Here is a 141,399-nt window from a genome sequence, read left to right on the forward strand (position 1 = left end):
TTTGGTGACTCCTCCTTAGTTAACTTCCCAAAACACTCCAACATCTTCTCTCCCAAACAATTGTGTTGTTAATCAACTTCAAAGGAACATATACACAAAAGAAAAACACGTGCTTTAAAACAATTAAACCAAGCTATTATAATTTGCTGTTTTTATCATGCTTGCATCAAATGCACCCTAAATGTTTAGGGCCTATATAGTGACTGTTTAGAAGAACAAGAAAGTCAAATATACAGTTCTCTACTATACATGTATGCCTTGATGCATTTATTGCGAAATTCGACCCCTCCCCAAAATTAATCTATGTTCATCACTTTTTAACAAGAAACCACACATAAATCTAGTAAAACAAGTTTACTTCTCACCATCTTGCCATTTCAAACAGATCACACTTTCTGGCATAATGCAAGATTATCAGTTTCCGGCCACGAAAACCACACACTTCTCACCGATAAAAGCATCAAGTCAGTAAATAAGAGAAACATCTTTTCAATATGTATCGCTAAAATCAGTAACGAAAAAGCAAAATATGGAATGTAACTAATAAGAAAGCATCAAGAGCCCTGACAACAAAAAGCCTCGACTTTCATATGCTAAAGTGCATACCCTTAAATCCGACTCTTCATCCCAAACCAACAATATAAAATCTGCAGTCACTGATGTATAAATATGAATAAAAGGAGACTTATATTTTGATACAAAAGAGAGGTATCTTTAAATTAAAGGCAACCAGAATCATAGGGATAAAGCCCTACATTTAAATTTCTTTATTCAACATGTCCCATAACTCCTGCTACAGTCATATGTTCTATGGAGATTTAATACATTTTGAAAGGAAAACTATAGCAAATTACAACTTAAATCATTCACAAGACCAGATAAGAACCATAATTTCAAATGAAGATTGTCTCAATGCCTCTGAACATGATAAAAATTTATGTCCTTAAAATAACAAAGAAATAAATAAACACATATTAAGCACCTTTATTCATGATACAGAACAATGTCTCATCTAAACAAATTGTGCAGAAGTCTCACCCTGCAAGAAGAAACAGCAGCAACACCGAGACATAGCCAGCCACCCCCTCAAAGAAGGAGCAAGAACACATCTCTCTCTATATTTATATTTAGAAAAGGATATCCTCGTCTTTACCGGTTGTACCAGCCAACAAATTTGTGGATTCATACGAAACCCCTTTCAGCAATTGTAACTTTTCAACAGCCTGTTGTTCCCTAGCAAGCACCATCTTCCTTTCAATTTCCCTCCTCTTATAACCCTGAATCTTCTTCAACCTAAAGAAATCCTCTCTCTCAAGCTCGTCCAACTCACCCTTAATGTAACTAATAGTATTCTCCAACCGCGGCTTAACAACATTCTCAAGAGCATTAACCCTACGGTTAGTAGTCTTAATAGCATCATCAAGGGTAAGGAAAGAGGTCTGAAGAGAAGCAAGCTCAACAAGAACCTCAATTGCCTTAATATAAGCAACACGACACTGCTGCACCTGCTGACCACCTCTAGCCAACCCGGTAAGGTCATTCTTCGATGCCTCACCATCAGCAGAATACTCAAATTTTGGAAGCTTCACTCCAGCTACATTCTCAGTACGAGAACGCACCCTAAGTGAAGCTTCCTTAACATTCTCAAGCACAACATGCTTGATGTTATCACCAGCTACATACTTAGCCTCAGTTAACGCAAATGAAGATGTTTTCATGATATCACCCATTGATTCCTTTGTTGAAACAATCTTTTTCAGGATCTGACGAAACTGAACAGTTAAAGCATCACTTTTCTTCTTCAGAAGTGCATGACCTCTTGTTGCACCAACCAAACGTGCTTTCACAACACCAAGCATTGTCACTGTGGGGACCACATTCAAACGCTGTGATTGCCCCGACATTTTTTCTTCTCCTTTTTCTCTCTTCTACTTATTAAAATACCTAAATCGAATCCCAAAATACAAAAAATACACAAAATCAAAAACCTAAAATTAGTTATTAAGATTCAATTTTGAAGTTGAAATTGAAATACCCATTTGCTATAAAATAATGGGTAGCGATTACATCTAATTAATCGAATTTGGAAAACAATAAATTTACATGTAACTTGATGCAGGGTATGATTGAAATTTAAATCGAACAATTACTATGAAATTGGTGAAATTGAAACGAAAAAAAATGAAGATTGATGAATTGAAATTGAGGATTGAGATAGAGGAAGATGGAAGTGAGGACTAACCTGAAGTTGCTGATCGGAGATCGAGAATGGAAAATGATCAATCGAGAGAGAGAGAGAGAGAGAGAGAGAGAGAGAGAGAGAAGTGAAAGTGAGAAGAACGTGTTGGATCAATCAAATTGTTTTTGTTTTTCTGAAGTTGTGAATGGGCTTTTAATTATGGGCTTGAAATATTTATTGCGCTTGCTGTGAATGGGCTTCAAATATTTATCGGGCTTTTCATTGATAGTCATCCAACTCTCTCCCTCTAGAGTCATGATATGCTAAATATTTTCTATCATATTTTAATCGATTGTTTGATGCACCAATGCGACAGCATAAATTATTCCCTTTTTTAATCTTATCCTATTACTTCTTAGTAATTTCTATCCTAAGTTTTAGCTGAGTTAGAAATATCATGTGCTTATCATTTAACGATAGAGAGTTTTCAACACAGCCGACCCTAATTCTTTTCTAGAGAGTTTTCTTCTTCTTTCAAAAAGGGGTGGTTTTGGGTCGTTCTTTGCCGGAATCACCCATGTGCATCTGTTTTTCTCTGCTTTAATTCAAATAAGTGGTTTTTTAGAGTTTTCTTGTTTTATTTTGTGATTTCTTTGCCTCGGTGCGTCCCGTCTTCGTGCGGTGTTTGTTTGATCCCGTCTTCGTGCGGTGTTTGTTTGCTTTCTTGTTTTTTATGGTGTTCGTTTGATTCAGATTGACAGATCTATTTTATCAACTACAGATTCAATCAATTACAAGGTCATTAACGATCCGAATACATGAATATTTTAGTAACTTTTATTTTGTCACATTATTTGCAGGCATGAGTGGCTAATATCTTTTCTGCTGTATTAGCGCATTTATTCTTCTTCTTCTTCAACGTATGTAATTCTCTCTTTTTTTTTTTCTTTTGTGTTCTCCCTGATCCCTTTTTCTTTGATTCTCTTTTTGGTAGTTTTTACTGAAACTGTGTGAACAATAACTTTTCCATTTTTCCTTGATTCTCTTATTTTGATAATTTTTTGTCTAATCCCTTCATCAATCTTTTCCACTGCTACCTATTGTTCAAATAGTTTTTTTCTATGAGTAACAATTATGTTTTTGTATTGTTCTATGATGGTGTTGTGATGTTATTTTTCTTCCTCTATGAATACCAGTTTTTATTTTTCTTGGTGTGATTGCTCTTTTCTTTTCTTTTCTTTTTGTCTAAAAAAATTATGTTTCATTTTATTGTTGTTACGTTGATCTTGTTATGCACCTCTTTGTATTTTTGGTACTGGTAATTTTGTTGCAAGAAATCTTGTTATGCACCTCTGTGTTTTTGGTACCGATAATTTTGTTGCAAGTATATATGCAGAGAAAGGGTCTTGGTTAGGTGAAGCTGATTTTTTTTGTCATGTCGATGGTGTTGGCTAATGTATTTTATTGGTTTAAAGAGTAACAAATTTAAATTGCAATTTTGTCATTTAATTACATATATATTATCATACGAGTCATTATCCGACCTGTATCAAACACGATATATGATAAAAATAATAATATCTTGTTTATTATCATGTGACCATCAAACACATGATAGAATGTTTATCCTGTTTATATCATATCATGTCTTTATCCACATTAATATCCTGTATTTTGAGACAACTTTTATAAAACAAAATTGTCTCAAAATAATATTATTTTTAAATGCGGCAGTGCACATCTTATGTGGTAAGATGTGTTGGGAAAAACCGGCATAGAGAAAATAAAAGAACGCAATCAACAACACAAGAATATAACGTGGAAACTTCAAATCGGAGAAAAAACCACGGTCGTTGTCAAAACCGACAACCAGAGAATAAACACTATGTGAAAATTGTTACAACACATAGACTTCACTCTCAATCACCCCATGCCCCAATACACCCACACTCTCCAAAGTAAATATTTGAACTACATCTCAAATACTCTTAAACAAGAGCATAAGAGAAAAACAAAAAAGACACAAATATAAACTTAAAGTGTTTACAAGTTACTGCTTGGTGCAATTATAAACAAAGAACTTTGGTCTATTATATAGCTTTGATTCCCTCATTGTTTCACCATTCTAAGCGATGTGGGACTTCTTCAATATAATTTCTTTGACCTTTTTTTTTCTCTTCATTAGCAATGTGGGACTTACATTGCAATCAACCCCAACAATCTCCACCTTGATTGTAATGGTCTTCAATCTTCATTGTCTACACCGACAATCATTATCTTTTGCTTCCATTGTCTATACCGACAATCATTGTCTTCACCGATAATCATAATTCTCATTGTATATACCGACAAATTAAATTATCATACTCCACCATAAAAAGTACACTTCACTTGGAACTAAATCATCCCAAGAATTTTATTCACTTGGAACTAAATCATCCCAAGATTTTTCTTCACTTGGAACCAAACCATCCCAAGAATTTCATCTCGAAACCTCGCTGACAATTTATGGTGCAACTTCCATGTTGGCTTTCTCTGGAAGTTCATCAGCCATCGAGATAACCGCGTACCTTGCATCAATGCCAACCAATGCCCGCACGCTATCATCACACACCTTGCATCCATGTCAACTGATGCCCATGTATCACTTGAACAACTTCAAACATCTGTGAAACCACCTCAGGCCATTGTTAGGCTCTGACAATTCCAGTTTAGTTACATCACCTAGTAAACCTTGTTTCACTAGTCCAACTAAACTCATGTCACTAACAAGTACCCACCCGAAGATCCACAACTTAACCAAAACATGAGAATCACCACTAGTAACAGATGCATAACCAATAATAGTAGAACTATCTAACAAGTAATCTACCTACTATCTATGCATCAAAGTTCAAGAAAATACCTCGCACTGTGTTAAAAGAAACTCACCTATACCTTGAACCTTACAAGCTTTCCGTCACCAAGATGAACAACTCCACCTTCAACTAGCTCTGGGGATTCAAAAGTATTTCTTCAAACACATGTGATAGGAGCTTCCAAAGTCACCCGAGTATTCTTATCACCGCCTCTCCAGACTGATGTTGAGTATTATTACCACCGCCTCTCCAGGCTGACCTTGTGTAACCCAAATTGCATCACCACATCCTTGACTTGATTTTCCACAAGCCAAACATCAATTTTCTCTAGCCTAAACTTCACAGCGGAACTCCCTCTCCTGGATCAAACCACTAGCCTAAACTTCACAGCGGAACTCCCTCTCCTGGATCAAACCAAGAGCTCTGATACCAGTTGTTGGGAAAAACCGGCATAGAGAAAATAAAAGAACGCAATCAACAACACAAGAATATAACGTGGAAACTCCAAATCGGAGAAAAAACCACGGTCGTTGTCAAAACCGACAACCAGAGAATAAACACTATGTGAAAATTGTTACAACACATAGACTTCACTCTCAATCACCCCATGCCCCAATACACCCACACTCTCCAAAGTAAATATTTGAACTACATCTCAAATACTCTTAAACAAGAGCATAAGAGAAAAGCAAAAAAGACACAAATATAAACTTAAAGTGTTTACAAGTGTTACTGCTTGGTGCAATTATAAACAAAGAACTTTGGTCTATTATATAGCTTTGATTCCCTCATTGTTTCACCATTCTAAGCGATGTGGGACTTCTTCAATATAATTTCTTTGACCTTTTTTTTTCACTTCATTAGCAATGTGGGGCTTATATTGCAATCAACCCCAACAAGATGGCATGACTATTAAGTTCTAACATAGACTAACATGTTGAATACGTGGAGTTTATGTGATAATACTAAAAATTATCGTGTTCTGGATTGGGACTAAGGCCAAATAGTTGAGGAGATCCACTCATCCACCGAGTACAACTCAAATATGGAGCAGCCTAAGATCCCAAATTTCAAGTCAATGGACGATGCACCCAACCTAAGAGAGAGAAATAATAATCCATTAATTCTCTTCATTTAGTTAGTGATATTTTTGTGAAAATTTAATTAATACAGTGCACTTTAAACTTTGAAAAGAGCCTTATAAAATGCAACAACAAAATTTTACAATGAGATTTTATATATTAGTATTCTCTCATGTTAAATGTTGAAGAACGTTATACATATAGGAGTCGTGTCTAGTTTTTAGTGGTACATATAATTTAAGTGAAACTCAAACAATCAATATAACTCAATGTTATTATTTCAATTTACTTTAAGTTGCAATTTTTTTGTCTTTACGTTATGTTTATTTAGTTTTGCTTTCATGTTCACTTCACTTAACCTTCTTCAACGTATTTCATAGAAAAAAATTCTTCATTTGAATCTCACATCCTAAGATAAGATAATATTCATAAATGATGAAAATCCTCACTTTGTAAGTTGATTTTGTGTAGGATTGAGTTAGACCTAACTTTTAATTCTAAGATGGTATAAGAGTCTCCTTCATATATAATTCGCTGAGTCACCCATTATTTATATTCGCGCACAAAACCCAATCGTGTTGGACGCAGTGTATTAAGAATCTCACATTGATTGCGAGATGACATGCATGTATATACTACCTTGTTGAATCAACTACATTGATTGAAGACTCCATGTCAGAATTCATTCTTCGATACCTGTTATAATGTAGAAGTTTTCATTAGTTCTTGTAACTAGTTGTAGTATTTATACGTGAATCTCATTTTATAAGCTGATTTTGTTCGGTTGAGTTAGACTCAACTCTTACTTCTAAGATTCTTCAAAGCAATCAATTAAAGAAAATAAGTTATTGCTAATAAGCATAATAAGCATAATCCACTAGTCATCCATTATTTTCTATCTATGTCAACAATAAGCCATAATTTTAGCATATTAGGCTTATCTAATGGAATTTTGGACAGGAGTCACAAAAAGGACTCTACAAAGTTGGCTTGAAGTCAAATAATTTGCAATAGTTCCTCAACTTTCCCATTATTTTTTTGCACTTTTTGCACCTCCTTGAGTTGAAAAAACAAAAACAGCCACACCACACTCTATGTGTTCCCCACTATTATTTACTTACCTAAATCAACCAAATACCTATTTGTGTTTCAAAAAAAAAAAGTCAAAGAGACAACCCACCAATTTTTGTCAGATTTAATGGTCAAGCTATCTAGTAGCAATTGGACACTACTTGATTCTCATCCTTACAATAAATAAAGACAAATTAAGAAAACACCTTGTGGTTGAACTTGAACCAATCCATTACTTTTATTTTTCTCTTAAGCATGCATGTGTTGAGAACTATGACCACAACATTTGAATTTGAATTTCATGTATTATTTGTCCATATATGGGTGCTGTAATTAATTGGACATGGACATAGGGAAGAAAATTTGTCCATTCGTGTGAACATGCATGCCGTGAGAAATTTTAAGTACATGGTGCTTTTATTTTATTTTTCTAGATTCAATTAATTCAATTGACTGTCCAATAATTAGTTAGATGAATACGCAGAGAATTTATTTGCTATAGTAGTTTGATTAATTTGGTCACGGTCCATATGTGGGTCTCAATTTCATGTTATTTTCTTCCAATACGTTGTTGACTTTTTAATGATCAATTTACTAACTCGGTCCGAAATGCTATCTTTATTCCTAAATATAAAATCTATTTAGTGCTTCCGTGACACTCTTTAAACATTCTATTTAGAAAAAAAATTATTCAAAAAATTAAACATCATAATTTTCAATGCATTGACTTTACGTATCTTCATAAAAAAACTTATTATTTAAGGTGCTCTGAGGCACTCCGCATTTGCCTTATAAACAATTACGGTAATTAGTTAAGAGATTATTTTTGTAACAAAACATAGTTAAAGAATGTAAATGAAACCGATAAATTAGTGAAAGGACCAAATATCCAATTTAACCTTATATTTTTCTTCGCTAAAAAAAACCTTATATTTTTCTTATAACTCATCGTAACTAAGTTTTTTTTACCTCCAATAAACGTTCAAAGGTATTCACATAGTTTAGATATGATACCACTCTTTAAGTAAGTAATGAAAATCTCTTTTTTTTGTTACCATGAATCTCTTTTTATTTTTATTTTCTAAGATTAAACTACCTCTCAAATTGGCAAATTCAACAATATAATCTGGATTCTTTTTCTAGTTCAAATATATTTTAATGGTAAAGTCTATGGATTATGATTGAGATATATGTCTTGCATCATAGATAAACTTGTTTTTATTATTGGATAAATAAGTCTAACCGCTAGATCAAATAAGAAATAATGAAACATATTAACCTGATGATAAAATGAAAAATAAACTTATGTATCGTACAAGACTCTTCACTCTCTTGTACAAATTAAATATATATAGACATAAGAAAATTAGTACATTTTTCTACCAAACAAAGAAAGAAAATTAGTACATTTTTCTACCAAAAAAAAAAGAAAATTAGTACATTTTTTTATATATAGAAAGGGCTAAAAGCCCTAAATAATACAGTAGTACATATTTTTAAGGAAACAAAACTGTGCCAGAAAGTGTGTATTACGCGTAGGATATATAATATGTACTCCTAATAAAATACCCAAAGTGAGTCTAATAATTAATACTTACATGCAACATGGAAAACGTTTGAAATAATAAAGTGAAAACAAGGGTCCACATATAGACCATGACCACCCAACCCACTAGCTACTTCCTCATCTTTTATTTATCAAAAAATATTTTGGTGAAAGTCATTAGTGTCTAATAATAATAAGGAGTTTAAATAATACTCCCTCCCATCTTATATATAAGAGAAAATTTATTTTTTAAATTCATTAATCCAAATACATTAAATTTTTAATGAATTTAAAAAATAAATTTTTTCTTACATATAGGACCGGAAGAATTAGGTGACATGTTCGATCATCAGTTTAATTATATATAAAAATCATGTTTAGATGAATGATCTCTTATAGACAAAACGGTTTAAAATTAATTTTATATTATTATTTAATACTAACCATATATTTTACCAAATAATTTCATTACACCCTATTTTAGTAATATACTAATATGAAGGAATAGCCGATTTTTATTAAACATTAGTATAAAAATATTTTATAATGTCTATTAAACTATATCTTACCTGAGTACTTAAATTATATGTTTATTTAACAAATTTAGGTAAAAGAATTAGTCCGGAAAAGAAAGACGGGAAATGGTTTCGGTCAATATACAACTTCTAAATAATATTGACCCAACAAGGAGAAATAAATATACAACATTTGGTTAAAGTTCTATGCTTCTAGGCACAACAAACATCATATGAATTTTTCATATATATATATATATATATGATAAAAAGAGGGACTTTTTATGTACCAAAAAAAAAAAAGAGGGACTTTTTCTTTTTTTAGATTATACAAAGAGGGACTCTTTCTTTCCTTTTTTAATGACAAAATCAATCATTTTAAATATATTTAGAGAACTAGGAGATCCAGGAGCAACAAACTACTAATTTAATAATTTTTCATTTATATTTGATCAATGTATTCAATGTTGGTTTTTCATGATCTAGTGAAAATTAGTAGTATTAATAAGAGATATATTTGGAAAAAATGTAATAATTATTGTATCTATAAATTTGTAGAGAGTCTTATATTTAGGATAAACATTTTTTTTGTAAAAGATTCTTATAATTAAGGACGGAAGGAGTATAAAAGATTTAATTTTCAATGATGCGAGACAACTTGGTCATTCTATTAATTTATGGGTCTGGTAGGGATGACAATGAGTAGGGTATGGGTAGGGTATTATAATACCCATCCCCATACCCGTGGATTGAAAAAATACCCGTACTCATCTCCATACCCGCGTGGGTAGCAACTTTTGCCCCCGTCCCCATACCATATGGGTACCTAGATACCCATATATACCTATTACCCGCATTTTTACTAAAAATAAATTGATCAATTATAAAATATCATATAATTTTAATAGAATTAAAAAATAAATTAAAGATTTTAATATTGACTAATGAAAATTATAAACAAAATTATTACTAACCTTATGTTAAAGTTCATATTTATGTTAAATATTCATATTATTTTTATATTATGTTATACATAAACATTTTTATTAAAAATATGTAATAGTTTAGTAGAGTTGTATTGTTTTAAATTGATTTACATATATTATAATATACTAATATAAATAAAATAAATAAATATATATTATGCGGGTATGAGGCGGGGTGGGTACTAAGGTACCCGTACCCCACCCATACCCGTTCATTTTTGCAGGTAATTACCCATATCCGTGTCTGTAGCCAAAATGCGGGTTTTTACCCTACCCGCTGTGGGTAATTTTTGCGGGTACCCTCTGGGTATGAGTCAAATTGTCATCCTTAAGGTCTTGCTAACATGTCATAAAGGACAGATGTTAAGATGTCCTAATGACATACTTCCTCCGTCCCAAAATATAAGCAAAAAGTGGTCAACCAAAATGAATGTATCTGGACTAAATTTTTAATCAAATACATCCACTTTGGTTGACCACTTTTTGCTTATATTTTGGGACGGAGAGAGTATGTTAAGAATCCAAAAGTAGAAACATTTTCTTAAATTTCGTGTAATTAATTTGTGATCAAATTTAAATTTAGTAGCTAATAAATCATCCATCAAAATAAATAAGTGAAAATTTTTAGAGTTCAAAGATCAAACTTTAACTCATAGGTATATAATAATATATAATTTTACTAATAGAACTAATATCATTGAAACAGTCTATATATACTCCCTTCGATCTTATTTATAAGCAAAAACTTTTTAGATTCATTGAAACATCAATGTATCTAGCTTAAATATAGGTTAGATACATTGATTTTTCAATGAATCTAAAAAGTTTTTGCTTATAAATAAGATAGGAGAGAGTTCATACATAAATAAAAAAACAAATATTAAAATATGTACTGTATGTACAAATTTCCCAGTCTTGTAAGGTGGGACGTGGGTCCAGTCCAATTAAGTCAAAAAGTCCTCACTATATATAGTTGTTGTTCTATTAATACTTCTATTTGCTTTTTATAAATAATCATTTGATTTATTGGCTTAGAGCTGTGATTTGACTTTGAAATTTGATTTCTATCATTTTGTTGTATGATCAAGAATCCACCACCACCACCGTCGTCACCAATATTCCTCTTATAGTATTTTATTATACTACTTTTTACTTATAATAAATAAAAAAATAATACCGTCACGTTCTTCTTATCTACTCGTTTGGTATTAAAAATAATAAATAATTATAAGTGTTGTTAACTTTTTTTTTTATGGCCTATAATTGTTGTTAACTTATTAATTATCTACTTAATACGTACAATGTTTAAACTTCATTAACTAGGTCATTCAAATTTACTTTTTTAGTTGAGTTAAGTAGTCTAATGATTAAATTTACAAACTCAAGTGATCAATCGTTAATTAGTTCAGTGGTGATTGAAGTTAAATTTAGTATGAAGAATCACAGTTCGATTTCTTGCAACTGCGATGGAAACCATTTGATACTAGAACTAACATTGAACCAGATTATGTGGTCCAGTGAAAGCTATATACTGGTGGTGAAAACCAATAAATTACAAACCGAAGTGAAAAAAAAATGAAAAATCTCAAGTCTGAACCCGACTCTATCAACGTTTTGGTAGCTACCAATTAAATTTCACTTAAAATATTTAACTTCTTATTTGAATACAATTTGTGATGAATAACTCTCATGTATATTTGATCACATGTCATATATATTGAAACATACAAAATTATGATTAATATACCAATAATAAATTGATCTAACTAGTAAATATTTTGATTCCTTTAAATATGTGATCAAAAATTCGATTCTAACTCATGCAGACGTTCACCTAAAGCTCACCAATAGGGCAAATAGCTTTTTAAAGATAGTAAAAGTATGATGATCCTCTAGACAATCTTATTCAAAAACTCACAACCAAACACTCTTTGTCACAAGACATGTTCGTGTATGACAACTCTTGAATTAATAAATAAGCAAGTGGGATATACATTTCCCACATGTGTCTCTTTCCACTCACTTTCCTTCTTCAACTTGAGTTTCTCAACTGCTAGCTAGCTATTATCTTTTATTATATACACACATCTATTATATATATGCTTTTATCTTAGTTCATGCATTCATTCTAATATCTTAAGCCACTTCTCTTATCTCTCTAATATTCATTTGTGTGTTTTGCTTCATACAATTCTAAAGGATATATATATATATAGATAACTATTTTTGGTTTTAAGCAACAAATTTTGGATTTATTTGATAATCATGGATTGTTCATCATATATCAACACTTCCTTGGATCTTAACATTATTCCTTATAGAAATCATGAAGAAGTTCAAGTGAGTATAAAAGTTTGAATAATTCTATATTGTATTATTCTTGAATGCATTTTTAGAAACTAGCTCTTGTTTGAAATTATTGGCTCACAATATTTTCATTGTTTGTTGATTTTTAGAAGAAGGAGGTGGAAAGCAACTTTTTCTCCTTGGGGATGACCAAGTTTTCTGTGAAAGATGAGGTTAGTTTTGTTTAGTTTAACCAACTTTTGAATTAGGCCTCTTAAGATAAGGAACTTAGTTAAGCTCATATCATATAAGTGCTTATAGGATTGTTTGGATTGACATGTATGAACTTGCTTTTTAGCATAAATACTTATGAAACTATTTGAGAGAATTTATGGAAACGACTTAAGACATGTGTGCATGTTATTTTTTGTTTATTTCAATATGCTCTTTAGGATAACTAATGAAAATAGATTATAGCATATTATTTTTATCTTTTGTAATATAAATAGCTTATACACATAAGCAATTATATAATAAAGGTTTATGTTATAGGTTCTTTATCCAAACAGTTTTCTCACATTAGCTATAAGATATTTTTATAAGCTAGCTATAAGAGCTTATGAAAGTAAGCTGAAAACAACTTTTGGACTTGTCATAAGTTGTTTCATTAGTTCTTCTAAGTCTCACAAGTTATTTATATCGGTAGATAAACTCAAATAAGTCAACTCAAACCAAACATACTCTTAATCATTTGATGCTGTTTGAAAATGATTCTAACATATGATATTAATTCCAATTTTCAGTCCATTGATGAATTGGAGGAGGAACTGAAAAGGGTGACTGCAGAAAACAAGAAATTGGTGGAAATGCTTTCAGTGGTTTGTGAGAATTACAACACTTTGAGAAGTCATTTGATGGAATATATGAAGAGAAATCCTGAGAAGGAACTTAGTGCATCATCAAAGAAAAGAAAATCTGAAAGCAGCAACAATAACAATAGTAACTTGATCGGAATTAACAACGGAAACTCCGAGAGTAGCTCAACCGACGAAGAATTGTGTAAGAAACCAAGGGAGGAAGAAAATCTTAAAGCCAAAATTTCACGAGCTTATGTTAGGACTGAAGCATCTGATACAGGCCTCGTAAGATACTTAGCATTCATTCAATCTTCAATTTGGATTCTATGCGGCAATATAATATATCATAGACTCAAAAACAATGTTTTAAAACCGAATGAAATATTGAACTGGCGAGACTTCTGAGTCATGGTTCAACTGGTTGAACAGTTTGGTTTAGTTTAGTTTTCAAAACATTGCTAGAAAATACTAAAATGTGTATGAGTGTTGGAGTTTGACATGTTTTTATCTTTTTGTGCATTCAGATTGTGAAGGATGGATATCATTGGAGGAAATATGGACAAAAAGTGACAAGAGATAATCCTTGTCCAAGAGCTTATTTCAAATGCTCTTTTGCTCCAAGTTGTCCAGTCAAAAAGAAGGTAAACCTAAGTTCTAACTTTGAATTAAGTGTGTTTGCTTTTAGGTCGTATCAAAACTGATTTTGTCTCCTGTCAAACGTAACTTTAGTGAAAATACACGTGATTTATTCCTAGTACACAAATTTGATAAATAGTATCGTTTGCGTTGAATTGAAAAATTTACACTACTTTTCGTATAAAAATGTGTATTCAAAGTAAAACTAACGAAACATAAACTACTTTTCAATTCGATTACATTTATCAAATGAGCATTCAAACACGAAATAAGAAGTTTTAGCTCATGTTTGGTTATTTATTTATTTATTTATTCAGGTGCAAAGAAGTGTCGACGATCAATCTATGCTTGTTGCTACTTATGAAGGAGAGCACAATCATCCTCAACCTCCTCAAATGGAGTCAACATCTGGCTCTGCCCGTAGCGTTAGCCTCAATTCGGTACCAACTTCAGCGTCACTCAGCTCATCAGCGCCAAAAGTTGTTACACTTGACTTAACAAATTCTAAGAGTAGTACTAAAGATTCAAAGATTATTGAACCAAAAAAAGAGTCACCCAAGGTAACAAAGAATTTGGTGGAACAAATGGCTACTTCTTTGACAACTGATCCTAATTTTAGAGCAGCACTTGTTGCAGCCATATCAGGAAGATTAGTGCATAATAATTAAGAGAATTTTTTAGCTAACTTAGTTTCAACTATTAAAGTATATTCCATATAATGGATCAATTTTTTTTAGAGCATAGAATCTCTATGTAAATACAACATAGAAGATTGAGATATATATTTATCAATTTGATCATTTATGTGGAAATAAAGTTCCACTGAGGATGATAGCTGTTGCAAAAATTCTATGCATGAAAAATGAAATTTTCATTTCTCAATATGTAGTACATAGTTTCATGTTACTTAAGTGTTTGTTTGGTTTCACATTTGCACATTGTTTAATTTATGACTACGAAGATAGCAACAAGTATCACCAAAAAGAAGAAAGCTACAAATTTATATACTGTAGATTTAACATGCATTTGCATTATTTATATGTAAAACAAACACGTTTTTAAGACTCAGATCTTTTTATTATAAAAAATAAATATTTTATAAGTACAACCTTTTTTTTTTCTTCTAAAAATATATATAATAAGTTATATGAACTTTTTTATAAACTAAAATAAATGGTACAAATTTTTAAATGGCACAAATCAGATAGGAGTAAAAAAGTACTAACAGGTATTGTAATCCTAAGGTACTTACTATTAAACCAAAAGTTTAAGAGACAGTACCTAAACCTTGATGACCAGGTAGGTAATACTTGGTCATAGTTGGTGGTGAGACTTGAGCAAAGCTAGCAAGCAATGTGCCAGAGTGAATAAAAAGCCTCAAGGGAAAGAGAGGTCTGATTTGGTCCCCCCCACCCTATCATAGGGTAGTTGAAATTCAACAACTATGTATTCTGCAACATATTTTTCACTCCCTGCATTCCGAAATTGGATCTGGTGCAGTCACTTTTCCATGCAGTCATTTTATAGCCGTTCGATCGTAATCGGACGGCTTAAACAAATGCAGTCAATAAATAAGTTTTTAAATCATAACCGTCTGATCTTGATCAGACGGCTATAGATGGCCTGAATGCATGACTGCACCAAAAAAGTGACTGCACGGAATCCGGGTCCCTGCATTCCAAATTAACAGTTGTTTAAAATTTCTTCACAAATATTTAGAAAAACAATAAATTGACTAATAGACGCGGTAGTTTTACTAAATTAAATGTATTTATTAATAAACGCATGCTTAATAATGTCTTTGGTTGATAAAAAGTTGCAATAAAAACTACTACATGTATCATATATGATTATTGACAGAAAAATCAGTATATATATATAACGATGTATTGGAACGACAAAGCAACCCTTAATTTGGAACGTTTCACTTTTGCTAAAACGACTAATAATTTGGAACTGAAGGATTAATACACAGGAACATGCAAAATTACAAAAGGTCAATCTGCTTTTCAATACAACTTACTGCCTTCCCGGCTGTTTCATTCAATCATATCTGTATGGATTTTGTACACAACACAAGTACACAACCTACCCAACTTCCCTAACAACTAGTAGATTAACAACAATATGACCATTTAACCAAAGCCATTGTGTGACTAAGTGGAGGGACCCTGATTCCCGGTTGACGAAATTTCCTACAGTCACGGTAGACAATATATCTAAACCGTTTGATAGAGACCAAACAGCTTCACATCGTGACTTTGACAAATCAGAAACTCGGAATCTCAACTAGACATTTTTTTATGAACGGTTGAGATCATCGAGTGAACACTGATTGCAGGGAATCCGTTTCCTAAGAGGAGAAGCTCAACTTGTTCACAGCAAGCAACAGACCGACATTGGTTGAATCCTCACTTGACTTCTCTTTGACCTTAGAGTTGAGGGAGCTGCTTTCTTTGACTTCTGCTTCTGCATTGGAGAAGATACACTCCTTGAATCTGAAGCAACTGATAAGGTGGTCATTTGTTAGCCCAGCCACTTGCATGAAAGTGTAGATTACGGTTGGTCCCACGCTCCTGAATCCTCTCTTTAAGAGGTCTTTACTTATGACTTCTGCTTTTGGAGATTTGGCAGGTACCTGGCGCGGGTATCGGAATTGGCTGACTATAGGCTTATTGTTCACAAAGTTCCAAATGTAATTGTCAATGGAACCAAACTCTTCTATTACCTGCATTGCAATGAGAAAAAATGTAGATAAAGACAATAAAAAACCTTGATGTTTGAATATTGTAGACTAGACTAGGAATATTACACCAACGACCCATCTCTTAAAACAAGTTGAATTGAGAATTTATGCATTTTCAACCTAGTCTTCATTTTATAAAACATATGTGGGTCAGGAAGCGTTTATACCATTCTTCTCACAAAATTTTCCATGGTAGGTAGCAGATAAGTTTGAAAATTAACACTCTAGTGTCATTCACTTCAGCAAGAACCTTTTGATTCAGAAAGCGAAAGATTGTGACTTTTACACATGCTATACAAAAGACTAGACAATTATGATGTCGGAGTATTTACCTTACACATCTGACGTGCATTTTCAATTATGGATCGCAGCCTGAGCTCTGACAGCAATGAGCTGGCAGGACTTCCTGGTGCAAATATCTTCTTCTCATTCATTCTTGAAACAGCACATGGATCGAAATCCAAAAATACTTCCCTGTGTTCATGGATACATCACAGCCATTAATTTGAAGCAAAAGTTTAATTGCATTTTCTACATGCAACATCATCTAAATCCATCAAAAGAAACATAGAAAAGCACATTAAAGGAAATATAATGAGCAACCTTTTCTGATTTGTGAATGTAAAACACCAAACATATAATTATAGTAATATATCGCAGAAAATATATCAGTACCGAAATAACTGCCGTTTTCTGAGAATGGTTGGCCAAGAGAGTTCTGCCAAGGCTCCAGAGAAGCTGAGCAACTCAAACAGTTTCCTGCACAAAAAGAAAATCCCCGCATTGAGACACAGTTACAACCTGGAAGCTGAGAGAAAACAGAAGATTCTGCCAACACCATAACAAAACCACATACTTGTCATCGTGAACAGGAACTCCCCACTCTTCATCGTGAAAAGCAATGTAACATGATTCTGAAACAAATGAGAACAAATTAGGAAAAAAAAAGAAATTTGCAATTATAGTGTTACAGGTTATATTCAATCGTATTCCCTAGATTATGTTTAATATTAATGAATTTTTTATGTTTAAGAAAATTTGTGGGATCTTACGATCCTTGTTACGATCCTACGATCTACGATCTTTCTAAACCCCAACGATCTTTAGTGGGATCTCGATCCTGACAACCATGCTAAAGAGGGAGCAATTAAGGCAAGGAGGAGAACCCTTGCATGCGAAGCACAAACATGACAATGAAAAGCAACAAGACATGGAATACATCAAACACTAAATATTGTAGCCATAGGACTTGGGTCTGGTGTGTACTGCCCACACATATCAATGAAAAATATTCATTCATAATAATATACAATCATATAAAAGGGTGGCTTGGTGCATGAGGCTCCCACCACACCAAGTGGAATTTGGGGAGGGTAGATGCATGCAGCCTTACCCCCACAAGCGGAAAGCTGTTTCCAAGATTAGAATCTGTAACCTACAAGTCACAAGGCAGCCTACTATTGCACTAAGGATTGCCCTCGTCCCACCAAGTGGAATCTAGGAGGGCAGACATACACAGTCGTACACCCTCAAGGGAAAAGGCTGTTTCAAGGACTTAAACTTGTTTGTAGGGTTCAATTCACAAGCATCTAAGATCTAACCAAGGCTCGTCCTCTTACCACCAAGTGGGATCTGGGAGGGTAGATGAACACTGCCTTATCCCCGCAAGCAGAAAGTCTGTTTCTATGGTTTGAACCTGTAACCTCCAAGTCACATGTCAGTGACCTTACCATTTGTTGCAACAAGGCTCGCCTTTCCACCAAGTAGGATCTGATAGGCTAGATATTTACTACCTTACCCCTGCAGGCAGAAAGGCTATTTCCAGGATTTGAATTTTTAACCTCCAAGTCAAAGCAGCAACTTACTTACCGTTGCTCCAAGGCTAGCCTGCTTTCATGCATATATATATATATATATATATATATATATATATATATATATATGTGTGTGTGTGTGTGTGTGTGTGTGTGTGTGTGTGTGTGTGTGTGTGTGTGTGTGTGTGTGTGTGTGCGCAAGTATACCATTTTCTTTTACAAAATTTAATGTCCATGGCGTGTCCTGTGGTTTGTTAGACATATGTTGTCAAAGTGACATAATATTATCTGTCAACTTACATACAGACACAGTCACACAGCACCATAATGGTATGTACTGTGTTCATGCTTTATAGTTTGCATGTCATCTATTAAACATCGAAGGAGTGAAACAAAACCCCCCTCATTTAATCTTGGCTCCCTCCAATATTGGCGGATTTGAAGAAGAGAGAATACAATTTTATAAAATCATAAATACATCGAGTACGATATTCTTATATTAAATGTTATAATTATAAGGGTATAAACTATATAACATTTTTCCATTATTTAAATCTCTCTCCTTCTCATAAACCAAACAATATAAGGGCTATTAATTATTTCCCTTATACTCTTCCCAGCTCCTCTCATCCAAACTGAATATCTCCCCTCCCCTCCCTCCCATGTCCTATTTGAACCAAACAAAATCCTCATAAACACCAAGCTTAATAGCCTTCCCACAAATTTCTCATTTTCTACATTGCAGTTAACTACAAGTTACAACCTTACAATTACATTAAAGCTAAAACCAAAAGTACCAATATCACAAAACACAATATTCTAAGCTAATTAGGATTAGAAGGAATGAAAATACCTGTATTTGGTGTAACCCATGCACACCTTTTCTTGCCCTCCAAGCCATCAGCTGAATCCACCTCAACAGGAACAGCCATAGCATCAATGTTCACCTTCTCAATCTTCAAACCAACTTGCTTCTTCCTCACACGCCTCGCCACCTTCCCACTCGACGATGCACCACTGCTGTAAGTTGAAGAATCCGTCGAAGAAGCATCCGATGAACAGGAAACATTCATCGACAGGTTTTTCACTCCTGCCAGTTGATGTTGATCCCTCCGCTTCGAAATCGCCGGAGTAACCAACACACATTGTGAGTTCATAACCACCTCCAAATTCTTCTTCTCCGTTTCCAGCAACGGTTTCTTCACCGTCTTAACAGGAGGAGCCTTGTTCCCGGTAGGAATGGAATCAGAATCTCCAACAGTCACATTCATGGATCGAACTCTCGGTGGACCCGACATTGCAAAACCCTAGATTCTAGAATCTTAATCTGAAAATCTCTTTAGAAGTTCAATGCCGAATACCCAATTCAAAATTTCACGTTTTCAGAGATGGAATTGAAGTAAAAGATGATAAAGAAATGATTTTTTGTTGAAATAGAAATTGGGGTTGGTTTGAAAATTTGAATTTTATGGAGTAGTGGGATTTGAACACAAAACCCTAGAAAGAGAAAAGGTTTCTTTTTTGGACAGCATTGAATTGAAATGAGATAAATTGAGGTAAAATTGTTTGTTTTTTTAGTGAGTGAGTGAAAAAAGTAGAAGCTTTGAATTGCTATGATTGTGGAAATGGGAATGAGAGTGTGTAACTGTGTATGAGTGAGTGATGAGAAAGTAGCAGAGAAAGAGTGAGAAAGTGAAAGGTAAAGAATTTTTTATTTTTGGAAATGGGATTTTGGTGAAGAAAGCAACGAATCAAAAGGAGCTGAGTAAGAGAGAGAAAGGAAGTTTATGATTGGCCAATCAGGAAGTGAAACGTATGAAAGAGAAATTAGAGTAACATTTTTTTTTTTTGACTAAATAAAGGTATTGATTCATTCAAATTAATAAGAGTATATACAAAAACAAAAATGATGAATATGCGAAAAACTTACGGCATTCGTGTTAATAGCATAAAACGGCATATTGCATAAGCCTACATAGTTGATTATATTGAAGTTTCCGGAATAAATTGCATAAGACGGCATATTGCATAAGACTACATAGTTGGCACAAAAGTCATTGATTGTTACACTAAATCAACCTTGATCCTTCAACCTGAAACAAATGAACATCGTACCAAGATAGGATAACAATACTCCGCACTAAGACAGGATAACAATACTCCGCACTAAAACGGGCAAATCAAAACAAAGAATGATGAAATCACAAAAACAAACAAAAAATATACTAAATATATATGTGGAAATCACACTTATTTAATTAAAATAGAAAGAAAAACGATTTGGAGGGGTGATTTTAGCCATAAAGGAGGAGGAAAAATTATGATGATAGAAACATTGTCAAAAAATTTGTTTATATATTACGGTAACACTTTTGTAGAAAGTTGTTACTGTATTTTGATTAAAGTTAAGGATTCCGATCATAGTTTTAAGAACTCGGACCGGTGATCGACCCGGTCAACTGGTCAAGGTATTGGGTCACTAGGTTACAGGTTGGATTAGTGGGTCTCAGATCACATAATTATTAACCAGGTATATAAAATTTTAAAAAAAATATTTGTGACTTAAATTTTAATACAAAACTAGTTTAAAGACTCGTGCATTCGCACAGGTCTGTTAATTTTTATTTGATATCTAAGTTTGTCATTATATTAACAAAACGAAAATACACAGCAGTTATGATAGCAAAATGAAAACAAAATCTGGACTCAAAGGCAAGAATCATATGATTTCATGCTTTATAAATAAATAAAAAATCATAGAGCAATCGCAATATCAAAATAAAAACGAAAACATGGTCACCTATTTTGTTTGTATCGTCTGGCAAAGTGAGGGCAAAGATACTTTGGGATTGCAGACAGCGCAAGGCGAGCAACCATGAGAGAAGGGGAGCCCAAGACCTTCAACAACAAACATAAATTCAGTTTAAAGGTGCAAGCAACTACAACTACAACCTAGGAAGCACCGACACCTCTATGATTAGGCGTGTCGCGGTGTCCGACACGTGTCGGTGTCCGACACTATATGACACTCGTCTGACACGTGTCGGATAGCTCATATCGGTGTCGGAAAAAATTCAATTTTTTCTTTAGTTTGACACTCCTTTGATCGGTGTCCGACACCTGTAAGACACTCGGTTGACACGTGTCAGACAAGTGTCCCAAAAAATAATTATTTTTTATTTGCTTATACTCTCTTTAAGCACATATTAGACATATCTACTAGAGTTAAAGATGTGTAGAAACAACAATATTGATTAATGAGGGATTGAAAACATTACATTTTGATTATGATATTTAGTTTTTTCGATCGTAGATGGATAAATAAAGGTAAAATACTATCATATCTTGTTTTAAAACTTTTTTTTAAAAATAACTTGCTCAAAATAGATTTACATGTATATATTTTGATTTTCAATTTATATGTTTTATAAATATGTAGCGGTGTCGGTGTCCTATATTTTTTACATTAGCGGTGTCGTGATGTCCGTGTCCGTGTCGTGTCACGGTGTCCGTGTCGGAGTCCGTGCTTCATAGACTGCAACCAACACAACTTGAGACACTAACACTTTAACTTAAAGACGTGTCCACTAATTGACACGTATTGGTGTCTAACACCGACACAGCAATAACAACAACACATATCGACTTATTTGAACTTGGGCCCATTTGAATCGACTTATTTGAACTTGGGCCCCTTTGGATTTGACTTATTTTTGAGCTTGTGAAAATAACTTATGCAAAAAAATAAACTTTTATATTAATTTATAAGTTTTTACTAACAAAAATTGTTTCTCTATAAGTTATTTTCTCATAAACTACCTTGAAAAAGTTATAATAATACATAAAAACTTATTTATTTACATAAGTTGTTTTGCATAAGCTCAAAAATAAGCCAATCCAAATGGGCGCCTTATCTATCGTCATAAGCACTTGTGAGACTGTTTGGAAGAACTTATGAAAATAATTTATGACATGTTCATACGTTTTCTAAAATAGCTAAAAAAGTTTATATCTTATAAAACATAATTTAACTTTATTTTAGGTTTTCCTATAAAAGTGATAGTGCTTAAAGTATAAGTTGAAAATCAAATTATTATCCAAAAAGGGCCATAATTTTATTACATTACTTATATTTTCTCAGATTTTGTGTCGATGTGTAACCAAAAAAAAGATTTTGTGTCGATGTGAATGTATGTTTGTGTTTGTGTCGTACTTCATAGGTATTGAATAATAATATGAAAGAGTTGAAATAGGAAAATCAATAGTAGTATTACTTACAGGGTGATCATGAGAAATAGAAGTCTCAAGTGTTGATAAAAATTATGTTTCAAAGTTTTTTTTTTTAAAAAGTAAAAATATTGACCACATTACTAGCATGTTTTAATATTGTCTCAAGTGTTGATAACAATTGACACATTACTAGCATGAATTATAGGTCTTGATCCATCAACTAAGTCGTCCGGCGATAATAATTGACCACCCACCCCCACAAGCAAAAAATATTATTTAAAAAATAAGTTTTTTTTTTTTTTTTTTTTTTTTTATAAAAATTATGTTTCAAAGTTTTTTTTTAAAAAAAGTGAAAAAACTATGTTTCAAAGCTCACTTTATTTTTATGTATAAGTAGGTAAAAATATTGATAAATACATGAGCAATATGATAATCTAAAATAAGACGAGGGTGGGTGCGGGTATAAACACACCCCGTCCCTGCCCATGTATTTTAAATTCGGATTTTCTATGTATCCGTCCCCGCACCCAATTAGATCAGCTTTTCTCTGCTAAAATTGGGGTGGGTTCGGGGGCTGGTGTCCATTTGCCATGTCTAAGGTGAAGAAGTCAATCAAAATCATCTAACCTTAGGCTTTGTATCTTAATCATTATGTACAAAGATTTCAATTAAAATATCAAAATGAAAACAAAATCTTAGACCTTGCATTGAGCCGGTGTAAAAACTAAAGTAATCGAAAACAAAATCATAGACCCTGCATCTTAATTATTTTTTGTAAAAAGTCCAATTAAAATATTCAAAGAGATTTGGTCTAACGAAAGATGGATAATCCCTTAAAGTGTGAAGAACTAAGTCAAACTCGTATTTATTATATTTAGTTCAATTAAAATTTCAAGAGAGATTTGATCTAATAGAAGAGAGTAATTTATTATAGTTTGAAGAGTTAAATGAAACCCGTGTAATTATACAAAACAACTTGGATCATAACCTTATGTCTCACAGTCACAGCTTAATTATTTTGATAAGATGTTCAATTAAAAGAACAACTTGTTAATGAACCCTATTTGAGTTGTATCTTTTTTGGTTAGTCATATCTATCTCAATTTGTACACAAGAAGTCTCTCGTTGATTAATAAAAGAACAATCTATTATTAAAAGGGCAGGGGGCGCGAAAAGAACAATCTATACTTCAAAGTCCAATACAATAACTGGCCCAAATATTTCTAGCCCAAAAAAACCCTATTCTGCCCTTATTAACCTAACCAGCATCCAAATGCTAACCATTCTTTCAACAACGATCTCTCTCTCTCTCTCTAACAAAAAAACTCATCTTCCATTCATTCAACAACAACTCTCCTCTCTCTCTCTCTCTCACACACACAAAAAAAAAAAAAATCCCTTCTTTCGATTCATTCTTTCATCTTTGGATCCACTCCTTCAACTCTTTCAACAACAACAAGTATCATTTTTCGATCCATTCATTCCACAACAACAATCTCCTCTATCACAAAAAACTCATCTTTCGACCATTCCTTCAACAACAACAACAACTCTCTCTTTCATTTACTCTTTAGGTGTCAAACTCTTTAAATTCAAGTGTCGTACTCAAACAGCAATTTTCAAACAAATTAAGAATGATGAGAATTTGGGACCAGTTTTAGCCAACAGAACAGTCAAGGCACTAATTGATAAGTATGGAAAATGGGTGAAAGATGGCAGCCAACCTTCCCTTACCAAAGGTGGTTGTCCTGTTGTAGAAAAGACTGGTGGTGCTGAAGAGGATTCAAGGCAGAAGACTGTTGGTGCTGAAGAGGAACGTGGTGTTGCAGGCATTGCTACTGCCTTAGATGATTTGATTGACTGTTTGGGTGAGACAACAGAGAAGCTGAAGAAAATCAGGGAAAATCTCCTAAAAAAGATGTGATTGGTAAGTGTATCTTCACAATTATTTTTGTTGCTTTTTGTACTGATTTTATTTTAGCAAACCCATTTTTACTTCACAATTACATTTGAATTATGGGGTGGGTTTGTCGTTTGAGTTTCCTTATGTGGTTGATTCATATACATTGTCTTTGATTCTGGATATAAAGATGTCACAAGAGCAACTTTCGTAATCGTCTGGTTTGTCACTTGTAGACATTTTAAGGGTCATTTGAAAATTGCATAAGCATACCTTTTCCATTTCCACTTTTGCTTTTATAACTTGTATTAGTACTTGTCTATTTTTATGACTTCAATTATATCAATAGTTATCTTATTGCCACGGCACTTTTTATGCTAATAAATTCCTATTTGATAAGGCAGGAGGTGTGCACATCGATTAAATAATGTTTTGAGGCAGGAGGTGTGCACGTCGATTAAATAATGTTTTGATTGCCTTACTAAAAATGACTTAGATCTAAAAATGACTGATTCTGGTACATATTTGGCTCTAATATTTTTTCAATTTCAATGGTATTAAAAATGTGGCGACATGTTAATTTTCTGCTGACACGCTGATTGACCTGCAAAAGGTTGTCTTCTGATTGAAGAAAGAATCGGAAAATGTGAGATATCAGACAATGTTATACTCACATATCCCTAATTGTCAATTGCAGTGGATAATAGGCCAATAACCGGCATGTGAATAGCATTTTCTTTGATTCTCATTGGAGGGTTACCATGGAATTGTTCTTCCAAATAGTTTGTTGTCCCTCATGCAACTTAAATCCTTTAACCATTTGATGTGTCTACTTACAATATCTAGCTTGCTTTATCTTTCTAGTAATAAGGACTTAATAGTTTATCTACATTGTTCTCACTAAGTTAAATGGATGGGGACTAGAGAGTACTGAAAAGTAATGTATGTATTAATGGCTACCCTATTATATGCTTCTGTTATTTTAGATTACGAAGTTTGTTAATTTGCCTCCAAATGATTTAAAAAAACATTTCAGGTGGGTGACATTGGAGAATGGCTGCCAAATGTAAACATGAATGAAAATAATATATTCCAATTGTCTTAAGCGGTATATGTTTCCGCAGATAAAATTAAAAACAAATATTGGCTGTTTTGGAATGACATAAATATGTTCCTACTTTAATCACTGAACAATTTGTAAGGTTAGAGAAACAAGTATTATGTTGATGCCAAATTTATATGGGAAATTGACTTAAAAGTTATTGAATTTGTCCAATTCAGTTAACATATAACATTTTTTTTTCAATTTTGTATGCAGATTTGGATCTTTGGAAACAGTTGAGTCTTTCTTCGTTCTTGGTGGTTACTTGAAGGTGAAAGTTAGGCTCTTGAGGATCTGGCACTGATGCCTTATTTTTGTATATGAAGAAAATTTGTTTGGCAGGAGAGATCTCACTTTGTGTGACAATAGATTTTCAGACAGAAAATAGGCACTCGTGAATGGCGATGGATACTTTGTAGCTATAAGATAGTAGATTGTGATGTTTATTCGTTTTGTTAGTTCATGTTGTTGATGTTTAGGCAGGGTAGATTCATGAATGTCTGGTGAAATTTTATGTTGATGTTTAGGCAGGGTAGATTCATGAATGGCTGGTGTAGTTTTAATGTGAGGTTATTCCGTGCTTCTCTTTGAACTTGTTCATGGAAATGACCTTGAGATTTGAGAGTAATTTTTGAATTTCTTGCTTCCAATTTCTCTTGAATAGAGGACAACTCCTTTAAACTTGAGTGCAGCTTTGCTCCTTTTCCTAGAGCTCCTTTTCTTCCTTTTCCTTTAATTGATTGAGGACATGCGGCAAAAATGAATCTGATGGTTGGAATTTAATGACTTTAATTAAATAATTAAAAATTAAAAACATCTTCTTCCTCCTTCGTCACTTTGTCAACCGCAGCCACCGTCACTGCCACCCCCTTCCAGCCGTCATAGGGCGGCGGTTTTCCTCCCCTTTTCTCAATCGACCACCACGCACACGCACCACCTCAACATCTTGTCATTTCGCATTCGCCGCCGGCCCGTTTTGCCGCAATGACAGAACCCAACCATGTCGAAGCTGCTGCAAAGCAACCCAGCGTCATTACTAATATTCATGATCAAGGTATTATTCCTTTTCAAAACTACACTCTTTTTTATTCTTGGTCCTCTTTGTTATTGCAAGTAGAGAAAAATTCAAATAGAATTAAGAATTGTGTTGTTACTGTGCTGCCATGTAATTTTCACTCATTTGCTTTATTTGAATCCATGAAAATTTCACTACTACATTTGAATTAAAACAGTTGCTATAAGTGTAATGTTAGATCCTTTCTTTGAAATATGTTAGATTGGCATTGACCCCTTCTTTAAAATACAGTGAGAAAATCCTTATATAAACGGTTTTAATTCAAATGCAGTGAGAAAATTCCCCAATTCATAGTTACAACAGATGTTTTAATTTAAATGGATTGAAAAATTATCTTTTTATATAATTAAAATTTGTCAAAATTCATCTTTGTTTCAACTCAAATGCAGTGAAAATAGCCAGAGTCGTGATGACGAGGTGGTGTGTGGAGAAGAATGGAGGAAGGATGCCGCTGTTGTGATGACGGCGAGCGGCGGCGAGGGGAAGATGAAACGATGATTGTACAGAGAAAGAAGAAGAAGAAGAAGCGGCGCATGTGTCGTTTCTGGGTTCCTTTTCTTATGCTTTTGTTAAAAGAATAATTAATTGTAACCTTTAAATCTCAACCCTCTATTTTTAGTTTCCCACATGTCATTCATCTGTTCAATGGACAGGAATAAAAGGAGCTAGTAGAAATGGAGCATAGCTGCGCTCTTTAAACTTAGGGTCTGTTTTGTTTAGTTTAATATTTTGATGAGGAGGGGAGGGAAGCAAATCCCTCTTTAGTTAATTTTAGATTTAGATTGAGGGATAGAAGATGTTTATATACTTAGTATGTGCTTGGTTACACGTTAGTAAAAATTAAATGATAGTGAGAGTGGTCAAAACTATTTGCCCGAGTTAGAAGGATGTTTGACTCTTGGTTTTGAAATCGATTCTCTACTCTCTCTTATGTGTAGCTTTGAACTTGAATTGATTCTCTATGTCATGCCACCATTTTGGATTCCAATAATTTTTGATAGTTCAAGAAAAATTTACTTTGTGTTGAAAGTTGATACAGGGAGGGAGAAAAAAGACATTACAAATTAAACTGCAAAAAACTGCAATAAATCCCTCCCAAATGGACTGTTATGGAAAGTTCTTTTTCTAGTACACAGTGAACTAAGTAGTATCTTTGGGTTTGTGGCTTAAGAGTGAATAGAAATGGAAAATATTGATTGAAGCATGTGTGGCTGACTAGTTTTTCTTGAATATATTTGTAGTGTTATCACTTATCAGTTATCATAGCTTGCATATTTATTATACATGTCAAAACAACTTGTTATCAAGTGAAAGCGTTAGATTGCTCAATAATTGTTGCATGGTTCAAAATCGCCAAAACTTAACACCCGCAATGTTAAAATTGGGAGTGGATTGTCTCCGGTGTATTATTCACCGGATTTTCTCCAGTTTTAATCAATCAAAGCCATTCAATTTTCTTCTCTCTTCTTTTGATATTTTTTAATTATTTTATTGGAGGGCTAGGATGTCACTGGAGGGCACCCAACGGGAGACAATCCACTCCCGTTAAAAATGATTGTAAATTTTCTGCTCATTGTTTGGTGAAACCATTGAACCTTTTTGTCTGCTTTTTGTTAAAAACAAATTGGGTTGGAGAAGGGGAGTAGACCACAACCGGTTCTAGTAGATAACAGAATGAAGCATAATTTTGTTGGTGATTTTAGATGTTTTTGTCCAAATCTGAAGGCAAGAAAATACATTTTATATGAGCTCAACTGCAGCACTGGCTAGAAACTAAATTACTGAAACAGAATCAGACAATCAGTGTTATGATTAACAATATGTTCTAAAGCCATACATGTTAAAAAATTTAACAAGATGTTGGACTAATTTTTTTCGATGGTTAGTTTTTATTAGTATAGATCTAAACTCATCATCATAGTGTTTGTATATATCATAGTAAAGTTCTAGACTCTAATTGTGTTTGTAGATCAGTTTAAGCAGTTGCTAATTTCCAACCAGAAATATCATTCTCGTTCTTGTGCCTCTTGCTGCTACTATTGTTAGTAGTTGGCTTATTCACTGTCACATTATTTTCATCACCATTGGTGAACAAGGCTCTAAACCCAAGTGGTAGGCTTCTCATTCATTAGTTCTTTATTGTCATCACTCCTCACATTCTAGAAAGTAAATGGATCATGCTATGGCATCAATGGCTGGTTGCTTAGTTACATGGTTCATCTCAACCCATTATGGAAGGAAGCCTTCAATTGAGGGATGGCAATAAGATGTTGTGGTGCTTTACTAGCTAATTAAATGAAATGTTACCTTTTTTTTTTTTAAGAAGTTAGTGTAATTCACTCCTTTTTTTTTTGACAATCAAAAACTCATATCATTTCATTATTCAAAATAGAATTAATACAAAGAGATAATGTCTCAAAGGGACGGCGACAAGGCCATGACAAGGTCGCCCTAGCAAGAGTATGGGCAACATTGTTCGTCTGCCGCCTAATAAACTTAACCACGAAGTTTGGATTACATAATAATATATTATTAATACAAAAAAGAACGTGCCAATCATCTTCAGTGCCATGGTTACAAAGTGGACACGATAGAGGACAAGGTACATATTTCTCTTGAAGTCTCATACGAATTGGTAAACAGCCTCTGCTAATTCGCCATACAAGATGCTTAGCTTTTGAAGGTGCATGAATTGTTCAGAGGCTGCGCCAATCTTCATGTTGTGAGTGCACATCTACCTTCCCTGTAGTATTCAACATACATTTATATCCACTTTTAACACTATAATGGCCATGAGTGCTATCGATCAAAATTAATTTATCTTCCTCAACCGACTCAAATAACGGAATCTCAAGAATGTTATTAGAAACATGCAAAGAAAATAAAGACTCAATTTTCTCTTTATCCCACACCTTCACATTAGGTAACATAAGGTCATTTCACTCCTTAAGATGAATAAGTTGGGAATTTTGGATTCAAATCTCGGTCCTTATACGTTTCAATGTCCTTATCAATTGAATTTTAGTTACGTGGATAAATGAAATATTACTCTACCGCTTGTAAAAATAAAATGTTACTCTGACGGAGCGGTACAATTACTATGATGGAATTGCTTGGTGTTATTGCAAGATACTATGCTATATTTTTGAGTGACACACTACAAAATGTTAGTTGATTTTTGACATCCCCTTATCGTAGAATCTTTGAATATCACTTATATTATAATTTCTTATTCGTGAAATCGTTTGAGAAAAACTCAGTGTTAGTTAGATTCCACTACCGACTCCTATTATAATTCAAACGTTCCTTCCATTATTTGGTCATTTTCTCATAGTGTATGAACATTTAAACTAAATATAGTTGGCTTGACTACGGTGGTGCACTGAGGCCTGGAGAAAGAGATGCTATTGCGCAATATGCTAAACAAGGGAAACATATTCCTCGAAGAGGAGAAGTGAGTCTTTCTGCTGAAGAAATTTCGAAGTTTGAGGAACTTGGTTATGTGATGAGTGGTAGTCGACATCAAAGGATGAAGGCAATTCGTATTAGGAAAGAAAACCAGGTTTATAGTGCAGAAGATAAGCGTGCTTCGGCTATGTTTAACTATGAAGAAAAGGTTAAAAGGGAGCATAAGGTTATGGCTGATTTGCAGCAGTTAGTGCAGCGTCATATTGGTCAGGATGTTGGTCCAACTCATCATGATCCTTTTGGTGCAAAAGATGGCGCTGATGCCTGATATTGATGATGTAGCTTGTGTTCTTTCGCTTTATTTGTAGTTGTTTTTGTATTTGTACTTGTTTTAGATTCCTTTGAGAGTACCAGAGTTATTGCTAACTGTTCTGATATTTACATATTGCATAATTTCATGGTTGAACAATTTCAGCATACACAAATCTATAGATTTTTTTTCTTCTTTTCACTGTCACAACCAGAGACCGACATCTTGTCAAATGACATCTTGTTTTATGAAGACAATCATGAATGAACTATAATGTTACTATATGTTATCTTCATTTTTGTGTCTTAGCATTTATTTGATGTTTGAGCTTTTGGTTTTAATAACCTTGTTTCACTTTCACTAATTAAATATCTTGTTTAGATGTTTCTGGTTAGGCCTGCGTTAATCTTGTCTTAGTCTTTTACTACTACTACTGCTACCACCAAGTGTGTAATTTGGCCATTATAATCTTATGTACAAAAACTTAGGTGCATTTTTGGTGATGTTTTTTTGTATAGTTGTTGATATAAAAATACACTTTATGATAAACTGATTTTATTTATGAAACTGAAAATAATAACAAAGTACAAGCAAGGAAAAGAAATGAGAGGACACAACCCTCCCACTCCCAAGCCAGAATACTAAAATGTAAGGCAAACAAACACCGAATTAAAGTCTTGAGAGGTGACAAAATGAAGTACATAGTCACAAGTTTTGGTCTCAATTAGCAGCTGTAGGGTGTTGTTGCTACTGAGAGAGTGAGAGACAGAGCTGCAAACAAGGCAGTGTTTGAACTTTGAACAAACCTTTGATTCCTTCCTTTAACTCTTAGTTGAAACCAATGGAGCTACCCAAGCCACCCCAGATGAAAGCTTTATCTTTCTCAATGATGGCCTTCTTAATAGCATTGAGTCAACATTAACATGAAATACTTTAGGACAATGTTTCAAATTGATTTCTCTGAGTTTTTTGCAGTTTCGTAGCACACACTTCACTCCCTTGTTTCCGACATCATCACAATGTTTGAGTGACAGTTTCAAAATCCCAGTACAACTCTTTGTGATAACATTGAGTGTTTGATCGTCAACTGTTGAACGTGACAAATTCAACACCTTCAATTTAGGAACTCGAAAGTTCATCATCATATCTTCTGTGAGAATAGAACAGGCAGTTAAGTTCAAATGCGTAATATTTTTACGACATGTCTTCAAAAGAAGATGAAGAGTGTCTGGATATATGTGTTTGCAATGACTCAAATCAATGCGATGCAACTCGGGAAAACAATCGCTAATGAGGAACATGTGAGAGGAATGGAGATAATCAGTGTAGGAACATGTGAGAGAGTTTAAAGTTGAAGTTATAGAGAATTCTAGTAAGCCAGTAGCGGGAATGGTGGATATCTTGGAGAGTTTGAGTGATTTGAGTCTAAATGGGAAGGTATCGAGTTGGGGGAGAATGTAATCGAGGTCGCGACGGCCAATAAAGTTGAGGGAGGTGAGTTTGGGGAATCTTCGAATGAGATTGAGAGCTTGTTCCGTTGTTAGATTGGATTTGATAGTGAGAGAGGATCGAAGACGGTTGGTGATGGAGAGAAATTGTTTGGAGACGAGGGAGAGAGATTTGTAGTCTTTATCATTCATGAGCAAGTGTTTGAATATAAGTTCCCAACACTCATCAGGTAAATAAACAGAAAATCTGAGAGAATTTGTTGTTTTAATTCTCTTAGTTTTCATATTGATGAAGAGTACTGTTTTGAGAGAATTTGTTGTTGGGGAATCAAGGAAAGAGGGAGGGAGCATATTGAGAGAGAGAGAGAGAGAGAGAGAGAGAGAGAGAGAGAGAGACACTCTAGTAATCAAGGAAAGAGGGATAATTTGATGGATCTCAAATTCTACTAGTAATTTATTTATACTGAAAGTTTTACCTTGCTGCATAAGGAAAAAAAGATATAAAATCTTTTTTTTTTTTTTTTTTGGTCAGGTAGATATAAAATCTTTTTAATAGATCTTATATTTCAAAGTAGATTTATAATCTTTTTTCGACAGGATATTTAATCCATCCATCAACCAATTAAAACACGTCAGTCACATAGTAGAATGTAATGTAACCTACCCCACATTTGAAACAAGAGAAAAACGTACGTACCTGTTCTGCAAGAGAAAACCGGAGGGAATATAACGGGTGTTTTACTTGGCAGTAACAAACAACTAACAATAAACTGAACATACAAAAGGATCAAATGGGACCCCACTTATCCAACGCATTTCCACACACTCTTCTCTTCAAATATGTCTAACTTTGTTGCAAGAACAAAGGCAAAAAACATAATAAGCAAATTTGAAAACCTCAATGGCTACAACAGCAACATGTTATTTACATCCCAAAAATTCAAAACCTTTTTCACATTTCACTACAAACCCACCATCCATTCCTTCAACTTATCCAACCCATGTTTCATTATTAACTTCATTAGACTATCCATCACATTTACATTGTTCCAACTCAACTCGAAGATCAAATGTTCGAGTAAATGCCAAAAAGAACAATCCATGGCTTGACCCTTTTAACGACGGAGAAGACCCGAACATGGAATACGGTTCCTTGTTTTCAGACGGTAAACAAGACGAGGATTCAAGGCCACCGGATGATCCAAATAACCCTTATGGATTCTTGAAATTTCCACCTGGTTTTACAGTTGAGATAGCTTCTTTGGGATTGAAAGTTAGAGGTGATGTTAGGAGATGTTGTTGTGTGGTAGCTGGTGGTGTTTATGAGAATTTGTTGTTTTTTCCAACTATACAGTTGATTAAGGATAGGTATCCTGGTGTTCAGATTGATGTTGTGGGTTCTGAGAGAGGGAAACAATGTTATGAGTTGAATAAGAATGTTAGATGGGCTAATGTTTTTGATCCTGATGATGACTTTCCTGAGCCTGCTGAGTATACTGATTTTGTTGGTCAACTGAAGGTTGGTTGGCAAGCATATTTTCTTAATACTTTGTGTAAAGCAAGTTTAGATTTTTTATCGTCAAAACATTGAGACAGAAAATTGATCATACCCTGTGAATTACCGACACAGACACTAACACACAAATACAAGTAATAATTTGAGAAAATAAAAGTGATTAAATATAACTATGTGTGTCAGTGTTGCGACCGTCTTCCATGAATACGTCTTCAAATTTGAAGTGTCACTGTTACATAGATCATACATTTCTACATGCACATATAGAAAAATGAGTTAAATTCATGGTCTAAAATAGTAAGATGGTGAGACATGACTGAACATTTATTTTACCGTTGCTATATAATCATTGCAATCTAAAAAAAATAGTGACAATGTAGTAGTAATATTATCGTCTTGAGATTGTATTCATGGTGAAATGAAACAATTTGGACTTTGGAGAGAACAATAGGCTAAGGTTGTTCTTATAGTATGAGAGGTGTTCAATGATTTCTGTCATGCAATTCTGAATACTTTGTGTATTGTATAGAATTTAGGGGGTTCCCTCATGTGGTGAAGCTTAAGAAATACTTTTTTGATTCAATTCTCATGTTCTGTGTTACGCATTACAATGTTGCAAACTTGCAAGCAAACCTCAAAAATCTTCTAGATTTTGCCTGCTACTTCCTACGTTACATATATTAGAAATTCTATCGTAACAAATACATTGTTGTGTTATGCTTACAGAGTAGGTACTATGATATGGTCTTAAGCACCAAATTGGCAGGAATTGGCCATGCATCATATTTATTCATGACAACTGCTCGAGATAGAGTTAGTTATGTCTACCCAAATGTGAATGCTGCAGGAGCAGGACTGTTTCTATCTGAAACATTCACACCCGATAGTCCAAATCTTTCAGAAGGAGGATATCATATGTAAGTTTGTACATGTTTGGAATTGCAGAGAGTTTGACAAAATCCGAGTGACATAGTGGTTTTGTCAAAGCTCTAAAGTGTAGCTTTTGTCAAAATCACGATAGCACACCATGATTCTGCGAAATTCACCGTCAATCCAAAAAATGCACTTTGTTACAATTACAATAGATTTAGACTTAACATTAGATAGATTTTCACAAAAGTTTTGTTTAACTGATGAACATTCCCAATGAGTTTGTTGAACTAGGTATCATCAGATGGAAGACTGGCTAGGTAGATCATTTCGAAGCGTTCCAAAGCAGGTTGTACCACCACTTAAAATATCGCTTTCAAGGAAGTTAAAGGAAGTTGTGGAGGAGAAATACACAAAAGCAGGTGTAAGGAAAGGAAGATATGTTGTGATTCATGGGATACAATCAGACTCAAAGGCCTCAATGCAGTCTAGGGGTGATTCTGATAGCTTGCTACCCCTTGAAGTGTGGGCTGAAATTTCTGATGCTGTAAGGTATGTAGTGTTGCCCTCTAAAATAGAGTCTGTCTTATGCTGTAAGGTATGTAGTGTTGCCCTCTAAATTTCTGATGCTGTAAGACTTGTTAGTAACTATTGTTACACAAGACTGTTTGGAATAAATTATTTGAGTTTATCTGCTAATATAATCATTTATGAGACTGTTTGAGAGAGCTTATGAAAACAGCTTATGACACATCCATAAACTATTTTCAGCTTATTTTCATAAGCTCTCCAGGATGGCTTATGAAAATAGTTTGACTTATTTTATCTTATGTTATAGAATAACTTTTATATAAGCACTTATATGATCAACACTTATGGACAATATTTTTAACAATTAATAAACAACAGGGATTTTACGCCTCTTTTTGTCATTCCACATGAGAAAGAAAGGGAAAATGTTGAGGAAATTGTTGGAGAAGATTCCTCCATAATATTCATCACCACCCCTGGACAGGTACTCAAATATATCTAATACAAGTTATTTTGAATGAGCAAAACATTGAACCATGATGTGTCAATATTGAAAAACAAAAAAGAAGGGATAAGACAAAAATAAGGGACAGTGAATCATAACCATTAGATGGAGATTGATCATCTAACATGCTATGGTTTTGTTTGAATCTAATATATCGTAGTTAAAATATGAGTTGTTCAATCTTTATTTAACAATTTCAAGTCCCTGACTATAGTGATCTTGGATTTGTGATTGCATGGAATTTGGATCCAAAAACAAATTTGACGAGATTCCATTCTCTGGTTGTATGGTTTAGTTGGCTGCTCTTATTAATGACTCAGCTGGAGTGATAGCTACCAATACAGCCGCAATTCAGCTTGCACACGCACGCGAAAAACCTAGGTACTTTTATCATTCAAAGAAATTATAAAGGCTCCTCAAATGGCACATTTATTTAACTTCACAAGAAACCAGAAAATTGGTTTCATCAAGCTGCAGGACATTCACGTTGCTCCAATAATAAAACTGTATCTCATTTTATGCAGTGTTGCCCTATTTGGCTCTCAAGAGAAGGGAAACAAGTTTGTTCCACGTGCTGAAGAGAAGAAATGCATTGTGATATCATCGAAGACGGGGAAGTTGATTGATATAGATGTTGAGGCTGTAAAAAATGCAGTTCAAACTTTCAACCTGTCTCTAGCTTTTGCATAGCCTAAGCGGTTGTCTAAATGTGATTAAAACTTACAGCAATAATGAATGTATATCGACAAATTCATGGTTTTCTTCGTGTTAGTTATGGATAAGAAAGCAGGTGCATGAAAACAAAAGTCAAAACACTATAAAAAATATGTCGAGAAACCTGTGAGAAGCACAAGCATTAATCTTGTGACAGAGAAAAACAAAGGTGAACCCTTTTATCCAAACAACAAACAAAAAATGTGAATCGTTATCACATGTGCAAGATTGCACTTATTAAAATTATCACCTAAATCAGTGTACACTTTGAAAAGCTTGTCACATACATATGTCAATAGCCGCCTCAATGATGTCTTAGTCAGTTGGAATAATCCAACGGCTGACGTCTGACTAGAAAGACTGCAGAGGGAAGTAGAGAATCCAAATCTGTATCGACAAACTGCAGTTCATTTGAAATTGTTTTGTGGAATCAGAACATATAAATAGAGACGAGATTCCAATGCAGAAGCAAGAAGCAGAAACATACAGAGAGTTTGGCACCTCAGATGCAACTGAATCGTCCAAGTTATATCTAATCTACTGAAATTAAATCAGTTGAGTGGCTTCGCACGAGTCGATGCATCTTCCTTTGATTCGACACGAATCATAAACACATATCCTAAAATCCACAGGAGAATGTACTGAAAAGGAACCCATGGAAGGCATGCTAGAAGACTCATGATGCTGCCAATATATTGAGGATCACTGATGACTCCGAAAGGGAATTCGGTTACCCAAGGAATTGTCTTTCCGAAGCGTACACCGTAATACGTGCCAGCCTCACCAAGCAACTGATAAACCCTGTTATTTCAACATATCATCATTATGATTAGAAAAATTTCAAAGCAATACAAACAATTGTATCCATAATTAAGAGAGTTTCTTGCTTGAATACTTCCCAAATTAAAACATAATATTTTGTTTCTAACTTTTATATAATCACATATTAGAGTTATGTTTTTCAATGTGCATGGCTACATTGTTTGGTCATAATAAAAATATAAGTAAAATACCCTTCTGCAATTATGATATTCTCTCAGCCAAAATATCTAATTAAATTCCTTATGCCTTAAAACCTATGCAACATCAATGACCAACACCGATATATATGATTACATTCAATCACATTCATTTTTTTAAAATTGTTAGTAGTCTTTACATATCAATGTGTGTCCCGTGTATGTGCTTCATACCTTAGAATACCATCTTCAAAATAAATTATATACCAAATATTAGCATTATGAATTTACACCGTTGTACCAATTGGCATATCAAATTGAGACATTTATTTCACAAGCAATCACAAATGTCAGCAGCTTAATACAAAATCCTTAAAGATCTGATTTTTACTCCAAACAAACTAAACTAACAAGAACACATAGATGCCAAAATCAATTTTAAGTCTTCAAAAGCCAGAAGTGAATCCAAACTTTTACTTAATTTCCTTTTCTTATCCTAATATTCAATAAGCATTATGATAAAACTAACCTCACATTTATTCAACAAATAACACATTATTTTCAAACAAAAATCCTTCATTTCAGCACCCTATTATTAGATCCACAAAGTACTCCAAATGAAACAAAAAGAAACTACCTGAAGTTAAGGAACTGTCCAAAGGCAAAAAGTGGCCAGAAGTAAAAAGGAGGAGGCCAATGAAAAGAAGAGACAGAAAAGAGTGAAATGAACTGAATGATCTTCAACAAATGACCAACATAAGCCATAATCTTTGAAGGGTCTCTTCCTTTACCACATAAGTCCACCCATGATTGAGGCCAATTCCATACATAATAGTAGAAAGGAAATTGTGATAACACAACAATAGCCAAAACAATTCCCATTACACTATAGTAGATTTTTTTTTTTGCTTTTTTGCTGAATGTGTTGTGTGTTTCAACAATGTATTTTGTTTTGATTTTGATCCCTCCTGGAAAAGAGGGTCACAGATCTTCAGCTCACTCTTTGATCACTGGACCACATTGATTTAGTGACAAATATATAACATTAAAAATGAGAGTTTTCTATGAAAAAAACATTAAAAATGATATTTTGACAGTATAATATTCCCATACTAAATATTCATACTATGTACTTGACAAAAAAAAATAAAAAATTCATACTATGTGTTTTTCATTGTTTGTTTTTTCCTCTTATTAAGTCACACTGACAGTCACAAGAGATCATTAATTAACACAATTAAATTGAAGTTGCTTAACTCTTGATGGTTCTAATATGCGAGTTCAGATTCTCTCCATTTATTATCCCTCCATTTGAAGAGAGATAGACACATTAAGAATTAGTGGGACCCATTAAAAGTGGGTCCCACTAATTTGTGGACCCCACTAATTTTTCCATGTGTCTATCTCTCTCTAAATTCTCTCCATTTATTATCCCTCCATTTATTCTCCATTTGGAGAGAGATAGACACGTTAAGAATTAGTGGGACCCATTAAAAATGGGTCCCACTAATTTGTGGACCCCACTAATTTTTTCATGTGTCTATCTCTCTCTAAATGAAGAATAAATAGAGAGATAATAAATGGAGGGAACCTGAACTCCTAATATGCTACATAAATTTAATAATTTTTCATTCAAAAAGTCTTTAAGAACTTAAAATATGCCTTAAATATAATTAGTTAAATCATGTTTTCATTAACTTCTAAAGTTACATTATTATATATAACATATAGTAGTAATAGGTTATATTGACATATGATCCTCCTCGTACTTGCCACAATATTTATACAAGGTTACGTCTTTAAGATCCACTATGAGACTAATTCATTTATTTTAATATTATAATAATAAAGTGGTGCGAATGAAAAATGAAGAGAAAGAGTGTTTTCAAAGCCACCATTTGAAACACCCACCATTGTGGATGCTCTAATATGTTCCTTAAAATTAGCAACATACCTAAATTGTTTTTGCCATTCGAATCTTAATTTTATGAAACATCACTTACAAAGTTTTACACAAAAAGGAGTTCCTTAACATTTAAAAATAACATTCTTAACATTAGTTTATATCTAATCTACTGAAATTAATTGCTCGTTTCGAACCACGACCATGTTTGGCCTAAACTTGCGTCCACCAAGAAGCTACATATTGTGGCTTCTTCATCTTCACGTCCAAAGTGCCTCAGGACGTGCAAATTAAGAGGCATGTGCATCCAAACACATGCTAAATCAATTGAGTGGCTTCGCACGAGTTGATTGATCTTCGTTCGATTCCACGCGCATCATAAACACATACCCTATAATCCACAGGAGAATGTACTGAAAAGGAACCCATGAAAGGCATCCAAGAAGACTCATGATGCTGCCAACGTACTGCGGATCACTGATGACTCCAAAAGGGAATTCGGTTACCCAGGGAATCGTTTTTCCGAAGCGCACACCATAGTATGTGCCGGCCTCACCAAGCAGCTGATAAACTCTGCCATTTGACAATATCATGATGGGGTTAGGCAAAATCCAAAGCAATACAGTCAAACAATTTATATCCCTAGTTAAAAATTAGGCACAATGATAATATTTGGGCTTATCAAATGTATCTTGAAGCTATAATGATGGATGATATATTGTTTCAATACTGCAGCTAATGTTATAGTCCTTGAATTAACAAAAGAAAGTTACCAAAACATCTTCGAATGTGTCTTCTGCTAATCAGTTTGGTCCATCAAATTACTAACAGACGATACACTCAATAATGTTTTTATAATTTCAATAGATTCAGAGACTATAGTGATACCACCTCATATACGTTGGTACATTTAAGAACCAAAACGAGTGTTCACACTCAAATAATAGTAAAAGCATCTTTTCTGCAATTGTGATATACTCTTAGCTAAAGGACCTAATCTAATTCCTGTTGCCTTAAAACTGTAGCATTCTCTACTCACTACTCAGTCACTAAGAACAGAGATACGGCAACTCCACACCACAGGACTAGGATATCTTCTTCAATGTAAATTCTATCCCAAATCGTAGCATTATAAATTTACACCATGGCACCAATTGGCATATCAAACTTGACATGTATTTCACAAGCAATTAAAATGTCAGCAGCTTAATACTAAATCCTTTAAGATCTGATTCATACACCAAACAAACTAAACTAACCACTGCAAAATGGGGAGAGTAAGTGTGTGTTTGGTTCTGCTGTGACAAACCTAAGTGTGTGTTTGGTTCTGCTGTGACAAAAATTGATTTTGGATAAAATAATTCTAGTTGAAAGTAAGTTCAATGTAAAATGACTTATGTTAGTTATATTTACGTAAAAGTGGTTAGGACAACAAATTTGAGGCTAAAAACACCAAATTTTAGCTTCATGTTAGAATCAATTTTGCTGGCAAAATTAATTCTACTCAAGAACATCGAAACATAATCAATTCTATATCTTTGGAATCAATTTTGCCTTATCTAAAAGTGGAGCCAAACTTGCACTATGCCTACATTTGGTATCATGGTGGGTATCTCAGAATCACAGTGATCCACCGTGATTTTTCAAAAGCTACAGAGTGTAGCTTCTGTGAAATCACGGTGGATCACCGTGATATCAAACATAGACTATGTTTGGATTGGTAGTAGGATGGTCATTATCATCGTGAGCCACCATGATTTTGGCAAAAGCTACACTTTGTAGCTTCAACAAAATCATGGTGCCATGGTGATTTCGCGAAACCAACCACTAATCCCAAGCATACACAATCTCCTTCTCTTATCCTAATATTCACTAATGATCATAAAACTAACCTCAAATTATTCAACAGATATCACATTTTCCAAACATAAACAAAAACCCTTAATTTCAACACCCTATAATAGCCCATTATAGAAAACAAAAGAAACAAACTTTACAAAACCCCATAATTAGATCCACAAATTAAAACAAAACCCAGAAACAAAAAACTACAAAAAAAAATAAAAAAAATAATAAGAAACATACCTAAAGTTAAGGAACTGTCCAAATGCAAAAAGGGGCCAAAAGTAAAAAGGAGGCGGCCAATGAAAAGAAGAGACATAAAAGAGTGAAATGAACTGAATTATCTTCAACAAATGAGCAACATAAGCCATAATCTTTGAAGGGTCTCTTCCTTTACCACAAAAATCTACCCATGATTGAGGCCAATTCCATAGGTAATAGTAAAATGGAAATGGGGATAACACTCCAATAGCTGCAATAATACCCATTACACTGTAGTGGAAAAAAATCTTTGCTTGTTCAATTATGGATTTTGATTTTGATTCTGGTTACTCCTGGAAAAGAGGGTCACGGATCTACAGCACACTCTTTAGCTCATACTGATGATTTTGTTGACAGAAACAAATAACATGTTCTTTTTTTAATAAAATTATATTGAGTCCAAATAAAAGCATTAAAAATTGGAGTATATTTTATTTATGGTATAAATGTTGCATACAAATGATTATACGGTCAGAAAAAAAATACGGTCATGCGCTTTTCAGTATTTTATTTTAGAAAATGATAAAATTGTTCCGAACACTAGTTAAACTAGTTTATTTTTTTGATAATCACTAATTTTTTTTTATACAACCAAATTTATTGCATTTCATTGATAATAATTGTTTCAATACAAGGTAGACAATAATTATAAATTTGGAAACTAGCGGTAAAACGAGTTGCCTGAGCTAAGTCATTAGCCACCCGATTAGCTTGTCGCATAACATAATTAACCTTACCGTTCTTATTTAAATTTAATAAACTTTTGCATAATTCAATGACAGCACCAAACTCTGAATTATTTTTGGCATTGTTACCGAGAGCTTGCGCCATATGCAAGCTTTCTGTTTCAATATGTCTTGCTGCATGATGTGAACTTTGCATCCATTTGAATGCTTCCAAGACTCATATAACTTCTGCCTCATCAAGATAATCACTAGTTAAACTAGTTAAAATATACTAATACAAACGTTTTTGAAATTTGTGAATTTAATATTTTACAAATATAAAAATTTATTTTTTTAACATTAACTTTATCCTCAATTTTAGTTTTAAATATCTTTAACAAATATCCCAAAAGCACTAATTAGTATCACTTTTTTTTTACGCAAAGTCTATTGTTTTTATTGATTAGCATCTTGGGTTGTTTGTGTTGCAAAACTATATTTTTTTTTTAAAAAAAACTCAATGAAAAGGTATCTCAATCCAAAGCTAATTATTTTACATACGAAGAAAATGTAGATGAACAATAAGTTGAACCGCTAAATCTTTCTGTATATTAATAAAACTCAATTTTTGAAAAACTATGTTCATAAACCTAGGTGACACAACGTTACTATGTAAGACCTTTTTAACTCTTTTCAAAAGATTTATAGCCTCCGGTGCTAGAAAGCTAAAAATGTTGAATGCAAACGGTATAAAAACGTGTTGATTGTCAGAGCACGTTTTATCATGTTTAGCCATTTTACTTGAAGCAGCTTTGACGGCTATACGTTCCACGGTAACATCCCCGAACCCAAAAAAAGATATAAGGCGTATGAACTCACAAAATATAAGATAATCACAATTGTTTAAACTCAAAAAAACTGTTCTTCTAAATTGTTAAATTCATCCAAAGAGAACTATGTGGCAGATATTAACTTATGACATCAATAACTCTATTAGCTTCACGATAAACATGATAGAATTTGACATTTTAATTCTCACAAAGCAAACTTTTAATTCGATTGATCAATCTTCTTCCTTCAACACTACCTAGATTTTGAGGGGGTTGGATATCTCAACTGATTTTAGTTAAGGATTAAGGACCAAAATTCAAGTTCGAGTGGAGAAAAAAAATACTAACATTAATAATTTAATTGCTAATTTTTTTCGTTTTAAAAAAGAGAACACTTCTTACATTCTCTCCGTTAAGATTTCTAACTACCATAGAAAATTCATCCATTGTTCCATATTTCTAAAGGCCTCAAAACATTCAATTTAGTCATAAAATATATAATATAAAAAATTAATTATATTTATTTGCTTAACTCAGTTGGATAGTATACGTAGTTCATAGTACCCAATTATAACCTTGCGTGAGAAACTGTCTTAGTAGAAAGACAATCAAAGCTTACAAAAAAATAAACTTTTTCTAATATTAAAAACGGAAGGTAGTAAAATGGATAATTCAACACCTAGAAGTAGAAATTCATAATCATAGATAATTATCAAATACTATCGATCATTGTTACCATATGTATCTTCAAAATGTCCATATAGGCTACATAATCAGTATCGTCTCGGCAACAATATAACTGACTTATATGATTGATAAAGTATTTTTGGAAGTCGTAAATCTCTGATTTGCTCAAGACATCTTTTTTCTAAACTTTCACTCAATTTAAATAAAGGGCAGTTTCGCATATCAAGAGATTCAAGAAGTGGACAACCATCAAGAATGGCGAGCAACCGATCATATCGGAAAGCACAATTCTAGAAAGTGTAAGATGGCGTAGCCCGAACATTGTTTTTGCAATAGTAAATGCATCATTAAAGTTTGGGGTCCGTTCTGGCATAAAGTGACCGTATAGATATGATTTGATCGATGCTATAAGAAACTCCATTAATTAATCCAATTAAATTGAAGTTGCTTAACTCTTGATGGTTCTTTTATGCTACATAAATTTAATAAATTTTCATGTAAAAATTCTTTAACAATTTCTTTTGAATTTCACTCTATGAGATAAATAAGTGAAATATCATGAATTCAAATCTGACCTCATTGTATAATGTAATATTCCTATTAACTGATTTGTGTTTGCATTAACATTCTTTAACAACTTTTATAGTATAGATAAATACAATTTTTTTTCCTTCCAGCTGCCTTGCGGCCCAATACCCTGGTCTTGCTAACTAGTGCCCCGGGGCACTAGTTAAGAAACTAAAAGAGGAAATAAAAGAGAAGTTATGCATTGAAAAAAATTAAAATTTAGACTTTTCATGGGTTGACTACACAATACCCAAGATAAACTTTATATATTTGAATTCTTAACTAGTGTTCGTGAGGCACTATTTAGCATTTGCCTTTTAAAAATAAATAAACTTATGAGAATACTTTGATCGATATCTGTTGTTTGAATGATTAGGGATGAATGTATGGTTTTGCCTTCAAATTTTGAGAATGATGGACCACATTTTTCATGTGATCCCAAGCGGCTCAACATAAAAGAAAATTACTTTTAATTAATTACAATAATAATAATAATAATAATAATAATAATAATAATAATAATAATAATAATAATAATAATAATAATAATATAAATAACTTGAACAAAGAAGCTAGCTAGATGCATTTCTATCACTAATTTGGAATGTTACTTTAAGTAGTGTGTGCCACATTCTTTGAACATGCACCCCTCTTGCAATTCCAATCTGCTGAGTTTTGTTATATATCTAAGATTTGATTCACTCATATGATAGTCTATATGATCTACGTACGGCTATGCCTTAGGTTAATTGAAAAAAAATCCTACCATGCTATAAGATTTGATTCTTTTTTTGGTATGTAAATCAAAGTCACTTGATGCTATCTCTTAAAAATATACTGTATTAAAAAAACATATAAAAAAGTAAAGAAATATTATAAGATAATTCAAATGAAAATCACGGGCAGTAATTTCTAGAACATATTTGAAGTTTACTTTACTAATATATGTATGGTCCCCTACTAAAGGTTTAATTAAGGTGATAGAGAACTTAGTCTTTAAGAAATTAACACACAAACCATGAAATTTAATAATGTAAAATTAGTTTATAAAAGGAATTTGGATAAATTCCTATGCATTTCCTATGCTTTCCATTATGATTGTAGAGATTCAAGCTGTTTGTGGAACTCTAATTTGGACCACTAGGCAAGAGTTCTATTATTTGATGTATAAATGAGGAAGGGGACACCCGTAATCCAGAGTCTGACCGGTCAAGTTCTCTCAAACGATCCGTCCTAGATCCTCTTTTCAATTCTAAATGTTGGTAAATGTCAGTTTACTTTAACCCTTCTAGTTAGCAGAAATGGAAACTATAGTACTAAAGACTTGTCATATGCAACATTAACCTCTCCTCCATAATGCGGTCACACGTCATTTTTCCTTTGTTATTTCTAGACATCAAATTTCTGCAAAATATTTTGCATTAAAACCTAAGGATATAGGAGTATGTGACTTTAATAATTAGACCATTTTGGTGTATTTTTTAGATACTACTTTTTATGTTTACCATTTGACTATATTGTTTCTAAGGAAAAATTCAATCAATCATATAATGAATCACAAGGGTTTCAAAGTTACAAAAAAGAATCCATATGAACCATATTATTATGATGTGTTGAGTAAAAAAATGTATTGTAGAATAACCATATGACTGTTAATTATGATCAAATTTTAAAAAGTCGATACTCCTATTTGACAAAAAATGTAAAGTTATATGAATAGTTATTTTTCATCGATACTCCTATTTGACAATCCTCTTAATTACATTAAGATAAGGCAATGCCTTACACTACAACACATGAAAAAACCATTGCTGAAAACAAAGACAACGGTTCTATCAAGTTAGACAACGGTTTTCAGCCGTCCCCATATTCAAAATGTTGTAGCTAGTATAAAAAAAAAAAAGCCATGCATTCATGTCTTTCCCCAAACATTTCCACTAATTACATTACCAACTTATTTTACTATGCATAGAGATGGAGGAGGGAGTATGACAAATCAAACTTTGCAACTTAATTAGTCTTAACCACCTTCACATTTTGGTTATAGTTATTGGTACATTTCTTTTTTGCTTTTGTTCCATTTGTTTTGTATGTATCATTTGAAGCAAGTAGTTCTAATGATAAGACTCAAAGTGTTTAAAATTTTGGATCAAATTTTCTATTCCCAAATAGGTAAGTTCTAGTACATTAGGACCACAATGTTGAAGATATAAAAAAACAAAAGTCATCTCAATTTAGAAAAAGAAGAGACATCAACATCAACTCAATTAATTATGTGATATGGGATAGAGTGAACGTTCTAGGGAAGAGCTTATAGACATTGAAAACTTTGTTACACTTGGCTCCATTAATTTAAAACATAAACAAACAAAAGAGTACTAGTACGATTAACAATTGAAAAATGTGACTTAATATGTGTAAATGATCATAATTAATGTGATCAACACACTCCCTACTTTTGAATTAATCCTCACATCAACATCCCACATGTTCACAAAAAACGTGGTGAAAGCATGCTTTTTCACAACTTAGCTCAATAATTGGTGAAAGAAAATTATTAAGATAAGGGGATTTGTACTTCTCTAAGGGCTAGGGTTGTGGTTTTCAAACACTTGTCATCATGATCTTAAGTGTGTTTTAATGTTAAACATGGTTTTGAATTAATTTTGTTAGAAAAAAATGATATATAAAAGATAAAGAAAAAAGAAAAAATACAAATGAAATAATAAACATGACGTTTCATAATGAAGTTCTGTCAATTGTGCTTAAATACTTCTATTGTAGAACTGCTACATTTCTTTTGTATTTATTTAAAATTTGCTTATATATTTAAATACTATGGTTCAGATTACAACATGAATACACCTGAATTGTACTTTCTTCATCCAAAATATAAGGGAAAATTAGTCAAAAAAAGTTGATGTATTTAGTCCAAATTTTTAACCAAATACATATTATTTTCTTTGACCGATTTTCACATATATTTTGGGACGGAGGGAGTATTTACTATTTGCTTGTATTTAAATACTAGTTCAATTTACAACATTACACTTAAATTGTGTCGTAGGTTGCCTCGCTTGAATAATTTGCCTACTTATCCTAAATTGTGTCGTAGATATATGTGAGTGTTTGATTTTTACAAAGTAACACTTAATATCAAAGCAAAATAATTTTTAGAATATAAAAGCAAAATAATTTTTTTATTTAACTCACTTTTATATACTTAATGCACATAAATCTTGCTCACAAAATAATAATTTAAATATATCTTCTCACAAGTTTGAGTTGAAGTATATGAAGGGCTTTATATGAATTAATGTTTTTATCATTGAATATTATTTGACGTAAAATTTACTCCCTCCATCCCAAATTGAATGAGCCAGTTGACTTTGAAACGTATGTCAATGCATAACTTTGACGATTAATATCTTTAATTGTATAATAGTAAAAATTATAAAAAGTTGATATTTTAAAAATACTCATCGAGATGAATCCAACAATATCTTATATGCTAATATTTATTTTTACTTATTAGTAGAAAAACATGGTCAAAACAATATGTGTGAATAGTGTATAACAGTCAACTGACTCATTTAATTTGGGACGGATGGAGTAACATGTGTTTGAAACCACAATCCCCGTTTCCCTATAGTCTAAACAAAATCTTCAAGTAAATAAATTTTTCCCGATAGATTTTATGGGGACGGTCCCAATGTACAAATTAAACTCACTTTAATGCAAAATTTTAATCAAATACTCCTCCGTTTCTTTTTTTTGTCGTTTGGAAATTGTGCGCATTTTATTAATTTTAGACAAATAATTTGAAGTTTGGGGAAATAATCAATTCTACCAACATGAAAATTAATTATAATATAGTTTCTATCATAAATCCAAATACACTAAAGAATAATAATCATGTCCCACCTATGTCAAAAAAAAATCATGTCCCACCTACACATATGTAAATTTTGATCTCATGTAATTTTATTTCTATGATTGAACAAAGGCTCACTCATTTCAAACCTAGAGAAATGTTTTTTCATGCCTTCACATTCTAGTTAGGGATATAACTACATGTCTATGAATAAAGGACAATTATTGCATAGTTAGCCTACTAGTTTGGATGTTGATGAACTTTACTTTAAATTGCTATATTTCTGTCATTGTTCTTATTGCCATTATAGAGAAATCACACTCCTTTAATTAGTGGCCATTTCACATTGTGAACATGAAGACTAAAGTAGTTTACCCATTTCACTCCGTTATGCACATTAAATGTGAAGTTAAATTTGCAACTTTATAAATTAAAAACAACCAAAGATAATACACGGATGAGTACTTATCATTAATTTATCATGCGAGTGAAACATTCCGAGTTTAAATCCTAACTAAAATTTTATTTATCCTCCGACTAAACTCTAAATTATTAAGATGTTTTTCTTTAAAAATCAGAGAGTTAATATAAATAGAGCATGCAGATTCAATAGTGCATATTTAATTTTCATAGAGAAAATATTCTTTAAAAATAATCAAATAATGTATATTTTTATGAATGTATGAGTAAAAAAGAAGATATTTGGAGTTGTAACTAGCCAATATTTCTCCTACAAACAAAAGACATGAACATGAACATGATGTAATATTAGAAACAACATAATATCTAGGCTAAGATTTGCTTCCCTTTTAATGTTTTTCATCATTTTGCCAAAAGAAAAAATGTGTACTAAACTTTGGGGATGTGCCACGTCTACATATTCTTAAGGGCCCTAAATTCTAATATGTGTGTATATATAACAACAACAAGAAGAAACATTGAAAGCTCATAGAAGCTAATCACTACCAACAAGTTCAAAGATATACTTCTTTATATTATATGTTAAATATATTACTCTTAATATTAATTTTATTTTATTTCTCTTGTGCTAATTACTATTACTATTCTAAATATATCTATACACTATACACAATGTCTTTGAAGATAGGAGCTGAAAATTGGCCAAAATCATCGTCACAAAAGGATGAAGAACCATTGATAGTTATAAGAGAGTATGATGAAGAGAAACACAAAGTGGAAGTAGAGAAATTGGAGAGACTTTGTGAAGTTGGACAAAGAGGAAAACCTTCTCTTGTTACTGACTTATTGGGTGATCCTATTTGCAGAATTCGTCACTTTCAATTACATGTCATGCTGGTAACTATTTCAGTTTTTTCTGTTTTGCATTATCTTCAATTTTTTTTCTTTCTTTTTTCGATAAAATTGACCGAAAAGATGAAATTATTATTAATTAAAGTGACAATATTCACTATGTACAACTATATAATCAATGAAATTTGAATTTCGTCCCTTGAAATTAACTTGTTGGGTCACTTGCTCTAGATACTCCTTCAGATTCTCCAACAGAATTATATAACAAGAAAAAAAAATTATATTGACATAAATTTGAAGACTTAACTGTTGATACGTATACACAATGTTAGTGTATGTCTAATACGATTATTGTGATTACTAATTACTATTAAACAATGTTGCATTCAATAACTTAATTAACGCAACAAATTATAAAGTTGTAACTAACATATATTTTTTCGACGATTTTCACCATGTGCACCGAGTTCTCGATATATACTAGAAGTTTCACAATATAATTTGGAATTGTATTTTGAATTTTATTTATAGATAATTATAAACTTTGGTTTTGGACTATAATCAATGTTATATTTGTTCCAAAAAGGTTGCAGAATATGGAAAAGAAGGAGAAATTGTTGGAGTGATAAGAGGTTGTGTGAAAACAGTTGCAAGAGGGAATTCAGCTTATGTAAAACTTGCTTATGTTTTAGGACTTAGAGTCTCTCCCAAGCACAGGTTCTATTTTCAACTTAATTTGCTCATTTATTTTTTGTACATACATTACCTAATTAAAGCATAAAATAAAGAATCCATAATTAGTGTTGTTGATTGGTTCTTTTTGTATGTTAAATATGCATGATTTTTTTTTTTATCACATAAAAATACTAGAATCATGAGTCAAAAAATTTCTATATCCTATTCCACAAATGTCATATCAAAACTTTTACTTCTATTCTGTTTACCAAGTTGTTGAGTGATTTCTTGGCTCTAAACAATTTCATTATAAACCTTATAAAATAAGAATTTGAATGAAAAAATTTATAAAAAAAATCAGAAAAAGAAGTGGTGAGGGATTAGATTCTTTGTAAGAAAAATAAAAAGGTTAATGTTCCTCGTATCATGGAAAGGTGAATAAATAAAGTATAGGTAAGCATGCTACTCTGTCATTGACACATGTATTTGATGTATCCACTATGACTACTTTTACTATGAAACTATTATTTGGATAGATAGGATGTCTTATTCTTATATTTAATTTTCTTACACTCATTTTGGTACCAAGTTCTTCATCAAGAAAACAAGGGCCACCAAAAAAAAATTACTTACTTTAGTCATCATCATCATCCTGATCTTAATTTTAATTCCTGTTTGATTACTTTTTATTATATATCCACTTTTATGAAGAAGAAAAAAACTAAAATAAAACAAAATGATACCCAAGGACAAAAATACTAAATATTGATTAGGTCGAAAAATAAATAAAATCTCACCAAAATTATTTTAGATATGATCCGAACTCTCGAACTATAAATAAATATTTTTATAGACAAATATTAATTATTAGTGTATTACAGTATTAGTAATCAGAGTTTGAATTATGAACATCCTTAAAAATTTCGAATAACTCAAAACCTAACAATTTGAGCTATAACTTGGTGCAAAGGTTTAGATACTTGATAAGGCAAAATAAACTAATGACTAAAAGATTATCTTGGCATAAATGCAGGAGATTTGGCATTGGCACAAAATTAGTTGAACATTTAGAAGAGTGGTGCAAGCAAAAAGGAGCAAAGTATGCATATATGGCAACTGATTGTACAAATGAGCCATCCATCAATTTGTTCACAAAAAAATGTGGTTACTCAAAATTCAGGACACTGACCATGCTAGTGCAACCTGTCCATGCTCATTACAAGCCAATCAGCACAAGTATTGCCGTTCTTCGCCTACCACCGCGCCTAGCCGGGCTCACGTACAACCATATGTTCACCAATTCAGAATTTTTCCCAAAAGACATGGACTTGATTTTGTCAAATAAACTTAATTTGGGCACATTCATGGCCATCCCAAAAAAATACCTAACAAAATGTGATCCAAAAAATGGTATTTTCCCTCCAAGCTATGCAATATTAAGTGTGTGGAACACAAAAGAAGTGTTCAAATTACAAGTTAAAGGAATGTCACCTTTTGTGCATGCATGTTGTGTAGGTACAAGATTATTAGATGGATGTATGCCATGGCTAAAGTTACCTTCATTTCCTAATGTTTTTAGGCCATTTGGAATTTATCTAATGTATGGATTACAAATGGAGGGTAAATTTGGAAAACAACTTATGAAGTCATTATGTGGATTTGTGCATAATATGGCTAGAGATGATGGTGGTTGTGGGGCTATTGTGGCTGAAGTTAGTCAAAGGGATCCAGTTAGAGAAGCAATTCCACATTGGAGCAAATTATCTTGGGCTGAGGACATGTGGTGCATTAAAAATCTTGAAGATATGAAGAAGGAAATTTTCCATGAAAAATGTGGACTCTCTAATTGGCTGAATTATAGATCATCTTCATCAGTAATTTTTGTTGATCCTCGTGATTTTTGACACTACCTCATATTGTATATACTACTTTCGATTTTTTTATAAGAAATATTTGACTTTTTATATTCATTGAATAATTGATGTAACTAGTATATATTATAGATCAGATACATCAATTATTTAATAAGTATAAAAAGTGAATTGTTTCGTATAAAAAATATCGTAAGAAGTGTTATCTATATATCTAATATCTATAGAGGGGAAAGAAGTTCTTGCTAGGTACTAATTACTAATTGGGAATGGTTACACTTTGAATGGACAAAATGAAAATGTTAGTAAAACATTTTCTTTTGTCATTGTCATATATAAAGTAACTACTCTTTTTCTTTTATGCAAGATGTAAAGTAACTATTTCATCAAGTGTTAATAAATCATGATTAATTAAGCAGCATCTCTGCCACACTTTGAATGAACAATAGTTTTACACGATCATTCAATAAAAATTTATCAATTTGTCATATCATATTAAGAAAGTGGAGTGAAGTGGAATAATGTGACGGAAAATATAATTATTATTTTGTACTGTCAATCAATGAAACACATCCACTTTTCAGATTAGGCGTATCCCGTGTTGGATACGTATTAGTGTCGGATACCGACAATTATGTGATTTTCACAACACTACACTTATGATTTAGGGTGCTGCTGCTAATATTATTCTTAAATAAATTATTACTTCATCAAAAAAATCTTTTTAATTTGAGATATACTATAATCTTTTCAACAGATAGAAAAATGCAACAAAAAAGTGGAAGTATCACGTAAAGTTGAATTTTTAGTGGTGATTGTAAACAATTGACTGCAAGTTGGTTGCAGAACTTTGTTACACACTCAAAGAGAATCTAGCCATTTCAACCGGACAGACAGACCAACAAAAGAATCTAGCCATCTCATGTTCTCGTCTATCTTTTCTTACTTTTGTGTTTTTGTCACACATGTGGAAATTATGATTTTCTTAAAAATACGTAAATAATCAAATATATTACTTTTTTTGTGTGTTAACACAGATTCTTAGGAGAAGATATCTTGGTAATCCGGATTTCGACAGAAAGAGTTAGATAATGTCTGGACTATAATTGTTCTCTCCGAAAATCACACTCGAATTTTTCCAAACAATTTATTTTTCATTGTGTCTAAAATTGCTTCATTAACTGTAGGACTTGGAATCTCAAGTAATATTGAAAAGCTGTAGCCAAAGCTTTTATTCATGACCCTAAAACTATAAATTCTGTATTTTTTATATGAAATAAATACTATGGCCAAAAAGCATTTGAGGTTGAAAATAATTTTATGTAATAAATTGGCAAAAGTAACTTTACAATTAAATCCATGTTAATTTAGTTTTATGATTTAATGCATTCCAATTATTCTTTATTTTTTTCTCCATATGAAAACAATGAATGCAAACATTCACCAATGACCAGTCCATGGTGATATGATTATACTTCAAAAGAAAAATATAATGTCATGCAGTTTGTTGAAATTGAAAGACATGCCCTTCAAAAACTGGATTCTTCCGTTGTCGGACGCCTCAAGAAATATCTCAAGCTGTTATTAAGAACCTGCCAAATGGTAAAGTCCATCAAAAGAAGCTCAAAATAAGGACTGACTTACTTGGCTACTTCAATGAATGAGTCTTTCTTGATAGAAGATTAAAGTTACCTGCTGCAGAGGCTTGCTGATAGCTTTACCTTTGTAGCTAACATGAAACTTTGCCTTAGCCAAAAGCCCCTACATTCAAACAAAGCTTTTTCATCAAACTGGTATAAATTCACTTCTTTTTGGAGCTCAATAATTAAATTGATTGTTAGAATAGAAAATTTGGTTCTCTCTCATTATGTTTTGAGCTACACTGGAGTATCTGCCTACTTATCAGCGAATATGAGCATACTCAACATTCATTTTGAATAATGACCGAGTGAGAGCTCAAAAAGAGTATTTGTTTATTTTGAGCATAAGTTGTATAATGATATACATATAATGTACCTCAGTGTCGAATTCTCCAGATTCAACAGCAATGTCAATGTCAGTAATACTTTTTACAAGGTCAACAAGTAATCCAGGCCGATCAGCGGTCTCCACATAGAACAAACTACAAAATAAAAAATAAGTAACAGCATACATGTATTAGCCAAAAGTACAGAGCATGAGTATTCTTCTAAGAGCTTATCCGTAGTGTTCATCAAGAAACAAACAAATGTGTTTACCTTCGATCTGGACCATCGGCGGAAATGTTTATGTGGGTTGCTATGTCCACATCAACCTGAATGATATTAACAAAAATATAAATAAGGTAGAAGGGGACCATAAATATCGTAGACACAAATACATCATTGGTTTTATCACGCGCTCAAACACATATACATATATACTAAGAAATTCCAGATTCTGGCTTCCTTAGGGCCCTGTATCCTTGGACCCTTATCTTTTAATTTCACAGAACTTGTCTGTGTTACCAGAACGAATGAAAAATTCACAAGTTATAATTGAAACTGAAAAGTATAGACATTCATCACCTGTTCTTTTGGAGGTAGTAGTCCAAAAGCTGCTCCCATTGCTAGCTGAGAACTTGATTCCTGGACAACCAAATTTGAAAATTCTAATTAGTTAAGTGAGAATTGCTTATTGGCATATACTACCTCGATCCCTTTTATAAGCACCCTTTTGCACTCTACAAAAAGAGCTTACGATTATCAACAAAAAAACAGCTTATAATTAGGGACAGAGGTAGTATTACAACCAAATCACCCTCCAGTGAGAAGGAGGATAGTTGGTAAAGCATATTACCGGGTGATACTGAATCAGATTATTTATAATTGTCAAACGAATTGCCTCTAACAACTCTGGATCTTCCACTTTCCTGCCAGTATCACTGCAAAAAGCTCCACCAGCATATCCAAGGAATTACTAAAGACGCTAGTGTAAACCTCATCCAAGATATTTGTTGCTTAAAAGAAAAATCGAACTCAAGTTGCGCAACAGGTTTCATTGATCAAGATTGAATTTCTAATACTGTTTAGGTAGGCCAATTCTGAAAGTCTAACTCATCCTTGTGCGTCTGTTAACATGCGTATGGTTCGCATAAAGACAAGCCTGTTTGGATTGACTTATTTGAGTTTATCAATTGACATAAACACTTGTGAGACTGTTAGGTGGAGCTTACAGAAACAACTTATGATGTATCCATAACCTCTCCGTGATAGCTTTTGAAAATAACTTATAGTTTATATGAAACCAGTTTGACTATATTTGATCTGTTGTTATAGAAATGGATTATACATAAGCACTTATATGATAAGATCTTAATGAAGCAGTTCATCCAAACAGGGCTTATTACAGTATAAAGTAACTAATTTCTCTAGATTTCTCATAAATTGATTTCTTTAATCGTATAATATAAGGGTGTGCAATTAGGAGCAAAAGGACACAAGGAATGACGGCCAGTGGAGGAGTCAATAAAACAAAGGAAATCTTTCATATAGTTTCTGTTAGGTCCAAATGCTGGCCTAAGATAAAGAGACACTCAGTTTGAGCAATGCAAAATAGGACGGTCTATCTAGAACAAACCAATCTCATGTTATTGTTTAATGAACAATTACTGTTGCTTGCTTTCTCAGTGCAATTTGTTAGTGTTTTGATCTAATATGTTTCATTTTCAAATAATCCTTATATCCTTAATTTTGTTTTAAGTCTCATATCTCCTTTCACAATTGCTTTCTGGTCTTGTTCAAATAGAGAGGATCTTGACTCAGAGTAACATATACTCGTAACAAAGTAACATAATCTTTATTAACAGTCATTTAACATCGATCGGTAATATTGCAAAATCAATAACAGGATTCAACAGCAACATATACTCATAACAATAACATACATAGTGCGCAAAACATGTAACACTTACGCTTTTGTGATGGAAAATTTGTTGTGCTTGCCAGAAGAATCCAGAAAGACATTTGCCTTAACAACGTTGAGGCCTAAGCTTTTTAGTGCACTCATCTGCAAACCAATGTTGAGAGTTAACATTTTTCTTGTTCATAATGTACACTATGTCTCAATAATAAAAAAATAATCATAACAATAATACATAACGCGAAATTACATACCCTACTAATTCTACATTGACAATATAAAAAATATTATCGTCTAAGAAAAGCAACAGATAAGAACGCAAAGACATAGATTTACTCAGAGAATGACATACTGTGTCAAGAAGAGCACCAAGCCGATCACCAAAAGTTATCTCCACAACAGTCGCATTTGGATCGGAGTCTTGGTCAATTATGACTATTGGGGTCGGATCAGTATCAGTCTCAGCTTGATTTCCACTCTGTTCTCCACATAAAAGAAACAAATAGCAAATTTTTTACCGATCAATGAGAAGAGTCCACAAACATTATAGGAATGAACTATCAGTCTTGGCCGTTCGCATGCAAGTAACGAAAATCGTATAAGTTGATCAGAAATGAGTACCTGCACATCAGTAACAGGTGCTCCCGCTCGAGGGATAATCTTTGTTCCTGAAGATAACAATCTGACAAAAGGGTACATAGTACATACAAATACAATTAATACACAGAAATGGGCACATTACTTTGGTGAAGTCTTAGCTGAAAGTAATACTCATTTTCCAAGTGTTAATTGTTCCATACAAAAGTAAGAGCGGTAAAAAAAATTCAGCACTCATCCAACTCATGTCTTCTGTTCTACATGAAAATGTGACAAGGGACATGCTAAGGATACAAAATATGAATAAACTACTAGTTGGAATTAACATATGCATTTCAAGCAAAGGAAGGAACCAAATATCATTTTTATAAAAAAATTTCAAAACTGTCAATTCAACAACTACTAAGTACAAACAAGTCTTATACCACTATGTGGTGTCGGCTACATGAATCAAAGCATGGTTATCAGTATCTTACGGTACATACGAGATGCATCTCAATTCAATGCAAAATTGAATCCAATTGATACGATCCCTAGTGCATATCGATTTTACACACGAATCTTATTTTGAATTCTGAATGAATCTCAATTCACTATGATGAATCCCAATTCACTCACTATGATGAATACTGATTCATTCTAATGAATCTTTACCTAAACTTAGTGTATCTATCCAACCACTTATATTCGATTCACAAAAAATAGTTCTTCCGATTAGCGTTATGAATCTCGAATTATGGATCAAACAACACCACACCATAATAATATACCATAAATCATATCTATAAGTGAATTCAATTAATCAAATCCTAAGTGACTCACAAAAACAGCAGCTAAATTAAAAACATAATAAATAACACAAACATTAATAACCATCAATTGAAAGCTAAAATTCTAATAATTCAGTATCAACAATTACAATCAATCAACAATTTCAGTTTCAAGATCAAAGCTAACTTACCTTCTTTTATGAAGAAAGCAACATGGCTTAGTAGCAACAAACCCAGAAGAAGCCTTCAACAAAGGGACACAAAAAATGGGTTTTTCCAAAGTTCTCAAACAATTATCAGTAACAGCACTGAACTGAAATCCAAGACACCAAGCACTCATAGCCATAGACATTTTTTTTTATTTTTTTTTGTTGTTAAAAGAGAAAAAGATGAAATTTTGAGAAATGGGTTAGAGAAAAGATCACAAATTTGCTTAAAATGGGAATGTGGGTATGAGAGAAGAAGTGGATGAAATTGAAGCAAAGAAAAGAAAAGAAACGGTTTATTAATTCATTCATTCATATGTTTTATTTTAGACATAGTTCATGAAATGAATCATATGTTAATGTTTATCATTTTTAGTCAAAGGAAAATGTTTGTTTCTCTTTTTAAAAATTAAAATAAAATAAAAAAGACAGGATTATTTGAAAAAATATCTGAGACGTTCATTTATAATCTGTTAGGTTGTGTGGATATTTTGTTGTCTATTTGGAAATTTCATTCAAACATACAACTTAAAAGTACTTACTACTACTATCTCTCATTCTTTGTTGTTATCCTCTCCATTTTATGTTTGTAAATTAGATATTCCCTACGTCTAATTGTGAATAATATTTCATCGAGCTTTACAAAATGTATAAATCAAATATTGCGAACCGTTTTTCTCTTTATAACATCGGCTACTAAAATACCTAACGTTGAATTTCATGGAGAGTGTCTTTTCCTCAAATTTTTCATTTTTATAATGTCTGCTACTTAATTTCGAAAGAATAAAATGAAAATTTGTAGGCGCGCGAGAGACCGGCAGGGTGGTAAAAAAATGAGAATTTATTTTTGTCATCCTACCAGTTACTCACGCGCCATACGCCTTTTCCTTTTTTATCATTCCGCTACTTAAGTAGTCGACGTTATAAAAATGAGAATTTTAAAAAAATGTCGTTCACTACTTAAGTAGATGACGTTATCCGCTACTTAAGTAACGAACGAGGGTATTTTGGTAAACTCGTAGGCGTGGGGCCACGGCAGAATGAGTATGGTGGCAAAAGGAGATTTTTTTGGTATTTTACTATTTGGGCTAATAAGTGTGGCCCAACAACACCCCCCCCCCTACAAATTCAGCCCAATATTTGGCACAGAAAATACAGCCCAAAAATGATCTATCCGTTTTCTGTTAGGAAAAATGACACGTCATCATCATCATCATCATCTCTTTATTCCTCTGGTCTGAACCAGTTAGTTGTTCGTTGTTCAGTGCCACACAAACAACAACACAATGGCACTCTCAACTGCTATGACTATGGCTATTTCATCTCTACCACACAACAACATCAATTTTCTTCCTCCACTATCTTGTTCAATTTCTACTACTAAACCTCTTCGAAACACTTTATTCAAAATCAAAAGCCTTAGAACTGAAAGAGAAGCTTCTTCATCAGATCCAAATCCAGGTTTTGATCCCAAATCAGGTGTAGCCGTTTACAAACCTAAATCCTATGAAGTTCTCGTCACTGATGCTGCTAATTCTCTTGCTTATGCTCTTCAAGAAGGAAAATCTCGACTCGAGATCGATTTCCCGTACGTATTATTTGCTTTCATTTACTCAAAAATTAGTGCTGTCAAATATGAAATTACAATTACCGAGAAATTTAACTTTGAATAACTTCAAAATCAGTTACTTTCAGTTATTTTAATGTTCATAAATAATATGGTAATTTAGTTATGCTATCTGGTTTATGTTCACTTTAGCAATTAGCAGTGAAACAGTAACACATGCACGAAGGAACACGAGACACAACACTGAAATTTACGCGTAGTTACTTACTGGTAATATTTTGAGAAAATGGAAGGTATTGATTGTAACTAGTACATGCACCAGACATACTTCAATCTAAAGTGTTGGTGCGACATAATACTTTAGTCTTATCATTACCGTTGCATTGCATTCGTGCTTCTTAGAATTGAGAGTTGAGCCTAACTCAACTCTACAAAACTGGCTTGAAGATATGTTTAGAGATGATCTGAAGATATGTTTATAAGTGAGAGCAATCCTCAAGCCGCTTTTGTAGGGTTAAGTTAGACTCAACTCTTAATTAGCAGTGAAGCAGTAACACATGCACGAATGAACACTGGGCACAACACTGAAATTGACACGTAGTTACGAGTAATAATTTGAGAAAATGGAAGTTATTGAATGTAACTAAATGCACCAGACATACCTTCAATCTAAAGTGTCGCTGCTACATAACACTTTAGTCTTATCACTGGCGTTAAGAGAGATAGAAAGAAAGTGACCAACGTTAGATAGTTGAAAGGTAGAGAATCTCTTCCCTTCCTAAGCTTAATTTATGGAAATATTCATGCTCTCTATATTTAATATTGTATGGAGAGGTAAAAATGATTAACCTACATCTTCAACATGATTTTTCAAATCCCTGTAATTCAAACTTAGTATAAGCTGATCCATACAAAATATCAATATTTTCCTTGTGGCTTTTATGTGCTGTTATTACATTCCTGATGTTTTGTTTTTGGGGTTTTGTCCACAGGCCCTTGCCCAGCGACATTTCTTCATATAAGGTACTATCCTTTGCTCTCGTGAAGCATACTTTATCAAGTGACTAATTATTTTTTGGGTTTCCGTCCCCTTCATTGTATATATATAGGTTTGTGTTTTTGGAGAGAGTACTAACTAATAATAACTATAAGTTCCAAAAATTAGTAGGCAAAATTATACGATGTTGTTGCGTGTAATACTATTGCTTTATGCCTCGGTTCATCTTCTGCTACTTTTGATTAGGAGTCTATTTGAACATGTTAGTAATTTTAGTTGATTTTTATACCTTTGCTAATATGATGGGTGTTGATTTCATTTTCATGCTTCAAGAAACTGTTTTGATTGACAGTTACTTGATTTTTTTGAGGCATGCTTGTCTCTGAATATATTGCACATAATTATCTCAAATTCCTAAATATTTCAAGGGATCTTCAGATGAGTTCATCGATGCCAACATTCAACTTGTCTTGACTGTTGTAAAAAAGCTCCAGGAGAAAAAAGAGACCAGAGCTTGCATAGTAAGAAACACAATTTTTTCTTTCTTTCCTTTCAAAGCAACTAGCATTTCTTTTCACATATAAACTATGCTGTTTTTTTGGAGATGTAACTACATTCAGGCCATTTTTGTAGGTATTCCCTGATAAGCCAGAAAAGCTTCGAGCCTCTAAGTTGTTCAAAGCAGCTCTAGATTCAGTAATGACAAATTTATTATGAATCTAATGCCATAAAATGATCACACAGACTATTGGATTTTTTATTTTAAACTATGTACCTTCAAGAATGAAGATAACATAGTCATATTGAAGCCTTTCATATTTTGAAGTTTCATTTTGCTTTTGTTTCAAGGTTGATGGCATCAGTATAGGTTCCTTAGATGATGTCCCTGCAGGACCAGTGGCTTCATTTTTCCGATCTGTTAGGAACACCCTTGATTTTGACTTTGAAGATGAGAATGAAGGTTAGCTCGTTGGGGAAAATTACTTGAGACATATATTGGTTAAGCTTTGTTTCTGCATATAACATGCATGATAAAAATCATATTTTGACAATTAAATTTCTTAGAAGTGCAGATCGTTGGAAGTCTAGTGAGCCTCCATCACTCTTCATATTCATTAATTGCAGTACACGTGAACTTGGTTATATTGAGAAGTATGTGGTATGGTGCCTCAGCCATTAGAAGCTTTCCTGAATTTTTTTATTTGTTCATTTCAAATCTTTGATGTGCAAATGAAATTTCACTCTTATCTGCATTAGCTTGATTGTCTGGTAGGAGTCGTTTATGTTTTGTCTGTTGGTAATAATGTGCAATAAAACATGACTCAAGTTCTTTCATTTGATTTTGGGTCATCATGCAAAATTCTGCAATTTATTGAGTTTAGCTTCTAAGTCTATTCTCTCAACCCACTGTTAGCTTGTGGTAGGCGAGGCGCATAGACTAACACTGGTTTAATACTCGTTTATCCTGGCAAACCTAAGGATAGAATCATACTAAGAAAAACTTAAGAACAAATCACGGAGCTACCAAAAATCTGGTAAAGTACCTGATGAATAATTTAGCAAGTGAACTAAATTGTCGTCAAGTAATAAAATTTATAAGATTCGTATCCACAGGGATTGTTTCAATCTCGACAAAACAATTAAATTAATTTAGGATTAATAGAAAGTGTGTGAAAAGGGGGGATTTTCAGCTTGAAGTAGTAACAATGACAATAATTAAAAGTGCAAGATATCGGAACGTGAACTTGTTAATAGAGAACGGCGATTAGGAATTATTTTGAATCATCTCTTTGTCCCTAACTGGTACTCTAGGTTCTAGTCCTCAACGATGAAATTCTTATAATTACGACAATATAACAAAATAGACCGAGTCCAATTCCTTGGCTCATCAATCCCGTTTATCTAATAAAGTACCCTAATTCCTTAGGCGAAACTAATATTATCAAAAGCTTTAACAAACGTTATATTAACAATCATGTCAATTAATTCTATATTCTTATAGCAATTACGATTGACAAACAATTAATCTAGTTCCAGTATAAACCCTAGGGTCAATAGTGATTTATAACTTAAATTCAATTCGAAAGTGATCAATTAACGAAAAGCAATAAGCACAAGATTAACTGAATAATTATAAGTTTTCATTGAATAAACTAGAACACGTAGTTACATGGCTCAGATAGTTTCAAAGAGAATCATCTATAATTCCTAATCTAATGAGATTAGTTACTCATAATTAAATTAATAATCATAGGAAATATGAAATAAACCATATGAAGTGCAGCTCTCTCGGTGGTTTCCGCGTGATGTTGTTTGCTTGATCTCCACCTGCCGTTTTCCTCGTTTCCAATTTTCTCTCCAATGTCTGCGTTCCCCTCCTGCTGCTGTGCGTGATGCCTTATATATATTATCCATGAAACCTAATGTTTTCTTTTAGCCACATAAGCCAATCACAATTTTACTTTCTTTTTGGGCCAGCAAACCGTTTTTGTTCTTTTCTTGGGCTAACATTGTACTACATGCCATATATTTAAGACATGTTAAATAATATAAAATATAAAATCAAATATTATTTGCAACTCTTCTACCCATAATTCTTCATAAAATCTTCAATTCCTGGTAGCTAATAATCGTGCCATGATGTTGATGAGTTGTGGTGTGATTTTTCCAGAATTTTACCCGTTTTGTAATTTCTCTTCAAATTCTTTGTGATGTATCAACTCTTGCTAGAATATCTCTAAACCATGTAACTATACCTAAAAACTTATTAAAATACTATAAAATTGCTACTCAAAACATAGAATGATAGACTGTCATTAGTACCCCCTATATTTATTGTTTGCTACGTTAGAGGCTCAAAGCTAACCTAACAAACCAAACTAACTAAAGCTATCCTAACTAGCTATAGGTTTACAACCTTACCCTTTTTCCTATAGTAGATCCTTGTGATTTTATTTTCATTTCTGGGGTCTACTTGATGTCTAACATTATCCCAATAACTGCATTGAATAATTCATTTCATCCATCCTTACAGTAGCAAGGTCATAATTGGTAAAACTTGTCGTAGGCTCTGATTTTGATGGCCGTTGTTGGCAATTCTTAATATGAAGATCAATTTTGTGAAAGAACAGGATTTGTTCTGTGCTCTGGCTTTGCCTAACTGTTTAATTTGATGTATATATCTTCATTACTATGATTTTTCAGGAACAATTTGCTACATCAACACCAACACCAACACTTTTATTTAATCTTGAGCTAGATACACTACGGTATATGTTGTACTCTTTTTTTTATTGGAGTTTTCATGCATGCCTAATCCTCAACTACTTCGTACACTTATGTTTGACAAAGATTTAATATTTGAATTTACAGTGCTGATTTAGGCATTCCAGGCTTCCCAGCCAAAGATTTGCACTACCGTTTTCTTTCTCAATTCACTCCAGTTTTCTACATTCGGATCAGAGATTATTCAAAGGTACACCTTCTTTATTGAATAGTCCCTTGATATTTATCATTTTCTCAGATAATAGGCATTGACAGTACTTTTTCTGTTTTCTAGACAGTTGCAATAGCACCTTATATTGTCAATTACAGTGGAGCTGTGTTCCGCCAGTATCCTGGTACAGCTATATATATTTACATGTGTATACATACGTTCATGTTAACATCATTGTTACCAAAAACTAAAACTAAACTGCAATACAACAATTCTGACAAAAGTTGTGGTAAAAGTATGATAAACTACCGCGTTTTACCAGTTATTTAACATTAGCACACAAGACCTTGCAAAGAAGGCCATATTTCCAGTTTATATAACAACATTAGGTGATTTTCTATAAAAGAATGTGGGTACACACTTCCCCATTTGATCTAGGGTCATTATTTTTTACTCAGAAACACCTAAATAGTGAGGGAATAGGAGTATGTCCGTATTTCCTCTATTTCTCATTAGTCATTAAATATCAATGCTTTATTGATGTGGCTAAAATTTTTATGACTAATATGATATTATTTTCCAATGATATGAATGATGCACAAATTTTTTTTCATAAATTGTTCAGGTCCCTGGCAGGTGATGCTTAAACAAGCCGATGGTTCTTTTGCTTGTGTAGCAGAAAGTGCAACCCGTTTCACCCTTGGTGAAGTAAATTCATGAACTTCATCTTATTTTCTTATTAACTGTGAATACTTTCATATTAATATGGGTCACGCTAACATGTGCCCTTAGGGCACATTAAGGGCACATGTTAAGAGTATAAAAATAGTAATATTTTCCTAAAGTTTGTGCATTTAATTTATGAAAAGTTTAAAAGTCAAATCAAATGCACGGATTTCAATAAAACATTACTTTATTTAGATTATTAACATGTGCCCTAAGGGCACATGTTAACTTTTTCCTTAATATATTATCTATTCATTTGTGTAGGCCAAAGAAGAACTGTTGAGGGTCCTGGGACTTCAAGAAGAAGTGGGAAGCTCTCTAGAATTTCTACGAAGAGGCTATAAGGTTTTCTCTTTTATTCAATCAGTTACTGTTAATTTTAGGCATGCTTGTTGTTAAGAATAATGGTGATTAGCTAGTAGCTTCCATTAGTTAGTTAGCATTTATATTAGTTTGTTAGAGTTTGTTATTAGGTGGTTAGTTAGTTAACCCCCAAATTGCTCTATATAAGAGCTATCATTGTACTTTTTGCACTATCTTTTATCAAATATGAATCCTTATGATTTTTACTATCTTGAAGACTTTCTAAAGTTTTCTCCATTTTCCCCAAACCATGGAAATCTTAACACTTGTGTCCTATTTGCTATGGTTCTTTTTAATGTTATTTTTCATCTTGTCTAAAATTTCCATATTCCTGTGGTCCTACAAAGCATCTTTATATGTTATTGGTTTTATGTAACGCTATTCCAAATTACATTATTCTAATATGCATAAATATTCACGTTCTTAAAATATTTTACAAGTGGATTGAACCAAAATCATATTCGTAATCACAGTTTTGTATGCATTTTCTGAATCAAAATTCTTGCTATAGGGGGTTATTATGGGATCTTAAATCCTATTTGGTCATGTCTGTAGTTCAATTATAAATCTGTTACATCGTTTTATATTGCAGTCAAGCACGTGGTGGGAAGAAGATTCTGATTTGGAACTATCTAATGCATGGCGGACTTGAGTTGAACACCACTAGAGGACATTCTGTGTTTTATAGTCCATCCACATGCAGTTGTCATTGAATGCAAACATGTAAAGAAAGAAAGCATTGCCTACAGTTTTTCTTTTTTCTTTATATTTTAATTTTAATTATCTTTGATGTAATCCTTTTGCCAAAGAAATATGAGAACTTAGCAAACTCAATTGTAACAATGTCAAATGTAGATTCTGTTTTACATGATGCCTTAAGGCCGCGTCTTGAATTGTGGAATATCAGTTGAGAGTTAAACCAACTATGTTTATAACAATAGTAACAAGTAGAATGTTATCATTATATGTTTAGTAGTAAGTATTTTGAAAAGTAGACAAAACACGACGGCTGTTACAAGAAAATATGTAGATAACTTACAGATCTGTCAAAATGGTGTACAAGCAGCTATATTTATCTAAACATCAGATATCTATCGAAATTCAAGAAGCCTAGAACCATGTCTTTATAGGCTAACCCCACCAAAATTTTTGTCATACTGTATAACCTAACACCGTAATCAGATGACGAATACAAATATTTTACAAGTGCAAATAGTGTCATACTGAAGGACACTTGCAGCAGTGTAAATGAAAATAACAGAACATGATCACTCTTCATTATCAAGAGCACTGAAGTCAGGTTCTGGGGGCTTTGGAATGTTCATCAGGTCGTTTGAACTTGGAACTCGATGTCTATGACCACGAAGATTAGCAGCAAACCGAGAAGCATAGATTGTTGTATTAAATCCAAATTTTGACGAACTTTCAGTACGCGGAACCAAAGCCTGTGAAGGATCATCACTTCCCGGATAATCAGATTCATAATATTCTTCTTCCTCCTCCTTTCTGCGTTTTCTCCTTAAATACTTCCTCCATGCAGCTTGAATGTAGATAGCAGCCCATGTTCTCCATTGTTGCGAGTAGAATCGGAACGTATGCTGAACCTGTCTGCTATGTATGTGTCTAAACTGTGATGCAACAAACTTTAATTCCTCTGCTTCTAAAGCAAATGCCTCTACCTCACTCATAGCTTTCACTGTTCTTGTTGATGATGGCAAGTTAGCAGCAGATTTTGGATCCAATGCCCATGTTAGCAACTCTTCACCACAGAAATCACCTTCCTTCAAAATTCCTCTGTTGAAAAAGCCGCTTCTTCCACCATCTGTAGTAACACTATCTAGACGACCACGAATGATGAACAACATCTCATCAACTGGATCACCTTCCCTAACTATGTAAGTTTTCTCTGTATATAAACTTGGTTTCAATCGCTCGCATATCGCATCAAGCAAGCGTTCGTCCATGTTAGCAAAGAGAGGAACCTGAATAACATATAAAAATCAAATCAGAAAAATGAAGACTTGGAAGCAACACTTATGTGTTGCAACGAACCTTCTCAAAAAGCAGAAGCTAGTTTGCTCGGTACTCACCCTTCTGACCAAATTCAAACAAAGATGGCGTTTGATATCTCTTCTGAGATCTTTTGGAAGATTCTGAACCAAGCTTTCTTCATCGACCCCTCGGGTGTTCAGCCACTTGTATTGGTCGTAACGTCTGACTCTTTCCCTTAGCTCCGGAGGAAGCAAGCGATGATGCATCCACTGCTCGGAGTCACGCCTTTTGATCCTCATTTCCTCCAGACGAACCGACATTGAATTAAGGTAGGTCTTTTCAAATACATAAAACAAAAAGATTGTAAAGTATTACATTAATCAAACTTCTATAAATCAATATTTACAGTGTAAACTTTATGTTCACCTGCATGTTTCCAATCAAAAGAGAAAAAAGCACAAGCCCCATAATAGCTATTACTATGGAAAACATAACCTCTCCAGGGTAGGTACTAGTTAGAAGCCCCTGACCAAGTGTACTGTAAAAACCAAAACATAATATTGATTATAGATCTATGAAACACCAACTCTGATACGGACACCGAACACAACATAAACACATATATGTCGATATCACTAATGTGAAAAACATAGAACACGGATACTAATACTTTATTTATTATATATTAAATAAGATACAACATTCATTTATAAACTGCATATTTTATAGCTATTATAGAGAGGACTTATTATGTATATAATATATACTCAGTAGTTCTAAAGAATTATACAAGGAACATACCTCAAATTTTGAAGGCCCCACCATAGACAGTAACAAAATTTGGGAAAGACTTCTATGGAAGAACAAATACCAGACTCAATAGCTTGAGAGAAGATTCCATAATTAAAAGGTGAGTTACCATCATCAACAAAGCATTTACTTTTAAGAACCTTTTCACTGACATTTCTCCAACTTTCATATCCTCGTATATGCTTACTTGAACTTCCACAATACAAAAAATGTGTATTACACCCTTCAACTGCTTTACATGCATTCGTCCAGCACGTGTCGTTCCGTTCTATGGATAATAAGTACCAGACAGAACCTGATATCTACAAAATTCAAGATACGATACAGAATGTATCAACAAGTATACGAGGAGTATCAAATATATAGGAAATTATCCATAAAAAAAATTGGATACTTTCTAGACGCGTATCGGGAAGTATACAAATACGACACTGATACTCCTTTTTAGAGATTATGCGAGGTGATACTGCAAAAATAAAGAGTTACACGAGAAGAATTGTGTTAGGAAATGAACTTACATGGCTAGCAAGCATATACCATATCAAATAGTACATGGCACCAAGCAATGCATTTTCCGAAAAAACACCAGCTGTTTTTTTAACTTCTGAAGCCAAAGGTATAAAGCGTACAAATCTCGGTAAATATTGCATTATAACATGTCTCAATAGTGATGTTTTTGTATCCAATACTTCCATACGTCTTGAACTATAAAGATATTTCCACACTACAATCTGCAACAAACATCAAGATATGCACAATAGATCATTTGATTGGAATCAGACGATTCAGAATTAAACCTCAGCAAACAAATAAAAAGATATTATAAATCAGTGATCAATATCGGAAGGCTGAGATTCTCTTGTAGTCGCCATTTGACTGCAGGGAATCCATTTTCGACAATATTGGTTTAGTAGTCCTTAACAACGTTTTCACAAAATCTTCTTAGTATACTATACACTTATTTTTCAATGTAAAAAACGAAGATGGGACATTATGTATTACACAAAACATATGGAGCATGAATAGTATCTCAAACCTGTGGCAATGGCAGTACAGACCAGAAATCAAAAACGAAGTAGCGTCGTAAATATCGCTTCGCGATCAATCCAGGATCTATGACAAGTTCACCTCTTCCAAATACTCGAGATGAAGGCGCAATGAAGGCGGTGCGGAATTGGAAACTTATCCGGATGAGATAAATGCAATCACATATTGTTCTCAATGTAACAATATACTTTGCTAGGTGGTTATCCATGGCTAAACAATATGATTTGTGGTTGAAATAAGGAAGATAAAAAAAGAAAGGATCACAAGCTATAGAAAGAATGCAAAGAATCTCGAAAAATTTGTTCCAGTACAGAAGATTCTTATCTTGAGGATCAAATACTTTTTTCTGTGACACTTTAAGATCTTCTGGAAACACTGCCCAAGTAGTGACTCCACTTTTGAGTGATCTTCCAATATTTTTTAGTCCATCTGATCCCTTTCTCACTCCTACACGAAACGATTTTGATGTGTTTTTTCTTCCGCGACCACGAAAAGGAATAGGCAAAGAATCTAAATTAAATCTTAATTTCTTCATCCCTCTTGAGCTAGATGGCGTAGTCAAATTCGCATCCAAATCGTCCAACCTACATCATCCACTGTCTATTAGACTTAGAGATGCTTATGTTAACAACTTCGATTTTTCAAACCCTAAACCTTAAAGTGGAATATAACAAACAAAAAAATGGAAGCAAAATCAAATATTAGTCCATAATCATAAAGTAACCAATCAAACCAAGTAAAGTCGAACTGATCAGGTGTACCCGAGTTCGAATCCTGGTTGAAACAATCCTCGACCAAACTTTAGTTACCTTCTCACCGAACACCAAATTACTACGGTCAATTCTCTTGGTAACCAGAGAGTTAAGACAACAAAAAAAAGAAGCGAGTAACCAAATTATATTGATCATGTTACACAAATGGAAAATTGAAATACCTCACAAATTTCTCTTTCTGACCTCCAATATACTGTGACTTGTAACCAGAATCAAACATTGTGAAGAAATAACATAGAGATCTGTCAGAAATACTACATATGTCTAGCAATTTCCTGTAATTAGAAATTCACAAAATGCATAAACTCTATTTGAACATGCAATAATTCAAACAATTGTAGTAATGAATGAAGGAAAAAATTGTGAAATTTTTAAAAATTCTTACAAAATAAAGGGATTATAAAATCACACACAAGGAAACCATGCAATAACAATTTTGTTCATAAACATGATTTAAAACACAATTCTTAGAATAATTTGTTCATAATGTTTTTCAACAATCCAATTCCAAAGTCTAAATCCGTCTTCAAGGTTGTTCATATTCAACAATGGAAAATGTATCCTTAAAAAAAAAATGGAAAATATTTTTCTCTTTCTTATCTATGAAAGATGAAAATGTGGATTTAAAAGAGATTCTTTAAATTAAAAATAAAGAGAAAATGAATTAGGAACTTACTGTGAGAATGTTTGAAGGCGTTGATCATACAAAACTATTAATGTACATTGAATTTTCTGGAGAGGACAAGGAGAATGGAAGAAGGAGAAACCTTGTAACCATGTTTTGTTTTTCGAGAACATTTAGGAACATTTATTATAAGACCGTTATGACAGTTACATGTGTCGCCGCCATTATTATTGTTTTACTTTTTTTTAATATTATTTATTTCTAATGATCAGACGCGCACATTTTGTGTTCGTCTGTGTGGTCCGATTTTATGAAAATAAAAACATGTTAAAAAATATAAATGGTTTGGTGAAGATAAAAAAGTTTAGTAGTTATCTTTTGTTTATGGGAAGAAGTTATTAAAATAGAAACTAAGAATAGTGTTAGAAAAATGTTGAAGGTTAAGAACAATTAAAAAAAAAAAACCTTTTGTGGGAATTAAAAAAAAGCAAAAGCTATACCAAAACTTAACTTTTCTCTCTATATATTTATTTTTTAAATGTAACTGCAATACTTAATTTTTATTTTTTTACCAGATTTTTTTTTACGCAAGTAAAGTCAACATTTTTTTGTTCAGGAAACTCAATACATTTTATTTCATAATAAAAAGGCTTAAATGGTAGTATAAAAAAATAAGGTTTAAATGTAATTTCAATCCCTCTGTTTTACTAAATCCATAATTTTAGTTCTCTTTTTTATTTTCCGCAATTTTAATCCTCCTATTTTTAAAATTGGAGACATTTGATCCCTCTCTTAATTTGACCTTCAATTTATATGACATGTCACCAATCAGCACAAATAAGACTCTTGTTCCTCCCTTCTCTATTTATAAATCAAGAATGAGAAACCCGTTTAATCTTATCAACCACTTTTGCGATTTCTGCTTCCTTTCTATTAAAGAGAATGTCACTGCGTCCCGTGAGCTCTTAGCTGCCAGTACATTACATTATACTCCCTCCGTCACAAATTAAAAAATAACAAAGATTGATAAGTTAAGTCATTTTTAGAAATTTTTTGGTAATTTTTACCCTTACATTCTTAAAGTTAAGTCATTGGATCCAATAAAATACACCACACTTTATCTGGCCAAATAATATGAGATATACATTTCTTGCGTTCCTTCTTATATGTATAAGTCTTTAAAGAGTAGAAAATTATCTACCAATTCATCTCTCTATCCCAACAGGGTTGCTAACATGGATCAAATAAATTGAAGGTCAAATTAAATGCAGAGGGAGTAATAAGGACACCACACTTTTTTTTTGTTAAGGAGACAGCACACTTACTTTAAGGCTCTGTTTGGTTGAATGGATACTTGACAAAAAAATTATATATACTTTTGTAACAATTTTTTTTTTTTGTTTTTATCCTCTGGTTCTTAGGGGAAGGGAGTCCTAGTAATCCAGAGTTTGGGGCGAGTTCTGGCATCAAGTAGTTTCAGTCCCCTCCTAAATACAGTTGCTGAGGATCGAACCGTAATCCTCCCTATCAAGTTTAACGTCAATCACCATTGAACCAACATTTTTGTACCAATTTTGTTTCCACCACAAGAAGATTTCAAGTGGCTGATGAAGCACGTACATGACCTCCTTATATCATACCGTACTACTTTAATTAATTATTTCAGTTATGGATCAACGTTGACTGCTTAAGAGAAAGAGTACCCTAATTGAAGCAAGTTGATACTTGATCGGTTGGATTATAATTAATTATTTGCAGTTGGAAAAAGATTAATTTGTCTTTAGTGTCAGTCTCATAGGGATAGGGAAGGGAAGAACGTTTAAGGAACAACATCTACACCAACTTAATTATTTTCCCATTCTTTTCTTAAACAAATCATATAAAAAGACTATTTGCGTTGTAATCACATCTCATTTCACTTAATTCAGTGTGAATTACAGTATTATTAAATAAAACGAAAAGTAAAAGAATTCAGTTTGAAGTTTCATAAAACAAAGTCGACTTAACCATTTTTTACTATAAATTTTTAAGATTTATTTATTGAAAGATTTATTTTTATTTTTTTTATAATTCTATATATAAAGTCATAGTATTGCATCCATAGTTACTGACTAGTTTTTTTTTTATATATTTTCTTTTCTTTTTTCACAAAAGTTACCGGCTAGTTAGTGTGGGACATGGGTTTTTTCTTTTCTTTCCTTTTTTTGCAAAATGTTACTACTCCATTTAGTCAGAAGTTTTATTTTTTAGGTTCATCATCAAATGAATGTATATATAAAAGAAATTTTGCTTTTTAGGTTCATTGTAAAATGGATGTATATATATACATTCATTTTACAATGAACCTAAAAAGTAAAACTTCTCTTATATATAGGATCGGAGGGAGTAACTATAGTTAGTGTGGAACTCATGTCTTATAATTGTTTATTTTATTCATTATTAGTATTCAATTATTATACTCAATAATTTAGTAGTGATAAGCTCTAATAACATCCAACCCTCTCTGTCCCTTTCCAACTTGAATATTTGAGCTACATTTTTTGACTCTAATCTATAATTTCTTGCTAAAAAAGAATCATATATATGTATATTTAACATTTTTATTTTCTTTATATCCTTCCTTATGTACGTCATGAGAGGGCCATCATCATAATTATTGAAAATATCCTTTTCTAAATTTGCGAAAAATACCAAAAATATATGATTAAGAAATAGACCCAAAAAAACACTTGTTCACATGGTTTTTGCTTCTTGAGAATATATCTTTGATCATAAGTCATATCACATGAATTATCTACTTCTTGAATTCTAAACTCTCCTCTCTAACATTAATTATTTCTTCTCAATATACCATGGAAATCTTTCAAGCCACTAAGGGCATGATGGTACATAGTTTCAAGAGATTCATCACATCATTCTTTGTTGTAATTTTCATAGCACTTCCTATTTTTCTCATTGTTAACTTCATGTACTCAAACTCAAGCTTCTCTCTCTTTGAGGGGTTAACAAAAGACAAGGTGCTACTTGTTGGAGAAAGTGAATATGCTAACAACACTACAAATGTTACAACCAATATTGGAGGAAGAATTCATAACAAATCAGATGACAACATCAAAGGAAGCTATAACAATATTGTCAACAATAACACCATGTCAAAGGTAAGTAATCATCTCACAATATTTTCAAAACCAAATTCAAAAGACTGGTTTAACCGGTTGAACCGGAAATTAACCAATTTGTAGTTACGAGTTGGTTTGATTCTATTTACATTGCAGTTTTATTTACTTTTTTAATATTTTTATAATATATGGAGTATATTTTTATTTATCATTCTATTCAACTATACTATTCAACTAATCGAACAATGACTCAAAAATTTTACTAGTTTGAAATATGAAGTTTTTAAAGCTTTGTTATGTCATTGTGAATCAATCATAGCACAAGATTTTTAAACTTGTTGTAGTACTACCGTTTGGAATAGCTTATTTTTGAGTTTATGCAAAACAACTTATGTAAATAAATAAGTTTTTATGTATTATTATAAGTTTGTCAAGATAGTTTATGAAAAAACAGCTTATAAAAATACCGTTTTTGTTAGTAAAAACTTATAAATTAACATAAAAACTTATTTATTTACATAAGTTGTTTTGCATAAACTCAAAAATAAGTTATTCCAAAGGAGCCCTTATTTATTTACAACTTATTTGAATATTTGTACATGAGGCACATTGACACAATTGGTTGCACACAACGCCATATAAAAATATTTGTCATTGCATTTCCTTGAATTGTACAAATCATAGCTAGGCTGGCATTGCTAAATTGGTTACTCAACTATAGGACCACCCTTACTATATATATATATATATGCATTTGCAGACTCTTCTCTCAAAGTCAAATATACAGCAAACACGTTTTTTATATGGACACAAATGATCACTTTGCCCCAATAACTCAATTGACAGAGAGTAGAAACATTGTAATATACAGATCCGAAGTTTGAACTCGAAATTTGCATTTATTTACTTTTAAGGGGTAAAATTACGGTCACTTGACAAAAAAATCACTTTGTTTAAATCCATTAAGGCGGCTTTATTACATATTATAAAATTTATTACATAGTTTGAGTAATTAATTTTTTTAATATATTTTTGTTCTGTTTTTTATGGTCCAAAAACTCACTCTATTTCCTTAAGGTGCAAGGGAAAATTGAAAATGATACTACAACAACAGAAGGAAGATCAGCTACAACCATAGGTTTGAAGAATGAGTCAATTACAAGTTCCACAAATGATTCAAATCTACATAAGGTAAAATTACGGTTACCAGACTACTTGACAAAAAAAATGATTTTGTTTAAATCCATTAAGGTGACTTTGTTACATATTATAAAATTCTTAAATAGTTCAAGTAATTAAATTTTTTATATATTCAACTCTCATATTTCTTACAGTGAAAAAAAAACTCATATTTCTTAATATATCAAACTTTCAAAAAAAATAATTTGTTTTTTTTATGGTCCAAAACTAACTCTATTTCCTTAATGAATATGGCCAATTTAAGGTGCAAGGGAAAATTGAAAATGGTACTACAACAACTGAAGGAAGATCAGCTACAACCATAGGCTTGAAGAATGAGTCAACTATGCATGCTGTAATCCATGATGATTACAAAGAGAAATTTCTTGATGGACTTTTAGCTTCTGAATTTGATGAAACATCATGCATAAGCAGGTTACAATCGCATTTATACCGCAAATCTTCGCCTCATAAACCTTCTTCATATTTGATATCGAAACTACGCAACTACGAAGAAATTCATAGAAGATGTGGACCTAATAGTAAAGCTTACAACAAAATCATGACAAAGATTCTTCATTCTAAGAACATTAAGGTTGATGATGCTTCAATGTGCAAATATCTTATTTGGACCCCGGCTAATGGTTTAGGGAACCAAATGGTTAGCATAACTGCAACATTTCTTTATGCTCTTCTCACAAATCGTACGATGCTAGTACGATTCAGGAAAGACAAACAAGGTCTATTTTGTGAACCATTTCGAAATTCGACTTGGTTGTTATCAGAAAAATCTCCTTTTTGGAATCAAGATCATGTTGAAACATACCAAAGTGTGATAGAGAAGGAAAAAGATAATAAAAATTCAAAAGTGGATTTGCCATCATCACTATTTCTCAATCTACAATACCAAGCAAATTTTCATGAGAAATTCTTTCACTGCGATGATAGTCAAGCTCTTCTCATCAAAGTTCCTTTGTTGATTTTGCAATCAGATCAATATTTTGTACCTTCTCTTTTCATGACACCTTTTTTCAACAAGGAAGTTGAAGCAATGTTTGACGAAAAAGACACGGTTTTTCACCATCTCGGACGATACCTTTTCCACCCTTCAAATTCGGCGTGGAGACTAATCACAAATTTCTATGAAGCACACTTGGCTAAAGCAGATGAGAAAATAGGCCTTCAAATAAGAGTGTTTAATCCTATTTCAACTCCACAAGAGGTAATTATGAATCTAGTTTTAAATTGCACTATACACAACAAATTACTTCCAAAAGTAATTGATATGAAAAATTCAATGTCTACTTCAAGTGACAAAAACAAGACGATTACGAAAGCTGTTCTTGTGGCGTCTTTATATCCAGAATATGGTGAGAATTTAAAGACGATGTATATGAATAAACCAACGGATACCGGGGAAGTAATAGAGGTTTATCAACCAAGTGGTGAAGAGCAACAAAAATTCAATGATAATAAGCATAATATGAAGGCTTGGGTTGATATGTATCTACTAAGTTTATCTGATGTGTTGGTGACTACTTCTTTGTCTACATTTGGATATGTTGCTCAAGGTTTGGGAAATTTGAAGCCATGGCTTCTATACAAGCTTACAAATAATGAGACTCATTTTCCAGCTTGTGTAAGAGAGTTTTCAATGGAGCCTTGTTATCATGCTCCTCCTAAGCATTATTGTAGTGGAAAGCCTATAAAAGATTTTGCTTCGTCTTTCATTTATACGAGAGAATGTAAGGATTATTGGCCTGGTGTAAAGTTGGTAAATTAATGGTTTCAAATATTTAGGATTATTCGATGATAGTTAGCAAGTGTGAAGCCTAAGATTATTTACATATTTAATTACATTGCTAATTGTACATTTTGAAGCCTATTATGAATGAAATAAATGAGATAGATAAGTGAAGACACTAACGAGTATTAGTGGTTAGTTAATTAGTTAGTTACCAAGTACACAAACAATATGTCAATTAAATATTTTTTATCTTGACATGTGAATTAAATATTTTGATTTTTTTTTTGTCGGTCTAGTAACTAGAACTTTCATTTTTAAATGGATAAGTGAAGTGTCCGGAGTTCGAACTCCGAATCGATAGCTCCTACATAAGATAAGATATTTCTTACCAATTGAGATAAACCAAAGTAAATAGAGATAACATATAGAGAAGAGATAGAGATAACATCCTGTAAAAAAAATCACCAAAGTATTAAAGAATTAATCTAAATTTAAACTTATGTATCACGGAAGATGAATAAATAACTGTTTTTAAATAATACGGGCAACTTAAAAGTAGAAAAACAAATAATTGAAGATAGTTTTGGGCTGGCAATCCCAACCTGCACGGAGTAGATCAACAATTCTTTGAGGGCTACTATTTGCATACCCATGTTTACTAGTATACCCTCTAATCCTTCTACAATTTTTTTCTGTTGTTTATGTTAAAAGAAGCCTACATATAGTATAGAGAGGACCCTAGATTGGTTGGTGTAGCCAATTCTAGAAATTCAAATACTTGGATGGGAGCTGTCCCATACCAAGTTTAACTCTATAGAACAATTAGGACCAAATTATATTTGGATGCAACTAAATAACCCATGTTAGACAAACAAAATGACTTAACTACAAGCAGTCATTGTTGTATCATAATTTCAACCTTTCTAAAAAATATATATCGCTGTATATTAACTGTTCTCTGGCTTATAAACACACATAATCTAATTAAGAATTGGCCTCTTAATTTGGAGAAGGAACAAATGTCCTAATCCACCTAAGAAACACACCTGGCCTGTAGATTTCAAGGTTACGAGAAGTTTACTGTCACGTGCTACTTTGAACCATTTGAAACACTCAAGAGTTTGCATAATGCATTTGTTAATTTTTTTATTTTCTTTTTTCATTTCTCCCATTACTATATAATTTTTGTAATATAAATAAAAAATTGTGACATTAAATGAGTCAAAATCTTTTTTATAACCTCCAAAATATTATTTTTTTTTGTTAGGCAAAACATTTAAAATTTTTCATAATGGAATAAATAAAAATCATAAAAAATGGAGCGATTACTCTGCTAATACTAGTGGCACTATTTGCTATAGAGCCTTAAATTTTGATTAGAGCATGAGCCTTACCATCCTTATTTGTGATTGTTCAGACCGTCTACAATTTCTTTACATAATCGCGGTCATTAAAATTCCCGATCACTAAAATTGGTTATGAGTTGGACTTAGGCCCATTGAATAAAAAAAAATGGTTATGAGTTGGATAATAGACCATGAAGTTTGAAAATTTCTCATCGCACTACCCCATTTTCTCACCACACTCCTGGAAATTCCATTTTTGCCCTTGCTCAAAAAATTCGGAACGCATTTTCCGAATTTTTTTTGCCTTCAAAAACAACTTCGGAATGTGTTTTCCGAATTTTTTTCAAATTTGAACTAAAAAAATTCGGAAAACGCGTTCCGAATTTTTTGAGCAAGGGCAAAAATAAAATTTCCAGGGGTGCGGTGAGAAAATGGGTAGTGCGATGAGAAATTTTCATGAAGTTTGTCCAGCCAATGGTTGCTTGAAAACTAGTATATGGGCCACATGTGTCCTCTACACTGAATAATGAGATGTCGTTTCTTAATGTTATTGGATTTTTAGCTACAAAGATCAACGCAGTAGAGGGTCTAGTACCCCAGGGACAGAACTAGGTACATTACAAAAATAATATGAGCACTGAAGTTCATAGTATCACTTATTTTTATTGGCACATGTATCACTACTCTAAAGCAATTTTAATTGCACAATAATTTCATGCGATTCTTCACTATTTTTAATAATTAGTCAGGTTAATTAATTCATTTAATTTCAATATCTTTCTTTTATGTTGAAAAGTTGATTAATTAAGAAAAAACTTAAGTTCACCCTTTTTCCATATGACAATAATAAATATTCCCTTCATCTATTATAAATGTTTATTTATCATATTCCCTTCGTCCCAATTTGATTGACACAGTTGACTACTTGACTGTAGTGTACTATTCATACATGTTGTTTTGACCTTATTTTTCTACTAATAAACAAAAATAAATATTATCATATAAAATGTTGTTTGATTCGTTTCGATGAGTATTTTCAAAATATCAAATTTTTATAATTTTTACTATTATACAATTAAAAATATTAATCGTCGAAGTTATGCATCGACATTCGTGAAACAGTCAACTGTGTTAATCAAATTGCGATGGCGGGAGTATTATTGTATCTTAAATATAATTAATTATCATCGCTTTAGAATATTAAAGAAATTAATGAAATACGGTATACCGAAAATATATTTAGCTTATTTTAGAATATGAGTGTCAGATAAAATAGAGGTTTTAACCATGATGGTTCCACAGTTCTACTTTATTACATGTGATTTGGTCCTTTTCACAAGTCAAGTCAACAATTTTGATTATTTTGACCGTATTAATATTAGAGATTAGAATGATTAAATGGTTGAAGAATTAAGAATTAAATTGTGTTTTTAATTAAATTAGAGACTAATATGAACCTACATTCTTAGGGACAAAAATGATAATTTGTTAAGAAAAATCTCTCTCCACAAAAGACAAAATTCATGTTCTCATTTTTCAGATATTTGCACAATCTTTCTTCCATGTGTGTGCATTTTTCACGCGTTGTTGCCACTAGGGGTGGACAGGACCCGAAAAACTGGCCCAATCCGTTTTAACCCAACAAAAAAAACCGAAACGGCCGGGTTCAAACAAAAATCGGGTTCGTAGGTCCGCAAAATCAGTTTCACATGACTAGAGATGGGCGGGTCCGGTTTTGGTTTTGTCAACCATGGATAACCGAACCTCTTAAGCGGTGTCTGAGAGAGAGAGAGAGAGAGAGAGAGAGAGAGAGAGAGAGAGAGAGAGAGAGAGAGAGAGAGAGAGAGAATTAGCATTCAGTGTATTATAGTAATTTTTTCGTTAATCTGAGTCTGTAAGGTGTTTATTTTGAGTGTGAGAAGGCAGTACGTAATTTTTTCGTTAATCTGAGTCTGTAAGGTGTAAGGTGTGAGTACCCTATTGGATTATTGGATTGATTTTCAAAGTTATTATTAGACATAAAATATGACTTATATATTTTTATATATATAATTATATATTCTTGTAGAAGTGAGTAAAACAAAAAAATTGAGTTTTTAAATCATTTTTAGTTCCTCCAAAATTGGAATAAATTACATATACTAGTGTAGTTTTACGAAAAGTAAAATTAATTTTGAATAAATTCATTTTATAAAACTAATTTTGACAAAATTTTAAATTAAAGTAAAGTGATTAATTATGTTTGAAAACATTGGTATAAAAGTTGAATTATACGATAAATTTAAGTGTAAAAGCTATTTTAGAACTAACCTACAAATTTAACATGTGCCACAATGACACATTTTAAGGTGCATTTAATTAATTAATATCTCATTAATTTACTTTAAAAATAGTAGTAATCAACTTTATTAATTAAAAGATATAGTTCACTATATTTATTATCCATTTAAGAGGATTGGAAAGACAAAATATGACATGTTGTCAAATTGGATTTATGATCACGCGCCTGGTAATACGATACGACCATAATTGTATGCATCTAATTTTTTGGTTTGTTAACAATCGAACTTATAGTACTCCTGGTAATACTTGATTTATGCTAACTTGTTTTTTTTCATAAACCGTTAATTTTAATGAGTCTCAATAACATATCAAATGATGTTCAATTTTTCTAAAAATTTATATGAATAATCTATATGATATAAACTTTCAATTCAACGGTAAATTTTACAAAATTTATTGTTATAAACTTTCAATTCAACGGTAAATTTTACAAAATTTATTGTTATCAAGATATTGACAAGTAATGCACTCTCACTCTTTTATTTTAGCCAAAACATCTACTTGGTGGTAATTGTATGCGACAACCGTAAGTGAAAAAAACTGCGACAGTGGCACGTTATTGATTTTGCCAATGATGATACTCTCTCTTTGTCTTCCAAATATAGTAACAATTTCGGTTCGGGTTTGGTTTAATTTGGGCCCAAACCTTACAATCGCAATCCGTTCGTTTGAATTCTTAATATCCACGATTTACAAATGTTCAACCCGCAAGTCCGTAAAAACCGACCTGAATATACCTTTTCGGTTTGGGTCAGTCAGTTAAAGATGGTTTTGGATCAGTTGTGCCCATATATCTCGCCAACACAGAATGTTGCACATATATCTCGCCTTGCAAATTAAGCTACCGTATTTGCTAATATATTATAGATTAAATAAAATGTTTTTTATCTTGATATATAATTTCAAAAATTATATTTATGAGAATATTTATTCGATAATAGTTAAATTAAACCTACTTTGGTAGTATTGGCTTATGACCTGAGAATGTGTTCCTCCTTAAGGTCTCAGGTTCGATTTTCTAAGTTGCCAACTTGGGTGAGCTAATTTAGCTTCTTAAAAAAAAATTGAATTTATTTTGTTATGAATAAAAGTAATTGGATATTTAAGAAATGAATTTTCCCATTTATAATTTATATATAATTAAAAAATGTAAGTTAAGTTAAGTGTATACAATATTAACAAATTAATAAATATTTTATTACTTAAAAAAATTTAGTAACACGCGTATAAAAAATTAGTGCCACAATTTAAAAAAAAAAAAAAAAAGAAGAGTGATAAGATTGTTGTGATTTTTAAATCCTTGTTGGGCATTTGTGTCATTTTGATAAAAAAGCGCCTTCTCCCACTTTCCGTCCAATTTGGGAAGGAACACTTTTTGTGTATGTCCAGGCAGAATATTTTCTTTCCTTCCCATTTTAATGACAAACCAAATGGTGGAAAAAGAATATTCTTCAATCTTTCTTTCATTCGTGTTTCTTTCCTTTTAGTTTCCCTGAAACCAAACAGAGTGTAAAGTTTAAACCTCATATATCTGGGTTTTAATAGTCTTTAATAAAATTTTAAAATCGTTATAATTCTACAAAAATAAAAAATAAACTTTTAACCATTACACTATCAAGTGCCCTTAAAAATTGTTGATAGATTACAAACAATCAATAAAAATTTATCATGTAAATAAATTTACAAGTGGAGAGAAAGTTAATTTGTGAATATTATTTACAGATTCACTCGTATTATTAAATTTGACTAGTTGTTACTTGTTAAATAAATTACGCACAATCCTTCAAACGGTAATTACCTAAGTTTACAAGTGTAGTGAAAGTTAATTTATGAATATTATTTACAGATTTACTCCTATTACTAACTTTGACTAGTTGTTACTTGTTAGATAAATTACGCACAGGCTAATGCTATGGTGGACCACCTTCACAAGTGGTCCACCATGGACAAATGATCTACCGAATATGAATTTTATGAAATTCATTGTTGGATTGAAAGTTTATATCGTATTAATCACCCATAAATTTTTTAAATTTTTTTGAAAATCATTTTATATGTTATTGAATTTACCCTCGTATCAATCCGTTTTCTCTTCTCCCAAATCAAAATTTAGCAGCTCCCTCAGGTGGCATTTCCCCACCATGGTCAAGTTAGTTTTTGACCACTGGATTGGATAAGGAACATATATTTATCGTAGTCTCACAACACTGTATCTCTTTTCCATATCATCTCTCACTACATTCTCCTCAGATTTTGTACCATTTCACCTGGTAATTTTTTTTAACATCACTCTATGAATGTTTCAACAAGACAGACACGTTCTAAAAAATAAACAATGGATTTTTTGAGAATTTCCATTTGGGTCCTTCTCCTCAAATTTTCCATCGGATACTTTGATTTTCCTATTCAATTACCGATTCATATATCTTCTAAATTTTTTCACTTTCAAATCTATTAGAGTTCACTTCAACCATTTGATTTTCTAGGAATAAATTCATAAATTGTTAAAAATACATGAATAAAAAAGGCATCTTTTAGCTTCATATACAAAACCCAGTAATAAAGAAGCATTTTTAGCTTCATATTGATTACAAAGTTATTAAAGTTTTGATTTTTAAGTTGTTCATAATTGTTGATTTTTACCAAAGCAATGGTGAAATGGTGGTGCAAAAGAGGAGAAGGTAGTTAGTGGGAGATGGTGTGGGAAAATGATATAGTGTTGAGAGACTATCATAAAGATGTGTTCCTTATCTAAACTAATGGTCAAAAACTAACTTGACCATGGTGGGAAAATTTATCACTTTCCCATACTAAATGCCACCGCTCCAGCATGTACAAATGACAAAAAAAAAAATCATCAAACACAAAATCATCAGAGTTCTTTATAGTTGAAATCTATCTGTTGCTCTAATTTCTTTTGTCTATTACTCTAAAAATTGAAATTAAAAAACAATGCATAAACTCAAGTGGTGAATCTGAAAAATGGAAAATGTAGTTCATTCCAATTTTGGTGAGGATTGCAAGTTTTTTAATTAGAAGATGTTTACTTATCCATTTTAATTGAACACATACAAATATTGAGCTCAATACAAACTAATTCAAACAAAAAATAATATTACTCCATAAATATGATTTGCAATAAGTCTCGCTAATAACATTATATCATCTATCAATAACTATATCATTACCTTTTAATATTTTAATATTTTAACTATATCAAAAAGAACTTTTCCGTTTTCGACCAGTGTACTTGGTATCTTGAGGAACAACATTTCCTCTTCTTCTCTGCTGCTCCTTCTTCCTCATTATCCATTCCCTTCCCTTTCCGCTGTTATTATTTTTCTGTTTCTTCCGAGGCCTATGTCGGTCAAAGATATATACCTGCAGTATTTTGTTTTTGTTCAAAAAAAGTAAACTAGGTATAAGCTCATGAAGACGTGCGAAAAAACAAGTAAATAAAGGCATCTAAATAAGCAAATCAGCAAGGAAATTATGAGAAATAGTCTGTTTGAAAACAAGCTCATTTTACGACATTGCAGGCATCAATAAGAAAATTATCAGTTCACAAGTTAAATTGTTAATTCATCTACTAATTACTATACATATGCATGTAATAGCAGCATTGATTTTCCATCAATGATTGAGAGATCTTTACTTTATTCTATGATATAAAAGATGTGGTGACAGGACTTACTCTTTTATTTTCTTCACCTTTGCTGACATCATCTTCATCTTCTTTACCTTTGGGCAAGGGTACATTTTCACCACATGCGAGAAAAAGAAATATTTTTTTCCTCTTAGAACTACCATAAGACAATTGTTCCCCAGTTAGTAAAAAAAAATTAAATAAATGCTTTTAACCAAATTGAACAAAAGACAAATACATATACATTCAACTATCATAATTTTGTTATTAGGTGGTTCACTTTTCAGGTGAGGGAATCAGGGAAATACAATTAAAAATTATTTGTTAAGATATTTAGCAGATTGAGTTTATCTCAGTATCTCACCTATGAAATACTTAACACAACATGGGTACAATACCACACGAATATGGGAAATTCTTAGAAAACTTAAGCTATGATATGTCCTATACATTACCTTACCTTACCTACGCATGTAGATGAAGATCAAAACTACCAAAAAGATACTTGAGATCATAACAAACAAGAATACCCACTAAAAGTAAGTCTTAAACAATATCATTAATCATTAATCCCACCAAAAGTAAGTCTTAAACAATATTCAAATGCTTAGTATTTACTGTCTATTGCCTAATACTATACGCATTATTTTCAAATCTCTTCATTCTCATCATCCAAAAATTCATAGATAGATTCTAAGTCTAAATGAATGTCTCTTATTTTATATATGCTCAAATATGAATGAAGGAGCAAGTACCCCAATTCCATTCACAACATGATGATTAACATGGCTGCACAAAAAGCGTTAAGAATTGTTTTCTAAGTTGTCTTCAAAAGCGTCAAAGTAACTCAAAGGCAACACAGTCAATAGCAATTTGGGAGTATATGGGCGTCATCGGTTCTAACGAAAAGTTTTGAGCCAAAAAAAAAAAAAAAAAACCAATAACAGGAGAACAGGGAATGGACAACAGATAACACATGACTTCTATATAATTGTTGAGAGCACCAACAAAACACTGGATTATGACTGATTAAAATACACTAGGAAATGAGTTTTTTGGCATATTATTTTTTATGAAACAAATGAGCTCCAGTAGTATTGTAAGATGTATTCATACCTTTCTGGATAATCCACCACATACGACGGCTTTTTAAATCCAGCTTCCTGTGCAGCCATAATAATCAATTCACACTGATCCATATTTTCAGGATATAATTGAAATGCTGCTCTAGCACTATTTGTCAAGCATCTGTATAAAGTTGTAAAAAAAGCCCTGCAAAAAACATAAATTATATATTTCCGGAGTAAAAGTGAAAATTTCCATTATAATTCAATGTTAACATAGATGGTAAGATGTAAAGGAAAGTGAAAAGAAAAAGAAATATAATAGATAAGGGAAACGAATATACTTCAATCTTAGTCGAGGGTTGTGAGAGGATTTATCAGCATTACATAACCACTGCATTATAATACATGAGTCGAATATATCAGTAACGAAAATGTGACACACAAACCAAGCAAACTTAGTAGAAAAATGACTTATCCCATATCAAAATGGAGACATAGGCTGTCAAAAATAAAGTTCAACACCAAGTTTTCTTTCTTATAATTGTATCGTTGTTATAATTGAGTATCAATTCTTATTCCCTGGATTAGTATATTCTTCTTAACAAGGTGCTCATGCATAACTTTTTTTTAGTTTGAACTTTTCATTTATCTAAAGCACACCTGGATTGTAGATATACCAATGGCCCCATCAAACGTTCCAAAACGAAACCCTAAACCCTGAAACCAAAGATAAAGTGTAAGATAAACTAGTAAGGAAAGATGAAGAGCATTCATGTTAATGTTATATGTAACCTATATATAAAGGGGAACAATTTTTTCAAAAAAAAGGGGAACAATTCATTAACATTGATGTAGTTTAATTGAATAAAAGTTTGTAAACACATTAATGTACGACTGCACACTAGTGTTTATTGAAAACATGGAAAAGGAAACTAAAAGCCTTTATTAGAGCATAATAAATTAATAGTAATAACATAAAAGGGTCTAGTTGGACCAATTTATTAGAGCTTATAGAAACAGGCAACAGCCAAACAGCTTACAGCATGCTTTTGATAAGGATAGCTTATGAAACCAGCTTTTAGCTTATATGAAAACTATTTTAATTGATTTTATCTTTTGTTATAGCACCTAAAATGACATAAACACCAACAGCCGCATCAACAATAAAAATTATAAATTTATAGTAATGACTCTGAAATTAGGTTAACAGTATACCTGACCCATGTCACTGAGTAAAAGGTCACCCTCAACCTCGCGCTCCAATGCAATATCTACATAGTAACAATTCTATTATAAGAAAATTACCAATGCAAAGTAGATATGATATGATAACTAAACTAACAAGAATAGTTGGAAAACATACCAAGCATTGAGGGTGAAATATCAAGACCAACCCAATGGTGTCCACTCTCTGTGATTGTCTCACCGCTAAGTCCCGATCCACAACCTAAACAAAACAATAATTCAAATTCACAATCACAATCACAAATCAACTAATGTATATATAAAGATGAATGATAAAGAGAATGAATTGAAATACCAATGTCAAGGAGTAATTTAGGAGCACCGTTTTTGGGTAAATTGAGTAATTCCAATGCTCTTTCAGTCATTGAAGTCTTTGTTATAAACACACCAAATCAGAACTTTGATTATTAGTATATATTTAACAAGTAGAAGAAAATTGAATTGATTAGAAGAAGAATAAGAAGAAGTGAAACCTGAATTTTGATGATTCTGGAATTAGAGGTATACTTGCGTGCGGTGACATCGTCGTAGAATAACTCCGGTGGCGCCACAGACTCCGGTCTTGAGCCCATCGCCGCAATTGCCAAAACCCTGTATGTATGTATGTATCAACACTGTCGAGTACGAATGAATACAGAGTATGATCCTTCTTCTTATAACTTAGTATTTTTATTTTCTTTTGATCCCCTATTTTTAAGTTTTTGAAGTTTTGGTCCCCTATTTTAAAAACAAACTTTTCAATCCCCTATTTTAGTTTTTTATTCAAATTAGTTATTCTCTACGTGTAATTGTGAATAATAATTCATCAAGCCTTACAAAATGTATAAATCAAATATTTCGAAAGAATAAAATGAGAATTTGTAGGTGCACGAGTGACCGGCAGGGTGGTAAAAAAATGAGAATTTATTTTTGTCATCCTACCAGTTACTCACGCGCAATACGCCTTTCCCTTTTTACCAATCCGCTACTTAAGTAGTGGACGTTATAAAAATGAGAATTTTAAAAAAATGTCGTTCACTACTTAAGTAGAAGACGTTATCAAAGTATGGTATTTTGGGATATCCGCTACTTAAGTAACGAACGAGGGTATTTTGATAAACTCGTAGGACGTGGGGCCATGGCAGAATGAGTACGGTGGCAAAAGGAGATTTTTTTGGTATTTTACTATTTGGGCTAATAAGTGTGGCCCAATATTCAGCCCAATATTTGGCACAAAAAATACAGCCCAAAAATGATATATCCGTTTTCTGTTAGGAAAAATGACACGTCATCATCATCATCATCTCTATATTCCTCTGGTCTGAACCAGTGAGTTAGTTGTTCGTTGTTCAGTGCCACACAAACAACAACACAATGGCACTCTCAACTGCTATGACTATGGCTATTTCATCTCTACCACACAACAACATCAATTTTCTTCCTCCACTATCTTGTTCAATTTCTACTACTAAACCTCTTCGAAACACTTTATTCAAAATCAAAAGCCTTAGAACTGAAAGAGAAGCTTCTTCATCAGATCCAAATCCAGGTTTTGATCCAAAATCAGGTGTAGCCGTTTACAAACCTAAATCCTATGAAGTTCTCGTCACTGATGCTGCTAATTCTCTTGCTTATGCTCTTCAAGAAGGAAAATCTCGACTCGAGATCGATTTCCCGTACGTATTATTTGCTTTCAGTTACTCAAAAATTAGTGCTGTCAAATATGAAATTACAATCACCGAGAAATTTAACTTTGAATAACTTCAAAATCAGTTACTTTCAGTTATTTTAATGTTCATAAATAATATGGTAATTTTAGTTATGCTATCTAGTTTATGTTCACTTTAGCAATTAGCAGTGAAACAGTAACACATGCACGAAGGAACACGGGACACAACACAGAAATTGACGCGTAGTTACTTACTGGTAATATTTTGAGAAAATGGAAGGTATTGATTGTAACTAGTACATGCACCAGACATACTTTAATCTAAAGTGTTGGTGCGACATAATACTTTAGTCTTATCATTACCGTTGCATTGCATTTGTGCTTCTTAGAATTGAGAGTTGAGCCTAACTCAACTCTACAAAACTGGCTTGAAGATATGTTTAGAGATGATCTGAAGATATGTTTATAAGTGAGAGCAATCCTCAAGCCGCTTTTGTAGGGTTAAGTTAGACTCAACTCTTAATTAGCAGTGAAGCAGTAACACATGCACGAATGAACACTGGGCACAACACTGAAATTGACACGTAGTTACGAGTAATAATTTGAGAAAATGGAAGTTATTGAATGTAACTAAATGCACCAGACATACCTTCAATCTAAAGTGTCGCTGCTACATAACACTTTAGTCTTATCACTGGCGTTAAGAGAGATAGAAAGAAAGTGACCAACGTTAGATAGTTGAAAGGTAGAGAATCTCTTCCCTTCCTAAGCTTAATTTATGGAAATATTCATGCTCTCTATATTTAATATTGTATGGAGAGGTAAAAATGATTAACCTACATCTTCAACATGATTTTTCAAATCCCTGTAATTCAAACTTAGTATAAGCTGATCCATACAAAATATCAATATTTTCCTTGTGGCTTTTATGTGCTGTTATTACATTCCTGATGTTTTGTTTTTGGGGTTTTGTCCACAGGCCCTTGCCCAGCGACATTTCTTCATATAAGGTACTATCCTTTGCTCTCGTGAAGCATACTTTATCAAGTGACTAATTATTTTTTGGGTTTCCGTCCCCTTCATTGTATATATATAGGTTTGTGTTTTTGGAGAGAGTACTAACTAATAATAACTATAAGTTCCAAAAATTAGTAGGCAAAATTATACGATGTTGTTGCGTGTAATACTATTGCTTTATGCCTCGGTTCATCTTCTGCTACTTTTGATTAGGAGTCTATTTGAACATGTTAGTAATTTTAGTTGATTTTTATACCTTTGCTAATATGATGGGTGTTGATTTCATTTTCATGCTTCAAGAAACTGTTTTGATTGACAGTTACTTGATTTTTTTGAGGCATGCTTGTCTCTGAATATATTGCACATAATTATCTCAAATTCCTAAATATTTCAAGGGATCTTCAGATGAGTTCATCGATGCCAACATTCAACTTGTCTTGACTGTTGTAAAAAAGCTCCAGGAGAAAAAAGAGACCAGAGCTTGCATAGTAAGAAACACAATTTTTTCTTTCTTTCCTTTCAAAGCAACTAGCATTTCTTTTCACATATAAACTATGCTGTTTTTTTGGAGATGTAACTACATTCAGGCCATTTTTGTAGGTATTCCCTGATAAGCCAGAAAAGCTTCGAGCCTCTAAGTTGTTCAAAGCAGCTCTAGATTCAGTAATGACAAATTTATTATGAATCTAATGCCATAAAATGATCACACAGACTATTGGATTTTTTATTTTAAACTATGTACCTTCAAGAATGAAGATAACATAGTCATATTGAAGCCTTTCATATTTTGAAGTTTCATTTTGCTTTTGTTTCAAGGTTGATGGCATCAGTATAGGTTCCTTAGATGATGTCCCTGCAGGACCAGTGGCTTCATTTTTCCGATCTGTTAGGAACACCCTTGATTTTGACTTTGAAGATGAGAATGAAGGTTAGCTCGTTGGGGAAAATTACTTGAGACATATATTGGTTAAGCTTTGTTTCTGCATATAACATGCATGATAAAAATCATATTTTGACAATTAAATTTCTTAGAAGTGCAGATCGTTGGAAGTCTAGTGAGCCTCCATCACTCTTCATATTCATTAATTGCAGTACACGTGAACTTGGTTATATTGAGAAGTATGTGGTATGGTGCCTCAGCCATTAGAAGCTTTCCTGAATTTTTTTATTTGTTCATTTCAAATCTTTGATGTGCAAATGAAATTTCACTCTTATCTGCATTAGCTTGATTGTCTGGTAGGAGTCGTTTATGTTTTGTCTGTTGGTAATAATGTGCAATAAAACATGACTCAAGTTCTTTCATTTGATTTTGGGTCATCATGCAAAATTCTGCAATTTATTGAGTTTAGCTTCTAAGTCTATTCTCTCAACCCACTGTTAGCTTGTGGTAGGCGAGGCGCATAGACTAACACTGGTTTAATACTCGTTTATCCTGGCAAACCTAAGGATAGAATCATACTAAGAAAAACTTAAGAACAAATCACGGAGCTACCAAAAATCTGGTAAAGTACCCCCTATATTTATTGTTTGCTACGTTAGAGGCTCAAAGCTAACCTAACAAACCAAACTAACTAAAGCTATCCTAACTAGCTATAGGTTTACAACCTTACCCTTTTTCCTATAGTAGACCCTTGTGATTTTATTTTCATTTCTGGGGTCTACTTGATGTCTAACATTATCCCAATAACTGCATTGAATAATTCATTTCATCCATCCTTACAGTAGCAAGGTCATAATTGGTAAAACTTGTCGTAGGCTCTGATTTTGATGGCCGTTGTTGGCAATTCTTAATATGAAGATCAATTTTGTGAAAGAACATGATTTGTTCTGTGCTCTGGCTTTGCCTAACTGTTTAATTTGATGTATATATCTTCATTACTATGATTTTTCAGGAACAATTTGCTACATCAACACCAACACTTTTATTTAATCTTGAGCTAGATACACTACGGTATATGTTGTACTCTTTTTTTTATTGGAGTTTTCATGCATGGCTAATCCTCAACTACTTCGTACACTTATGTTTGACAAAGATTTAATATTTGAATTTACAGTGCTGATTTAGGCATTCCAGGCTTCCCAGCCAAAGATTTGCACTACCGTTTTCTTTCTCAATTCACTCCAGTTTTCTACATTCGGATCAGAGATTATTCAAAGGTACACCTTCTTTATTGAATAGTCCCTTGATATTTATCATTTTCTCAGATAATAGGCATTGACAGTACTTTTTCTGTTTTCTAGACAGTTGCAATAGCACCTTATATTGTTAATTACAGTGGAGCTGTGTTCCGCCAGTATCCTGGTACAGCTATATATATTTACATGTGTATACATACGTTCATGTTAACATCATTGTTACCAAAAACTAAAACTAAACTGCAATACAACAATTCTGACAAAAGTTGTGGTAAAAGTATGATAAACTACCGCGTTTTACCAGTTATTTACCATTAACACACAAGACCTTGCAAAGAAGGCCATATTTCCAGTTTATATAACAACATTAGGTGATTTTCTATAAAAGAATGTGGGCACACACTTCCCCATTTGATCTAGGGTCATTATTTTTTACTCAGAAACACCTAAATAGTGAGGGAATAGGAGTATGTCCGTATTTCCTCTATTTCTCATTAGTCATTAAATATCAATGCTTTATTGATGTGGCTAAAATTTTTATGACTAATATGATATTATTTTCCAATGATATGAATGATGCACAAATTTTTTTTCATAAATTGTTCAGGTCCCTGGCAGGTGATGCTTAAACAAGCCGATGGTTCTTTTGCTTGTGTAGCAGAAAGTGCAACCCGTTTCACCCTTGGTGAAGTAAATTCATGAACTTCATCTTATTTTCTTATTAACTGTGAATACTTTCATATTAATATGGATCATGCTAACATGTGCCCTTAGGGCACATTAAGGGCACATGTTAAGAGTATAAAAATAGTAATATTTTCCTAAAGTTTGTGCATTTAATTTATGAAAAGTTTAAAAGTCAAATCAAATGCACGGATTTCAATAAAACATTACTTTATTTAGATTATTAACAATTTCCCTAAGGGCACATGTTAACTTTTTCCTTAATATATTATCTATTCACTTGTGTAGGCCAAAGAAGAACTGTTGAGGGTCCTGGGACTTCAAGAAGAAGTGGGAAGCTCTCTAGAATTTCTACGAAGAGGCTATAAGGTTTTCTCTTTTATTCAATCAGTTACTGTTAATTTTAGGCATGCTTGTTGTTAAGAATAATGGTGATTAGCTAGTAGCTTCCATTAGTTAGTTAGCATTTATATTAGTTTGTTAGAGTTTGTTATTAGGTGGTTAGTTAGTTAACCCCCAAATTGCTCTATATAAGAGCTATCATTGTAATTTTTGCACTATCTTTTATCAAATATGAATCCTTATGATTTTTACTATCTTGAAGACTTTCTAAAGTTTTCTCCATTTTCCCCAAACCATGGAAATCTTAACACTTGTGTCTATTTTCTATGGTTTTTTTTAATGTTATTTTTCATCTTGTCTAAAATTTCCATATTCCTGTGGTCCTACAAAGCATCTTTATATGTTATTGGGTTTATGTAACGCTATTCCAAATTACATTATTCTAATATGCATAAATACTCACGTTCTTAAAATATTTTACAAGTGGATTGAACCAAAATCATATTCGTAATCACAGTTTTGTATGCATTTTCTGAATCAAAATTCTTGCTATAGGGGGTTATTATGGGATCTTAAATCCTATTTGGTCATGTCTGTAGTTCAATTATAAATCTGTTACATCGTTTTATATTGCAGTCAAGCACGTGGTGGGAAGAAGATTCTGATTTGGAACTATCTAATGCATGGCGGACTTGAGTTGAACACCACTAGAGGACATTCTGTGTTTTATATTCCATCCACATGCAGTTGTCATTGAATGCAAACATGTAAAGAAAGAAAGCATTGCCTACAGTTTTTCTTTTTTCTTTATATTTTAATTATAATTATCTTTGATGTAATCCTTTTGCCAAAGAAATATGAGAACTTAGCAAACTCAATTGTAACAATGTCAAATGTAGATTCTGTTTTACATGATGCCTTAAGGCCGCGTCTTGAATTGTGGAATATCAGTTGAGAGTTAAACCAACTATGTTTATAACAATAGTAACAAGTAGAATGTTATCATTATATGTTTAGTAGTAAGTATTTTGAAAAGTAAACAAAACACGACGGCTGTTACAAGAAAATATGTAGATAACTTACAGATCTGTCAAAATGGTGTACAAGCAGCTATATTTATCTAAACATCAGATATCTATCGAAATTCAAGAAGCCTAGAACCATGTCTTTATAGGCTAACCCCACCAAAATTTTTGTCATACTGTATAACCTAACACCGTAATCAGATGACGAATACAAATATTTTACAAGTGCAAATAGTGTCATACTGAAGGACACTTGCAGCAGTGTAAATGAAAATAACAGAACATGATCACTCTTCATTATCAAGAGCACTGAAGTCAGGTTCTGGGGGCTTTGGAATGTTCATCAGGTCGTTTGAACTTGGAACTCGATGTCTATGACCACGAAGATTAGCAGCAAACCGAGAAGCATAGATTGTTGTATTAAATCCAAATTTTGACGAACTTTCAGTACGCGGAACCAAAGCCTGTGAAGGATCATCACTTCCCGGATAATCAGATTCATAATATTCTTCTTCCTCCTCCTTTCTGCGTTTTCTCCTTAAATACTTCCTCCATGCAGCTTGAATGTAGATAGCAGCCCATGTTCTCCATTGTTGCGAGTAGAATCGGAACGTATGCTGAACCTGTCTGCTATGTATGTGTCTAAACTGTGATGCAACAAACTTTAATTCCTCTGCTTCTAAAGCAAATGCCTCTACCTCACTCATAGCTTTCACTGTTCTTGTTGATGATGGCAAGTTAGCAGCAGATTTTGGATCCAATGCCCATGTTAGCAACTCTTCACCACAGAAATCACCTTCCTTCAAAATTCCTCTGTTGAAAAAGCCGCTTCTTCCACCATCTGTAGTAACACTATCTAGACGACCACGAATGATGAACAACATCTCATCAACTGGATCACCTTCCCTAACTATGTAAGTTTTCTCTGTATATAAACTTGGTTTCAATCGCTCGCATATCGCATCAAGCAAGCGTTCGTCCATGTTAGCAAAGAGAGGAACCTGAATAACATATAAAAATCAAATCAGAAAAATGAAGACTTGGAAGCAACACTTATGTGTTGCAACGAACCTTCTCAAAAAGCAGAAGCTAGTTTGCTCGGTACTCACCCTTCTGACCAAATTCAAACAAAGATGGCGTTTGATATCTCTTCTGAGATCTTTTGGAAGATTCTGAACCAAGCTTTCTTCATCGACCCCTCGGGTGTTCAGCCACTTGTATTGGTCGTAACGTCTGACTCTTTCCCTTAGCTCCGGAGGAAGCAAGCGATGATGCATCCACTGCTCGGAGTCACGCCTTTTGATCCTCATTTCCTCCAGACGAACCGACATTGAATTAAGGTAGGTCTTTTCAAATACATAAAACAAAAAGATTGTAAAGTATTACATTAATCAAACTTCTATAAATCAATATTTACAGTGTAAACTTTATGTTCACCTGCATGTTTCCAATCAAAAGAGAAAAAAGCACAAGCCCCATAATAGCTATTACTATGGAAAACATAACCTCTCCAGGGTAGGTACTAGTTAGAAGCCCCTGACCAAGTGTACTGTAAAAAGCAAAACATAATATTGATTATAGATCTATGAAACACCAACTCTGATACGGACACCGAACACAACATAAACACATATATGTCGATATCACTAATGTGAAAAACATAGAACACGGATACTAATACTTTATTTATTATATATTAAATAAGATACAACATTCATTTATAAACTGCATATTTTATAGCTATTATAGAGAGGACTTATTATGTATATAATATATACTCAGTAGTTCTAAAGAATTATACAAGGAACATACCTCAAATTTTGAAGGCCCCACCATAGACAGTAACAAAATTTGGGAAAGACTTCTATGGAAGAACAAATACCAGACTCAATAGCTTGAGAGAAGATTCCATAATTAAAAGGTGAGTTACCATCATCAACAAAGCATTTACTTTTAAGAACCTTTTCACTGACATTTCTCCAACTTTCATATCCTCGTATATGCTTATTTGAACTTCCACAATACAAAAAATGTGTATTACACCCTTGAACTGCTTTACATGCATTCGTCCAGCACGTGTCGTTCCGTTCTATGGATAATAAGTACCAGACAGAACCTGATATCTACAAAATTCAAGATACGATACAGAATGTATCAACAAGTATACGAGGAGTATGAAATATATAGGAAATTATCCATAAAAAAAATTGGATACTTTCTAGACGCGTATCGGGAAGTAATCAAATACGACACTGATACTCCTTTTTATAGATTATGCGAGGTGATACTGCAAAAATAAAGAGTTACACGAGAAGAATTGTGTTAGGAAATGAACTTACATGGCTAGCAAGCATATACCAGATCAAATAGTACATGGCACCAAGCAATGCATTTTCCGAAAAAACACCAGCTGTTTTTTTAACTTCTGAAGCCAAAGGTATAAAGCGTACAAATCTCGGTAAATATTGCATTATAACATGTCTCAATAGTGATGTTTTTGCATCCAATACTTCCATACGTCTTGAACTATAAAGATATTTATACCATACAATCTGCAACAAACATCAAGATATGCACAACAGATCATTTGATTGGAATCAGACGATTCAGAATTAAACCTCAGCAAACAAATAAAAAGATATTATAAATCAGTGATCAATATCGGAAGGCTGAGATTCTCTTGTAGTCGCCATTTGACTGCAGGGAATCCATTTTCGACAATATTGGTTTAGTAGTCCTTAACAACGTTTTCACAAAATCTTCTTAGTATACTATACACTTATTTTTCAATGTAAAAAACGAAGATGGGACATTATGTATTACACAAAACATATGGAGCATGAATAGTATCTCAAACCTGTGGCAATGGCAGTACAGACCAGAAATCAAAAACGAAGTAGCGTCGTAAATATCGCTTCGCGATCAATCCAGGATCTATGACAAGTTCACCTCTTCCAAATACTCGAGATGAAGGCGCAATGAAGGCGGTGCGGAATTGGAAACTTATCCGGATGAGATAAATGCAATCACATATTGTTCTCAATGTAACAATATACTTTGCTAGGTGGTTATCCATGGCTAAACAATATGATTTGTGGTTGAAATAAGGAAGATAAAAAAAGAAAGGATCACAAGCTATAGAAAGAATGCAAAGAATCTCGAAAAATTTGTTCCAGTACAGAAGATTCTTATCTTGAGGATCAAATACTTTTTTCTGTGACACTTTAAGATCTTCTGGAAACACTGCCCAAGTAGTGACTCCACTTTTGAGTGATCTTCCAATATTTTTTAGTCCATCTGATCCCTTTCTCACTCCTACACGAAACGATTTTGATGTGTTTTTTCTTCCGCGACCACGAAAAGGAATAGGCAAAGAATCTAAATTAAATCTTAATTTCTTCATCCCTCTTGAGCTAGATGGCGTAGTCAAATTCGCATCCAAATCGTCCAACCTACATCATCCACTGTCTATTAGACTTAGAGATGCTTATGTTAACAACTTCGATTTTTCAAACCCTAAACCTTAAAGTGGAATATAACAAACAAAAAAATGGAAGCAAAATCAAATATTAGTCCATAATCATAAAGTAACCAATCAAACCAAGTAAAGTCGAACTGATCAGGTGTACCCGAGTTCGAATCCTGGTTGAAACAATCCTCGACCAAACTTTAGTTACCTTCTCACCGAACACCAAATTACTACGGTCAATTCTCTTGGTAACCAGAGAGTTAAGACAACAAAAAAAAAAGAAGCGAGTAACCAAATTATATTGATCATGTTACACAAATGGAAAATTGAAATACCTCACAAATTTCTCTTTCTGACCTCCAATATACTGTGACTTGTAACCAGAATCAAACATTGTGAAGAGATAACATAGAGATCTGTCAGAAATACTACATATGTCTAGCAATTTCCTGTAATAAGAAATTCACAAAATGCATAAACTCTATTTGAACATGCAATAATTCAAACAATTGTAGTAATGAATGAAGGAAAAAATTGTGAAATTTTTAAAAATTCTTACAAAATAAAGGGATTATAAAATCACACACAAGGAAACCATGCAATAACAATTTTGTTCATAAACATGATTTAAAACACAATTCTTAGAATAATTTGTTCATAATTTGTTCATAATGGAAAATGTATCCTTAAAAAAAAAATGGAAAATATTTTTCTCTTTCTTATCTATGAAAGATGAAAATGTGGATTTAAAAGAGATTCTTTAAATTAAAAATAAAGAGAAAATGAATTAGGAACTTACTGTGAGAATGTTTGAAGGCGTTGATCATACAAAACTATTAATGTACATTGAATTTTCTGGAGAGGACAAGGAGAATGGAAGAAGGAGAAACCTTGTAACCATGTTTTGTTTTTCGAGAACATTTAGGAACATTATTATTATAAGACCGTTATGACAGTTACATGTGTCGCCGCCACATTTCAGATTATCAAGAGGGCTTACGCCCAGCCATTCAGAATTTCAGATTGCTTTACTTTTTTTTAATATTATTTATTTCTAATGATCACACGCGCACATTTCGTGTCCGTCTGTGTGGTCCGATTTTATGAAAATAAAAACATGTTAAAAAATATGAATGGTTTGATGAAGATAAAAAGTATAGAAGTTATCTTTTTGTTTAAGGGAAGAAGTTATTAAAATAGAAACTAAGAATAGTGTTAGAAAAATGTTGAAAGTTAAGAACAGTTAAAAAAAAAAACCTTTTGTGGGAATTAAAAAAAAGCAAAAGCTATACCAAAACTTAACTTTTCCCTCTATAGATTTATTTTTTAAATGTAACTGCAATACTTAATTTTTATTTTTTTACCAGATTTTTTAAAGTAAACTCAACATTTTTTTTTGTTCAGGAAACTCAATACATTTTATTTCATAATAAAAAGGCTTAAATGGCAGTATAAAAAAATAAAGTTTAAATGTAATTTCGGTCCCTTTGTTTTACTAAATCCATAATTTTAGTCCTCTTTTTTATTTTCCGCAATTTTAATCCTTCTATTTTTAAAATTGGAGACATTTGATCCCTCTCTTAATTTGCCCTTCAATTTATATGACATGTCACCAATTAGCACAAATAAGACTCTTGTTCCTCCCTTCTCTATTTATAAACCAAGAATGAGAAACCCGTTTAATCTTATCAATCACTTTTGCGATTTTTGCTACCTTTCTATTAAAGAGAATGTCGATGTGTCCCGTGCTCTTTACTGCCAGTACATTACATTATACTCCCTTCGTCATATATTAAGAAATAACAAAGATCGATAAGTTAAGTCATTTTTACCCTATTTTATTAAGAAAGAGAAATTTTTTTGGTAACTTTTACCCTTACATTCTTAAAGTTAAGTCATTGGATCCAATAAAATACACCACACTTTATCTAGCCAAATAATATGAGATACATTTCTTGCGTTCCTTCTTATATGTATAAGTCTTTAAAGAGTAGAAAATTATCTACCAATTCATCTCTCTATCCCAACAGGGTTGCTAACATGGATCAAATAAATTGAAGGTCAAATTAAATGCAGAGGGAGTAATAAGGACACCACACTTTTTTTTGTTAAGGAGGCAGCACACTTACTTTAAGGTTCTGTTTGGTTGAATGGATACTTGACAAAAAAATTATATATATTTTCGTACCAATTTTTTTTTTTTGTTATTACCCTTTGGTTCTTAGGAGAAGGGGGTTTTAGTAGTCCAGAGTTTGGGGCGAGTTCTGGCATCAAGTAGTTTCAGTCCCCTTCCAAATACAGTTGTTGAGGATCAAACCGTGATCCTTCCTACTAAGTTCAACGTCAATCACCGCTGAACTAACATTTTTGTACCAATTTTGTTTCCACCACAAGAAGATTTCAAGTGGCTGATGAAGCACGTACATTACCTCCTTATATCATATACTGTACTACCTTAATTAATTATTTCAGTTATGGATCAACGTTGACTGCTTAAGAGAAAGAGTAAGCAAGTTGATACTTGATCGGTTGGATTATAATTAATTATTTGCAGTTGGAAAAAGATTAATTTGTCTTTAGTGTCAGTCTCATAGGGATAGGGAAGGGAAGAACGTTTAAGGAACAACATCTACACCAACTTAATTATTTTCCCATTCTTTTCTTAAACAAATCATATAAAAAGACTATTTGCGTTGTAATGACATCTCATTTCACTTAATTCAGTGTGAATTACAGTATTATTAAATAAAACGAAAAGTAAAAGAATTCAGTTTGAAGTTTCATAAAACAAAGTCGACTTAACCATTTTTTACTATAAATTTTTAAGATTTATTTATTGAAAGATTTATTTTTATTTTTTTTATAATTCTATATATAAAGTCATAGTATTGCATCCATAGTTATTGACTAGTTTTTTTTTTTTTTTTGATATTTTCTTTTCTTTTTTCACAAAAGTTACCGGCTAGTTAATGTGGGACATGGGTTTTTTCTTTTCTTTCCTTTTTCGCAAAATGTTACTACTCATTCAGTCTTATATATAAGAGAAGTTTTGTTTTTTAGGTTCATCGTAAAATGAATGTATATATAAAATAAATTTTGTTTTTTAGGATCATTGAAAAATAGATGTATATATATACATCTGTTGAGTATGGTTCATATATGCATCAGGAAGAGGCTGGGGGCGGCCAAGGAGCTGAGCTAGCGGAGCGAATTCTGAAACCGCTTGTAACACTGAAACCCTAATTTATTCTTTCATCTAATAGAAACGAGCTGTAGCGAATTTTGCAGCCGGAGATGTACCTAAGGGGAACTCCGTTATCAAACTTCTTGTGTTCTTATTGTTTGCAATTTCGTTATTATTACCTTCTGTTACTATTTGTGCACAACAACATCCATTTTACAATGAACCTAAAAAGTAAAACTTCTCTTATATATAGGATCGGAGGGAGTAGCTATAGTTAGTGTGGAACTCATGTCTTATAATTGTTTATTTTATTCATTATTAGTATTCAATTATTATACTCAATAATTTAGTAGTGATAAGCTCTAATAACATCCAACCCTCTCTGTCCCTTTCCAACTTGAATATTTGAGCTACATTTTTTGACTCTAATCTATAATTTCTTGCTAAAAAAGAATCATATATATGTATATTTAACATTTTTATTTTCTTTATATCCTTCCTTATGTACGTCATGAGAGGGCCATCATCATAATTATTGAAAATATCCTTTTCTAAATTTGCGAAAAATACCAAAAATATATGATTAAGAAATAGACCCAAAAAAACACTTGTTCACATGGTTTTTGCTTCTTGAGAATATATCTTTGATCATAAGTCATATCACATGAATTATCTACTTCTTGAATTCTAAACTCTCCTCTCTGTTAGAACTATGAACAATGAATGGATGAATGTGAATGAACTAATTGTGAGAAAGAATGAGAGAAAAGGGGTTAATTTCATTAATGATCAATTGGTATATCTTTACAATGGTGTAGTATGGTTTTTATACACAAAACCAATGAGTTAGCATTAACCAACTATGGTTACTTATTAACATAGCAGTTAACTCAACTAACTAACCTACACACTAACTAATTCTGTTTTACTTGTAAAGCAAGTAACAGCTTTTGCAACAACCAAACTAACTCAATTTTAACTAACTTTGAATTATTCTTAACACACCCCTTTAATTCAAAGTCTCAAGGCTTTGAACATTCATCATTCTTCTTAAATCCTTGAATCTATCAATCTTCAATGGCTTAGTGAGCACATCTGCCATTTGCTTTTCTGTGTTGCAGTAAGTCATTTTGATCTTCCCCTTTGTAACTTGATCTCTCAAAAAATGAAACTTTGTTTCTATATGTTTGCTTCTTCCATGAGCTATAGGGTTTTTGGCCAGATTAATGGCTGATTTGTTGTCAACCATTAGCTCTACTTCCTGTTCAATATCAATCTTCATTTCCTGCAGTAATGCTAGCAACCAAATTCATTGGCAAGCAGCATTGCAGGCAGAGATGTATTCTGCTTCACATGTGGATAAGGCAACTACACTTTGCTTTTTTGAGCTCCATGAGATTGGACAATTGAACAATGTGAAGATGTATCCCATTGTGCTTCTTCTTTCCACTTTATCACCTGACCAGTCAGAGTCACAATAACCAACAAGCTTCTTTTGGTTCTCATCTGTTTTGGTGTACAAGACACCATAGTCAATTGTGCCCTGTAGGTATCTTAGGATTCTCTTCACTGCTTGCATATGTGACAGTTTAGGTGATTGCATAAATCTGCTAACAATCCCTACACTATGACATATATCTGGCCTTGAATTGCAAGCATATCTAAGGCTTCCTACCATCTGTTTATAGTGAGTACTATTCACAGATTTGCCTTCATCATCAGCATTCAAATTTGATGCAGTTTCCATTGGAGTGTTGGCTGGATTACAATCCATCATGTTAAATCTCTTTAGTATATCTGAAGCATACTTCCTCTGATGTATCAGCATACCACTACTTGTCTTAGTGAATTCCAGCCCAAGAAAATATTTCAAACCTCCTAAATTGGTCATGTCAAATTCTGAGCTTAGCAGACTTGTCAGCTTCTTAACTTCATCTTTACTACTGCCAGTTATCAGTAAGTCATCAACATATAGACACACTATGCAAAGTCTATTCTGTGATGTACCTTTGACATAGATTCCATGTTCAACAGTGCATTTTGAGTATCCATTTTTGCTAAGAAACTCATCTATTCTCATGTTCCAAGCTCTTGGTGCTTGTTTTAGGCCATACAATGCTTTGTTCAGCTTCAACACATGATCTTCCTTTCCTTTAACTATGAAACCCTGAGGTTGTTCAATGTATACTTCCTCCTCAAGTTTGCCATTGAGAAATGCAGACTTGACATCCAATTGAACAAATTCCCAGTCAAAGTGATTTGCAATAGCAACTACTAGTCTCACAGTTTCAATCCTTGCCACAGGTGCAAAGATTTCAGTAAAGTCAATACCTTGTTTCTGTAGGAATCCTTTGGCAACCAATCGTGCTTTGTACTTTGCTATAGTGCCATCAGGTAGGTATTTCAATTTGTATATCCATTTGACTGCTATAGGCCTCTTGTTTGCAGGCAGATGGACCAAGTTCCATGTGTTGTTCTTTTCAATTGAGGCTATTTCTTCCTCCATTGCTCCCCTCCATTCTTCATATTTTGCTGCTTGTTGATATGTCAAGGGCTCAGTGTCTACATATAATGCAAAATGCACTATATCACCATCTGGTGTGATCATGTCATCTGGGATTGTTTCATACCCTTGCAGATTTCTGTTTGGAATACCTCCTCTTTCTGATCTTCTTAGTGCAACTGGCTCAGTTGCAGTTGTTGGAGGTGTTAGCATAGTGTTTTCTTCAGTTGCTTCTTCATCAAGTAACTGAAATGGAACATACTTTTTATCTGGTGTTGTATTTCCATTCCAATCCCAGCTCTTATCTTCTTCAAAAGTGACATCTCTACTGCTGGTTACCTTTTTTGTGATTGGATTGTAGAGTTTATAGGCACCTGCAGTGTGATATCCTATCATGATCGTCATTTCACTTTTATCATCAAGTTTCTTCCTCTTTTGATCTGGTATGTGTCTATGACAAAGACATCCAAATACCCTAAGATGCTTCACTGATGGTGTGTGACCTGACCAAATTGCTTCTGGTACCTTATCCATTTGTTTTGTAGGACATCTGTTCAGAACATAGCAGGCTGTAACTACAGCTTCACCCTAAAAGCTGTGAGGTAGATTCTTTTCTCTTAACATGCATCTGGTCATGTTCATTATAGTTCTATTCCTCCTTTCAGCCATTCCATTGTGTTGAGGAGTGTATGGAGCTATTATTTCATGCTGAATTCCATTTTCTGAACAAAATGTCTTGAATTCATTTGAGGTGTACTCACCACCACCATCACTTCTTAGAATTTTAATCTTCTTTTCTGATTGCTTTTCAACTAACAGTTTGAATGACTTAAAATTCTGAAGCACTTCATCTTTGCTTTTCATTAAGTGAATCCACATCATTCTGCTGAATTCATCAATGAATGATACAAAGTACCTGTTTCCTCCTAAAGATAGTGTGTCAAATGGACCACATACATCTGTATATACTACATTAAGTACCTGCTTAGCTCTCATTGCAATATCATTGACAAAAGACTTTCTTGCTTGCTTGCCTAACAAGCAATGTTGACATAGATCTCTAGGGATCTTAATTGCAGGTAATCCATTGACCAGTTCATTGTTTTGCAGATAACTCAAGCTTTTGAAGTTCAGATGACCATACCTCAGATGCCATAACCAAGCTTGGTCATTGATCTTTATTGTAGCCAGACATTTGGATTGATTTGCAGTCAAGGTGACTTGGAATGTTCTATTCTGAGATAGAGGGGCTCTCAGAATAGTGTTGTTCTGAGAATCATACACTTCCATGATGTTATTCTCCATATGCATAATGAATCCCTTCTCTAGTAACTGTCCCATGCTTAGTAAATTTGTTTTCATGTCTGGTACATATAGAACACCAGTGATGATGGCTTGATTTCCTTTCTTGCCTTTGATCAATACATCACCTACTCCTTCAGCTGGAATTGTTCTATTGTCTGCAAACCTTATTTTAGTTTTTGATGAACTGTTGAAGTTGATTAGCCAATCTCTATGACTTGTCATGTGATTGCTGCAACCTGTGTCAAGATACCAATGTTCTTGATCATCTTCAATATCTGTAATGGTTGCCATGTACAATGTTGGATCAACCTCTGAGTCACTATCTTCCTGAGCAATATGTGCTTCAGCCTTATTCTTTCCTCCATACCTTGGAACCTTCTTGCCTCTGCAATCTTTTGCAAAGTGACCAAACTTCTGGCAATTATAGCACTGTATGTTCTTCAAATTGAACTTCCCTTTCTTATCTTGATTTGATGCAGTGCCTTGAGATGAAGATTCAGCTTGATCATTGTTTTTCTTTGAGTTATCTTGTGAACTATTGTTCTTCTTGGACTTATCTTTCCCCTTCCACTTGCCATTGCCTTTCTTTTCTGCATGAGCTTGCAATGCTTGATCAGTGGCCCTATCTTTTGTTCTTTCCATGATTCTTTGTTCATGAGACTCCAGTGTACATTATAATTCATCCAATGTCAATGTTGACAAATCTTTGGTTTCCATTATTGCAACAGTGATATAATCAAACTTAGGAGATAAAGTTCTCATAACCTTACCAACAATGGTTTGATTGTCACAAGTATCACCACAGCTCTTCATCTGATTTGTGATGTTTGTGATCTTGTTAAAGTAATCTGCAATGCTTTCATTGTTTTCCATCTGCAGCAGTTCAAATTTTCTTTTCCAAGTTTGTAATCTAACCTGCTTCAGCTTCTCATTCCCTGAGTGTGCTTTCTCAAGAATGTCCCAACATTCCTTAGCTGATGTTGCATTCTCAATCTTCTGGAAATTCACCAAATCAACACATTGATGAATGAAGAACATTGCTTTGAAATCTTTTTTCTTCAATGCACGATGTGCATTCCTCTGATTGTCTGTTGCATCTGCTGCTAATTCAGTGATAGCAGTTTCAATCACATCTTGCACTTCTTGAAACCCAAATATCACTTTCATTTGCTTATTCCATCGATCCCAATTGCTTGCATCAAGAATTGGCAATTTCCCACCAAAGCTGTTGCTAAGTGTTTCTAGTTGGCTTGTCATCTTCTTCCTGAGGTAATTGATCAAATTGCAGAGAATCTTGATCAATTCTTTAATGCCACGAACCTTGAGGCTCTAGATACCAGTTTGTTAGAACTATGAACAATGAATGGATGAATGTGAATGAACTAATTGTGAGAAAGAATGAGAGAAAAGGGGTTAATTTCATTAATGATCAATTGGTATATCTTTACAATGGTGTAGTATGGTTTTTATACACAAAACCAATGAGTTAGCATTAACCAACTATGGTTACTTATTAACATAGCAGTTAACTCAACTAACTAACCTACACACTAACTAATTCTGTTTTACTTGTAAAGCAAGTAACAGCTTTTGCAACAACCAAACTAACTCAATTTTAACTAACTTTGAATTATTCTTAACACTCTCTAACATTAATTATTTCTTCTCAATATACCATGGAAATCTTTCAAGCCACTAAGGGCATGATGGTACATAGTTTCAAGAGATTCATCACATCATTCTTTGTTGTAATTTTCATAGCACTTCCTATTTTTCTCATTGTTAACTTCATGTACTCAAACTCAAGCTTCTCTCTCTTTGAGGGGTTAACAAAAGACAAGGTGCTACTTGTTGGAGAAAGTGAATATGCTAACAACACTACAAATGTTACAACCAATATTGGAGGAAGAATTCATAACAAATCAGATGACAACATCAAAGGAAGCTATAACAATATTGTCAACAATAACACCATGTCAAAGGTAAGTAATCATCTCACAATATTTTCAAAACCAAATCGAAAAGACTGGTTTAACCGGTTGAACCGGAAATTAACCAATTTGTAGTTACGAGTTGGTTTGATTCTATTTACATTGCAGTTTTATTTACTTTTTTAATATTTTTATAATATATGGAGTATATTTTTATTTATCATTCTATTCAACTATACTATTCAACCAATCGAACAATGACTCAAAAATTTTACTAGTTTGAAATATGAAGTTTTTAAAGCTTTGTTATGTCATTGTGAATCAATCATAGCACAAGATTTTTAAACCTGCATGTTGTAGTACTAATTAGGGATTGTTTTGGAATAGCTTATTTTTGAGTTTATGCAAAACAACTTATGTATTATTATAAGTTTTTATGTATTATTATAAGTTTGTCAAAATAGTTTATGAAAAAACAGCTTATGAAAATACCGTTTTTGTTAGTGAAAACTTATAAATTAACATAAAAACTTCTTTATTTACATAAGTTGTTTTGCATAAGCTCAAAAATAAGTTATTCCAAAGGAGCCCTTATTTATTTACAACTTATTTGAATATTTGTACATGAGGAACATTGACACAATTGGTTGCACACAACGCCATATAAAAATATTTGTCATTGCATTTCCTTGAATTGTACAAATCATAGCTAGGCTGGCATTGCTAAATTGGTTACTCAACTATAGGACCACCCTTACTATATATATATATATATGCATTTGCAGACTCTTCTCTCAAAGTCAAATATACAGCAAACACGTTTTTTATATGGACACAAATGATCACTTTGCCCCAATAACTCAATTGACAGAGAGTAGAAACATTGTAATATACAGATCCGAAGTTTGAACTCGAAATTTGCATTTATTTACTTTTAAGGGGTAAAATTACGGTCACTTGACAAAAAAATCACTTTGTTTAAATCCATTAAGGCGGCTTTATTACATATTATAAAATTTATTACATAGTTTGAGTAATTAATTTTTTTAATATATTTTTGTTCTGTTTTTTATGGTCCAAAAACTCACTCTATTTCCTTAAGGTGCAAGGGAAAATTGAAAATGATACTACAACAACAGAAGGAAGATCAGCTACAACCATAGGTTTGAAGAATGAGTCAATTACAAGTTCCACAAATGATTCAAATCTACATAAGGTAAAATTACGGTTACCAGACTACTTGACAAAAAAAATGATTTTGTTTAAATCCATTAAGGTGACTTTGTTACATATTATAAAATTCTTAAATAGTTCAAGTAATTAAATTTTTTATATATTCAACTCTCATATTTCTTACAGTGAAAAAAAAACTCATATTTCTTAATATATCAAACTTTCAAAAAAAATAATTTGTTTTTTTTATGGTCCAAAACTAACTCTATTTCCTTAATGAATATGGCCAATTTAAGGTGCAAGGGAAAATTGAAAATGGTACTACAACAACTGAAGGAAGATCAGCTACAACCATAGGCTTGAAGAATGAGTCAACTATGCATGCTGTAATCCATGATGATTACAAAGAGAAATTTCTTGATGGACTTTTAGCTTCTGAATTTGATGAAACATCATGCATAAGCAGGTTACAATCGCATTTATACCGCAAATCTTCGCCTCATAAACCTTCTTCATATTTGATATCGAAACTACGCAACTACGAAGAAATTCATAGAAGATGTGGACCTAATAGTAAAGCTTACAACAAAATCATGACAAAGATTCTTCATTCTAAGAACATTAAGGTTGATGATGCTTCAATGTGCAAATATCTTATTTGGACCCCGGCTAATGGTTTAGGGAACCAAATGGTTAGCATCGCTGCAACATTTCTTTATGCTCTTCTCACAAATCGCACGATGCTCGTACGATTCAGGAAAGACAAACAAGGTCTATTTTGTGAACCATTTCGAAATTCGACTTGGTTGTTATCAGAAAAATCTCCTTTTTGGAATCAAGATCATGTCGAAACATACCAAAGTGTGATAGAGAAGGAAAAGGATAATAAAAATTCAAAAGTGGATTTGCCATCATCACTATTTCTCAATCTACAATACCAAGCAAATTTTCATGAGAAATTCTTTCACTGTGATGATAGTCAAGCTCTTCTCATCAAAGTTCCTTTGTTGATTTTGCAATCAGATCAATATTTTGTACCTTCTCTTTTCATGACACCTTTTTTCAACAAGGAAGTGGAAGCAATGTTTGACGAAAAAGACACGGTTTTTCACCATCTCGGACGATACCTTTTCCACCCTTCAAATTCGGCGTGGAGACTAATCACAAATTTATATCAAGCACACTTGGCTAAAGCAGATGAGAAAATAGGCCTTCAAATAAGAGTGTTTAATCCTATTTCAACTCCACAAGAGGTAATTATGAATCTAGTTTTAAATTGCACTATACACAACAAATTACTTCCAAAAGTAATTGATATGAAAAATTCAATGTCTACTTCAAGTGACAAAAACAAGACGATTACGAAAGCTGTTCTTGTGGCGTCTTTATATCCAGAATATGGTGAGAATTTAAAGACGATGTATATGAATAAACCAACGGATACCGGGGAAGTAATAGAGGTTTATCAACCAAGTGGTGAAGAGCAACAAAAATTCAATGATAATAAGCATAATATGAAGGCTTGGGTTGATATGTATCTACTAAGTTTATCTGATGTGTTGGTGACTACTTCTTTGTCTACATTTGGATATGTTGCTCAAGGTTTGGGAAATTTGAAGCCATGGCTTCTATACAAGCTTACAAATAATGAGACTCATTTTCCAGCTTGTGTAAGAGAGTTTTCAATGGAGCCTTGTTATCATGCTCCTCCTAAGCATTATTGTAGTGGAAAGCCTATAAAAGATTTTGCTTCGTCTTTCATTTATACGAGAGAATGTAAGGATTATTGGCCTGGTGTAAAGTTGGTAAATTAATGGTTTCAAATAGTTAGGATTATTCGATGATAGTTAGCAAGTGTGAAGCCTAAGATTATTTACATATTTAATTACATTGCTAATTGTACATTTTGAAGCCTATTATGAATGAAATAAATGAGATAGATAAGTGAAGACACTAACGAGTTTCAGTGGTTAGTTAATTAGTTAGTTACCAAGTACACAAACAATATGTCAATTAAATATTTTTTATCTTGACATGTGAATTAAATATTTTGATTTTTTTTGTCGGTCTAGTAACTAGAACTTTCATTTTTAAATGAATAAGTGAAGTGTTCGGAGTTCGAACTCCGAATCGATAGCTCCTACATAAAATAAGATATTTCTTACCAATTGAACTAAACCAAAGTAAATAGAGATAACATATAGAGAAGAGATAGAGATAACATCCTGTAAAAAAAAATCACCAAAGTAAGATATTTTTTTCTTATGCAGCAAGGTAACTTTAATCTAGACCATTTTTTTGGTAACTTTAATTTAGTTTTTTTGCTGATTTGAGGGAATACAAAAGGATTTCGAAGAAATGGAAACCGCAAATATTGCTTCAGGTAATTTTTTTTTTTTTTTTTAAGAAATAGATTTTACTTATTTTTGAGTTTATAAAAATAATTTATGCAAATAAATAATTTTTTATGTTAATTCATAAGTTTTCATTAACAAAAGTTGTATTTTTATAAGCTGTTTTTTCATAAACTACCTCAAAAAGCTTATTGATTTGTATAAGTTGTTTTGCTTAAGGTAAAAAATAAGTCAATCCAAACGAGCCCTAAATATAATAAGTTATTTGATAAATAATAGATACATAAATATTGTAAAAAAAATAAAATAGGAATTTCGTAAAAATAAGGTAAAACAATCGGGAATAAAATATATCACTTTGTATTTCAATTATATATAATATTCAATCTCAAATTATATGCATGATTCAAAGAGTCATATTTAATACTTGAGAAAATAAACGAGAGATATTATTTTTTTACAAGATATATTCATGGTCATATAGTTGTTGTGTTATTTGTATTGAAATGCAAGACTATAATCATATTTAATTAATGAGAATGAGAGAAAATCAATTAAATGTTAATTATATGATATTTAAAATTTATTTTCTTATAAAAAATAATTATTTTATGTCAAAAAAATTTACATTTTAAATTAATAAGAGGCTTAAATGCACTTTTGGTCCTCCTATTTACTTATTTTTGAACTTTTGGTCCTCTTATTTCTAAAACTAACTTTTTGACTATGAAACACGGACTCCGACACGGACATGGACACGACGACACCGCTAATGTAAAAAATATAAGACACTGACACCGCTATATATTTATAAAAGATATATATTGAGAATCAAAATATATACATGTAAATCTAGGTTGAGTAAGTTTTTTTGAAAACTTGGTATCCGGCCTTAGGACCGACTAATCTAAGGGGACCAATCTCACCGCCCACTTGCGGGGGCCCCATTTAAAGCCAAAGTTTTTTTGGCTCTGTATGGACTTAGCCCACCGAAATTGGCACTAGGGGGAATCGAACCTGAGACTTTGAGAGGAGCATACTCCAAGGACCCAAGCCAACACCACTAGACCAACCCAAAATGGGTTTAGGTTGAGTAAGTTATTTGTTAAAAAAAGTTTAAAAATAAGATATGCTAGTATTTTACCTTTATTTATCTATCTAGTATCGAAAAAGTCAAAACTATTGTAAACTAAATGTAATCTCTCCAACCCTTTATTGATCAATATTATTGTTTCGACACATTTTAACTCTTGTAAATATATGTGATATGTGCCTAAGGAGTGTCATAGAAATGTCATACAAGTGTCGGACACCGACACATGTTGTCGGATACCGCGACACGCTTACTCATAGAGCTGTCCGTGCGATCCTCCAATTTAAAAAGTATACAAAAAAAAAATTTGTCCACTCCTATTTTGACGACATATAGTATTCTCATTTATGTTAATGTTGTTCTTGGCGATGGATGAATGGATTTTTTAATCCCAATTTTTTCCCAATTTAATCCAAAAAAGAATCTAATCCGTTTTTTATACATAGAATTTAATCCCAACTTTTTTTTTATACTGATGTTAGATTAAGTGTAATTATTTGGAACTGAGTCTTCAACCTATAAAATATTAAAATAAATTTCTAACATATAATAGTCATCAACTTTAAAATTTGTGTTGGTATTTTAACCAAGAAAAAGTGATTTTGACATAACCATCACAGATAATTTTGTCTAAATTTTATTTTAAAATGTTAGTGCCACCATATTCCATATTCATAAAAGTTCGTGGAACCTCTATATGTTAACCAAGAACTTAAACTTTAACCTCTATATGATAAAATTGTTTTTATGTCAAATAAAAAAATTTGATTTTTTTGGAATGGATTACAACTAAATAACCCATGTTAGACAAAGAAAATGACTTAAATACAAGCAGTCATTGTTGTATCATAATTTCAACTGTTCTCTGGCTTATAAACACACCTCTTAATTTGGAGAAGGAACAAATGTCCTAATCCACCTAAGAAACACACCTGACCTGTAGATTTCAAGGTTACGAGAAGTTTACTGTCACATGCTACTTTAATTTGAACCATTTGAAACACTCAAGAGTTTGCATAATGCATTTGTTAATATCTAAGAGGAAGAGTTTGCATAATGCATTTGTTAATTTTTTTTATTTTCTTTTTTTATTTCTCCCATTACTATATAATTTTTGTAATATAAATGAAAAAGTGTGACATTAAATGAGTCAAAATCTTTTTTATAACCTCCAAAATTTTGTTTTTTTTTTTGTTAGGCAAAACATTTAAAATTTTTCATAATGGAATAAATAAAAATCATAAAAAATGGAGAGAGCGATTACTCTGCTAATACTAGTGGCACTATTTGCTATAGAGCCTTAAATTTTGATTAGAGCATGAGCCTTACCATCCTTATTTGTGATTGTTCAGACCGTCTACAATTTCTTTACATAATCGCAGTCATTAAAATTTCCGATCACTAAAATTGATTATGAGTTGGACTTAGGCCCCATTGAATAAAAAAAAATGGTTATGAGTTGGATAATAGACCATGAAGTTTGTCCAGCCAATGGTTGCTTGAAAACTAGTATATGGGCCACATGTGTCCTCTACACTGAATAATGAGATGTCGTTTCTTAATGTTATTGGATTTTTAGCTACAATGGACCAATATTCTCTAACTTTTTAGAGCCAAAGGCACCTTTCAGTCTTTCTAAGCCATAAGACCATTCATGTGTTTAACCCAATGACACATATTAGTACTGTTTACTTTTCTTCCCTAAAATATTCAAACAACAAAAGTAACAAGAACAGCAACGTCTGCAACGCCTCCGTCACCCAATCCTGTCAAACAAACCACCATCACTAACTTTGACAAGCGGCCACCGCCTCTGTGTCCCTCCACTGGTGCTGACATCCATTCCGTCGACACTGTTAACCGCCCCACCAAAACTTAGAAACAGCCTTCTAATAATTGAAGCATGACAACGGGTGTTGGGTTCCACAACGGTCGATCGGTGGCTCCACGATGGTCGGCCGGTGGAAAGGGATTCGGCGGCGGCCAGCAGTTCTACGGCAGTCATGGAGGACAGTAACTTTGCTGTAAAAGATTTCCACTCTTGAATTAAAAAATAATAATGAATATATTGAGTTGGACACGTGGCACGATCGGGTCCATGTGAATGATCGGATGGATGTTGTTGGTTGAAAATTAGGGTGATTTTCCCGCTAAAACGTTAGAGAATATTGGTCCACCAAAGAACCATCAACGCAGTAGAGGGTCTAGTACCCCAGGGACAGAACTAGGTACGGTACAAAAATAATATGAGCACTGAAGTTCATAGTATCACTTATTTTTATTGGCACATGTATCACTACTCTAAAGCAATTTTAATTGCACAATAATTTCATGCGATTCTTCACTATTTTTAATAATTAGTCAGGTTAATTAATTCATTTAATTTCAATATCTTTCTTTTATGTTGAAAAGTTGATTAATTAAGAAAAAACTTAAGTTCACCCTTTTTCCATATGACAATAATAAATATTCCCTTCATCTATTATTATAAATGTTTATTTATCATATTCCCTCCGTCTCAATTTGATTGACACAGTTGACTGTAGTGTACTATTCATACATGTTGCTTTGACCTTATTTTTCTACTAATAAACAAAAATAAATATTATCATATAAGATGTTGTTTGATTCGTTTCGATGAGTATTTTCAAAATATCAAATTTTTATAATTTTTACTATTATACAATTAAAAATATTAATCGTCGAAGTCATGCATCGACATTCGTGAAACAGTCAACTGTGTTAATCAAATTGAGATGGCGGGAGTATTATTGTATCTGAAATATAATTAATTATCATCGCTTTAGAATATTAAAGAAATTAATGAAATACGGTATACCGAAAATATATTCAGCTTATTTTAGAATATGAGTGTCAGATAAAATAGAGGTTTTAACCATGATGGTTCCACAGTTCTACTTTATTACATGTGATTTGGTCCTTTTCACAAGTCAAGTCAACAATTTTGATTATTTTGACCGTATTAATATTATAGAGATTGGAATGATTAAATGGTTGAAGAATTAAGAATTAAATTGTGTTTTTAATTAAATTAGAGACTAATATGAACCTACATTCTTAGGGACAAAAATGATAATTTGTTAAGAAAAATCTCTCTCCACAAAAGACAAAATTCATGTTCTCATTTTTCAGATATTTGCACAATCTGTCTTCCATGTGTGTGCATTTTTCACGCGTTGTTGCCACTAGGGGTGGACAGGACCCGAAAAACTGGCCCAATCCGTTTGAACCCAACAAAAAAAACTGAAACGGCCGGGTTCGTAGACCCGCAAAATCGGTTTCACATGACAAGAGATGGGCGGGTCCGGTTTTGATTTTGTCAACCATGGATAACCGAACCGACCTGTGTTTACTATTTTTATTTTCTTATTATTACTATTAATACATATAGCGACGTCGTTTTGTAAATTTTGAGACTTAACTTTGGCCAAATCCTTTTGTTTTCTCTCTCACTCACACATTTGTATTGCTGCAAACCATAGCAGCAGAGTGAAACTCTTTGCCGCCACCGTCCACTCACTCCCTCTCCTCTGTTTTCTCAACTCGTTTTCAATGTCTCATCCCTCCACCACCGTCGAACTCAAAATACCTACTAGCCATCTCCTCCATTTTCTTCGTATTTTATTTTTTACTGGGTTTGTTCGTTTTAAGATTTCACAACTTTTAACAATTTTCTCTTTGTTTTTCTACGATGGTATACACGAGAAGAAAGTTGTGAAGTTGTTCATGGTTGAGGAACAAAGAGGCTACATTTCATTGTGAAGTTGAAGCCATAGACAAAGGTTTGGATTTTTGTTTGTTTTGTTTTTTTAGGTTTTTATAAGTTACTTTGTATTTGACTATCGTTTTTAATCTTCAGATCTAAATGGTAAATAATAGTCTTCAGATCCACACATTTCTCTTCAGATCTACATGGTATATACTAATATTCAGAGATCTTACAATATGTTGATATATGGTTTTTGTTATTTATTATCTAAGTTTCTCTTTTATTATGTTTATAAACAATAGTTTTTTTTATGTTTGTGAAGGTAATGTTTGGTTCTGTTGTTAGTCAAGAAAACTTAAAGCTAGGAAGAAGTAAGTTTTAATTGAAAGGTAATATAAAATTTGTTGTGTAAAAATGTAATTTTAGTGTTGACCTAATATATGTGTATGTGCTATGTTAGATCTATGTGAACTTGTATATTGAGATATGTAGTGATATTTATTTTAAACTCCTATAATTTATTTGATCATTTTATTAGTTGTATCTTAACCATTGTTTCTCTCTTTTGCAGAAAACAAAACATCTTCATGCTTCTTAAGTTCTTGTACTGGTCTATAAGCTCATTTCATTGAGTTTTACTACTTGGTGTTTATGTTAAATTAAAACTATGTTGATGTTGTGTTGTAACTATGTTGGACTAAAGTCCTTTAATTTGTGTATTTTTGCTGAAAATATTGTATCTACATATTTATTGTTGTAAAGTGTGAACTTGAATTTAGCCTACCAAAATTGTGGATCGAACTAAGTATCAAGATGATTTAAAAGTAAATAAAAAATTATTCTGCATTTTTTAGTTTTTAATACAAATTCTTATGAAATTTGAAATGTATAATGTTCATATCCAAACAATGATACATGTTGGCCCAATAGAATGATACACAATGTTACAAAAAAAAAATTAAAATAGGCCCATTAAACAAAAAAAGACCAATTAAAAAAAACAAAAAAAAAATCAATTGGGCTGCAATTGGCCTAACCCGTTAAAAATCACTCGTTTAACCCGTAACCCGTAACCCATTTGGCCCGAACCCGCCTGAACCGAACCCCCAAAACGGTCTGGATTTGGCTGCGTTTCTCCACCCGTGGATTGGGCCGGTTGGAGGTTTTGGGCCCATACTGACCCAAATCGGCCCGTTGTCCACCCCTAGTTGCCACAATATTGCAAGACTCCTTAATTTCAGCGTCATTGTTGTAGTTGTACCGTACCTCAAGTCTCAACTCAACGTTTATTTTCATTTCTCATACAGCAGCAAGATAGATTGTACTATATTACAACAATAAATAAATCTCTTGGTAATAAATGATGTACCAAAAAAAAACTACATAGAAGATTTTTATTTTTTCTTTATATTTGACAGCAAAAGGAACCATTTATAATGTAATAAATGTATTTTAAACTACACATTATTAGATATATAAAACTTATTGTTGGATATAAAACTTAAGTTTGTAATTTCTTATGCAGGAATGTTATGGCCCCTGGCAAAGGTAAGGGGCCTTTCATACCTGCTGGGATGTTATCTCCTGCTCGTGTGGCAAAGGGGTCTGCTTGGTCAGAAAATGAAACTGGTGCGATGGTTCGTGGTGTTGGTAAGTATAGAGATACTAGTGCAACACAAGCTGAGCTTTTTGAGAATATCGAGCTGGATTGGATATTGGGGACGATCTTAGCGGGAAGAAGTTCGAAAGCCATTTCAACTAAATATGGAAAAGGGGTTCAAACTGGCATTTACCTATCGCTTAATTATGCTGGTCCTCTAAGGAAGAGACGTGGTCACCATGGTGGTGGTACCGCGAATCCTGGTCCTTCAAGGCAGAGAGGAGGTGGTGGCATTCAAAACAGTTGAATATCAACAAAATGGAATTGTTAATGACATTGAAAACAGTTCATAAGAAATTTTGCATCAGAAAAAGTAGTTTTTCCTTCCCTGTGAAGTAAGACCTACAAGTGCATAAAAATGAAAATTATTGGCATGCAGTGTATTTATTTGAAAATAACAATTTATTATAAGGCAACAAAGAAAAAAAGCAAAAACATATACTTACAACAAATCACATCTGTTTAAGCAATTCCTTCAACTTACGCGCAGTCCTAGTGACTATTTTTTCAGCTAACAAATCAAGCAAAAGTATTATTGCAGCAGAAACACCTTCCTGGTTTAAACCATGATCCACAATACCGCCACCACCTCCTCTCTGCCTTGAAGGACCAGGATTCGCGGTACCGCCACCACCTCCTCTTTGCCTTGAAGGACCAGGATCCGCAGTACCGCCACCATGGTGACCACGTCTCTTCCTTAGAGGACCAGCATAATTAAGCGATGGGTAAATGGCAGTTTGAACCCCTTTTCCATATTTAGTTGAAATGGCTTTCGAACTTCTTCCTGCTAAGATCGTCCCCAATATCCAATCCAGCTTGATATTTTCAAAAAGCTCAGCTTGTGTTGCACTAGTATCTATATACTTACCAACACCACGAACCATCGCACCGGTTTCATTTTCTGACCAAGCAGACCCCTTTGCCACACGAGCAGGAGGTATGAAAGGCCCCTTACCTTTGCCAGGGCCATAACATTCCTGCATAAGAAATTACAAACTTAAGTTTTATATCCAACAATAAGTTTTAGTTCAGTTGGTAGGGACATCAACATTTTGCTTATGCTTAAGACCGCTATCAAGAACTTCCCAAACTAGCTTATGCTTTGCAAAGTAACATTTTGCAACCAAATCTCCTTCATATCTAGACTTATACTGCAAGATCATACATAACAAATAACAATCAAGTTTCCCACAAATGGCTCATGCACTTTCAAATTAATAAATTAATAGTAGTTATCACTACATTATTAAATAACAAATTCCCTAAAAACATGGTAAATAAGAGGAAAGTTGTTCCACTTATCATAACTGCATCACAATGATGATGGTGTGTCATACAGTTATCTCAAATAGGTGGGGAAGTGAATTTTAAACATTGTTTGAAACGTGATGTATGAGTGGGGTGTTTTTTTTGTTGATAATTATGGATGAGTGGAGTTAAAGTGGTTGATATTTTAATTTATTTATTTCTAATTATGTATTTTTAATTATTGTTGGGATAAACCATTTTTTGTAGCAATAATAATATTGTTGAGAAAATAACATCATATTGCAACAATTTAAAATGATTGTTGTTACATCTATATTTTAGCCAACAAGTTGATTTTCGTTGAAAAATTATTGTTGCTAAAATTCTTTATTCTTGTAGTGACGGTGTTGAAATCGTCGCCGTCGTTGTTTGCTATAGGCTATAGGGATAAGAGCAAGCTAGTTTGCTAATAAAAAAAGACAAAAAAATTCACTTGCCTTATTTGCGCAATCCACATTTGTTTGCAACAAACTCGTCCGTCGTCCCCGTGTCTGTGTGTGCTTTGTCACGCTCATTCACGTACATAATGAGAGAGAGAGGTTAACAATATCAGTACCTTTTTGCACAATGCACAATTACGTTCTGCCACTTTAGTGGAAAGAAAGGAGATCACAAGTTCATTCCGTCAATTTATTCTCTCTCTCTCATCATCATCACTCTTAACCATTTTTCGTTTCACCATATTTCTTTTCTTTGTCTCCATTCAGTAGTAGTACTATGGCAGCAGCAGCACCACCAGCTGTAGGCTATAGGGATAAAAAAAAGACAAAAAAATTCATTTACCTTATTTGCACAATCCTTATTTGCACAAGCTAGTCACGCCCATTATTGCCACAAAGCAAGATTCTGTACGACTTCAAATTCAACTTTATTTCTCTACCTGTCTCAACTCTCATTTTCATTTCTTATGCATCAATAGAATTAATTTTAAATATTACAAACATAAATAAAGGTTAAATTGGACAATTAATAATTAATCTTTTAATTTATTTATTGGTTTCATATTCGTCCCTTAATTAATTAACGTTTTAAATTAGTAACTTAACTTTAATTATGTTTGTTATAATGGTCTATTTTGTTAGTTTTTCAGAAAAAATGTTAACTTTGCTTATATGGCTACTGATGTGGTCACATAACACACTGATATGTAGTGATATTTATTTTAAACTCCTATAATTTATTTGATCATTTTATTAGTTGTATCTTAACCATTGTTTCTCTCTTTTGCAGAAAACAAAACATCTTCATGCTTCTTAAGTTCTTGTACTGGTCTATAAGCTCATTTCATTGAGTTTTACTACTTGGTGTTTATGTTAAATTAAAACTATGTTGATGTTGTGTTGTAACTATGTTGGACTAAAGTCCTTTAATTTGTGTATTTTTGCTGAAAATATTGTATCTACATATTTATTGTTGTAAAGTGTGAACTTGAATTTAGCCTACCAAAATTGTGGATCGAACTAAGTATCAAGATGATTTAAAAGTAAATAAAAAATTAATCTGCATTTTTTAGTTTTTAATACAAATTCTTATGAAATTTGAAATGTATAATGTTCATATCCAAACAATGATACATGTTGGCCCAATAGAATGATACACAATGTTACAAAAAAAAAATTAAAATAGGCCCATTAAACAAAAAAAGACCAATTGAAAAAAAACAAAAAAAAAAATCAATTGGGCTGCAAATAGATTGTACTATATTACAACAATAAATAAATCTCTTGATAATAAATGATGTACCAAAAAAAACTACATAGAAGATTTTTATTTTTTCTTTATATTTGACAGCAAAAGGAACCATTTATAATGTAATAAATGTATTTTAAACTACACATTATTAGATATATAAAACTTTTTTTTTTTTTTTTTTTTTGGTCAGGTAGCCTAGTGGCTTGAAATTCCACCTTTTAAAGATGGATAAGTGGAGTGTCCAGGGTTCGAACCCTGGCTCCTGCATATAAAATGCTGGTGTCCCAACCAATTGAGCTAAGCTCATGGGGACATAAAACTTATTGTTGGATATAAAACTTAAGTTTGTAATTTCTTATGCAGGAATGTTATGGCCCCTGGCAAAGGTAAGGGGCCTTTCATACCTGCTGGGATGTTATCTCCTGCTCGTGTGGCAAAGGGGTCTGCTTGGTCAGAAAATGAAACTGGTGCGATGGTTCGTGGTGTTGGTAAGTATAGAGATACTAGTGCAACACAAGCTGAGCTTTTTGAGAATATCGAGCTGGATTGGATATTGGGGACGATCTTAGCGGGAAGAAGTTCGAAAGCCTTTTCAACTAAATATGGAAAAGGGGTTCAAACTGGCATTTACCTATCGCTTAATTATGTTGGTCCTCTAAGGAAGAGACGTGGTCACCATGGTGGTGGTACCGCGAATCCTGGTCCTTCAAGGCAGAGAGGAGGTGGTGGCATTCAAAACAGTTGAATATCAACAAAATGGAATTGTTAATGACATTGAAAACAGTTCATAAGAAATTTTGCATCAGAAAAAGTAGTTTTTCCTTCCCTGTGAAGTAAGACCTACAAGTGCATAAAAATGAAAATTATTGGCATGCAGTGTATTTATTTGAAAATAACAATTTATTATAAGGCAACAAAGAAAAAAAGCAAAAACATATACTTACAACAAATCACATCTGTTTAAGCAATTCCTTCAACTTACGCGCAGTCCTAGTGGCTATTTTTTCAGCCAACAAATCAAGCAAAAGTATTATTGCAGCATAAACAGCAGAAACACCTTCCTGGTTTAAACCATGATCCACAATACCGCCACCACCTCCTCTCTGCCTTGAAGGACTAGGATTCGCGGTACCGCCACCACCTCCTCTTTGCCTTGAAGGACCAGGATCCGCAGTACCGCCACCATGGTGACCACGTCTCTTCCTTAGAGGACCAGCATAATTAAGCGATGGGTAAATGGCAGTTTGAACCCCTTTTCCATATTTAGTTGAAATGGCTTTCGAACTTCTTCCTGCTAAGATCGTCCCCAATATCCAATCCAGCTTGATATTTTCAAAAAGCTCAGCTTGTGTTGCACTAGTATCTATATACTTACCAACACCACGAACCATCGCACCGGTTTTATTTTCTGACCAAGCAGACCCCTTTGCCACACGAGCAGGAGGTAACATCCCAGGAGGTATGAAAGGCCCCTTACCTTTGCCAGGGCCATAACATTCCTGCATAAGAAATTACAAACTTAAGTTTTATATCCAACAATAAGTTTTAGTTCGGTTGGTAGGGACATCAACATTTTGCTTATGCTTAAGACCGCTATCAAGAACTTCCCAAACTAGCTTATGCTTTGCAAAGTAACATTTTGCAACCAAATCTCCTTCATATCTAGACTTATACTGCAAGATCATACATAACAAATAACAATCAAGTTTCCCACAAATGGCTCATGCACTTTCAAATTAATAAATTAATAGTAGTTATCACTACATTATTAAATAACAAATTCCCTAAAAACATGGTAAATAAGAGGAAAGTTGTTCCACTTATCATAACTGCATCACAATGATGATGGTGTGTCATACAGTTATCTCAAATAGGTGGGGAAGTGAATTTTAAACATTGTTTGAAACGTGATGTATGAGTGGGCTGTTTTTTTTGTTGATAATTATGGATGAGTGGAGTTAAAGTGGTTGATATTTTAATTTATTTATTTCTAATTATGTATTTTTAATTATTGTTGGGATAAACCATTTTTTGTAGCAATAATAATATTGTTGAGAAAATAACATCATATTGCAACAATTTAAAATGATTGTTGTTACATCTATATTTTAGCCAACAAGTTGATTTTCGTTGAAAAATTATTGTTGCTAAAATTCTTTATTCTTGTAGTGGCGGCGTTGAAATCGTCGCCGTCGTTGTTTGCTATAAGCTATAGGGATAAGAGCAAGCTAGTTTGCTAATAAAAAAAGACAAAAAAATTCATTTGCCTTATTTGCACAATCCACATTTGTTTGCAACAAACTCGTCCGTCGTCCCTGTGTCTGTGTGTGCTTTGTCACGCCCATTCACGTACATAATGAGAGAGAGAGAGAGGTTAACAATATCAGTACCTTTTTGCACAATGCACAATTACGTTCTGCCACTTTAGTGGAAAGAAAGGAGATCACAAGTTCATTCCGTCAATTTATTCTCTCTCTCTCATCATCATCACTCTTAACCATTTTTCGTTTCACCATATTTCTTTTCTTTGTCTCCATTCAGTAGTAGTACTATGGCAGCAGCAGCACCACCAGCTGTAGGCTATAGGGATAAAAAAAAGACAAAAAAATTCATTTACCTTATTTGCACAATCCTTATTTGCACAAGCTAGTCACGCCCATTATTGCCACAAAGCAAGATTCTGTACGACTTCAAATTCAACTTTATTTCTCTACCTGTCTCAACTCTCATTTTCATTTCTTATGCATCAATAGAATTAATTTTAAATATTACAAATATAAATAAAGGTTAAATTGGACAATTAATAATTAATCTTTTAATTTATTTATTGGTTTCATATTCGTCCCTTAATTAATTAACGTTTTAAATTAGTAACTTAACTTTAATTATGTTTGTTATAATGGTCTATTTTGTTAGTTTTTCACAAAAAATGTTAACTTTGCTTATATGGCTACTGATGTGGTCACATAACACACTGAAACGAGTGTTATGTTGAAAATGAAAATCTGGCAATAGTCATTTTTTACAAGTCATAATCATATTCACTAACACGCTAAGTCATTTATGTGGACTTATAACTGATAACATAAAGTAAAATCAACGTTATTTTCCGAGAAAAACTAACGAAAAAAAAGAGGAGTGTTTTGTAGTTTTAATTGTCTGTTTGTTTTCCTGTTCTAACTTAAAGATTGATAAATTCTAGTAAAATATATTTTTGGCATCTCTTTATTTAGAACCTTCTCTTATACTATCTCTTTATAAATGAAAAAAAAAATACAAGATAGTAAATGAAGTAAAGTTACACTCCTGATTTTCTTTGCCGTTGTTCTTTTTATTTATTTATCACAATTATGTTGTTATTAGGGGATAAAGATCATTTCTTCAATTGCATGCATGATGATATTACACAATGTTGGAAGTTAGGATATGTCTATTTCATATTATGCGAGGATTGATGTGGTTCAATGCGGTTTATTTGCGGCCATCATATGTGATTTCACTTAACACTGTAATTGTGGTGTCGTCTGCATCATTTGCAATATTTATGTTGTACGTATAAGTGATGCGATATACAATTTGAAACCTTGGAAGAATATGTTTGACTATTATGTTAAAAGCGAAGAAGAATTGATGTTTTTGTTTTCTTAGATATTTTTATTTTAGTACAACTCTAAATAAAAATATTTGTGCACACATATAAATATAAAAATAAATTAGAAAAGAAAATCATTAAATGAGGTGATTAAATGATCATTTAATTTCTTACATTTGCATATGCTCAAATATTTCTCTGTTTGAAAATGTGAGTGAATAAGTAAGATAAGACTCACAATAATTAGTAGAAATTTAATTTAGTGTTTAATTAATTTTTCGTTAATATATACTATACTATAATAGTACTTTGTGTGTGGTGTTTTCGGTGACTATGAGAGGGTGGTGGTGATATTGTTTGGGGCAGGTGTGTTATGTGCCTTATAGGCTATAGGCTATAGGCTACAGGGATAAGAACAAGCTAGTTTGCTAATAAAAAAAGACAAAAAAATTCATTTGCCTTATTTGCACAATCCACATTTGTTTGCAACAAACTCGTTCGTCGTCCCTGTGTCTGTGTGTGCTTTGTCACGCCCATTATTGCCACAAAGCAAGATTCTGTACGACTTCAAATTCAACTTTATTTCTCTACCTGTCTCAACTCTCATTTTCATTTCTTATGCATCAATATAATTAATTTTAAATATTACAAATATAAATAAAGGTTAAATTGGACAATTAATAAAAACATCGATTTTGACTTTCAATAATTTAAAGATTAGTTTTTACTAGCACTTTTTAGAGATTTTACAAGTAAAGTAAAATTTACATTGTGTTTTTTTTTTTTTTTTTTTTTATCAATCGTTAGTTGGTTCAGTGGTGATTGACCCTAAACTTAGTAGGAATGACCACGGTTCGACATCCCGCAACTACGATCGAGCGGAGGTTGGAACCACTTGATATCAAAATTGACCCCCGAACCATATTATTTTTTTGAAACACCCGAACCATATTAAACTGGTGGTGAATGTCAATTTTTTTTTTTTAATAAAATCATTTTTGACTTGTTTGGATACATGTAAAAGTGCTTTTTTATTTTTTAATTACAAAATAACCTCAATTAAAATTTGCACAGGACCACCCAGTGTTTGGACAGAATCTGGTCCTTAAAACCCACCGCTACCTCCGAGTGATAAATCGGGAAGGTAAAACAAGTTGGGTCCTTATTGCATTTCATTCACAATTGTAACTTCAATACAAAGAGGACAATAATTAGTTGTCTGAGCTAAGTTTTAAGCTACTCGATTGACTTACCTTTCAATTTTCAAGTAATAAGACTAAACTACAACATTTTCCGGTAATAATATCATAAAGTTCTTTATTATTGAGATGATTAACTAAATTCAAGCAATATGTTTCAACCTGGATGTGGTTATAGATACTTTGCAGCCTTATGAGTGTTTGAAGCATGACAATTGCTCCAGGTTCATGGATATCTGGTGTGCCACCAAAGTGTTGCATAAATGCCTCCACAAACATGCTATGTTCATTGCACAAACAAGCACCAATGCAGAATATATTCTGATCAACCTCGTATCGTGCAGCATCGAAGTTGCATTTGAGTGCACCTGCTGAAGGCCTTCTCCAAATCAGCCTTGTCGGGTCTGTAGCAGCAGTGGCGTTACAATGTTGTTGAGCTTTCTCTAATTTAATTATTTTTATGAATTTTTATTAAAAAAATTGATGAGGTAGATCCACCAACACACCAGCCTACCACAAAATAGGAGATGTGTTGTTTGTTCAAAGTAAAACATATTTCCTACAGAACATGAGAATAAATCATATTTCCACTCATCCTTTGTGGAAAAAACAAACATGCGCCAATTTAGAAACTCACATTTCAATCACATCGAAACAATATGGATATTAAAGTACATTAGCTGATACAGAAACATTACATCCAATATAAATGATCAAACTACATTGCCCTTAAATGGCATTGAATTACTTTATGAGATTAATCTCAACAGTTGCTTACAGAGATACCTTAGTTTGTACAGAAAAAAAAATACATTGTGCTATGTGCTCTCAACCTTTAAATTGCCATTCCCGACGGCACATTGGGCAATGTGCTTGTGAGGTTTGAGAATTCACCCATTTCAAGATACAATGCAAATGGAATGCATGATTGCATGCACCCCAAACTGCAAGTAGTAGAAAAAAGAGTCAGACAACTAAATACTACTCGATACAAATAAATATATAATCTATATTGTTTGGTTAAGAATTTAATCAGCTCAAATCTTGTAACATAGAGAATGACAAATTCTCGATTAAGCATGATTTCATGACCCCAAATATAATTGGGATCTTATAGCTAGCTATCTTGAAAATTTCTCAATTATGCAGGAATTGCTTCTGAATTTGACATAAAGCTTTAAAGATCATCACAACTTGTATGCAAATAACAACATATCTCAGTAGCAGTTTAAACTTATGAAAATATCTATATGTAAAATTATGGAACCACAAATGATGATTAGAGATATATGGTGTTCTGAAATGGCTGCCATGGTGGAATGTCGTGGCAACAGATTTTTTGACAACCGCAATAGCAAATTTAGGAAGGATGTTTGCCATAGGCCGCAATGGCATGTTAATATGGAGGACTTTTGGGATAACTTATCCAATCCAATCTACATTCAGAAAAATTAAAAAGGGACATAGTGATTCACTAACCTGCATGTAAAGACATATAAAGGCAATAAAAGGAACCACTTGCGTATAAGGTCAGCAACATACAAAGCTTATTAACAAATGCAAAATTTTATCCGCACACTATTATGCTATTTTTGTTAGTTAAATAAGGTTTGTGTTGTAGAGTATTCACTAGCTAACTGCTAAAAGAGTATTTTCTACGGCTTCCTTAAGGCAAATTCAGTCAAATGAAAGTTCAAACAAAATACCAGCTATGCAGTTTACTACTTCTTGAGTAGCATGGAACTCCCAATATACAAACATTATTAGATTAAGTAATTAACCAAAGACAATTTTATTATGCAAATATAATGACAGCTATATATGAAATCCCCAAGATAGTAACTTACTTAGTGGACAATCATCCCCAGGAAGTTTACAATCAGGACAACATCCATCAAACGCCATCCTACAAATCCCACACGTTTCATCCTGCGCATCCCAAGTCCATGAAGCAACAGCATGCCATCTACATTTGAGAAACAAGAATTAGGAAAATTACCAGCAAGTTAGATAGAAATTGAGTAGATTAGAATTTAGAAATAAAATTTATTTAACACAAATTTTGATTAAAATGCAACACAACCAGTTTGATACTAGCCATCTATGAAGCACAGATAGAGACACAAACATTGTCACACTAATAATTTGAGAAAATGACATAATTCAATGTAATCATATATGTTGATGTCCGTGCACCTTCTTCATAGCTAGTCATACAACCTTTCTCATTACATAGGATCATTTTCCAAACGCCACTTTTATTCTCCTAACAAGTTCCACTACTCCATCCCACTTCATTTCACTCCCCTTCTCTCTTTTCATATTAAGCATTCTTTTAACCATATTTTCATATACCACTTTGTTATATCAGTCTCTAAAACATTTCCATAACTAAATTCAGATTCATATATAATAAATATTGGTATCTTTAATCTTAATCCTTAATCAGACATTGTAACAAAACAATACTACAAAGTTTGAGCCAAGGAATTACTTAAAGACAAATTAAGCAAAATAAGTACATCAACATTGTATAAAGTTAGTCAAAGATAAGGAAGATAACATACTCTTTAACAGAAGATCAGCAGCAAAAAGAGAGAGATAAGTCAAGAAAAACATTCATATTTTCTTATTTCTGCAAATACCAAATTCATGATATATTGATAAAAAATTAGACTAAGTGTAAAAGCATGAAAATTTGAAAACATAAATCACTGGAGCAAATGAACAAACAGGTAAAATGCAAAAAGGAAAAAACAAAGAATTAGAATTATTTTGAAAGAGGAACAATGAATAATGAAAGGGAATTGTAATTTTGAGAAGGATACGTATGATTTTGACTTTCATTTCAGTGGCCAACAATATCAAATGATGAAATTAGGGTTTGTGGAGATGCGATTTTGGGACAAAGATTTCAAAAGGAGAAGGGTATCGGCGAATAATTTCATTTTTTACTAATAACTTACTACGAATAATTTAAGTTAATTTGGTTTATGAAAAAAGAAGAAAAAAACGCAAATAAGAATGCAATTTTATTTGTAAATAGATGAAGTTGGTTTCTCTGTTTTAAATTTTTTTTTTAACTTTTAATTCTCCTATTTCTAAACCAGTTTTTTTTAATGAGTTTTTGGATTCGGCTCATGTTTGATTCATTTTAGAGTGTAAAATATGTAATATCGACCGTTAATTAATATAGCAAATATAGATATTATAAGTATTCTCTCTATATTTAATTATAAGTAAAAAATTACTTTTCAAATTGATCGAATAAATAACTAATGTATATGACATAAGTTAGATACATTAGTTATTTAATGAATATGAAAAGTGAACTTTTGCTTATAATTAAAGGATAGGTGTAGCATCATAACAAATCAAGAGTATATTACAATAACAAAACTTATTTTCACTTTATACCTTACTCACTTTAGTGGATTTAAATTAATGATGATTTTAAACTATAAAGGTCTGTATGGTTCAACATAGGGGGAGTGGAGGAGGGTATTTTAATGAAGGGGAAGGGAGGTGAAATTTGTAGTTACGCATATGTTTGGTTCAAAAGAAGGAATGAGAGGGGATGTGAGAGATTTTAATTAGATATATGTTTGGTTCAAGAGGGGGAGGAGAGGAATTTTAAAACTAATTTACTTTTTTATCCTTATCATTTTCATGTAGTCTGACAGTTTTATAGCTACTCGGTGCAAATTAACCTATATATCCACAATATTTTCTCAATTTTTATGATTGATCTAACCCAAAAATAATATTTATAAGTTTAAATTATCTAAAAATATATTTAAAAGATTTTTTTTATAATTACAGTATTAACAAAAAAATCTTGTACTAATACTAATATTGTACAAAAAAAAGTAATATTTATTTATAAGTATAAAGATCTTTTACTAATACTAACATTGTACAAAAAAAAATTCTTGTATTATAAGGTATAACGTAACAAACTTGATGATATTTTAAAAAATATAATAGTGCATATAAATACTAACTAATATGCTACGGGTACAAAGTAAGTAACAACATTGATTTTAAAAAAAAAAAATAACATCGTTGATTCACAAAAATATACAAACTTTACAAATTAACAATGTAATACAAAAAAAATTAGCACAACAGCCTATGAATATAAAAAGACATACGTAACAACAACAAAAAAATAGAACTAAAATGAATAATTTTGACATTTTAAAATAATTATGGGGACAATTATGTCAAAATAATTAAAATTGTAATGATATCTTTCTCCTTCCATCCCCTCCAAATCCCCCAATTTGGGGGAAGCAAAAATTGGGATTTGGAGGAGTTTTGCTCACCTCCTCTCATCTCCCCTCCTAAAAATTGAACCAAACACAATTAATTTAAAATATCCTCTCCCCTCCAAAACCCTGAACCAAACAGACCCTAAGTTTAAATTTTGACGTTGCCAAATTTAACCTTTGAGTAGAGTGATTATTTATAATGTTAGTTATGTTCCCCACTTGTTGCATTTACGACAAGCATAGATTTGAGCCCATCTATGTCGTTGAAACAAATTTGCGTGCATTTTATAATGAGTCTGCGAATATTGTCGAGGATCGTAACTTGCCTTGTTTGTTGTGGTGCTCCTAGTAATGGGTGGCTTTGATTTTGGCGAGATATGCATGATCATGGCAACATATGGACGTGATTTGAGGGAACAAAACCATTTTATCTTTTGTCGATGTAGGTCACACCTACTACGAAGCACTCGGGTGTCTATTCTTTTAGCTTTATAGAGCGTAAGAATAGAATACTTGAATCTTATATACGTGAAACCGTTTACATAGTCCCTAATACAGTCAATGTCATTAATGTTGCCATTGCGATGTCATATGGACAGATATGACGTACTTGCCATTGCGATGTCAGACGTTATAGAAGGTTGACTTCTGTGACCGTTGAGGAGGAGGCGGCCATGGGCCTTTGTACAATTGGGCCAAGTTCGGCTCGCAAGAGAAGAATGTCTTCAAAGATTGACTTTAGGCCCAGTCCAGAACATAAGTTAATTGTGTAAGTTAGTATTTTGCGGGTGCATGAACAATTCTTATGTTAATACTTTTATTTTTTTTGGTTAAGTCATGTTAATATTTTTGATGCTTAAATGCAATTTTAGTCTCTTAAGTTTCTTAATATTGTGTGATTTTGACCCCTTTAATTTCAATTTTGCGAATTGAACACCCCATTTTTATAGCCCCACTTGCATTTCATGGTCCCTATGCCAATTTTTTTCCAAAACTTTACCGACATGTTTATTGGTATGACAATTTTATTACATACTATGGCAAATTTATATTGAAAATGCTGGACTCGAATTAAAAAAATAAAAGTCATGTGAGCTGGACTTTTTCATGAGAAAAAAGACAAGAAAAATTATTAATAAATCATGTTTTCTTTAGTAAAAAAAATAAATAAATCACGTTTCCTATAAATTAAATTATTTTTAACTTGCGCACGTTTATAAATATAAAAGATCTGTGTAAGAAAAAAAAGATAAAGAACAAACATATTGCAAATAAATAAGATAAATGATTCATGGTGTAATTTTATATAATTTTTTCTATTAAATGAAAAAGGAAATAGTATACATATTGTTTGTTGCTATGCAAAAATTTGAAAAATAAAATAATAACCATAATCTTAAATTGATAATTGTGAAACGTTAAACTTTGTTGGCACCAAACTGTCAATTTTTTTATGGTGATAGATAGTTAATGATGCACCCTCCGTAAAAATATATAAGCAAAAATTAAATTTTTAAGTTCATTGTATATTTAATTTATCTAAAAAGATGACTTTTGCTTATATATTGTCACGGAAGTATAAAATACTAGTACTTCATATTGACATTACATTTATATAATTTTTTATTGTTTTTATTGTTAATTTACTTTCCTGTCCAAAGTTTTGAGTTTCCACAATATGACTTCTACGAATTATAGTATTTAAAAAGTAGAGTTTTTTTCTTTTGACGCATATTACATTATTTATATCTAAATATCAATTTAAAGTATAATGATTCTTTATCCATATAGTTGACCGCATTGATTACTCACCCACTTAATTTAATAACCCACCTAACTACATTAATTATGCAAATTGATTATGACAACATCAATAATTATTGCATGGATTTTCTATTCTCCTCTCGTAAGCAGCATTCAATAGTATTTGTGTGGGGTTCACTATACTTCTTTCATACTATGTTGCATTCAATGTTTGTGCAATTGTGCGTGTTCCCTGTACAGTGTACTCCTTTCATAAGCCACATAAAATGCTTTCGTGGCTTCCCTATACTCTTTCCGTAAATACATATTAGCACGTAGATTCATTAAAATGCTTATATGTGGGTTCCCTAAACCACATCAAATGCTTGTGCGGGTTTCTTAAATATGGGTAAAAGTGTTCAATATAACAATATTAATATTGTCAGATGAATTAGAGATGATAATTTGACTCATATTCAGTGGACACCCGTAAAAATTATCTATAACGGGTAGGGTAAAAACCCGCATTTTGGGTACGAGCACGAGTATGAGTAATTACCCGCAAAAATGAACGGGTATGAGTGCGGGTGCGGGTACGTTAGTACTCATCCCGCCCCATACCCACATAATGTATATATATATATATATATATATATATATATATATATATATATATATATATATATATATATATATATTTATTTTATATATATTTTTATATAATAAAATATGTATATCAATTTAAAAAAATACAACAACTATTAAACTATTACACATTTTTAATAAAAATATTTATTTATAATATTATACAAACACAATGTGAATATGTAAACAAAAAAATGAACTTTAACATGAGATTGATAAAGTTTTTGTTTATAATTTTCATGAGTCGACATTAAAATCTTTAAAAAAAATTAATTATATTAAAACGATATGATATTTTATAATCGATCGATTTATTTTTAGCAAAAATGCGGGTACGATTACGGGTATGGATACTTAGGTACCCATAGGGTATGAGGACGGGAACAAAGGTTGTTACCCACGCGGGTATGGAGATGGGTACTATCGTACCCTACCCATACCCTATCCATTGACATCCCTAAGATGAACTAAGACTTATGAATAGTTGTAAAATTACTTTTGTTATCACTTAAAAAAATATTAGTCAAAAAAGAATTGTACTATTTAATCTTTTTTGGGCACATAATGACAAGTTTTTCGAAACTCACACGTACAAAGTGGAGGGACCGGGAATCGAATCCCTGTCATGAATTTCGACACTACCAATTTCAGAATTTCTACCAGTTGAGCTAGAATTTATAATTTTTTTTTAGCAAATTGTACTATTTAATATTAATTCAACCGTAACAAATAAAATGACCCATGAAATAATATTTAATTAATACTAATATTTTAATTGAATAATAACATGATAAAAGTTGACGAAAAGTTTTAAACAAACAAATTAAAATAAATACGTTAAATGTACCCCAAAAAAATAAACACGTTAAAACAATTTAAATTCTACCTAAGAATTAATATACAAGTAAATATTTTAAAGTTTCAATATGGTGGTGTAATTATAATTCTATTTTTTTATACTAATATTTTAATTAAATATTAATACTAATAATGTTTTTTTTTTCACGAAAAATAATACAGTAGTTCTATTTTTTATGAAAAGTATGGATTTTTTGGATTAATTGTATTTATTTTTTGGATTAGCTTGAATATATTTATTTGTATGGATTTTATTTTTACTAGAATATACACACAAATGTTGATCAAAAACTTAAAATTAATAAATATTTTTTGGGGCTTGCTTCTCTAACAAGTCTCCTTCATTAAAAAAAAAGTTTACAAAAAAAGAAAAAGAATATACACACAAACACTATATATAGAGTGACATATACCATTAGAACAATATCATTTTAATTTTATTAAGAATTTGCAAAGTCATGATGGAAATTTCTAAGTTAGTGATATTGGTTTTTGCAATAGGGAGCTTTTTGTTGGTTGGAATCACACAAAGTGCTCGTCATGGTGCTGTTGAAAATTTTCAAAGTTATCCACAATCATATCCTAATCATGCTCAATATACACCACAACATTGGTGTTGTGATATATCTTGGAAGTGGATTTGCTGTGATGATGGTGGTAGTGGTACTAAGGGGTGATTTAGATTGTTTTTCTCCTTCATACTTATTCATCAACCACCTTATAATATATTACATAAGTTATGTAACATAACTATGAATAAGAAAAAATAAGGTCGTAACCAAAGAATTAATAAGAAAAAAATAAGGTTGATGAGAATTTTTATTTTTATATATTATGCCTTTTTATTATTATCATAATTTTATCTTCTTCCCTTGATCTTTAAGTTGCTACCATATTGGAACAATTGTTTCAATTAGAAGAAATTCAAATCTATGTTTTATATTCTTCATTTTCTTTCTAACCCAATTACTAGTAAACAAGTAGAAGAAGATGAATATGTTGAAGAAGGATTCTTTGCTTATTACCTCTTGGCCTCTCTCAAGCCAATTCCAAAGGCCACTCGTACATAAGGTACTTCTCTCATCTTCTCAAAATTTAATTTTTATCACACCCTTTGATTCAATCCATAATTCACTCACACCCCCATTTATTTTTTAGTTCATACAAGATCTTCGTTTATATTAATTTTTTAATTATATTAATTTTAATTGAATCCGTAGCGTGAGATTCGGCAACATAATGAAGGTGCAATGAGTTTATTAATAATTTGGGGATTTTAATTTTTAAGTTTGAAAGATGAAGAAAAATATAAAACATAGATCCATATATATATATATATAGAGTTGAATTTTTTTTTTATTTAAGGAAAAAGATGAAGATATTGACGAATATGATGAACAATGTTCACCAAAATATTGGATTTATTTGATTTTAATAAGAAAAGATTTTAAAAATAAGCTTCGCCATTTTTTAAACAAAAAAATGAGGAAAAAGTTTATATATGTACGTTATAAAAGATAAATAACATTAATGAAAAAAATTAGAAAACTAAAGCATTACAAATAAATAAGATAAAAGACCTCTAATATAATTCTAAAGTCATCTATACCTATGCTTTTAAAAAAAGGACATCTATACCTATCTTTTCTTATCTTTTTTGATAAATTCATATACATCATTTACTTTGTTAATGTAATGTCCGATTCTAGGATGAATTAAGAATGCAAGTCTAATAAGTGCATTTACAAAACCATATCAACATCTGCTCACTCAACCAAATACCAATATTTCATCAAGTTATTATGTGCATATTTTAAAAAGAAAAAAGGAATGAAGATTAAAATATCTTGACTTAAAATTAAGAGTTGTCTCTACTTTATAAATCCTTTACATATTTAGGTTTTCTCGCGACTGATTAACACTAATATATGTAACCAATATCTTAAGTTAGCATTGTAATCCTCACATGGACATTGTTGCTAATGAAAATTAAAATTCTCTCGAAAGAAGAAATGGTTTCATACAACACAAGGTTAAATTGCATGCAGGATCATAATATGGATCATTACGTCATCATAGTTGACAACGCAAGGTTCCATTGTAATTTTTGAAGTTTATCAATTAAAAATTTAAAATAGGTGCTCCACCTCCACGAGTGTGGCAAAATGACATAATTTCTGGAGGCAAAAGGAATTCATCACTATCCACAATTTTTAAGGTTGTGAGTAGTGAGTTAATTTGTCCACAATTCATCGCTGTCCCAATAATAGTAAATTAATGACATAATTATATATTTGACTTCTTATAATTTTTTTAATTTAATCTCTTACGTTTAAATGTTTTTAAGTTGATCTCTTACGTTAACATGATATTAACATAAATTTGTCATCTTCATTAAATTTTCAGTTAATTTTATCTAACTTTTCGTAAAATTTTAAATTTACTTTATCTAAAACTTTCACGTTCACATCTCCTTTAAATTAAATTATTACCATATTTGAACAATTGTTCCATTCAGGTGAATTTAAATTTATTTTGATGCTCATTAGCATTGCAGCTAGTAGTTACCAACATAAGTTCCACCGTATTTACATACCAACATATAAAATTCGAAGGATCTTCTTAACACTACTAGAAAAAGTTCAAATACCGACGGAATAGCTTACCATTTTTAATAGCTTGGACAACAGCTTAAGAATCGATGCTCAACTCTATATTTGTGAAACTCATTCTGCTTGCAGTACACGGTCCTTCCATAGCCCCCCATAACTCAGCAATGAAGGCACTACAGTTACAAACTCCTTTGGCAAAACCTCCCAACCATTCCCCTTTAACATAACTACATCACATTTAATTTTTATAAAAAACGGAAAGGAAAAAAAAAACTACAAATGTTATTTACGTTTTATTAAAAAAAAAAATACATATTTTTTAGGTAAAAACTAACCCGTGCCATTATTTTAGTATACATATATAAGAGACACAAACCATGCATGTTTTGAAACAATATATGATTTTGATTTTGTTAAAAAATTTGCAAAGTTATATATAATGGAAGTTTCAGCGAAGATGATTTTTAAGTTGGTAATATTGGTCCTTGCAATTATGAGTACATTGGTGGAAAGCACTCGCCATGGTCCTACTGAAGATTTTGAAGGATATTCATATGCTACTGCTCCTGCTCCTGCTGCTGTATATCAACCACTAAAATTTTGTTGCAATGAAGTTTTTAATTTTTGTTGTCCACTTCATTGTATTATATATAATGATTGTGATAATAAACCTCCGGCAAACAAAGTGCAACACAAAAATATTCAGAAGAATTAAAGTCACCTTCACTAACCACATATTGCATTACAAAACTATGAGTGAAAATGAATAAGGTTGATTTTATATATCTATTATGCCTTTTTATGATTATAGTTTTATATTCACCTCTTGATCTTTAAGTTGCTACAACTTGAATAATTGTTTCATTCAGTCAAATTTAATTTTTTTTTTTTTTTTTTATACTTTTGCATATATATTAAGTCTAGAGTTGTTTTTTTTTTTTTACAAGAAGTCTAGAGTTGTTATTATGCCTTTTTTTATCATCATATATACTTTTATCCCTTAATTGTTCAACACAAGAAGGTTGATGAGGTCATGAGTACTATAGTTTAACTTTTTTTTTTTTTTATAGTATCTCACAAAAGGATGATGTTGATGGTAATTATGGGCGGATCTACAGTCCGGCACTACGGGCACTTGCCCAAGCCCTAGTCAAAAAATTAGTATTTCACGGGTTAGTTTAGAAAAAATTGATATATTTAGATTTAGGTCAAAATTGTTTTGTTTTTTTTTTTAAAACCGAAAGTTTTCAATACAAAACCGAAATATTTATTTAAGGAAAATGCTAAACAGTGTCCCCGAGACACTGGTTAAGGGAGCAAAAATAGTAATTTGATATTAGAGTTTGTGCAGTCAACTCCTCAAAATTTAAAATGTGCTATTTTCTATTCAAAACTTTCTTTTTTTGATTTTCTTAACCAGTGCCCCGAGAACACCGATTAGCACGACCCTTTAAAACTAAGAATATCAACCACTAAATACTTGTGTATGTTACCTATTCTGCTTTCATAAGCCGCATTAAATATTTGCACATGTTCCCTAACCCTCTTGTAAGCCACACTAAATGTTTGTCCGAGTGTCTTATACTTCTCTCATAAATACATGGATCATCATCGTCATCATAGTTGACAAAGCAAAGTCATGTTGTAATTTGAAATTTAACGGTCCATCTAGAATAGGTGCCCCAAAGTATGGCATAATTTCTCGATGGAGAAGAACTCAAAGTCCACAATTTTTAGGTCATTACAGAAATTTAAGAAGTTTGTGTTAAATGGGCACTTAAGAAAATAAAAAGATGGGTTAAATAAGTTTTTAATCTTAATAAATATTTTATTTTTAGCTCATATAAAAAATTTCAGTAATTTTTTCTTATAAAAAAAAATATTTCAGTAATTTTTAATCCTCAAATATTTTATGTCACGATTTTTATCAATGCTTTTATGTCAACTCATATCTATCATCCCTAATTTTAATATCTTTTACGCGGTCATATTTAGTAGTACATTATAGATATATTTTTTTAAAAAGTTTAATTTCTTCTAAAAATTGACGAATTAAATATGAATTTTTAAGTTTTCAGCACTTAAAAATTCACATTTAATTTATTTTTTTGTTAAAAAATTTGCATTAGGGAAAATTAAGAGGGGTAGTTTGAGTTTCCTTATTTTTAGGTCCTATCTTGAGCTTAGTTGCAACGAAACTGTATCCTTTTTTTTAACAATTGTACCATTATTTTTCTTAATGAAAAAATTGAAATAAGAAACAAATCAGTAACATATTTTATGAAAAATAGGTAAAAGTAAAAAGATTTTGTTGCCAAAAGTAAGTAGAAGACAAATAATAAATATCTCAATAGCAACTTATTGGCTTAAGATTCATTCAACATCTCAGGTTTAATTTTCCTTAATGCAAATTTTTGATGTGCTAGTTTATATCGAACTTTGCTCTACCACTACCACATATTGAGGGATATTAGTATAGAGGTGTTGCAGATTCCACTCTCCACTATTCCATACCTCATTAATCTTCAAAGACGTATCATGAATATCAACAAACGGAACTATAGAGCTCAAGCTTTCTTTAAAGACCCATGAATCATACCAGAAGCTTGAGTTACCATCTCCGATTTTAAGTGTAAATCCATCACGCAGGGTGTGCATTGCTTTAGCCAACGAATTCCAGATGACTGAACCGCCGGATATTCTGACATTAAAAGTAAGCTGTCCTTTCAAATACCTATCATTAAACAACATGACCCACAATTTATTTGGTGCCTGCAATATCTCCCAGATAAGCTTACCTAGAAGAGCTACGTTTTGGAGACGAGTGCGGCGCACACCCAACCCCCGAAAATTACGAGGTTGTGTGATTTTGTTCCAACCAACTAGGTGCATCCCTTTATCTCCCGTGCCTTTCCAAATAAACCTTCGCACTGTTTTATCCAAATCATCACAAACACTTTGCGGCAGCCAATTAATTTGCATATGGTAAGAAGGCAAAGCCGCAATCACCGAGTGGGCAAGCACAACTCTGCCCTCGTTGTTCAGCGTCTGCAGAAACCATTGATCACTGCTTGTTCCTCTGTGATGAATCAATTAGTGTTTGGAACATGTGTGGTTTACATGGTATCCCTTCTTCTCTTCAAAGTGCTGATCGCATTTCCTGGTGTAAGAAAGTGGAAAAACAACATGGTAATATTATCTTTATTATAATATGGTTTATTTGGTGTGCAAGGAATGACTTGGTGTTTAACCATCATAGAGAACGTGTTGATACTATTTTGACCAAAATTCATTCTCTGGTATTAGCTTGTGCAGCCACATTTAATTCTCCAGCATCAATGGGGGAAAACGTTGTTTCTCAAAGACGTGTGAGCTGGTCCCGTCCAGCAATGGATACCGTGTGTCTTAATGTAGATGGTAGCTTGCTAAGTTCGATAAATTCTGCAGGTTATGGCGGGTTGCTAAGAGACAACCATGGTGATTTTATTTGGGGTTATTATGGAGCGACAACAGTAAAAAATATTTTATGTGCTAAAATCATGGCTATATGGCAAGGATTAAAGTTGTGTTGGGAGAATGGTTACCGTAAAGTTCTCTGTTGCTCGGATTCGTTGCTCGCAGTTAATTTAATCAAGCAAGGGGTCACAACGCATCACCGTTTTGCTAACGAGATTCATAGTATTCGGAGGATGCTAGAAAATGACTGGGAGGTGGTTATTACTCACACGCTGCGTGAGGGAAATGCTTGTACGGATGTTTTGGCAAAAATGGGTGCTATCTCGAACTCGCCTTTGGTGAAGATCTCTACTCCGCCTAGTGATCTGTTGAGACCTCTTTTGAAAGATGCTTGGGATGTAGAGTTTATTAGGGAGTAATCCCATTGTTGTCTTCTTTTTTCTTTTTCTTTTTTTCTTCTCTTATGTAACCAAATGGATTTGCTCTACCTTTACACTAAATGGATTTGTTTGATCTGCGGACAAGACAAAATCTTATAGTAGTAATTGTAACCCCCCCGTAGTATCAAAGTTGTGATTGATTGTTTTTCTCATTGTTCATTATTCATCATAAGCTTTATAATATATTACAAAACTATGTCTATGAATAACAATAAATTTTTGATCTTTAAGTTGCTAGCAAACTTGAACAATTGTTTCATTTAGACGAATTCAAATTTGTTTTGATGATCGTTGGCATGACAACAAGTATTGATGAAGAAGGTGATTGAGATTCCAATTTTCTTTTTAGTAAATTTGTGTTGTTGTTGATTTTTTTATAAGCAAAAATTGAATTATAAGGAGTACTTAGATGTATTCAGCCCTTACAATTCGAGATAACATCATTTGTGTTGATGTTGGTGATTGAAATTCCAATTTTCTTTTTTCATATCTCCATTTCAAAGAAGTAATTAATTAATTGATGAAGAAGGTGAAGATTCAAGTACTGCTATTTTTGACTTTAAATTTGCGTTTAATATTTAAGTTTTTTGTTTTTATTTTCATTTCCCACCACATGTATCAAGTCATTAGTAGTATCAAGTGGTTCTTACCTTCTTCCAATTATAATTACGGGAGATCGAACCGTAATTTTCTCTACCAAATTCAACATCAATTACCACATGACCAAATACTAGAGGAGAGAAAGAGGAGAGAATTATTCTCTATATAACTGTTGAAAGTCCCAAGTTAACTGAAAATAAGGCCTATATAGTCCTTATAAAGTTCGGAGTTCTGACAATCCTACCTTGAGTTAGGCTCTATGACCAAATTCTAAAAGTATTATTTTATTTTATATCTGTACGAGGAAATAATAAATAGTACATGAATGCTTGTTTTAATGACAAATAATATTATATATAATATATAATAAAAAAATTGTCAAAAAAAATATATAATAAAAATAAAAGAAAATTTAAAATACAAAAAATACCAAAAATACATCCCGCCAACGCTCAAAATACAAACAATCATACAAATGGAAGTGGAGAGGGCTTAGTGAAGATAACACTTTGTGGTGCAAGTTACTGGTGTATAGATATGGGTCAATGGCTGGAAATTTTCTTCTGGATGTCAACAAGAATGTTATAGCTCAATCCATTTGGTGGCGCGACATCTTAAGGATAGGAGGTGAAGAGAGCGGAGGTTGGTTCAAATCCAACATGTGCAATGTATTAGGATCCGGCAATCTTATCCATTTTTGGCAAGAAAGATGGTTGGGTCATGAAAGTTTCATGAATTTATTCCCTCAATTGTATGCAAAATCGTTGCAACCTGATGCTCCTATAGCTGCTTTCGGTTCTTGGAGTGATGATAATTGGACTTGGAGTTTTGATTGGGTTGTGGAGCTAGCGCGAGATGATATGGATGCTGCAACTGAGATGTCGATTTTGTTAGCAGATATTAGGCCTAAGAAGGAATGCTTGGATCATCGAAAATGGCTCATGAACCATGCCGGTATGTTTACGGTAAAATCAGCATATTGTTTCTTGCAAAACCGTGATTCATTTTTGACTATTAATAGTAATGTGGTGGATGCGCTGCAAGATTTATGGATGAACGATGTACCGTCTAAAGTGAACATATTTGGATGGAGATTGCTATTAGCACGACTTCCGACCCGTATGGCTTTGGTAAGAAAAGGAATTATCAATAATCCACGTGAGTTTTGTTGCGTGTTTTGCTTTAGAGAAGAAGAAGACATAGATCATTTATTTTTTAATTGCTCTGTCTCAATTCAAGTTTGGAAGAAAATTTATAAGTGGATGGCTGTGGATTTCATCCCCTTTGAGGAAGGGTGGAAGCACTTCATATCTTTTGGTGATTTGGTGATGAGTAAGAGACTTGCTAAAACTCGTCATGTCATTTGGTTAGCAACTACTTGGAGCATATGGCGTACTCGGAATAATATTGTGTTTCGAGGCTATGTGTTTAATTTGGATGCTTTGATAGATCAAATTATCTTTATTTCTTGGTTTTGGTTTATAGGTCGTTTGGGAGTTAATACTTCTTTTGTATTTTCTGATTGGTGTAACGATCCGTTAGTTTGCATTGATAGCATCTAATGGTTTTCGTTTGAATTGTAAGGGTTGAGTGCACCTTATACTCCTTGTAATTCAATTTTTACTTATAAAAAAAAATACAAATACAATGCATACATGAATGTTTTTTAATTGTTACTCTATTAAATTATTCAATTGACCGGTCACTACAGCACCATGGCTTGAATATATTTACATGTATGGATTTTTTTTTGTTTTGCCTTGAATATTATATTCTGAATAGACACACAATTGTTGAAGAAAAAAAAAAGCAAAGAATATGCACAAAAATACTACTCCCTCCTATAGTCCTATCCTTAATATAAGAATAAACTATTTTTTGGATTCATTAAAAAATTAATGTATTTAATCTATAATGTAGACTAGATGTATTCGTTTTTCAATGAATATAAAAAATAATTTGTTTCTTATATATACTTCCTTCATCATTAATTATAAGCAAAAAATTAAATTTTATCTTATATTAAAGATCTAAGGGAGTATTTGTTTGGCTCACATTGCAACTCAGAAACATTAACCTAACATGTCAAAAGAAAATTTTGTTTTCATTAATAATTTGCAAATTCATAATGGAAACTTCATTCTAGACGAGTGATATTGCTCCTTGCACATGTGAGTAACTATAGATGGAATTACTAAGAAAAATTATCAAATTGGATCCTATCTCCATCTCTTTTCTCTACATCTCTCTCCTTCCTCTCTATCTCTCTCTTAATTTTAATCTCTCTCCTCATTAAAAAAAATGATAAACAAAGTAAGAGAGAGCTAGAGTGAAATTAAGAGAAAAATTGAGAGGATGGAGAGAGATGTAGAGAAAAGAGATGGAGAGAATTTAAGTCCGAAAAATTATGGATTTGCACCAAGAATAAAAATTTTAAGCTATCAATAAATCATAATCAATCATGTCTTTGACTTTAACTTTGAAATTAATTTACAATTAAAGTCAAACATTTTAATGATCTAACGATTTATTGACCATGTAAAAAATCTCTAAACTAGCAATGTACTATATGAATTTAATCTTATCTTATGATAAAATTCAAAAATAAATATGAAACTTCGAGGCAAAAGTCAACTAATATCAAAATGGTTGGCGACACAATTTGTTGCTCCTTTGTCTTTCATTCATATGTAATTATCTTATATTGATGTAATTATCAAAAGTGGTCCTTCCTTTTCCTACCGGTGTATTTAGACCATCTCCAATGTTGTAGTACATATTAGGTACTCATGGTATTTATTAGGTACTACCATTGGAGCAATACTCATTTGAGTACCTAATAGGTACTAGTTCTACAATAAGCAATAGTACCTATTTTATTTTTGTGGGTGTCATTTATAATGATGTATAGTTACCGTTAAACTAATTTTTTTAGTTACCACTTACCATGCTATAAATAAGTATGAAGTATATATCCACTTAGTTAACGTCAACAGCGACTAGCTAGTCTCTACCAAAAAGACCTGTGGGATTCTTTTCTGCCAATTAATTTTTTTTATACACATCAGGTTGAACTATAGACAAGTAAAAAAAAATGTATTATTTTTTAAAATGGTAAATTCTTTGTTTATTCTATATATTTATATATATAACTATATTTTAATAAATATAAAATGTATTTAATTTTCTTAAAATGGTAATTTGTTTTTAAATTTTATTTCCAATGAACATTCGGTGAACGTAAACAAACACCATTCAAACTCAAATTAAATCATTTACCGAAAAATTCAAATAAAACAAAAATATATATGAAGTAGCTCTTCAAAACAATGTACATAGACCCTTTGAAAAAAAATAAAATTACATAGATGTATATTTCCAATGAACATTCAGTGAAGGTGTAATCAACATTCAAACTCAAATTAAATCCATTTACCAAAAAAAAAAATCAAATGAAATTAAAATCATACAATTTAAAATTTAAAATATTAAATGTAAATAATTTAGTCAAAAAAAGTATATTAAATATATGAAGTAGCACTTCAAAACTTCAAAAAAAAAAAAAATTACTTAGATGTATATTAGAAAAAGTTGAACTAGAGTTACAAAGAAGGTTGCTTTTGTGGATTTCTCTCTGCAAAATCATAAGTGTTTTCTTCTCTAGGTATTCATTTTCTTTTTGCCTCTTTGATTTATGTTGTTTTTTCCTATGTAAAATTTTTATTTTATGAAAAAAGTAGTCATCTGTATAATGTGCTAACATGTAGAACCACACTTAATATACATGATTAAAATATATTTTACTAAATATTCAATAGAATTTGGATTTTCTACAGCCTTAATGAAATCAATCTTTTAGTGTTCTTACTTTGAAGTTCGGTATTTCTTGTACTCTTTTTTGTGGACTCTCTTGGTCTATCAGTTTTTCTTATTTATATATATTTTGTCATTCAAAGAAAAAAAATCTGAGTTGTTCAATCGAAATTACAGGACTCTAATATTAATAAGTTCGGTAAAATTAACTACAGTATAAATATAAACTCAAAATTAAAATTGTGTAATGATCATGATTAAATATCTCTAATTTGCGATGTGCATTTTTTATTTTTTGATAAAATTTGGATGTCTAAATTTCACAAGTATATAAATATATGTAGGGAACCATTCAATTTACTTTGAAATATCATGATTATGCTATCTCTTATCTCTCTTTGATTGTTTCATACATAAATTATGTTTATTAACTTGTTAAATGAAAAAAATAATTATCCTTACTTTGAGTTTTCATCATTACTTTTGGAGCTTTATATTACTTGTTATTTTTATCTTGATTTATGATTGAGTCTATATATCCATTTAAATAGAGATTAATGTACTTAGTTCTATCAACTGAGCTAGAAGAGACATTCTATTTAATTTACAGAAATCAGAGTTCGAATTTTGGTACATTCATTTATTCACTTTAAAGGGTGAAACTTTACTCATTAGACTACTTTGGACTAAAATAAAAAGAGATTAATGTTTGGTCTTTGATATTCATATTGTTAACACATTTGTTCTTGGCAATTTTAAAGGGCACGTGAAGACAATATGGTAGCATATTCTAGGAGACTCAAAATGTCCTTTATTGTGAGTTTGATGGCATTGCATATAGT

At 32.3% G+C, this 141,399-nt stretch overlaps 19 protein-coding genes and 2 long non-coding RNA genes across 32 annotated transcripts in view; 11 read left to right on the forward strand and 10 right to left on the reverse strand.

Annotated features, from left to right (window-relative positions):
* Positions 1 to 738: 738 nt before the first annotated feature.
* On the reverse strand, positions 739 to 2,400 carry LOC123923398 (V-type proton ATPase subunit D). Its single transcript, XM_045976089.1, has 2 exons — positions 2,243 to 2,400; positions 739 to 1,944 (listed from the first exon to the last, which is right to left on the reverse strand). The coding sequence occupies exon 2, from the start codon at positions 1,902 to 1,904 to the stop codon at positions 1,128 to 1,130; it is 777 nt and encodes a 258-aa protein (XP_045832045.1). The 5' UTR covers positions 1,905 to 1,944; positions 2,243 to 2,400; the 3' UTR covers positions 739 to 1,127.
* Positions 2,401 to 12,243: 9,843 nt separating this feature from the next.
* LOC123921903 (probable WRKY transcription factor 40) lies at positions 12,244 to 14,922 on the forward strand. Of its 2 annotated transcripts, none has more exons than XM_045974617.1 (5): positions 12,244 to 12,577; positions 12,694 to 12,756; positions 13,327 to 13,665; positions 13,905 to 14,021; positions 14,334 to 14,922. In XM_045974617.1, exons 1-5 carry the CDS (start codon positions 12,503 to 12,505, stop codon positions 14,682 to 14,684), a joined length of 945 nt encoding a protein of 314 aa, XP_045830573.1. In that variant the 5' UTR covers positions 12,244 to 12,502; the 3' UTR covers positions 14,685 to 14,922. The 2 variants fall into 2 exon arrangements, with proteins under 2 accessions (XP_045830573.1, XP_045830574.1); XM_045974618.1 differs by having other exon boundaries at positions 12,347 to 12,577; positions 12,691 to 12,756.
* A 1,074-nt stretch (positions 14,923 to 15,996) lies between these two features.
* On the reverse strand, positions 15,997 to 20,301 carry LOC123924360 (probable GMP synthase [glutamine-hydrolyzing]). The gene is made up of 5 exons (XM_045977221.1): positions 19,430 to 20,301; positions 17,619 to 17,676; positions 17,438 to 17,521; positions 17,095 to 17,236; positions 15,997 to 16,744 (listed from the first exon to the last, which is right to left on the reverse strand). The coding sequence occupies exons 1-5, from the start codon at positions 19,872 to 19,874 to the stop codon at positions 16,370 to 16,372; spliced, it is 1,104 nt and encodes a 367-aa protein (XP_045833177.1). The 5' UTR covers positions 19,875 to 20,301; the 3' UTR covers positions 15,997 to 16,369.
* Positions 20,302 to 24,088: 3,787 nt separating this feature from the next.
* Positions 24,089 to 28,132, forward strand: LOC123924550. The gene is made up of 3 exons (XR_006814750.1): positions 24,089 to 24,733; positions 26,025 to 26,862; positions 27,273 to 28,132. It is a non-coding gene; the product is annotated as an uncharacterized LOC123924550 (long non-coding RNA).
* A 3,290-nt stretch (positions 28,133 to 31,422) lies between these two features.
* LOC123923071 (F-box/LRR-repeat protein 14-like) lies at positions 31,423 to 32,334 on the reverse strand. Its single transcript, XM_045975711.1, has one exon. The coding sequence runs from the start codon at positions 32,332 to 32,334 to the stop codon at positions 31,423 to 31,425; it is 912 nt and encodes a 303-aa protein (XP_045831667.1).
* A 346-nt stretch (positions 32,335 to 32,680) lies between these two features.
* Positions 32,681 to 36,242, forward strand: LOC123921222 (photosynthetic NDH subunit of subcomplex B 1, chloroplastic). Its single transcript, XM_045973667.1, has 6 exons — positions 32,681 to 33,568; positions 34,292 to 34,482; positions 34,730 to 34,987; positions 35,345 to 35,450; positions 35,767 to 35,852; positions 35,996 to 36,242. The coding sequence occupies exons 1-6, from the start codon at positions 32,951 to 32,953 to the stop codon at positions 36,159 to 36,161; spliced, it is 1,425 nt and encodes a 474-aa protein (XP_045829623.1). The 5' UTR covers positions 32,681 to 32,950; the 3' UTR covers positions 36,162 to 36,242.
* A 136-nt stretch (positions 36,243 to 36,378) lies between these two features.
* On the reverse strand, positions 36,379 to 38,175 carry LOC123921224 (phosphatidyl-N-methylethanolamine N-methyltransferase-like). 3 transcript variants are annotated; one of them, XR_006814001.1, is made up of 3 exons: positions 37,782 to 38,175; positions 36,687 to 36,986; positions 36,379 to 36,585 (listed from the first exon to the last, which is right to left on the reverse strand). XR_006814001.1 is itself a non-coding variant. In XM_045973670.1 (2 exons), the coding sequence occupies exons 1-2, from the start codon at positions 38,024 to 38,026 to the stop codon at positions 36,737 to 36,739; spliced, it is 495 nt and encodes a 164-aa protein (XP_045829626.1). In that variant the 5' UTR covers positions 38,027 to 38,174; the 3' UTR covers positions 36,379 to 36,736. The 3 variants fall into 3 exon arrangements, 1 of the variants encoding a protein (XP_045829626.1); XR_006814000.1 differs by having other exon boundaries at positions 36,673 to 36,986; XM_045973670.1 differs by having other exon boundaries at positions 36,379 to 36,986; positions 37,782 to 38,174.
* An 851-nt stretch (positions 38,176 to 39,026) lies between these two features.
* Positions 39,027 to 41,543, reverse strand: LOC123921223 (phosphatidyl-N-methylethanolamine N-methyltransferase-like). The gene is made up of 2 exons (XM_045973668.1): positions 41,133 to 41,543; positions 39,027 to 39,620 (listed from the first exon to the last, which is right to left on the reverse strand). The coding sequence occupies exons 1-2, from the start codon at positions 41,375 to 41,377 to the stop codon at positions 39,371 to 39,373; spliced, it is 495 nt and encodes a 164-aa protein (XP_045829624.1). The 5' UTR covers positions 41,378 to 41,543; the 3' UTR covers positions 39,027 to 39,370.
* Positions 41,544 to 48,727: 7,184 nt separating this feature from the next.
* Positions 48,728 to 51,944, forward strand: LOC123923406 (probable N-acetyltransferase HLS1). The gene is made up of 3 exons (XM_045976097.1): positions 48,728 to 49,090; positions 49,632 to 49,762; positions 50,754 to 51,944. Exons 1-3 carry the CDS (start codon positions 48,773 to 48,775, stop codon positions 51,622 to 51,624), a joined length of 1,320 nt encoding a protein of 439 aa, XP_045832053.1. The 5' UTR covers positions 48,728 to 48,772; the 3' UTR covers positions 51,625 to 51,944.
* A 1,003-nt stretch (positions 51,945 to 52,947) lies between these two features.
* On the reverse strand, positions 52,948 to 57,538 carry LOC123921964 (ACT domain-containing protein ACR11-like). The gene is made up of 10 exons (XM_045974715.1): positions 57,029 to 57,538; positions 56,092 to 56,152; positions 55,823 to 55,948; positions 55,523 to 55,617; positions 54,409 to 54,493; positions 54,138 to 54,197; positions 53,829 to 53,884; positions 53,608 to 53,713; positions 53,284 to 53,352; positions 52,948 to 53,183 (listed from the first exon to the last, which is right to left on the reverse strand). The coding sequence occupies exons 1-10, from the start codon at positions 57,187 to 57,189 to the stop codon at positions 53,121 to 53,123; spliced, it is 882 nt and encodes a 293-aa protein (XP_045830671.1). The 5' UTR covers positions 57,190 to 57,538; the 3' UTR covers positions 52,948 to 53,120.
* Positions 57,539 to 58,234: 696 nt separating this feature from the next.
* Positions 58,235 to 65,011, forward strand: LOC123921253 (protein LPA3-like). Its single transcript, XM_045973720.1, has 12 exons — positions 58,235 to 58,631; positions 59,603 to 59,633; positions 60,036 to 60,128; positions 60,241 to 60,303; positions 60,457 to 60,568; positions 60,681 to 60,766; positions 62,812 to 62,876; positions 62,980 to 63,082; positions 63,167 to 63,227; positions 63,669 to 63,751; positions 64,034 to 64,114; positions 64,725 to 65,011. The coding sequence occupies exons 1-12, from the start codon at positions 58,330 to 58,332 to the stop codon at positions 64,782 to 64,784; spliced, it is 1,140 nt and encodes a 379-aa protein (XP_045829676.1). The 5' UTR covers positions 58,235 to 58,329; the 3' UTR covers positions 64,785 to 65,011.
* Positions 65,012 to 65,144: 133 nt separating this feature from the next.
* On the reverse strand, positions 65,145 to 69,537 carry LOC123921252 (putative cyclic nucleotide-gated ion channel 8). 3 transcript variants are annotated; one of them, XM_045973716.1, is made up of 8 exons: positions 69,431 to 69,537; positions 68,916 to 69,029; positions 67,971 to 68,565; positions 67,453 to 67,665; positions 66,926 to 67,236; positions 66,551 to 66,662; positions 66,223 to 66,459; positions 65,145 to 66,114 (listed from the first exon to the last, which is right to left on the reverse strand). In XM_045973716.1, exons 2-8 carry the CDS (start codon positions 68,972 to 68,974, stop codon positions 65,401 to 65,403), a joined length of 2,241 nt encoding a protein of 746 aa, XP_045829672.1. In that variant the 5' UTR covers positions 68,975 to 69,029; positions 69,431 to 69,537; the 3' UTR covers positions 65,145 to 65,400. The 3 variants fall into 3 exon arrangements, with proteins under 3 accessions (XP_045829672.1, XP_045829674.1, XP_045829675.1); XM_045973718.1 differs by lacking the exon at positions 69,431 to 69,537 and adding an exon at positions 68,743 to 68,790 and having other exon boundaries at positions 68,916 to 68,996; XM_045973719.1 differs by lacking the exon at positions 69,431 to 69,537 and having other exon boundaries at positions 67,971 to 68,577; positions 68,916 to 68,945.
* A 2,347-nt stretch (positions 69,538 to 71,884) lies between these two features.
* LOC123923598 (probable fucosyltransferase 8) lies at positions 71,885 to 75,599 on the forward strand. 2 transcript variants are annotated; one of them, XM_045976288.1, is made up of 3 exons: positions 71,885 to 72,537; positions 73,576 to 73,689; positions 73,943 to 75,599. In XM_045976288.1, exons 1-3 carry the CDS (start codon positions 72,232 to 72,234, stop codon positions 75,458 to 75,460), a joined length of 1,938 nt encoding a protein of 645 aa, XP_045832244.1. In that variant the 5' UTR covers positions 71,885 to 72,231; the 3' UTR covers positions 75,461 to 75,599. The 2 variants fall into 2 exon arrangements, with proteins under 2 accessions (XP_045832244.1, XP_045832245.1); XM_045976289.1 differs by lacking the exon at positions 73,576 to 73,689 and having other exon boundaries at positions 72,082 to 72,537.
* A 6,608-nt stretch (positions 75,600 to 82,207) lies between these two features.
* Positions 82,208 to 85,710, reverse strand: LOC123924729 (18S rRNA (guanine-N(7))-methyltransferase RID2-like). 2 transcript variants are annotated; one of them, XM_045977697.1, is made up of 9 exons: positions 85,545 to 85,710; positions 85,367 to 85,442; positions 85,190 to 85,273; positions 85,042 to 85,097; positions 84,487 to 84,543; positions 84,168 to 84,217; positions 83,876 to 84,007; positions 82,808 to 82,916; positions 82,208 to 82,494 (listed from the first exon to the last, which is right to left on the reverse strand). In XM_045977697.1, the coding sequence occupies exons 1-9, from the start codon at positions 85,641 to 85,643 to the stop codon at positions 82,330 to 82,332; spliced, it is 828 nt and encodes a 275-aa protein (XP_045833653.1). In that variant the 5' UTR covers positions 85,644 to 85,710; the 3' UTR covers positions 82,208 to 82,329. The 2 variants fall into 2 exon arrangements, with proteins under 2 accessions (XP_045833653.1, XP_045833652.1); XM_045977696.1 differs by having other exon boundaries at positions 83,876 to 84,031.
* Positions 85,711 to 86,337: 627 nt separating this feature from the next.
* Positions 86,338 to 91,821, forward strand: LOC123921281 (protein LPA3-like). Its single transcript, XM_045973759.1, has 12 exons — positions 86,338 to 86,726; positions 87,699 to 87,729; positions 88,132 to 88,224; positions 88,337 to 88,399; positions 88,553 to 88,664; positions 88,777 to 88,862; positions 89,629 to 89,687; positions 89,791 to 89,893; positions 89,978 to 90,038; positions 90,480 to 90,562; positions 90,845 to 90,925; positions 91,535 to 91,821. Exons 1-12 carry the CDS (start codon positions 86,425 to 86,427, stop codon positions 91,592 to 91,594), a joined length of 1,134 nt encoding a protein of 377 aa, XP_045829715.1. The 5' UTR covers positions 86,338 to 86,424; the 3' UTR covers positions 91,595 to 91,821.
* Positions 91,822 to 91,954: 133 nt separating this feature from the next.
* On the reverse strand, positions 91,955 to 96,350 carry LOC123921279 (putative cyclic nucleotide-gated ion channel 8). 4 transcript variants are annotated; one of them, XM_045973755.1, is made up of 8 exons: positions 96,192 to 96,350; positions 95,728 to 95,841; positions 94,781 to 95,375; positions 94,263 to 94,475; positions 93,736 to 94,046; positions 93,361 to 93,472; positions 93,033 to 93,269; positions 91,955 to 92,924 (listed from the first exon to the last, which is right to left on the reverse strand). In XM_045973755.1, the coding sequence occupies exons 1-8, from the start codon at positions 96,311 to 96,313 to the stop codon at positions 92,211 to 92,213; spliced, it is 2,418 nt and encodes an 805-aa protein (XP_045829711.1). In that variant the 5' UTR covers positions 96,314 to 96,350; the 3' UTR covers positions 91,955 to 92,210. The 4 variants fall into 4 exon arrangements, with proteins under 4 accessions (XP_045829711.1, XP_045829712.1, XP_045829713.1 ...); XM_045973756.1 differs by lacking the exon at positions 96,192 to 96,350 and adding an exon at positions 95,553 to 95,600; XM_045973757.1 differs by lacking the exon at positions 96,192 to 96,350 and having other exon boundaries at positions 94,781 to 95,387.
* Positions 96,351 to 104,032: 7,682 nt separating this feature from the next.
* LOC123924717 (probable fucosyltransferase 8) lies at positions 104,033 to 107,441 on the forward strand. 2 transcript variants are annotated; one of them, XM_045977681.1, is made up of 3 exons: positions 104,033 to 104,366; positions 105,418 to 105,531; positions 105,785 to 107,441. In XM_045977681.1, the coding sequence occupies exons 1-3, from the start codon at positions 104,061 to 104,063 to the stop codon at positions 107,300 to 107,302; spliced, it is 1,938 nt and encodes a 645-aa protein (XP_045833637.1). In that variant the 5' UTR covers positions 104,033 to 104,060; the 3' UTR covers positions 107,303 to 107,441. The 2 variants fall into 2 exon arrangements, with proteins under 2 accessions (XP_045833637.1, XP_045833638.1); XM_045977682.1 differs by lacking the exon at positions 105,418 to 105,531.
* Positions 107,442 to 112,396: 4,955 nt separating this feature from the next.
* Positions 112,397 to 113,423, forward strand: LOC123924676. Its single transcript, XR_006814801.1, has 4 exons — positions 112,397 to 112,738; positions 112,816 to 112,871; positions 112,988 to 113,054; positions 113,237 to 113,423. It is a non-coding gene; the product is annotated as an uncharacterized LOC123924676 (long non-coding RNA).
* Positions 113,424 to 122,698: 9,275 nt separating this feature from the next.
* On the reverse strand, positions 122,699 to 124,964 carry LOC123923072 (anaphase-promoting complex subunit 11; the record flags this gene model as incomplete). The annotated part of the gene is made up of 3 exons (XM_045975712.1): positions 122,699 to 123,060; positions 123,964 to 124,082; positions 124,945 to 124,964. Coding segments are annotated over 3 exons (255 nt in total), but the record flags the coding sequence as incomplete, so codon positions are not given.
* A 12,325-nt stretch (positions 124,965 to 137,289) lies between these two features.
* Positions 137,290 to 138,306, forward strand: LOC123923074. The gene has a single exon (XM_045975713.1). It carries the CDS (start codon positions 137,290 to 137,292, stop codon positions 138,304 to 138,306), a length of 1,017 nt encoding a protein of 338 aa, XP_045831669.1.
* Positions 138,307 to 141,334: 3,028 nt separating this feature from the next.
* Positions 141,335 to 141,399, forward strand: part of LOC123919820 (probable fucosyltransferase 8) — a 2,282-nt gene continuing 2,217 nt past the window's right edge. Inside the window, exon 1 of the mRNA XM_045971828.1 lies at positions 141,335 to 141,399. This exon is cut by the window's right edge and continues 194 nt beyond it. Within this exon, the coding sequence (XP_045827784.1) occupies positions 141,335 to 141,399 (65 nt within the window).

This window comes from Trifolium pratense, linkage group LG4 (genome assembly GCF_020283565.1).
Source record: "Trifolium pratense cultivar HEN17-A07 linkage group LG4, ARS_RC_1.1, whole genome shotgun sequence".
NCBI classification, from domain to species: domain Eukaryota; kingdom Viridiplantae; phylum Streptophyta; class Magnoliopsida; order Fabales; family Fabaceae; genus Trifolium; species Trifolium pratense.

Coding starts and splice junctions, on each gene's coding strand:
- LOC123923398 (XM_045976089.1), bottom strand. CDS start 1,904: ATGTCGGGGCAATCACAGCGTTTGAATGTGGTCCCCACAGTGACAATG.
- LOC123921903 (XM_045974617.1), top strand. CDS start 12,503: ATGGATTGTTCATCATATATCAACACTTCCTTGGATCTTAACATTATT. Junction 12,578..12,693: donor GAAATCATGAAGAAGTTCAA/GTGAGTATAAAA, acceptor GTTGATTTTTAG/AAGAAGGAGGTGGAAAGCAA. Junction 12,757..13,326: donor AGTTTTCTGTGAAAGATGAG/GTTAGTTTTGTT, acceptor TCCAATTTTCAG/TCCATTGATGAATTGGAGGA.
- LOC123924360 (XM_045977221.1), bottom strand. CDS start 19,874: ATGTCGGGTCCACCGAGAGTTCGATCCATGAATGTGACTGTTGGAGAT. Junction 17,237..17,437: donor AGAAAACGGCAGTTATTTCG/GTACTGATATAT, acceptor CCATGAACACAG/GGAAGTATTTTTGGATTTCG. Junction 16,745..17,094: donor ATGCACGTCAGATGTGTAAG/GTAAATACTCCG, acceptor ATTGCAATGCAG/GTAATAGAAGAGTTTGGTTC.
- LOC123923071 (XM_045975711.1), bottom strand. CDS start 32,334: ATGAAAACTAAGAGAATTAAAACAACAAATTCTCTCAGATTTTCTGTT.
- LOC123921222 (XM_045973667.1), top strand. CDS start 32,951: ATGGCTACAACAGCAACATGTTATTTACATCCCAAAAATTCAAAACCT. Junction 33,569..34,291: donor ATTTTGTTGGTCAACTGAAG/GTTGGTTGGCAA, acceptor TTATGCTTACAG/AGTAGGTACTATGATATGGT. Junction 35,853..35,995: donor CACGCACGCGAAAAACCTAG/GTACTTTTATCA, acceptor CATTTTATGCAG/TGTTGCCCTATTTGGCTCTC.
- LOC123921224 (XM_045973670.1), bottom strand. CDS start 38,026: ATGGGAATTGTTTTGGCTATTGTTGTGTTATCACAATTTCCTTTCTAC. Junction 36,987..37,781: donor GGACAGTTCCTTAACTTCAG/GTAGTTTCTTTT, acceptor TTGAAATAACAG/GGTTTATCAGTTGCTTGGTG.
- LOC123921223 (XM_045973668.1), bottom strand. CDS start 41,377: ATGGGTATTATTGCAGCTATTGGAGTGTTATCCCCATTTCCATTTTAC. Junction 39,621..41,132: donor GGACAGTTCCTTAACTTTAG/GTATGTTTCTTA, acceptor GTCAAATGGCAG/AGTTTATCAGCTGCTTGGTG.
- LOC123923406 (XM_045976097.1), top strand. CDS start 48,773: ATGTTAAATATATTACTCTTAATATTAATTTTATTTTATTTCTCTTGT. Junction 49,091..49,631: donor TTCAATTACATGTCATGCTG/GTAACTATTTCA, acceptor TGTTCCAAAAAG/GTTGCAGAATATGGAAAAGA. Junction 49,763..50,753: donor AGAGTCTCTCCCAAGCACAG/GTTCTATTTTCA, acceptor GCATAAATGCAG/GAGATTTGGCATTGGCACAA.
- LOC123921964 (XM_045974715.1), bottom strand. CDS start 57,189: ATGTCTATGGCTATGAGTGCTTGGTGTCTTGGATTTCAGTTCAGTGCT. Junction 53,714..53,828: donor GCCGATGGTCCAGATCGAAG/GTAAACACATTT, acceptor TTTATTTTGTAG/TTTGTTCTATGTGGAGACCG. Junction 53,353..53,607: donor CTGGAGAATTCGACACTGAG/GTACATTATATG, acceptor GTTTGAATGTAG/GGGCTTTTGGCTAAGGCAAA.
- LOC123921253 (XM_045973720.1), top strand. CDS start 58,330: ATGGCACTCTCAACTGCTATGACTATGGCTATTTCATCTCTACCACAC. Junction 60,129..60,240: donor AAGAGACCAGAGCTTGCATA/GTAAGAAACACA, acceptor CCATTTTTGTAG/GTATTCCCTGATAAGCCAGA. Junction 64,115..64,724: donor TTCTACGAAGAGGCTATAAG/GTTTTCTCTTTT, acceptor TTTATATTGCAG/TCAAGCACGTGGTGGGAAGA.
- LOC123921252 (XM_045973716.1), bottom strand. CDS start 68,974: ATGTTTGATTCTGGTTACAAGTCACAGTATATTGGAGGTCAGAAAGAG. Junction 66,663..66,925: donor TGGGGCCTTCAAAATTTGAG/GTATGTTCCTTG, acceptor TGGTTTTTACAG/TACACTTGGTCAGGGGCTTC. Junction 66,115..66,222: donor GTTTGAATTTGGTCAGAAGG/GTGAGTACCGAG, acceptor TATGTTATTCAG/GTTCCTCTCTTTGCTAACAT.
- LOC123923598 (XM_045976288.1), top strand. CDS start 72,232: ATGGAAATCTTTCAAGCCACTAAGGGCATGATGGTACATAGTTTCAAG. Junction 72,538..73,575: donor ACAATAACACCATGTCAAAG/GTAAGTAATCAT, acceptor TATTTCCTTAAG/GTGCAAGGGAAAATTGAAAA. Junction 73,690..73,942: donor ATGATTCAAATCTACATAAG/GTAAAATTACGG, acceptor GGCCAATTTAAG/GTGCAAGGGAAAATTGAAAA.
- LOC123924729 (XM_045977696.1), bottom strand. CDS start 85,643: ATGGGCTCAAGACCGGAGTCTGTGGCGCCACCGGAGTTATTCTACGAC. Junction 84,544..85,041: donor TACTCAGTGACATGGGTCAG/GTATACTGTTAA, acceptor CTTTGGTTTCAG/GGTTTAGGGTTTCGTTTTGG. Junction 82,495..82,807: donor AAGGTGAAGAAAATAAAAGA/GTAAGTCCTGTC, acceptor AAAATACTGCAG/GTATATATCTTTGACCGACA.
- LOC123921281 (XM_045973759.1), top strand. CDS start 86,425: ATGGCACTCTCAACTGCTATGACTATGGCTATTTCATCTCTACCACAC. Junction 88,225..88,336: donor AAGAGACCAGAGCTTGCATA/GTAAGAAACACA, acceptor CCATTTTTGTAG/GTATTCCCTGATAAGCCAGA. Junction 88,863..89,628: donor GTTATATTGAGAAGTATGTG/GTATGGTGCCTC, acceptor ATGATTTTTCAG/GAACAATTTGCTACATCAAC.
- LOC123921279 (XM_045973755.1), bottom strand. CDS start 96,313: ATGTTCTCGAAAAACAAAACATGGTTACAAGGTTTCTCCTTCTTCCAT. Junction 94,476..94,780: donor CTGTACTGCCATTGCCACAG/GTTTGAGATACT, acceptor TGTTTGTTGCAG/ATTGTATGGTATAAATATCT. Junction 94,047..94,262: donor GGTATATGCTTGCTAGCCAT/GTAAGTTCATTT, acceptor TGAATTTTGTAG/ATATCAGGTTCTGTCTGGTA.
- LOC123924717 (XM_045977681.1), top strand. CDS start 104,061: ATGGAAATCTTTCAAGCCACTAAGGGCATGATGGTACATAGTTTCAAG. Junction 104,367..105,417: donor ACAATAACACCATGTCAAAG/GTAAGTAATCAT, acceptor TATTTCCTTAAG/GTGCAAGGGAAAATTGAAAA. Junction 105,532..105,784: donor ATGATTCAAATCTACATAAG/GTAAAATTACGG, acceptor GGCCAATTTAAG/GTGCAAGGGAAAATTGAAAA.
- LOC123923074 (XM_045975713.1), top strand. CDS start 137,290: ATGGCTGGAAATTTTCTTCTGGATGTCAACAAGAATGTTATAGCTCAA.